Source organism: Artibeus jamaicensis, unplaced genomic scaffold (assembly GCF_021234435.1).
Source record: "Artibeus jamaicensis isolate MK-2021 breed Jamaican fruit bat unplaced genomic scaffold, CSHL_Jam_final contig_240, whole genome shotgun sequence".
In the NCBI taxonomy this organism is placed as follows: domain Eukaryota; kingdom Metazoa; phylum Chordata; class Mammalia; order Chiroptera; family Phyllostomidae; genus Artibeus; species Artibeus jamaicensis.
This window is the reverse complement of record NW_026521506.1, coordinates 15,549,091-15,686,008: the sequence shown is the minus strand read 5'-3', so window position 1 is coordinate 15,686,008 and position 136,918 is coordinate 15,549,091. Positions and strand designations below refer to the sequence as shown.

Below are 136,918 nucleotides of genomic sequence, written 5' to 3'. Positions count from 1 at the left end.
ATCAGAGTCAATATTAGTAAGTGTGAGTTGGAATTTCAGCCTCTAGCACCTAACTCCAGAGCTTATAGTGCTGGAACTGCTGTGTTGTCTCTATGAAAAGGCCCAAATGCCTAAAATAGTCAAAGCATTTCCACTGTATTATGACACAATTCTGTAGTCGCTATTGAAATTCAAAATAATTTTAATAGAATTTCAGAAAATTCTATCCTAGGCTAAAAAGATAGAAGACAAAAGGTTATAAACAATACTATTTACATGTTTGAAGGCAGTTCATGTAATGTAAACTATAAGGACAGACTAAAAACCATATTTACCTGGGTACTAGGAGCTTATTTAAAATCCTCCAGGCCAAGCAATTTGAAAAATAGGAGAGAAAAATTGAAGAGAAACTTTTAAAGAAAGAAAAACTCTATTAAAAAGTTTTCCAACATTGCTCAACATCTATTTTCCCTCCTAAGAGTGTTGTATTGGTATTTTACCTAGTTACAAAAATTACATTTACTTATTATTTAGTATTTGTGTTTTACAGCTTGGTGCAATGGACAAATTGCTATTCTCTTGCTGTCACTTAATTATTTTCTGGGCTTCCTTTTCATCATCTTTCCACTCTTGTAGTCTAGTACAGTGCTTTTCAGTTCATAAGAGCTTTCACTTTCATTTATTATCTAATTCTCACAGTCCATGAGGAAACTAGGGCTTAAGTAAAGCTGAAGTTTAGAAAAGCTTAAGCAGTTATCCAAGAATTCATATCTGGTTGCTTTTTCCACTTCCAAACTTAGAGTCACCATAAATAATCACAAAACCAAGTGGAGAATCACTGTATGCTCATGAAAAAGGGGAAAATCAGTGAAATTTTCTTGATCATTTAAAATTAATATTTATCAGCCACCTATTATGTGCCAGGCACCATTGTAAGTATTGAGGATAACTGGCGGGGGGGGGCATGGGAAGAGGCAGGACAGGCAAGCATGCTGCCCTCCTGGGATTCACATTCTGTAATGACAGAAACAATCAATAAGCAAGCATGGGAGAAGGTGGTCAGGAATGGCCACTTTGAGATGGCATGTTAAGCTGAGGTCTCAGTGACAAGTAGGGGGTCCCATGAGATAATCAGGGTGAGTATTTCTATTATGAAGGTATAGCTTCTCCCAAGGCACATGTGGCAGGATCATTGGGAGAGCACAAAAAAACAACACAAGGATGGTATTTGCTGCACTGTCTAAGTGTAGATTCATAGGGCTTTAGGCAAGGAAGAAACATGTTTTATGTTTTAAAAATTCAACCTTCCTGTGTGTATGGAATGAAGAGACAAGAATAGAAGCAAGAAAACTTCCAGTTAGGAGGCTGAGCCATCATCCAGGCTAGAGATGAGGACAGCTTGAACTTGGGAGCTGGTTGAGGAGATGGCTATAAAATGTTCCTCCAGGGCCTACCAATCTCCTCCCCTCCAACTGTGCCTCATTACATTCTTTGTGGCATAATTTTAATTACATTTACTTTATTGTTCTGCTTAAAGCCAGATTTGAAAGACTGGGGTGGGAGAACTTTCAAAATTACAAACAAAAATCTTAATACTTTCTTGAATGCCTTATGTTTACCTGAAATCAGTGATTCTGTTTCATTTATATTATGTGTAAGAAAGCATTCTGCAATTCATTTCTATAAGGTGCTTAGGCCAGGCCTTGCTCATCTTCAGTGTCCAACAAATATTATTAGTGATACAAATAAAAAGAAATGAAATCAAACAAAAAGCAACAACAAATAAACATAAAGATTATGTTTGGTCTCTAAAATGCTGGGATTCAAAAATTTTTCCACTACAAACAAGCCCCACTCCTGAGCCTCAATGACTGGAATCAACCCACAACTGGGGAATGAGTGTGTCTGATTAGAGTTCTCAGGAAGCAAGCACAGGAAACTGTGCAAAGTATTACAAGGCCTGTTTCTCCCTGTCAGGGGAAAGGGCAAAGTCACAGGAAGGAACACTGTGGGGGCAGGAATGCAGCCAGGTTCTTGTCCTTCAGTTGTCCTCCCAGAGTCACTCCTGGAGAGCCAGCACCAAGAGGCTTGCTCTGTGGGTGCGGGCTGAGGGGGGGATGGCAAAGGTTCAGCCATACCAGGGCTCTGGATGTTTCCGGCAAAGCGGGGGAGCCAGGAGAGAGAGGAAGGCTGTGTGCTGCAGAACGGTTCACTGTGCATTTAAGCTGTAGTAAGTACAACCATCAAAGTCACAGGGGTGGCCGTCTTTTCCACATTGGGAAAAATGTTGATGGGTATACTTCCCTCCGTTTTATGTTTTCTTCCCCGCCACTCCCCACCCCCCATGGATTATCTGCTACCTGATCCGTGCAACTGAGTGCAAGCAGCTGAGAGATAGATGAACGAGGCTCAGAGAAGCTGGAAGGAATGAGCTCTTTCCGTGGTCGCTGCTCCAGGGCAGTGCGACTGTTGTGCGGGTGGCCACAGCAGCTGCCCCCTATGGAGCTCTTCCCACGTGCCAGGCACTTCCACACGCACAGGGTGGCATTTGATCCCCACGACAGCCTGCGAGCTGGGTGTTGCACGTGCTACTTTTGCCAGTCAGGAAGCTGGGGCTCAGAGAGGCCAAGTGGTGTTCCCACCACTTGTCCTTGTTAGGTGGTAGAAATGCTGTATCTAAGGACAAAGCCAGTCCCTCGACACGGACTCAGTGCTGCCTTTGGAGCACTGACGCAGAGACTGAAGAGCTCCTATGACGAACAGGGCTAGTAGTTGACAAACACTAGTCCTCCTTGACTGACTGCCTCCACGTGTCAGGCACCGTGCTCGTTGTTTGTCCAGTGCTGTGCAATGTGTCACCGGTTCCTCACGCAGCATCTCAATCACTGGTCATTTGCAGGCAAAGGAAGTGAAGCGCTCAGAGAGTGTGAGGGACCTGGCCAAAGTCACGGCGTTCATGACCTCAAGAGCCGAGGCTCAACCCCAGCTGCTTCCCTCGCCCAAGCCCCCTCAAACCACACTGTGCCAAGTTGGAAGGTGAGACTGACCACCTCCCGTTGACTGACCATTGCTGGTGTTCTGAAAAGACCCTGGTGACTTATGGAGGGACCCCGCTCCCCCACTCCCCCAGATGCGCAAATCACTGCTGTAGCGTGCGTAGAAATCAGAAGCACATCATCAGTTCAGAGGTTCAGAGCTCTGTTCAAGAGCTCGCACCACATACACTTGTGGAAAACCTGTGTCTCTCCTACTTGGGGTGTTTTCAATCACAGAAAGCTGACTCTGCCTAAGCTGGGTGAGAAGCTCCTTCCTCCAGCTCCTGTCTGCCCTGCGCTGGTGGACCGGTGCCATCTACTGACTGTTCCCTTGAACTACACCATAAAGACTCTGGTGGGTGTTGCTAAGGCTACAGCTGAAAGCCCCAGTCCCCTGTGCACAGCAGGTGTGGTCGGTAAGGGGAAGAAAGAGAAGCAAGGTCCTGGGGCAGGGGAAGGGAGTGGGGGAAGTGGAGTCAGTGTGAGGCTGTAGAGCCTCTGCTTTAGCCCTGTCGCTGTGATTCTTAGTGTGATACAGTCTGACTTTGTGATTCTAAATCTGGCACTTGGGGAAAACTGGCCTAGCAGCGCACCCTCCAACTGCAGCAACTTGCAGGTGGCAGGTATATGGACACTTGCTGTCATGGCAAAGTCATACACAATGAGAAACTAGAAACAGAAGAGACATGAGTCTGCTAGTCGGAAAACATTGACTCGAGCTCTGACGTTGCTCCCCTGGGGACTGCATTACTGTGTCTGTGGGGGCACACGGGGGAAACAGATGCAGAGGCTGGCCATGACACACCCACATCTCCGTAGCTGGTGAGCCAGGAAGCTGGAACTCCCAGAACAGCACTCTGTCCCCTGCTCTGCTGGGGGCAAAAGCCTGTCGTAGAGGGAAGTGGGAAGAGGAGGGTGGAAAACACCACACGGGGTCTGGGTCAAGATTTTGCATCACCTTGGAATAGAAAACGCTTTTTCAAAAGTGCTCAGGTCTGCCATGGGCTTCGCCTGGAAGGCGCTTTAGAAAACACCTTCCAGGAAAATTGCACTGAAAGCACTTTCCGAGTTGCAGTGGAATTAAATACCCCCTGTGCCGGGTGCATCCACTGGCATTTTTGCCACATTTGCCCTGACATGAAACACACAAACCATAACACGATTTTGTTTTTCTTATTTTATATATATTTTAATATACTTTATTGATTATGCTATTGCAGTTGTGCCATTTTTTTCTCCCCTTTTCTTCCCCTCTGCCCTGTACCCAACCCCACCATCATTCCCCCACCTAAGTTCATGTCCATGGGTCGTACATATAAGTTCTCTGGCTTCTCCATTTCCCAGACTATTCTTAACCTCCCCTGTCTATTTCGTACCTGCCACTTATGCTTCTTACTCCCTGTACCTTTTCTGCCATTCTCCTCCCTCTCCCTCACCCCCCACCCCCTGCTGGTAACCTTCCACATGATCCCCATTTCTCTGATTCTCTTTCTGTTCTCACTGTTTGCTTAGTCCGGTTTGTTTTGTTTTGTTCCTTTTAGGTCCGGTTGTTGACAGTCGTGTTTGTTGTCATTTTACTGTTTGTACTTTTTATCTTCTTCTTCTTCTTCTTCTTCTTCTTCTTCTTCTTCTTCGGTAAGTTCCTTTCACATTTCATATATAATAAGGGCTAATAAGGCAACGTATGGAGGTGCAGGCCACAAGGGCTGGGGTCCTGAGGCTGTGCCAAACACCCGGATGCCAGGAAAAGCCCTGGTGCATCATGGCGAACCAGAAGTAAGGGCCTCTTTGAGGGGTTGAGCCTATGGGAACAGGGCTAAGACAGTAGCACCGTCTTCTCCTCACAGAAACATCAGCCTGTGGGTTGGTGAAACCTGTGCCTAAGCATGGTCCCATGGCCTTGGCAGGACTCTGGGCTGTAGCGACCTAGCCCCAATGTTCCTCCAGGGTCTGTTCACCCTGCTGAGAGGGGCTCAACCTCTGCTCTCCCTCCAGATAATAGCTGGAGTGTCCCATGGAGTGACCGTGCTCCCCTCAGCACTCTCTCTCCACTGCCTTGGTCCTGTTTGCCCATTGTGACCCCCTTCCTGGGAGGAGCTGGGGGGTAGCCTGCTGGGAGTGCTGGGGACGAGGGATGATATAGTGTTGGGTCCGTAGGGAGCAGGCATTTATGTAGGGGTAGCACTGATGTGCCCAGAAGCCCAGGACGCCCCATGTCCTGGGAGAACGCCTCCAGGGTCAGAGCCAAGCCCAAGGGCAGCGTGGACAAACATGCTGGGGAGATGGGGGACAAGAGCTCTCTTCCTCTTTTTCCAAGGAGCATTGTCCCTGCTACTTCCCACTTAGGCAGGCCCTGGGGAGGTGGCAGACCAGTCCTAGATAACCCAATCACTCACTCGAGATCCCTACTCTCTATCTATCTGATCCAGCCCAGTGGGGAAAGAACGGAGGCCTAGCATTGTTTTGGAATGAATGGGATGGGAGTGGAGCTACCTTTGTGAGCTTCTAATACCTCAGCGGTGGGGCCAGGGTTGTAAGGCCAGGAGAGACGTTCATCTGTGGAAGAGGCCCACTGGTGAAACAAAAGTACACATCAGAAAATACTTGTACGCAAAATGTCAGGACACAAAGCCAAAAGCCACCATCACGAGAGTTTTGTGTCTGTTCCAACCAGCTGGATGAAAGGTGTGTGTCTGGCAGTGGTGCTGAGAAAAACCCAGATGCAGAATGAACTACTGCCCTGGTCTCCAATTCAATATCGGATCAAAGAGGAATAATAATTCTCTGCCTTCTATACACCCTGTTATTAATGTCTGTTGCAGCAGTACCTTCAAAAGGATAGGAGCATGGCTGGAACCTTCTATTTCATGCTGCTGATCTTATGTCTGAGCTGGAGAGCATTGCTGTCCACTGTGCTCTGAGCTTGGTACTGCCTGGTACTCTTCTGTAGAGTTGATCATAGAAACCTCCCTTCCACTCTGTTCTCTCTTTTTTTTTTAAAAATATATATTTATTTACTTTTAGAGAGAGGGGCAGGGAGGGAGAAAGAGAGGGAGAGAAACATCAAGGTGTGGTTGCCTCTTGCCCGACCCCCACCCAGAACCTGGCCTGTGACCCAGGCGTGTGGCCTGACTGGGAATCGAACCAGCGACCCTTTGGTTCACAGGCCGGCGCTCAGTCCACTGAGCCATGCCAGCCAGGGCTCCACTCTGTTCTCGAATATTCACTTGGCTGTTCTGCTGTCATCGTGGTTTTTGAGTCACATGTTATTGGATGAATGCTGCGACGGTGTCTTCTTGTCATTGCTTTTGCTTTCAGTCCCTCTCATGTCCAGGGGGTCTCCTTATCTCTGATTTTACAGGGCACGTGTGGGTTCTGCCAGGGCCTCTGAGGAGCTCATCACACCAGAGTGAGAAAGCCTGCTCTCTCTTGTGTATGGTATTGCGGTGAAGTTGGGGGGGGGAGCGGGAAGTCATCCTGTATCCCTGCATCCATTACCCTTCCCCCACACACTGAGCAGAGGCCCACTGGTGCCACCAGCCCAGCGTGAGCTCAGGTAGCTCTGGGAAACATCCCCTGTCCCCTGAGCTTATGTATAGTCCTCTCAAAGGCTGGCCCCAGCTCTCCCAGCTTGTGATTTCTCTGTTCTTCTGGGCTTCCCAAGGGGGCTAAGTTAGACACCGTTTTCTGCCTTTCAGTCCTCTGGTTGCCAGGATGGCCTCAGCTTTCCTTTTGCTCGTGCCTAAAGCCAAAAATAGATGGGTCCATGACTGCTATGGGCACAATGCTCTTTTTTTCCACTCCACCCCCACCCACCTGCACTTTGGGGAGAGCTCCCTAGCGAAGGGCACTTGCCTCTCCACACAGACACGAGGCATGGACACTGTTGAGACTGGCCTGCCTTTCCCAATGGGGGACAGTGGGGGGGAGCTGGGGACATGAAGTGCCTCCTCCTGCTGCAGTGTTGGCCTGGTAACATGACCGCAGGTGGGTGTCTGTTAACCAGTGTTTGTGATGTTGGAGTGGACACGGGCTGCTTTCCAAGAGGATATTACTGAGCATGAGCGGACACTGAGAGGCCGTTTCCCACCCTCCCCTGCATACATCACAAAGGCAAGTTGGTCATTTCTAGGGAATTCCTCCACATAGGATCATGTCATCTGTGAATAAAAACACTTTTGGTCTTTTTTTCCAATCATGATGGTTTTATTTTGGTGGGGCGTGGGGTTTATTTCACCCACGAGAACGTTCAGTACCATTTTGAGCAGAATAGGCGAAAGTGGATATCTTGCATTCTTCCCAATATTAAGGAGAACATTCATTCTTTCACCACGAACTGTTATGCACACTGCGAATTTATGTAGACACTATCAGGTTGAGGAAATTCCCTTCCATCCCCAAGCTGTTGGAAAATTTTTTTTTTATCACGGATGGGTGTTGGGTTTCGTCAGGTCCTTTTTTGGGCGACTATTGTGGTGCTCATCTCCCCCTGCCCACCTTGTACTATTCATATGGTGTATAACAATTGATTTTCAGATATTAAACCCATTTTGCATTCCTGCAATAAATCCCACTTGGTCCCAGTATGTCTCTCTACAGTGTTTGTATGAGGCCTTGCCTGGTCTCCCTACTTTGCATTCAGAAGGTCTTGTCCATGAGGCAGAAAAACCCAGAATCCTAGCGTTGGTAGTACGGAGCCGGCAGCCTCTTCTAGGGCCGGAGCCCTGCTTGGAAAGCCACATCTTCTATGCCAGGCTCCCATCCTCCCAGGGACCTCACGGAGGAGCCCCTCTATCCCCTGAAGCACACACAGGGCCCAGACTCCAGCCCACTTCCCTATGGCCACCATATTTGTGCCCTCACCAGTGATGGGAGGGCCAAGACAGACCCCTCCCCTGCCCATTAGTGGCTGTAGGACCTCCCTGACCTGCAGCATCTCTTTGCTCTGACCTTGTAGGAGACAGTCCCTGCACCAGGTGCACTCAGGGGCAGGAGTGGGGAGCCTGCAGCCCAGGTGGGTGAGGTCCTGGGATCAAAGCCAGTGACTGGGAGAGGGAGGGGTGAGCAGAGGGTAGAGAGGGCAGGAGGAGTGGGGGAGGGGCGCGGCTGGAACCTCTGTCACTGGAGGGCTGAGGGTCTCAGCAAGGCAGTAGCTGAGACAGAGGCCTCATGCTTTGCCTTGTGTGGTGAGTGCCAGGCCGTGATCAAGCTTCTAACCAGGACTGTGGCCTTCTTCTGGAAGAGGGTGGCCTCTGAGAAGGGACATTACCTGAGGTCACTACCACCCCACCACGTACCCTCTCTCAGTCCCTTTATCCTCCATGCATTGACCCTCATCAGAGGGGCTCCCTGACTCCTGGTCTGGTCGGCTGGTGGGGGTGGTGCGGTGAGGGGAAAGGGGGGTGTGGAGTAGCTCAAATTCATGTGTGTGTGGGGGGGGGTCCTCAAGTGTTGGAGTCCTCCAAGCTAGGCCTGCATCCACCCAAGCCACAGACTCTCTTGTCCATCCCAAGAGGTGAAGGTGGTGGCCAAGAAGGCCATGGGGCACTTCCTTCCTCTACGTTTGCTCAGAAGTTCCTGCAGCAGATTCCTTTCTGTATTTCCAGTAGAGCGTGCCCCTGATTAGAGCATATGTTTGGTTCGGTTTCACAAATGCAGGGGTATTTGAAGCCAAGCGGACAGCCACCTGTCCGGCACCCCTTAAAGAGCCAGAGCTGCACTTATGCTTTGATTCTGTTGGGATGGTCATATGGATTTTTGTCTTTGTATTAGTTTTCTGTTGCTGTCTTCACAAATCAGCACAATTCTACAACTTCCATTTATCATCTTATAGTTCTGTAGGCCAGAAGTTTGGTACAGGTCTTGGCAGGCCAGAACCATGGTATTGGCAAGCTACGTTCCTTCCCGGAGACTCTACGGGATAATCCCTTTCCTGTTTAGTTGGCTTATTGGAAGAATTCAGTTCTTTGTGGTTGCAGGACCCAAGTCCCATTTTCTTGCTGTCTGTACACTGAGGGCCGTTCCCAGCTTCTGGAGGCCACTACAGTTTCTGGCTCCTGGCCCCTTTCTGCACCTTCGGAGTCCACAGTGGTGGCCTGAGTCTTTCTCACATGACACTTGTCTAACCCACTCTTCCGCCTCCTTCTTCCACTGTTAATAGCTTCTGTGGTTAGATAATACAAGGTAATCTATGCATTTTAAGGTCAACGGATTAGAAGCCACATGGTGTCACCTGCAACTTTAATTCCCTATAGCAATGCATTCTCGAATTCTGGGGATTAGGACACAGGCAACTGTGAGGGACCATTTGTCTACCACACTCTCCTTTTCGGTTACTATGTGTGGCATGTTTTCCCTGACTGGAGGACATTTTTTCATTGTTTTTAGAGAGCCAGGAAGAGAGAGACAGAGAGACAGAGACAGACAGAGGCAGAGAGAGACAGAGAGATGAGACAGAAACATCAATCCATTGTCTTTTGATACATGCCCTGACCAAGGATCAAAATTGCGACCCTTTTTTCTACAGGATGATGTTCCCCCCGACTGACTGGCCAGGGTGCATGGCTGATTTTTTAAAAAAGAGTTTATTTGTTTGTTTGCTTGTTTTTAGGGAGAGGGGAAGGGAGGTAGAAAGAGATGGGGAGAAATATCAATGTGTGGTTGCCTGTCACACACCCCCAACTGGGGACCTGGCCCACAACCCAGGCATGTGCCCTGACTAGGAGTCGAACTGGCGACCCTTTGGTTACTAGGCCAGCACTCAGTACACTGAGCCGCACCCGCCAGGGTGCATGGGTGATTTTTAATTGATGAAACAACTTTGCTTTGCTGGGGCAAAGTTCATTTAACTGCAGTGAGATTCCCTTGCAGTGGGCTGCTAGATTAGCCAAATGGACAAACATTTTTGTGGCACACTTTTGCAACAGAATCCAATGGAATATTTGAGGCCAAGTGGAAAGTCATATATCCGTCACCCCTCGGAGGGCGGGGGCAGCGTATGACTTGCTCACTTTTGGATCCTAAAAACCTGCCCCAGATGTGGCACTGAGTGTGTGACTCAGGGGACCATTTGAAAGCATTGCCCTGAAGGTTGGTGGGAATCTGGTAACAGGTGGGGGGATCACACCCCCTGCCGTGAATAGCGTTAATTCTAAGGTGTGTTGAGTACTTGTCTGTGCCCAGCACTGGGCTGGGGGCCCTAAGGGCATTCTTGGCTTTTAATCCTCCAAAGACTTCCATAGTATATTGTCCAGTCCATTTTCCATCCCGGTCAGGGAGACACAACCAGGGAGGAGAAGGCAGAGGGGCTAGCTTCACCCAGACCTCAAGCCCAGCAGCCACTTCCTGACCTCTGCGCCCCCCGCCCCTGAGGCGCTTCTCCCCACAGTGCACTCAGGGAGTGTCCTTTAGAGGACAATCCTCTTTTGTCGGCATTCTCCTCCCAGCGTGGACCTGGCCTTCCAGGTGCCAGCATCTCCCTGCAGCTTCTCTGCCAGTGGAGTTTCAGCCCCTGCAGAGGTGGCTGAGCCTTAGCAAAGCCGACCATAGAGCACTGCTGCTTAGCCCTTTGTTCTCCCCCTTCCTTCCTAGTAAGGCAGAACACTGAGGGTAGGATGGTAGGACCCTAAGAGGTGTGAGGGTGGCCTGGTGGAAGCCAAGGGCTGTGAGAGGAGTGGATTAGAGTCTAGTGGAAAGGCTGCCCAGCAGGGTCAGAGTATACTCGTACACAGGAGGGCGGTGCAAATCAGCAAATGTACTGAGGATGCTGGGAGGTCAGATGCTCCCGCCAGAAGGTGCTATAGACACGGAAAGGTGAAAGGTGACAGAATTCTGGCATGATTCCTGTGCTCCTGGACTGGCACGGAAGGTACCGGTGTAGCCTCATGGTTTTCCAAGGCGTACACAAGATCTGGGCTTCTAGACACTGTGTTCTCCAGTGAGAAAGACGAGGAATCCTTGGATAAATGACTGAGTAAGCAGCCTTTTCAGTTTCCAACAAAACAAGCCAAAGAACCATGCATTAAGCATGCCAACGAGGGTGGTTTATACTGATAAACTATTTCTAGTAGGAAGATATGGAGTCAAACCTTTATGCCTCTGACAACATCAGTGGACAGGGAGGGCAAGGAGAGAGTGAGTAAACAGGCAGACCAGTCCAGGTGGGTGGAAGGCAGCTTTAATAAGCTAGGGGACTTACAACCAAGGCTTGTCTTGGGTGGCTGCAGGAATCTTAAAGTTTGTGTAGAGGCCTTGACTCGGTTCAGTCACTCTACTGTCCAGATGATGGTCTCCATACCTTATTCTCCCAAGGCTCTGTCCTTGAAAAGGCTCTGGCTATGGGAATGGTGGGCGGAATCTACATTCCGAGGGCAGGGGTGTGAGTAAGAAGCTCCGATCACTCAGGTCCAGCTCAAGGGTTAACTGGTGGTCACATCCTCTCACTGACTTCCTTCAACAGGTGGCTGGGGATTGTGATGAGATGATGGCAGCAAACCAACCAGCGCAGTGTCTGGAGCTCCACAGGCTCCTGCTGCATGTCCGTTCCCCTCATTTGGTGTTCTCTCCTTAGAGTGATAAGGTCTGAACACCAGTGTTGTACAGACCTCGTCACCTTGAATGCTCACAACCCCCCCACCCCTGTCCCCAAAGGCTCCCATGAGTGCCCATGGCTGGCCTGGCCACACAGTAGTTGGTGGAGGAGCTGGGCTCAGGGGGCGGGTCTTAGGGAGGATAGGGCATGCCTGCCTGCCTGCCTGCCTGCCTGCCTGCCTGCCTTCCTCCCTAGCTGGAAAGGGTGGTCCTCCCTCATCAGAGGGACTTGGAGCTCTGGTCTGACCCTCTCCCGTCTTGGTTGTGCCAGGTTACAGAATCCCTGCAGTGGGCGTGAGACCATCAGGGACTGAACAGGGCCATCTGGACAGAGGGGAGGGAAGCGCAGGGCACTGGCAGGGACTTGGGCTCATCCCTCCTGTGGTGGCAGATGTTGGGTCTCTTTGGCCAGGGTGCTTTGACCCCTGGGGAGCTCTTGGTGACAGGTGGGGAGTATACCCAGGCTTTGCTCCTCAGTGTGAGCACAATTCTGTGTCCTGAGGATGGCTCCCTACGGTGGCCTTGGTCCTGCTTTGCTCTATCCTGGCCACTGCACTTCTCCCTAGTCCTCCCTCACTCACCCTCTGCCCACATGCCACCCTCACCCCTGCAGCAGCCTCAGAACCACTGGCCTGGCTTCTCTGGGAGGCACCAGGACTGGAGCTCTGATGGCACAGTTAGGGCTAAGGTCGGGGGAATGGTAAGCTTCTGTCCCTGCAGTTGATCTTCCCCCAAACTCTGCACCACCTGGCCAGCAGAGAGGCAATGGGGACCTTGCCACCTGCTGCTGCAGAGGCCTCTGGTGCAAGGAAATGATGTGTGGACAGACTATTTCTCCTCACTTCCCCCAGCCTACCCTTGGGATTCAAACGAATCAAGCACTTTCCAATACCCGGCTCTAAAATGAAGATAAGACCTAGGTATTGGGTTATTCCAACGAAGGCTGTGAGTGGGACAGTTGCCACCTGTGGGGCCAGGCCTCCTCTGCTGCTGCTGCCTTTCTCCCCCCCCCACCCGGGGCCAGGGGAAGGCAGTGGTCCAGGTCAAGTGGCATCTCCAAGCACCTCCTGAAGAGGCCGGAGTCACTCACAGCCCTCTGAGTGTGCTCCCCTCCCCCAGCTCCCGGTCTTAAGTAGTGATCTCACCTGTGGCCCCTCTGTCCTCCGAGGCTATTGCACCACAGCAGGAACAGGAGGCCCCCAGTTTTATTTATTTTATTGAATACGAGGCCTTTCCTTTCCTTTCCTTTCCTTTCCTTTCCTTTCCTTTCCTTTCCTTTTCTTTTCTTTTCTTTTCTTTTCTAACTTAGAGAGACTATGAGATTTGACACCGGAAAGAACACCAGGACAGAGTTAACCAACACACGTGGAAAATTGAAAGCCATCTCATTCAGGTTGGTGTCCCTGATTTTGTGGAAGTTCCGTGGCCTGGAAAACAGACTGCAAAGAAATAAAGTACACTGAAAACCCGCCGAGCAGCCAGGGCCCGGTGGGGTTGGGGAGCGGTGGGAAAGGAGAAGCAGCTCACTACTCAAGGCCAAAATGGCAAGAAAAGCCATGGCGGGAACACAGGCAAGGACCAGTCCCTGGCCCCTCCCCCAGCCATTCCCTTAGAGCAGAGACAGCCAAAGGCAGAGCCACAGAGCCTCCAAGTGGGGAGCCGGTCTCTGAGGCCAGGGGCCCTTGAGGCCCAGACAGACATTTCTCCCCCGTGGGACACAAGCACACACTCAGGGAACAGCCTCCCTCATGCCATTCTCAGGCCTTCCTCCTCCCTGGCTGGCCCAGCAAGAGGATGCAGCTGGGGATCCACTCACCCAGAGGATTTCACCGGGGTGAGACCTGGGCTCGAAAGGAGCCCATCTGTGTATCATCCCCAAGAAGGCCCCTGCTCCTCCTCCCAGCTTTTACAACCCCTGTTGCTCTGCTTTCTCTGAGGCTGTCCTGGGAGATCTATGGATGGAGCCAGCAGGCTGGCAGGCTCCCACAAGTGGTCCTGGGTGGCCAGGGTTGGAATGGAGGAGGGGTCGCCAGGAATAGGGACTCCCAGGAGACTTGGCACAAGGAAGGAAGCCGTCAGGCCCTGTCCGTGAGGAACTGCTGGGGGCATGTGGGAGCCTTGGTCCAGCCTCAGTCCCCAGTCCCCGGGGTGACCAGGAGTAATTCACCCAGGACCCAGACTCCAGCTGGGCAGCTGAGTGGGGCAGATGTGGTGAGATTGGGCCAGTCGGGGCCTGGGGCTGACCACACTGCTGTGGGTTTTTAGTCCCAAGATCTCTGAGTACTTGGGCCCAGAGCAACCAGTGTCACAGCAGATGTGGGACTGGGGGCGGGTGGTGAGGGCCGTGGTCTCTCCTGGCTCCCCTCTGGGCTGCTCCTGCCCGTGCTGGAACACCAGTCAGTAGTGTACGCACCCCAGGCCTCCAGGACCAATCCAAGCCCATCTAGAGTCCTCTCCCGTCTGATCCGGGGCATCGGGGAGCTGAGCCTGGGGACAGAGAGATGGGGTCCTGTGTGGCTGCCATTCCCCTCCCACCCCCAGTTTATCTTTTTACCTTCCTGGTCACAGCATGTCCCCAGGAGCCACCCCCTGCTCCCCCAGCCAAGCCCAGAGGGTTGTGTCCAACTGCTAAGGAGCCCTTGGTCAAGCCTGGGGTGGGGGGGGTGGGAAGACCTGGCTCTGTGGGTGAGGACCTCAGCTACCCAGGGGATCCTGGGATTCATCTCTCTTTTGCCTGCCTCAGCTTAGACTATCCTCCTGGTCTTCCCTGTGATTCCCAAGACCTCCCCAAGGAAAGCTGGTTGCCCACATTTTCCCTACCCTGAACCTCTCTCTCCCTAGGTCCCCTGGGAGCCCTGTGATTCCCCTGCCCCATCCCACCATGCCAGGTCTTCCAGAAGACTGGGGAGTGGGTGGGGCAGTGCAAACTAAGGAAGACTTAGCTTCACCACTTCTTTCTTATCTGTGTGACAAAGGCAAATCTCGCCCACCCCCACCCCCAGGACCCCAGGTTCCACTGTCCCTAAGTAGAGAGTAGAACTCCCTCATGGTGTTGGTAGGAGATCTCAGTGCCCAGGTGACATGGTCCTTCTCCCACGCCACAGCCACACCACTGGGTTACCCCACCTCTTGGGGCCTCTGCCTGGAAGGCCTTTCATCTCCTCCTCAGCCAGGCTACTCAGCTGCTACCAGGAAGTTCTAGGGCCAGGTGGGCCCTTGGGCACAGGTTGGACTCTTGAGGAGGCCAGAGAAGGAGGCGAGTCACCAGCTTCAAACACCAATTTCTGAAGGAAAAAAAATGGAAACCTGAGAGTTGCCTCCCCACCCAGAGAAGTCCCCTGCTGTCCTGGTGTTGTCTCCTTTACAAGCCCCATCTCCATCTTCTCCCCCCACCCCACCCTGAGAACTGCCCTCTGCTCAAGGAAATCCCCACTTCCCAGAACCTTGGGGTTCACAGCACACTCCTGGAAGTCGTCTGTGCCACAGGATGGCATTCTGTGGCACAAGGAGGGCTGTGGGTGGCAGAAGAGCAAAACCGTGGAGGGCGGGGGCTGGGGAGAAAGGCACCTTTCCACGCTTCCACAACCGCATCCTCAGAGAGGAAGGAGCAGAACAAAAGTGGCAGCGATAGCCTTTCTGGAGGCAGACAGCAGCCCCCTGGCCCTGAAGACACAGTGCAGGGAGCTGCAGAGAGCCCGTGGCCTGAGGGCTGAGAAGGGGACACCCCTGGGGGTTCAGGCTGCCTACCCAGGAGGGTGGAGGAGAAGTGTGGCAGCATCTTTTCTCCTCTAGGGCCTCTCCGTGGCCTACCGTAGCCCATTCCCCTCCATTTCCTCTGGCTCTGGTGACACCTGCTGTGCCTCTGGGGAAAGGGGACCTGGAACTGGGCGGTGAGTGGGAGGGGACAGTCGGGTCTCTATGGGAGATGGGCTGAGCTGCTGATTGGAGCCATGTCTAAGCTACAGCTGCCCCTCACCCCCAGTCTGGAATCATGACAAGGGACTCTGAAGATCCCGAGGCTGCCCTGCCTGCCTCTGCTGGACTCCGCAGCTCTCTGGGCGCAGTCTCAGGCCCCTTCTATGTTTCATCCACAGCCCCAAGGGGCCTCGATGTCTAAATATTATGGCAACTGCCTCCTCCAGCCCGCAGGGCCAACCTCTCTCTGGCAGCCTACCTTTATAGGTCAGGCTGGTCAAAGCAGGGTCCCTGCAGCAGCAGCATTTCTTCTTTCTGGTTTCCCTCTTTTGCCAACGTGAGGCAACGGGTCGGCTGTACTCAGATCATGTCCTCAAACCCAAAGTCACGGCTCCGTTTTCTGAGGTTTTTGTGCAATCCAGCACTGGTCGCGAGGGGTGCGCTGCAGGTCACGCGTGGGTCTGGTGTTCGGTGGCCTGGGTGGCTCAGTGGCCAGCGTCCTCTCTGGAGCGCTAGGGTCTAGAGGTCTGGGCCGCCCCGCCTCCTTTCCATACCGCCTCCGGGGGATCTGGGCGGCTGCACTGTCCTCCTTGTGGGCGGGTGGACGCACGGGAGGGCTGGTTGGCGCAGGACCCTCCTGTGGGTCACTGTGGCCACAGGCGCTCACTCGATCCGCATCTGCAGGCGGACGTTGAGCATCACCGAGGCCACGATGTAGAAATAGGGGAAGTTCATGCGCAGCCGCCAGGCCAGATCAAAGAAGGTGAGCAGCGTGCGCGTGAGCCCCTTGCAGAAGGCACAGTAAGAGCCACGGGCTGCTGCAGAGCGGGACAGTCGCAGTGCCAGGCCAGACAGCGTTGCCACCGCCGCCACTGCTGACAGAGCTGTGGATGCCGCCATGGGCCTTGCAGATGCAGACCTCGCCACCACTGGAGCACCAGCGGCTGGCAGGTGGGCGTGAGGCCAGGGTTCCCTGAATCCCAGCCCTGGGTCTGCTCCCTGGCTGGTTTCCTCTGGCCTCAGCTGCAGCAGCCACTGCTCCTCCTCTTTGTCTAAGAACAGCTCCACCCTCTCACCAGCCTAGCTCCGCCCTTATCCTATCCAAGCCTCTTCCTGCGAGCCACATAGTTGCTGCAGCAGTTACAGCCTCGCCCAGGGCACCAGCTCCTCTAGCAAGCTCTCCTTTCCATGCCACTGGCTGGCAAGCCACAGGGCCTGTGAAAATTGGAAGGCGCTGCTTCCCTGGGGGGGGTGGTGTGGAGAACTGGAGGGCTGGTGCGCTAGACTGCCATGCTGATTCTGTAGAGAAGGCCCATCCAAAGGGCCCTCCTTTTCACACCACCTTCCACTGTCCTTTACAGAGTTTTCATAGCTTGAGGAACAACATATCACTACAAACTGCATCTCACGTACACCAGGGAATTAACTCCAAGTTACTGGATGATTTCTCCTACAAATCGTTGCCATGGTCTGTGCCCTGTGAGCAGATCACAAAACCAGATCACAAGACCATATCACAAGAACCCTAGCTAGGACTGGATCTCAGCTCTACTGAGCAGTACCCCTTCTCTTTACAGCCAGCTGTATAATATTATCAGGTGTAAGAATGAATACTTTTAAGAAAGAAGCAAGTGGGGAAGTAAAATATTATAATTTGGTCTCAGTCATCTTGAAACCCCCAATCCTCTCCATAGGTGGCCTTGAATTTCCCTGTATATAACCCTTTCCTGATTCAATACTTCAAGTATTTATTGGGCAAGAATTATCTGCCAGGCATTGTTGTAGGTGCTGGGAGCAAAGCATAAAAACAGCAACAAAATCTTTTCCTTCAAGGAGCTAATATTTAAGTGGAGAGAGACATACTATACATTTGTAAATAAGACTTTTTAGCTAATAGCCAGGGACATGAAGAAATTACACCAGGAGTGTGTGATAGAGTGTTTCATAGTAGAAGAAGACAAGTTTTTCATAGAATTTGGCCCGGGAAAGCAACCCTAAGGAAGTTACATTTGAGGTGAAATCTGAGGAACTATGGGAAGGATATAGCCATTAAAAAGCTAAAGGAAGAGCCCTGTCTGGTGTAGCTCAATGGATTGAGTGTGGGCCTGTGAACGCAAGGGTCACTGGTTGGATTCCCAGTCAGTACACATGCCTGGGTTGTGGACCAGGTCTCCAGTAGGGGGCAGGCAAGAGACAACCAAACATTGATGTTTCTCTCCCTCTCTTCCTCCCTCCCCCCCCAATACAAAAACAACAGCAACAAAAAACCACCAAAAAAACCTGGAGGAAGAGGCCTCCGAGTGGAGTAAATAGCAATTGCACGGGCATTGAGGTTAATTTTGACTAAAAACTGTTGATGAGGTCTTTGCCTAAGTGTTTTATAGAGGTTATCTCCTTTTTTTTGTGGTCACCTCTTGTGCAACCCCACTGGGGACCTGGCCCTCAACCCAGGCATATGCTCTGACTGGGAATTGAACATGCAACCCTTTGGTTCACAGGGCAACACTCAATCCACTGAGGCACACCAGCCAGGGACTGAGCCATATTTGTATCACTCTTAGACCATATTTTCTGCCTGGGAGAGTAACACTATTTTATTAGTCATGAACTATGGATGTCATTTTTTTTGTGCTGGCATATGACTCTCAAAATTGTCCATGCTGATAATTCCTACAGATCAGTTACAAAGTTCTGATGCCTGGATGGGCAAAAGCCCTGTGAGTGACTGGCTAGAAATCAAGGTTTCCATGAGTTCTGGTTGGGTGAATTTACCTACTGTTCAGTAGGCACAGGTGTTTCAGATTTTACTGAGGACATGATACTTTTTTGTTTTTGTTTTCCCCAATAGCTTCAATACTGAGTTCACTGAACTTTGGTAATACAATAACACCCAGCCCAGTATATTTCCTGAAAAGGGATGAGCCTCTAAGGGTATCAATGCACAAATAGCAGATGCATAAAATTCTCAGGTTGAACCAGAAAGACATGTACTGGGCTCTCACCAGGACATGCAGACACTGTAAAGACCCTGAAGGTAGCTGGCTCACAGTCAATCTTTGGTATCTGAGACAAACAAATATATGGTCTAATGATAGGACTATGTAACAAAAGTTACATGCAGAAACTGTGAGCTCCTGCAGCTGCAGACTTTCTATTAACAGGCCAGGCAAGTCTTCTGAGAAGGGTCTAAATCACCTATAAGTTATTGTCGGATGATCTGGAAGAAAGGGGAATTTTTCAGTTAAAGCAGGATATGTTGAATTGCATCAAAAAGAGTAAAATACCTAGGAAAAAACTTAACCAAGGAGGTGAAGGACCTGTACTCTAAAAACTGTTAAGACACTGAAGTAAGAAATTAGGATACAAGAAATTAGGATTGAAGAAAGAGGATACAAGTAAATGGAAGGATAAAGATTGGAAGGATTAATATTGTTGAAATGATCATACTACCCAAACTACTTTACAGATTCAAGGAAATTCCTATCAAAGTACCAATGTCATTCTTCCCAGACCTAAACCAAACAATCCTAAAGTTCATAGGAAGCCAAGAAAAGACCCTGACTAGCTAAAGCAATCTTGACAAAGAAGAACAAAGTGGGCCCTGGCTGGTGTAGCTCAGTGGATTGAGCATGGGCTTCAAACCAAAGGGTCCCCAGCCCTGATTCCCAATCAGGGCACATGCCTGGGTTGTGGGCCAGGTCCCCAGTAGGGGCCACATGGGAGGCAACCACACATTGATGTCTCTTTTCCTCTCTTTCTCCCATCCTTCCTCTCTGTCTAAAAATAAATAAAAATTTTAAAAAAGAAGAAGAAAGTGGGAATTATAACATTCCCTGATCTCAGATTTTAGTGCAAAGCTACAATAATCCAAATATATGGTACTAGCACAAAAACAGACCCAGAGATTTATGGAACAGAATAGAGAGCCCTGAAATAAGCCGTAGCTTATTTGGTCAACTAATCTATGACATAGGAGGTAAAAACAGAAACTGGATTAATGACAGTCTCTTCAATTACTGGTGCTGGGAAAATTGGACAGCTACATGCAAAAAAGATAATGAACTAACCTCTTACACCATATACAAAAATGAACACATTAAAGACTAAAAAATAAGTCCTGAAAACATTATTCTCCTATAAGAAAATGTAGGAAGTAAACTCTTTGATATCAGTCTGAATAATAAGTTTTTTTAAAGATTTTATTTATGTATTTATTTTTAGCAGGAAGGGAAAGGAGGGGGAAAGGAAGGGATCAAACCTGAAACCCAGGCATGTGCCCTGACCCAGAATCGAACCGGCAACTCTTGGCTTTGCAGGACGATGCCCAATCTACAGAGCCACACCAGTCAGGACACTCTGAGTAATATCTCATTTGATAAGTCCCCTCACTAAGAAAAACAGAAGCAAAGATAAATAAACAGGACATCATCGAACTCAGAGGCTTCTGCCCTGTGAAGGGAACCTTCAACAAGAGAAAGGAAAACTAACTCAATGGTAGGATATATTTGCTAACAATATATCTGATGAAGGGTTGATATTCAAAATCTATAAGAAACTTGTACAAGTCAATAACAACAACAAAGAACAATCCAATCCAACACTGGGCAGAGGACTCAAATATACCTATCTCCAAAGAAGATACACAGATGGCCAACAGACATATGTAAAGATGCTCAACATAACCAATCATCACAAAAATGCAAATCAAAACCACAATGAGATACCACTTAACACCAGTTAGAAAGGCTATCATCAAAAAGTCAACAAATAACCTGTTGGAGAGGGTGTGAAGAAAAGGGAGCACTTGTGCACTGTTGGTGGGACTGCACACTAGTTCAGCCTGCATGGAAAACAGTATGGAGATTCCTCAAAAATCGATGCTCATTGCAGCATTATTTACAATAGCCATGGTATGGAAGCAGTGTAGGTTTCCATCAAAAGATGAATGGATAAAGAAGACAGACAGACACACACACACACACACACACTGTAATATTATGCATCAATAGAAAAGGACAAAATCTTGCCATTTGCAACAACATAGATGGACCTAGTGTGTGTTACACTAAGTGAAATAATTCAGGCAGAGAAGGACCAATACCTTATGTGGAATCTAAAAAAACAAAAACAAACTCATAGAAACATCGACCAAAAGGATGGTTATTGGGTAGGGCAGGGGTGGGGGAATAGGTGCAAGGAGAAGGGGAGTACAGCCAATACTACTGTGATAAGTTTACACAGTGACAGATGATTACTAGAATCAGTGGAGTGATCACATTACAAGGTATAAATATGCTGAATATCTATACTGTGCACCTGAAACTAATATAACCAATATAAGATTGTATACCAACTATTCTTAAATAAAAATAAATTAAAAAATAAAAAGCAGGGTATGTTGAAGTGGCAGAGATACTTTTTGAAACAAGGTCAATTAAGATTGAGGGGACTCTGTTCACTCATTTAGAGACAAAATTAACATACCATGAATATTACTCTCTAAAATGTAAAATTTGGGGGCTTTTGAGTATGTTCATAAAGTATATTCATTTGCAAACAACATCACTACAAATTCCAGGAACTTTTCAACATCTCCCCCCAAAATAGAGATAACCATCAGGAATCATCATCATTATCTTCAACACCAGCAGCCTCCTCGACCACCAATCTCAGTTTTGGTTCTTGGGGTTTGCCTAGTCTGTGCTTTTCCTACACATGGAGTCATACAACGAATGCATACTGCTTTGTGACTGGCTTCGTTCAGGTAGAAAAATGTCTTCACAATCCATCCATGGTGTAGAAGGCACCACTACTTTATGTTTTTATATGGCTAAAATCCCCCTCCACTGCACAGATAGACCACTTTGTTTATTCAATAATCAATGAATGGACATAAAGTCCCCCATTTTCCTCTAAAACTAGGCTTTTATGAATACATATATGATTGCTTGTGTGGACACTTGGTTTGAATTGTCTTGTACCTGTACTAGGGAGTGAAATTGCTAGTTCACAATGGTAACTATTTATTTTTTGAGATATTTTAATAATATAATAATTCTATTTAGTGCATTGTTTGTGTTGAGTCTGAGGTCTCCCATGTTGCATAAGGCAAGGACTCCAAAAGAGTCCCACCAGTAATGTTATAACAAGGGACCAGCGAAATCCCAGGAACACTTATTAAAGTGTTCTCATTGGATGCCACACAAGGGTCAGCACGTAAGGGTTTCAGGTGTGGCACAGAAATCACAGTTTTTAGCAAGTTCCAGCATGATATTCTCCCACCACAGAGGGTGGGGATGAAATGGGGGCAGGTAGGGCTACTGTCCCTTTGATAGATAACTCAAGAGTTGGAAAATTTTAGTTTAAGGTAAAGTTAAGTCTAGTAGGTAATGCATATGTTAAAGCTATTGTTTCAGGAACTGCAGATAAGGTCCACCACTCAGGGGACAGAATGGGGCAGATCTCCTGGGGCACGCTAGAGATTACAGCATGGGGAATGAGTGGAGGCATCCAGGCCATTGTGCTCCAGGGAGAGACAGAGGACTAGCGGCCCCTGGGTGAGGATACCCAAGAGGAGTGTGCTACAGTTTCTTTCACCTAATTATCTCCCTTAATTTCAAAACCCCTCACCACACCTTGTTTATGCCCTATTATAAAAGGCTTCCTTGGAAAGAAAATGTTAAGACTGTTTTGTTAGGGTGCAAACCCGCTATCTCCTCAGATTGCTGGCCGTCTGAATAAAGAGCGCGTAAGGATCGAATCCCTGACTCTGCTGGTTGGATTTGGTACCTAAGAGCCAGCCTAAGTGCCGCTGTCTTTGCCGGTTTCACCTTCAGGCCGGGAGACAATGGAAGGCTAGCCGAAGGTGCTAGGTCCCCCACTCTAAACCCAAACAGGGAAGTGAAGGGGCAGTGGGCGCAGGGATACAGTCCTTTCACGCTCCCCGAAAATAGAAGGCACGGCGGGAACCACGCCCCCAAACCTAACGGGAGCCGGGAAGTGAAGGCGCGGTGGGCACCGAGATACCGGCCCTTCATGGGCGGGTGATGTGGAAAGAGCAGCGGGCACCCTGCCCTCCTCTTTAAACGAGAACTGTGAATTTTGAGCAGCGGACACCAGACCTTGTGCTTTGAAGCGGGACGAAAATGGACGGCGCGGCAGGCTTCCTTCCCACTCAGAAGCCACAGTAGCCATTCACGTCCAACTCTGCTCCACGTGGTTCCAGAGCGACTAGGAGGAAAGGCTGCGCATCCCGCAATTCCTTCCATGGGTCGCGCCAGTAGGAACAAAGGGTAACGGCCCCTTTCCCGCCTGGGTCCCCTCCCCCCCCCCCCCCCACCGCGCTCCTTGAGACCCCACAGGGTCTTCTACGGGGATACCAGGGGCCGGCAGCGGCTCTCCGGGAAGCGGGACCTATTCACCAGTAGGGGGCGCACTGGAGCCCCGCGCTCGCTCCTGGCGTCCCATTTTAAACCGGCTTTTAGATGTTTAGGGACTTGTCTCTAGGGACACCTTTTCCCTCGTGCCCTCTTTTCAGGACGCCCATTGCCTCTTTCCGAGCGCCTCTTTATCCACGGGCCCTGTGAGGGGCACGTTCATTCGGGAGGGTCTGGAGAGAAGCCATTACACCTGAGGAGAAGTGAAGTTTTCATCCCGAAAAGCCAGTGGAGGGGATCCCGGAGGATCAATTCCGTGGGAGACCTGAGGTAAGGTTTGGGTCAGTCAGGGGAGAGCCGCCAACTGTGAGGCTGGAGGACATGGGAGGTGGGACCCTGGCCTAAACTGGCGGATTCCTGGATTCCCCTAACGACCCTCACGTGCCTAGACCGGGGGAGTGGACGCTTTTTAGGAATGAGTTCTTGTAGCAGAGCTGTCTCTGTGCCAGACACACGGCCGTTCGCTTTCCATGCATTTGGGTCTGCCAGAGGCAATTTTATGAAGAGGATGTTACAGAGAGAGGCAATGGGTGCCCTTTAGGAAACTAGCCCAGGGTGAAGTGGGAACAGAGTGTCGTTTCTTGATGACTGGGCAGGAAAAGAGTCGTGAGTATTTTATTTCTTGGTCTGGTCCAGGAAAGAAGACTTAGGTAGGTGAGCTGTGCGGGTAAATGCAGAGAGAGAGGACCCATAGCACACAGGCAGATACAGGTCTTCACAACTGTGGAGATATGAATGTGCCTGCCTACGTGACCTCCGAGACTGAACTAAGAACATTTGGATGTTTTTAGGCATGAGCATAGCAGGAGTCTGTGGTTCCTAACCTCATCACCATTTCCCTCTGACATTTGCTATGGGTCGTGGGACCTATTATTCTGTCCTAAGCCTCAAGCCTCAGTGCCCTCATCTGTAGTTAGGGCATAATACTAGTACCCCCCCCCAACATTGATTGGGTGAGGGCCAAATGAACTAATATATGTAGGAGGCCTGTAACAGCACCTGGCTAAATGCAGGTGGGATTCCTGATGGCCTGCCCTGTGCAGTGTGTTTTTGTCATGAGAAAGCCACTTGGACTGCCATTGCAGGATGAGTATCACAGTGATGTTGGCTGAACTACACAAACCTGGATTGGAGAAGAATGGGGGATTGTTGAGTTTTTGCCTTTGCAGGGCATGGCTCTCACTAAGATGCCAGTGATTGAAGGTGGCTAGGGTTACTCACTAGTATAGTATTTCTTGCCTACTTATGTTCAGACTCACAAGAAAATTGTTATTAGATTGGGAGTGGAGATACAAGCCTGCACAGAGAACTCTCCATGAGGAGAGTGTCTAATGGTGGGTGTTTTTAGCAAATTCTAGAGAGAGCTGTATGCTCTCCTCTATGCACCCATGGTTGTCAAGCACTTGCAGTTTTTATCTTAATACATTTCAATGTAAATGTCCACATGCCTCTAGTTCCTAACATTGGACCTTACAGTTCTACAGGGTTGGTAGATGGGTTTGGACATTTTATAAACTTTTTGGAACTTGGGTGCAGAACTGAAAGCGTGTGTCTGTTTTTCTAGGAAGTGAGTCCATTGCTTTCATCAGATTCTTTTTTATATTGAAAATATTTTTATTATTCAATAGTTATAGTTCATGTACAATATTATATTAATTTCAGGTGTGCAATGTAGTGATCATACACTTATATAACTTACAAAGTGATTATCCTCAGTAAGTCTTATACCCACCTGATACCACACATATTTATTAAAAATATGGAATGCTTTATGAATTTTCATGTCATCCTTGCACAGGGGCCATGCTAATCTTCTCTGTATCATTCCAATTTAGTATATGTGCTGCTGAAGTGAGCACTCATCAGATTCTTTTTTCTTGTTGTTGCTTTATTTTCTAAGATGTCACACAACAGGTCAAACTTTTTCTAAGTATACATACGTTTATTTTACAGAATGTGAGTGATTTTTAAATAATATGTCTAAAATTTACATCCAGACAAATCCTTTCTTTTGCCAACACCACTTTCATTTAAATTAGTTGGATTTACATTTGGAACATACCTTCATTTTCTTTCTTTCTTTTTCAGTTTACCTTCAATAATATTTTGCATTGCTTTCAGGTATATAGCATAGTGGTTAGACAATCATATACTTTCCCAAGTGTTCTTCCTATATTTTCAGTGCCCACTTAGCACTATACGTAATTATTATAATATTATTCAATATCCTTCTTTTGTTTATATTTTCACCTAAGGACTAGTTTATTGATTTTAGAGCTAGGGGGGATAGAGAGAGAGAGAGAGAAATATCAATTGGTTGACTCCTGTACACGCTCTGATCAGGGGTCAAACCCACAACCTAGTCATGTGCACCCATCAAACCAGCAATCCTTTGGTGCAGATGATGCTTCAACCAGTTCATCCACTCAATCAGCACATTGACTGTATTTCTTATGCTGTACTTTACATCCCCGTGATTATTTTCTAGTTACTATACTAGAATCTGTACTTCTCAATCCTTTCACTTTTTTACCCAGCCCTGCAACACCCCTCCCATCTGGCAAACATTGCTTTGTTATCTGCATCTGAGTCTGTTTGTACTTTGTTTGTTTATATTATTCTTGAGATTCCAAATATAAGTGAAATCATATGGTATTTGTCTTTCTCTGACTTATTTCATTTGGCAAAATACCCTTTAGGTCCCACAATGCTGTTGTAAATGGGAAGCTTCATTCTCTTTTTATGACCAGGTAATATTCCGTTATATATATGTAGTGCCAGTATTTTACACTCTTCTATTGATGGGAACTTGGATTGCTTCCATATGTGGGTGATTGTAAATAATGCTGCAATGAACAAAGGGTGCATATAGTCTTTTGCATTAGTGTTTTGGGAGTCTTCTGGTATATACCCAGAAGTGGAATTGCTGGGTCATAAGGCAGTACCATATTTCATTTTTAGAAACCTCCACATTGTTTTCTTCAGTGTTTGCACCAATCTGCATTTGTACCAAGAGTGCATGAGGGTGCACTTTTTTCCACATCTTTGCCAACATTTCTTGTTTGTTGATTTATTGATGATAGCCGTTCTGACATGTATGAGGTGATATTTTATTGAGATTTCAATTTGTGTTTTTCTGATGATTAGTGATGTTAAACAACTTTACATATATCTATTGACCATCCATCTTTATATCATCTTTGCAGAAGCATGTATTCAGGAACTCTGCACATTTTTTAGTTGGATTGTATGGAATTTTTGGTGTTGCGTAGTATGAGTTTTTTATAGATTTTGGATACTAATTTCTTATTGAAGGTATCATTGGAGAATATCTTTACCCATTCAGTAGGTTGTCTTTTTATTTATTATTATTTTTTATCCTCCTCTGAGGACAGTTTTTCATGCTTGAGACAGACAGACAGAGAGAGAGAGAGAAATATCAGTTGGTTGCCTTCTTGTATGTGTCCCCATAGGGGATCAAATCTGCAACCTGAGTATGTGCTCTGACTGGAAGTTGAACCCATGACATTTTGGTTTATGGGACAATGTACCAGCCAATGAGCCACACCAGCTAGGGCTGTCTTTTCATTTTGTCGATGCTTTTCTTTGCTATGTAAAAACAAAGAAATGTTTTAGTTTAGTAGTCCCATTGTTTACATTTTCTTTGGTTTCCTTCTTCTATATCAGAAAAAATATTGCTAAGAGAGATGTCAGGTATTTTAGTGTCCATGTTTTCTTTTAGGGGTTTTATGGTTTTAAATCTTTTATTTATATGATGTAAGAAGGTGGTCTAGCTCCATCTTTTTTTGCATGTATTTATAGGTCTGATTTTCCAAAAACAATTATTATTTTTTTTAATTTTTTAAAAATATATTTTATTCGGGCCTGCGAACCAAACAATCTCGGTTCGATTCCCAGTCAGGGCACATGCCTGGGTTGCAGACCAGTTCCTTGCAGACCAATTCCCAGCAGGGGACGCATGAAAGGCAACCATACATTGATGTTTCTCTCCCTCTCTCCTTCCCTTCCCCTCTAAAGATAAATAAATAAAATATTTTTAAAAAATAAAAATATATTTTATTGATTATGCGATTACAGTTGTCCCATTTCCCCCTTCATTCCCCTCCACCCTGCACACCCCCCTCCCCACAATTCCCCCCTTAGTTTATGTCCAGGTGTCATAAGTTCTTTAGATTCTATATTTCCCATACTATTCTTGCCCTCCCCCTGTCTATTTTATACCTATTGTCTATGCTACTTATTCTCTTTACCTTCTCCCCCCTTCTCCTCCCACTCCCCTGTTGCTAATCCTCCCTGTGATCTCCATTTCTATGGTTCTGCTCCTGATCTAGCTGTCCACTTAGTTTGCTTTTGTTTTAGGTGTGGTTGTTAATAACTGAGTTTGCTGTCCTTTCACTGTTCATAGTTTTTATCTTCTTTTTCTTAGATAAGTCCCTTTAACATTTCATATAATAAGGGCTTGGTGATGATGAACTCCTTGAACTTGACCTTATGTGAGAAGCACTTTATCTGCCCTTCCATTCTAAATGAAAGCTTTGCTGGATAGAACAATCTTGGATGGAGGTCCTTGCCTTTCATGACTTGGAATACTTCTTTCTAGCTCCTTGCCTGTAAGGTCTCTTGAAAAATCAGCCAACAATCTGATGGGAACTCCTGTGTAGTTGACTGTCCCCTTATCTCTTGGTGCTTCTAGGATTCTCTCCTTCATTTTAATCTTGGCTAATGTAATTATGGTGTGCCTTGGTGTGTTCCTCCTTGAGTCCAACTTCTTTGGGACTCTCTGAGCTTCCTGGATTTCCTAGAAGTTTATTTCCTTTGCTATATTGGGGAAGTTCTCCTTTATTATTTGTTCAAATAAGTTTTTCACTCATGGCTGTTCCTCTTCCCCTTCTGGTACCCCCATAATTCAGATGTTGGAATGTTTAAAGATGTCCTGAAGGTTCCTAAGCCTCTCCTCATTTTTTTGAATTCTTGTTTCTTCATTTTTTTCTGTTTGGTCATTTTTTTTTCTTCTTTCTGGTCCACTCGATTGATTTGAGTCCCAGTTTCCTTCTCATCACTAATGGTTCCCTGTACATTTTGCTTCATTTCGCTTAGTGTAGCCTTCATTTTTTAAATCTAATTTGTGACTAAAATCAACCAGTTCTGTGAGCATCCTGATCACCAGAGTTTTGAACTGTGCATCTGATAGGTTGGCTACCCCTTGGTCACTTAGAATTATTGGCTCTGGAGCTTTGAGCTGTTGTTGTGTTTGCTCCTGTTACATATGAGGAGCGGAGCCCTGGGTGTTCACCAGGGTGGGGCAACCCAGGTCACTGGGTTGTGAAGCTGTATGTGGGGGTGGGGTCAGAGAGGCGCAATGGTGTTTTTTCCACTCTCTCTTGGATTTCAGTCCCCTCTGCTACTTCCCACAAGGAAATTGGGCCCTTCTGCCGCTGGTTCTCAGATGTGTGGGCTTGTGCACCAGCCAGGACCCTGTGGGTCTCTCCAATGAACTCTCTGTGAGCCTGGGAGCCTCTCCCTGCACCTCGACCCCCAAAAGTGTTTCGAATTGGTGCTTTTACACTTTATTTCCCATCACTGGGGCCCTGATTTGTGCAGTCTGTCTCACTGCTCGCTCCTTTGCCTGGTTTATCGGTCTGGCTGAATGGTTCATTGTTGTCAGACTTCGGTACAGTTCAATTTTCTGTCTGTTTTGATTGCGTTTTTGTGACTAAATCTTTAAACTTGGTTGTGTGAGGAGGTACAGTGTTTCCACCTGTGCCTCCATCTTGGCAGGAAGTCCCCAAACACAATTATTTTTTTTAAAGATTTTATTTATTTATCTTTAGAGAGGAAGGGAAGGAGAGAAGGAGAGAAATACCAATGTACGGTTGCCTCCCGTGAGTCCCCTGCTGGGAACTGGCCTGCAACCCAGGCACGTGCCCTGACCGGGAATCGAACTGCATTCGTGTGGTCTGCAGGCCCGCACTCAATCCACTGAGCCACACCAGCCAGGGCCCAAACACAATTATTGAATACACTGTTTTTATCTCATTGTATGTTCTTGCCTTCTTTGTCAAATATTAACTGACCGTATATGTGTAGATTTCTTTCAGGGCTCTCCATTCTACTCCAGTGATCTGTCTGTTTTTATGACAGTCCTGTGCTGATTTGATCAGTATAGCTGATCAAAATCAGCTATAGTTTGATAGTTTGATAGAAGTATAGTTTGACATGAGGTAATGTGGTATCTCCATTTTGTTCTTCTTTTCCCAGATTGCTGTGGTTATTTGGGGTCTCTTGTAGTTTCATATAAAATTTTGGATTATTTGTTGTAGTTCTGTGAAATGTACCATTGGTATTTTAATAGGAATCACATTGAATCCATAGATGCTTCTGGAAGTATGGAAAAGGTGAAAATATCAATTTCCCTTATCCATGAGCAAGGGTATGTTTCCATCTATTTATATCTTCTTCAATTTCTTTCTTCAGTGTTTTATAATTTTCTGAGTACAGGCACATGCGCCTACACTGCATCGAATTGTTGATGCTCAACCATCTGAGTCACACGGGTCAAGGCTCTTTGATGCGATTTTAAATGGGATTGTTTCCTTAGTTTCACTTTCTGATAATTCATTACTGGTGTACAAAGTGCAACCGATTTCTGGACATTTAGTTTGTATCCTGCTGCTTTATTGAATTCATTTATCACTTCTGGTAATTTGGGGGTTGAAATTTTTAAGGTTCTCTAGATACAGTAGCATGTCATCTGCAAATAATGACAGTTTTACTTCTTAATTTCCAATTTGGATGCCTTTTTATTTCTTCTTGTCTGGTTGCTATAGCTAAGGCTTCCCGTACTATGTTGAATAAGAATGGGGAAAGTGGACATCCCTGTCTTGTTCCTGATCTTAAGGGAAATGTTTTAGTTTCCCCCCACTGAGTATAATGTTAGCTGTGGGTTTGTCACATATGGTCATTATTATGTTAAGATATGTTCCCTCTATTCCAACTTTGCTGAAAGTTTTTTTAAAAGATTTTATTTATTTATTTTTAGAGGGGAAGGGAAGGAGAGCGGGAGAGAAATATCAATGTATGGTTGCCTCTTGTGCATCCCCTGGTGGGAACTGACCTGCAACCCAGGCATAACCCTGACTGGGAATTGAACTGCAATCCTTTGGTTCGCAGGCCCACACTCAATCCACTGAGCTACATGAGCCAGGGCCTGCTGAGAGTTTTTATTGTTACTGGGTGCTGGATTTTTATACTTATCTGTATCTACTGATATGATCATATGATTTTATACTTCACTTTTATGTGGTATGTCACATTAAAGGATTTAAGGATATTGTACCAGCTTTGTACCTCAAGAATAAATCCTACCTGATCATGGTATATGAGCTGTTTTATTTGTTGCTGGATTCAGTTTGCTAATATTTTTTGAGGATTTTTTCATCTCTGTTCATCAAGGATATAGGCCTATAATTTCCTTTCTGCATAGTACCATCATCTGGTTTTGGAATTAGGATAATGCTGGCCTCATAAAATGAGCTTGGAAGGCTTTCTTCCTCCTGAAACTGTTTTTGTAATAGTTTGAGAAGGATAGGTGTCAGTTCTTCTTTGAATGCTTGGTAAAATACGCCCATAGAGCCATCCAGTCAGGGACTTTTGTTTGTTGCAGGGTTTTTTTAAAAGATTTTTATTTATTTATTTATTTTTAGAGAGGGAGAAAGAGAGAGTGATAAATATCAATGTGTGGTTGCCTCCCATGTGGCCCCCACTGGGGTCCTGGCCTGCATCCTAGGCATATACCCTGACTGGGAATCGTACCTGCGACCCTTTGGTTTGCAGCCTGTGCTCAATCCACTGAGCTAGGCCAACCAGGGCTTGTTGCGAGTTTTTGATTAGTGTTTCAATTACATCAGTTGCAATCAGTCTCTTCAGATTTTTTTTAAGATTTTATTTATTTATATTTAGAGGGGAAGGGGGGAAGGAGAGAGGGAGAGAAACATCAATGAATGGTTGCCTTTTGCGCGTCCCCTGCTGGGAACTGGCCTGCAGGGAACCAGCCTGCAACCCCAGTATGTGCCCTGACTGGGAATCGAACCGCGATTGTCTGGTTTGCAGATTTTGCTTCTTAATTGGGTTTTGGAAGAGACGTATGTTTCCAGGAAAATTATCCATATCTTCCAGATTGTTCAATATATTGGCATTTAGTTGTGTATAATATTTTCTTGTAATGCTTTGTATTTCTGTGGTTTCAGTTTTTACTTGTTCTCTTTCATTTCCGATTTTATGTATTTAGGTCCTCTCTTTGTGTCTTAATGAATATGGTTGTTTATCTTTCCATAGAATCAGCTCTTGATTTCATTGATCCTCTGTATGGTGTTTTTAGACTCTATTTCATTATTTCTGCTTTGATCTTTATTATTTTCTTTCTTCTACTCACTTTGGGCTTTGGTTGTTCTTTTTCTACTTCCTTTAGGTATAAGATTAGATTGTTTGAGATTTTTCTTATTTCTTGAGATAAGCCTAAAAAGCTACAAATTTCTGTTTTAGGCCTGCTCTCAGTACGTCTTAAAGATTTAGGGTTGTTGTTCCCATTTGTCTCAATCTTTTGATTTCTTCTTGATCACATTGTTAAACCATTTATTGCTTACTGACATGTTATTGAGCCTCCATGTATTTGAGTGTTTTCAGTTTTTTTTTTCCTTTAATTGATTTCTAGTTTCCTACCATTGTGGTCATAGAAGATGCTTCGCATTATTTTCACCTTTTTAAATTTATTAAGACTTGTTGTGTTTCCTAACACATGTTCTATCCTAGGATATGTTCTATGTGCTCTTGAGAAGGATGTATATTCTCTTGGTTTGAGGTAAAATGCTCTGATAATATCAGTTAAATCCATTTGGTCTAGTGTGTCCTTTATGGCTCCAGTTTCCTTGTTGATTTTCTATCTGGAAAATATCCATTGGTGTCAATGGACTGTAAAAATCCTCTACTGTGATGGTATTACTGACATTCTCTAACTTTGTGTACATCAAGACATGCTTTATATATTTACATGCTTCAATGATGGGTATGTAAATGTTTACAAGGGTTATGTCCTGTTATTGGATTGATCCCTTTAGTATTATGTAGTGTCCTTCTTTGTTTCTTATTCCAGCCTTTGTTTTAAACTCTATATTGTCAGATATAAGTATTGCTTCCCCAGTGTTTTTATTTGCATGAAGTATTTTTCCTTCCCTTTACTTTCAGAATGTGTGTTTCTTTCCTTCTGAGCTAGGTCTCCTGTAGACAGCATGCATATGGGTCTTGTTTTCTTCTCATCAATTCAGCTACTCTATGTCTTTTGATTGGAGCATTTAAGCCATTTACATTTGAACTGATTATTGATAGGTATGCATTTATTGCTATTTTTTCTTTTTAATTATGACCCTCCTTTTCTTCTTAAGATTTCATTTATTTATCTTTAGAGGGGAAGGGAAGGAGAGAGGTAGAGAAATATTGATGTATGGTTGCCTCTCTTGCGTCCCCTGCTGGGAACTGGACTGCAACCAAGGTATGTGCCCTGACTGGCGATCTAACCACAGTCCTTTGGTTCACAGGCCCGTGCTCAATCCACTGAGCTACACAAGCCAGGGCTTCTTTCTTCTTCTTAAAGAAGTCCTTTTTAACATTTTCATAAGTTTCTAAAAACTATCCAAAAGATTATGGTCTGCTACTTTGGGGCTTTGCAGAAAAGCAAGCAATTAAGGGAGGTAAGGATGCCCTCTGATAACCGCTGCTGTTTCTCTTTTCTCATTTGCCCTCTACTCAGCTGTAGGTGCCTCCTGCAAAGAAATATACACAGATAGAAATTCCAGTCTGCGACTTCAGGTGCCAGATAAATTGAACACTGCTGGAAGATGACAATGGCTACTGTCTTCAGTAGTGCAGTCCAGGCCTCCTTGAATATAGGCTCCATGTTTGAAGAGTATGATAATGACTCTGAGGTCATCCGTCAGCGCTTCAGGCAGTTCCAGTACACAGAAGCAGCAGGGCCTCGTGAAGTTTTCAACAAACTCTGGGAGCTTTGCCATGAATGGCTGAAGCCAAAGACTCGTTCTAAGGAACAAATGGTGGAGCTTCTAGTGTTGGAGCAATTTCTGACAATCCTGCCCCGTGAGCTAGAAATGTGGGTGACAGAGCAGTGTCCAGAGACTACGGAAAGTGTTGTATCACTGTTAGAAGAATTACAGACCAAACTGGAGACAGCAGAGCTACAGGTGAGAAAAGAGTTTGGAATCTTGGTAATTAAACCAAAACAGTGTCAGAGGCAGGTGGGATTGGATGGGACATTTGTCTCTGTGTCATTCTTCAACTCCAGGATTTCTCCACAGTCCTTTTCATGATGCTCTTCTACTGCAGAAAACATATGGATCAGTGGTTTTCAACCTCATCATACCCAATCCCCCTTCTGTAACAAATATTCTCTAACTGCCCAGTAAATGTACTTAAGTGAAATTCATAGTTAACAGGACCTACCTACAATCATTCCTCAAAAATATCAATATTATGCTCTAGTGTCTGCACACCAGATCTGGCCACAATGGGTTTTGTATACCCTGTGAGCTAATAATGGTTTTGAAGTGTTATAGCATTGTTAAATAGAAAAGAGAAGGAAGGAAAATAAGTCACAGCCTGAATGTGGCACAAAAAGCATGAAATATTTACTATCTGGTTCTTTACAAAGAAAGTTGTCCAACTTTGAGTCAAGTAGAGTCTAGAAAGAATTTAAAGGAAAAGGAACATAGTTCATTACAAAGTACAAAGCATTTTAGCATGCACATGTCTGGGTTTGAGTGCACCACAAGACCTCATGAAATTGTCAGGGGCTTGCCTCTCTGCAGACCCACTGTAAAGATGACAGTTTGTGATACAGCTCAAACACTAAGAGCAGTGTTGCTGTTTGTCATGTGATTTTCCAAAGTGGCAAACAACTCTTGGTGAATCTGAACAATTAGTAGTATTTTTTAAAAAAAATAAAAAATTCAGTTTACACCCAGTATTATTCTGTATTATTTTCAGGTGTGCAGCATAGTGGTGAGACAGTCATATATTGTACTTTACACAGTATTCCCCCCTGATATTCCCAGTACTCACTGGCACCGTACAGTTATTACAATCTGAATGACTGTATTTCCTATGCTGTCCTTTACGTCACCATGACTTATATTCCCAAAGTATTGCTTCCCTAGAAAAGTCAAATGAAGCTAAAACTTGCAAAAAATATGTTGTGAATACATGACCAACAAGGTAAGGCTCTTGACAGGTTCTTTTGCCTATGTGAATACTTGAGGGGGACACTCCAAATTTGGTAGGGACCCAGAGCAATTCTGCACTGTTCATTATCTGTACTCCCATCTCTGCCCACTAAATTCTCATAGCCAGCGCCTGCCATCATATCCAGAACACCTCCTGGGGGTGGTGGCCCTGCCCTCTGTTCAAAAGCACTAAGCTAAGCCTGTTTGAGGTGTGTGATAGCTGAGCACAGGGCAGCATCTCTGGAGAAGGGAGAAAGTAGTTCTAGTTGGGGACACTAGGGGCACTGGAGTCTTGTGTGTTGATGGGACTCTGCAGTTAGCCTGCATGAGCAGGACTCTTCCGAAGTGTGCTGCCTGTAGGATGGAATGCGTTTATGATTTCCCTTCCTTTGTGTCTCCTTGTTTGGCTTACTACATGAGATGTTGTCTTCATGTGGTATAATCCTGCATTGCCGGCATGGTAGGCACCAGCCAAGGGTGGCACTTGAGCACTAGCAATGTGGCTAGACCAAATTGGGATATGCTATAAGTATAAAATGCACACCACATTCAGAAGATGTAGGCTGAACAACAAAGCAGGTGAAATATCATATTAATAATTCTTTATACTGGTTACATTATGAAATTATGGTATTTCCGATACATTGGGTTAAATACTGCATGTTATTAAGGTTGACTTTAACTATTTTACTTTTCACATGGCCACTGGAAAGCTTAAAATGACTTGGGTGGCTTGCGTTATATTGCTACTGGGTACTGCTGGTCTGAACCTTAGAATGATGGGTTCTGGCATTTTTCCCAGATCGATAGGCAGGAGATGCTCTTGGAAGACCCAGCAGCAGTTGGAATGGCCGATGTGCTACCAGACATCTACCTGGAGACACTTCCACCCCAAGCAATGGGACCTTTCTCTGAAGCCCCAGTGGCAGAGGTGCAGCTCCCACAGGCAGGGCTGCAGGAGCTGAGTGATGATGCTACTGGAGAAGGCCAGGCCTTTCTGGACCCTGGTAAGGCAAGGGTTTTATTTCCTTTCCTTGATTTCTCTTTTGACAGCTCAGGAGCTCTACAGGGTTGGGGTTGGTTATAAATGCTGAATACCAGATGAAAATGGATCACTCTGATAAAGAGTAGAAGAAGGAAATGTCTCTTGAGCAGTGGCTGGCCACAAAGCATACCAGATAGAGCAGTGTTCAGAATCCCTTGAGCTGATGAACCTGCTCAGGAAGGAGGCTTTGACCAGAATGTTGTACAAGAAATCGAGGAGAGCTTGAGTGTTATGAATCAAGATTAATTTCCCCAGGATATCTTATATCAGTGGAATCTGTGGTGTTGTTGTGGGTCCCAAGGGCCTAAGTGGCTCTTATGGCCTAAGAGCCACATTCACATGTGTTATTTCATCAAATACCATACTCATTACAATCTTTTAGGAGGATGTAATTGCCTGCCACAGTAAAGCAAATATGTATCTTTTCCATAAAAGCCTAGACCGGTGTTTCACCAACCGTACTAAGGAGATTCTCTATAGCAGGATCACTTGGGGTGCATTTTTAACAAGCTGTCCAGGCGAGTTCTGCACATACTACCATTCAATAAACACTGCTCCAGACAATGTAGGAGTTAGTACAGGGTGAGAAAACCCAGGGGAAGAAAGGCTCTTAGAAGTTCATGGAAGTCTTGAAAGTGATCAAGGACTTTCCAAGATTGTTTATAGGGAGAAAGCACAAGGTTCTTTGGGCATACCCTGAGAGATATCACATTAGAAAAGACCATTATACTGCATATGAATTTAAAAAAATCTGTTAAATACCCAAGTACCTTTCCTGGGTTCCTTGGTTTCCCATATCCTAAATGCATGAGAATGGATGTGCTGGACACTAGGATCCATTTACTCTTGAAGCCAATAGAAATTCTACCTCTGGTATTTTCTTACCTATGGTTTGCCCCCCGCTTTTGTGGTCTCTATTCCAAATGCTGTCTTTTCCCTCCAGGTGTCTGGCAAGTGGGGAATTGTACTTGTGAGACTCCACCCTCTCCTTGGAAAAGATGGCTTGGTCTATCCTAGGCCTAACAATAGGACCTTATGTTACCTGTGCAACACCCCCACCCATGGAATTCACCTCATAACATCACAGTAATGTTATTTGGTCACAAATTTTTCTCCCTTTCTGCATTTGTTCAATTTTTCTGGGTACCAAATTTCGTAGCTTGCTCTAGCAAGTTCTGAGCATGCAGAAGACATGTACTCTGTCTCATTTTTTTTTAACAGAGGTGACCAGGAGGAAAAACCCAAAAGGACACATGTATGTCCATTAAGGTCAAAGCCAAACTATGTAAAAATGTTGTCATTTATATTCTAGCCTCTACCTCACCTATACCCCTGATCTGTTAACAAGTGTTTTAAAATCTGTAATTCTGTGTGTATGCCTGCAGCAAGTGGCAGAACCTAGCCAGTCGTGTTCAGTTATAAATCTTTGTGCATATGAATTCCCATTACATGTGTGTGAATTTGCTCTTCTTACCAACAGTGCTAGGTACAAAGATCACATATGATGTTGAGCAGCACTATGGCTCTTGATTCGAATACTTTAGTCTCTTGAGCACGGGAAAGTCCAGTATATTTAACAAGGGAGAGATAGAATGATGTAACAAGTAAAACACATCAGTTAGGAGAAAAGGAAACTACCCATTTCTCATTACTGTTTAAAGTAATATAACATCCTTTGTCCTGCTGACTGGGAGGTCTTTATGTCTATATCATGGTCACCAAAGTCTCTTCCTCCTTACCACTTGTGGAGGGTTGAAGGATCTGCAGGCTGATCTAGGAACAAGATAGGACCGGGGCGGGGGGGCAATAGCACACACAAGCTTTGTTGGCAACTCTTTGTCAGGTGTGCTTGTGAGGGAAGTCAGGGGTCAGAAGGGAAAGGACACAATGGAATTCTCCAGGGAGTAAGGGCTCAGAGAAGGGGCTTAGCTGTCTAGGTGATGTCACAGCCCAGTAGCATACTGGCAGCTTATTGGTCACAGAATTCCAAAGCGCAGTGGCAGCTAGGAATCATATAACTGCAAGGCTCCATCTTTTCAATGGCTGGCAGTTGTGGGGTGATATTTTATGGGCTATGCAAAGGAGGGTGGCTCTAAATGGCTAAAAATATGCTTCTGGGGCTAATTTTCAAAAAACTGGTTGTGAGAGAATTTGAGGGTGGCACTTGCAGGCTTTCGAGTAAGACATCCCAGCCGGGAGTGAAGAACTGAACAACCCAGTACAAAGAACTTTGTACTGGGAACTTCACTCTCCAGCTGGGAGTGAACAACTGAACGAGCCCAGTACAAAGAGGGCTCGTTCACACCCTTAGACTCATTTCCAGAACAACCTTTAGGGTGGCTACTGTGGCATTTGAGGGCAAAGAGAAGAGCGCTGCCAACAGAAGCAGGCATAGAGGCATGACTTCTGACTGACATTCAATATGTACCAAACTCCTCTGGGGCCAAGCCATAAAAGATGCACTGTGAGCATCCTTACAGGGGCATATATCAGCAAGACAAATTTCTAGGTGAGGAACGATTGGTTAGTGGGCTTATACATTTAAACCTTTAATAGATATGGTTGAATGTCCTCCAAAATTACTGTACCAATTTTCCCTCCCATTCCAGCATGTGAGTGCCTGTGTCTGCTCACCTTCACATACTGGCTTGCCTTATGATCAGTGCCATGGCTGTTTCCCCCATGTTGGCAGACAGAAGGAGGGTTCATATCTGTGAAGATCTTTTTAATCAGTGTCCAGTTCATCCAGTATTTGTGATAGTTTTTCACTGACTGCATGAGCAGAAGGTGGGAACTGAGGTCAGAAGGGTGGCAGACAAGTCAAGGGGGGATGGATAATGGCCTTCACTGACATGGGCTGTGAACATTGGTTGTGGAATACAAATTAGTGATAGTGGCAGGAGGAGGGCTCTGAGTGTGCAGAAAGTGGAGGCTGAGTGCACCTCAGCCGCAAGAATCTGAAAATGACACAGGAGGAAGGTGGGCGTGGGGTAGGGTTGGTAGACAGTTAAGAAGTGCATGAGGCGAATATCCAGCAAGGAGCTCAAGTTTGGGTCCGCCTCTTTGATGAAAGCTGGCACCAGGGGGGTGCCATGCTGGGGTGAGTAAGTAAGGTGACAGTGTTCAGTCTTCTTTAGTTGGTGCTGCCCAGAAAGGGGCAGCTGGACTGATGGTAAGTCCATGAGACCTAGCTGCCTGGTGATGATATTCCTGGCCTTGTTCTCATGGGTGCTAGATTCTGTCTCTGGGGCTGCTTCAGTCCTTGACTAGTCATGTCTTTAGCTCCATTTCACCCAAGGGGAAGATGTTTGGGTTGGTTTAAGGTGACTTGTGATGAAGTTTAGAGCCTGAAGAATATCAAGTCTGTGCTCTATGTATGGGATGGGAACCCCCATAGAAACACATCCTTTAATTCTGAACTTATTTTCACATCTCTGCTATGGGGGGATTGAGGACTTCCAGGTTTCTGCCACCCTAAGGCTGTGCTGTGCTGCTGTCCACCCACCACCTTTCCAGTAGTTCACACTTTCACTTGATGGCGCCTTTCTTTTGATCCATGACATGCAGTTTTATTTGACCTGGGGCTCATACCCTCTCATTCTAACCTTACTTTTGAAAATTAGGCATCAATAAAATGCACAGTTGTATTTAGAATCTCTTCATTTGAAGTATCTGGCCTTTTAAAAATAAAACTAGGAAATAGGGTGTTTTAGTCGACTTCCTGTGCTTTGATATAATGTCCTGAAAGCTAAATTTTCCTTCAGATCAACATTATCCACACTGACTTGCTAATGTCATTTTACTAATTCCAGTATTTAAACATTGCCCTGTATTTCCACCTGAAATGAGCCATTTCCAACCCACACTTTACTACAGACCAGTAAACTTGGCCAGAGGTGAGGTAGGGGTGTGCAAAAAGAGGGTGGAAACACAGCAGCTCTCACTGAGGAGAGAGGTGGTAGGATATAGGGGACTTGTGGTTTTTCTTAGATTGAGTTAGAAACACTGCTGGATGATGATTTTGGTTAGTTTCAAGAGAATCTACTTCTAGACTTTAGCTGAAACAAACATATACAGGTTATTTTTTTTTACCTGTTGCTTACCCACTTCAGTTGTCAAAATTTGAATATTTCTTACTAAAATTACTCCAGTAACCAGTTTCCTAACCCCCACTTTGGCCTCTCTCTTTTTTTTACTTGGTATTAAGTTACACAATGTTTCTCAGTTTTAATATGGCAGCACTATAGGAAGGCTGATTCCATATTATGGCTCTCACCTACACAATCCCATTCTCCAAACAACAGTGGAACACATTCAGTGTATTGACTTCATAAGGGAATTGATTCACCTTCCCTCCATACACTGCAGGAGAATCGCTTTGAGTTGAATACAATGGGATCTCCCCAACCCCCAGTTTGGGTTTTGTTCTTATGTTGAAAAACAAAAAACACAGCAAAAATGACTTGTCAGAAGCTCCTGGTGAAGCAATGCTGACAAGGTAGTGGGCAGATATTGAGAGATCGCATGTCCTAGAAAGAGACCTATACTCTGCATAAACCTGTATTGACTCAAAACTACCCTTCCTCCCATCTCTCTCCTGTGGCCAGCATACCAACCACCAAAGCCTGACCCCATAGACCCCTGGGTGAAGCAACTACAGGACTGTATGGAAGTGGAACAATTACAATGGCTTGACTTCAATACAGGTAGGTGAGGGTTCATGTGATGCTTTGGAAAACCTAAAGAGATTTCTATGCTTACTCCTAGAGTAAAGAGGTTTGGGATAGCACTTGGAAGTTTTTGTCTTCCCACTAGCTATTGAGCATAACTCTTCTCATTTGCTACCTATCCATTCTCCTTGGAATATGGTGAGATCTGCAATTTCTATTCATGCTCTGTATTTTGATGTTGGGAGAGAAAATGTGTCAAAGCAGAGAAAACCTGGAGAGTATGTGTTCATTTTCTATTTCTTTAGACGGAAATGCACTTCTTGGTCCCTGTTTCCTAGAAGACTCGGAACACCCAAGGAATCAACGGGAAAGTCCCACAGAGCATGTACCCAGAGAGTACACATTGCTTGTGTGTGATCAGAACCCCTTTCCAGAAGAAAGAGCTGAGATATACAACCAGGAAGAACCTCTCAGCCCCAGAGCTCTTGAGGAAAACCATGCCAAAAAGAGCCCATACCAGTGTATTCACTGTGGGAAAGAATTTGTTTCTAGTAAGGTACTTAATGGGCACCTGAAAATTCATGTGGGAGATCTCCCTCATGAGTGCCTTGAATGTGGGAAAAGATTCCTTCGTAAATCCAACCTACAAAGGCATCTTCGCGTTCACAGAAAGGAGGCACCATATAAATGCAATGGGTGTGAGAAACATTTCAGTCAGTTGTCACACCTCATAGAACACCAGAAAACTGCTTCTGGTCAAGAAGTATACATTTGCCCTGAGTGTGGGGAGCGATTTTGCAATAGAAAAGGTTTTGCAAACCACCTAAAAATCCACACAAATGGAAGACCTTTTAAATGTCACAGTTGTGGAAAAACATTTAATCGACAGAGAGACCTTAGAGTGCACTATATGGCACACACTGAAGAGAGACCATTTATGTGTGAGCATTGTGGGAAAAGCTATAGACATAAATCAAGCCTTATTTTTCATTTAAGAAACCATTCAGGGGAGAAGCCATAGAAGTGCACCCATTTTTTACAAGCTTCTTAAAGAAAGCATGCTTTAATATGCACCAAGCTGCTCACTTTAAAGAATAATTCTTCAGAGAAGATTTCTTTGAGCTGCTCACCTTAGAAAAGAATTTGTTGAGGAAATTAGGTTCTACAGAAATTGACACAAATCTATCAAAACTGTAACCTTCATTAGGCTGCCTTGGAAGGACAGTTTTGTTTGAGCTTACTTGTAAGAACAGTTTTATATTTGCTGTGCTTAAAATCCATGTTTCAAGGCATATAAATTCTAGAGTATACACTGACTCTTTCCACTGTCCCAGATATGATGATTTCTGCATAAGGAAGTCTTGTTTAATCCTTATGATAAAAATGTCTTTCCCTGGTTTGTGTAGCTCAATGGATTGAGTGCAGGCCTGTGAACCAGAGAGTGGGCGATTCTATTTCCAGTCAGGGCACGTGCCTGAGTTGGGGGCCAGGTCCCCAGTAGGGGGCACTTGAGAGGCAAGCACACATTAATGTTTCTCTCCTCTTTCTCCTTCCCTTCCCCTCTCTCTAAAAGTAATTATTAACATTTTTTTAAAAAAGAAAGAAAATGTCTTGTCCCAAGCCAACCACAGCACAGGTGTTAGTAAGGAACATATAAATGTTGCTATTCCTTTCAGGTCTAGGGTCAGTAATCCAATAGACAGGGATGTACCCAATTGACCTGTACGTATGCATTACTTTAGTCCTATGGAAATGCATACGCTGTTCCTGTTTGATTGCCACTGACCAGTAGTTGCAGCAACATGCAGGTGATTCCCTGAAGGTGGCAACAAGCACTTCCCTTGACTCCCTCTTACTCCACAGGCAGAATCTCCTGTGCACCCACTGTTATGTTTATACATCATTTGAGCCTTGAATGCAGTCCATTTTTGACATGTGGAGCACTTCCAAAAGATAAGTATCAGGGAAACATCCAACTCATAATGTACTGTGAGGGGCAGAGAACCATGCCCATCACACCAGTACCAGGAAGAGAGAGTGGACTAGATAAACATGGAGACCCTACCTGGAGTGAACTTCCAGGAAATATTGTATTTTCTTTTTGTTCTTTGAAATGATCAAAGCATTGAAGGCCACAAACTTTAAGTCTAACTTTGGTCACCTCCCAAAAATCTTATGCAGTGTTCTTACTTGTTATTTTGCAGTTGTTTGTTATGGCAGTTTCTATTTTATTTCCTTTCTGCCCCAAGAGTCGGACATTGTCGATAATTTCTGCCAAGTTTTGTTTATATTGCAAAGTTATTAATAAATGTGGTTCATTCTAGTTTTGCTTTGAAGTTTATTTACATGTTCTTGAAGACTTATGTGCTATGACCGAAGAGACTAACAGTTCCATTTGTAGAGTACGCCTTAGGAGAGGAGTGGTTGTGTCATCAGCTTATAGCCATTCACCTTCTCTAAAAACTGCCAGAACATATGACACACACCTTTTCCCACTCCTTGGCTTGTGGTTTCACTCAGTAATTGGTGTTCCCTGATGAAGAGAATTTCCCAGGCGTTACATAGTTGAACTTATCATTTCCTCCCCCTTTACTATTAGTGCTGTTTGAATCCTGGTGAAGAAATGTTTTGTCTACCCCAAGATCATGAATATATCTTCTACATGTTCATTTTAAAGTTCTATTATGATACCTTATACATTCAGATCACATTTAACTGGAGATTATTTCTTTTACAAATGGTATGAGATAAGGTTTAGGGAAACACTTGATATTTTGTCCTCAGCCTTTGGGTCTTAGCAAAAATGAAGTTGGTAAGAGAATGTTTTTACCAGCCTATACATGGAATTGAGCAAGTATATTATGAATAGTATCCCAGGTGAGGGGATATCTCATACAAAGGTCTGGGGAGAGGAACACAGAGTGGCTGGAGGGAAAACTAGAGTGCTAGGCAAAGATCAGGTAATGAATAGAGGGTGTGGTAATCCACCTGGTGGAGTTGGAACCTCATGGCGCAGTCAGTGGGAAACCATCACTCTCCTTGAGAACTACTGGTGAGATTTGCATTTTATAAAGCTCACTCTGGCCCCTGCATGGTGATTTATGTAAGACGAGATGGGGGACAGGAAGACCAGTGAGGAGGCTGCTGCAAGTGATAGAGAAAGTGGGTTGAGGTAAGGACAGTGGTATGCAGATGAAACAGAAGGGAAAGATTATTTGAAGGGAGGGAATTAGGAAGCAGAATCCACAGGCTCCAATGACTGACTGGACACGAGGGGTGTGATAGCCAGATCTGTGTCCTGAGTGCCTGGAGTTGGGACACTGGGGGAGCAGACCATGAAAAGGGAATGAGGGCCCTCTTGGCCGATAGGTCCACAGTCACCTGTCGAAACTCATAGAAGTTTCAGTCCTGTCATCCTATTCACTGTGCTCTAGACTGTCTCCTGCCCACAGCGATTCACTCTTTTAATAATCTTTGGGGGTTTATTATGTTCCAGATAACATTATAGGTACTGGGGATGACAGAGTCCCAGTGCTTGGGAAAATCACAGGTTAATAAGACAAGACTAAAAGTTAAGCAGAAAAATTCTACATCAAGATGGTAAGTACAGGCACAAACAAATATGTATAAGTTAACATTGGAGGAAGGTGGTGAAAAGGTGCAAACTTTCAATTGTAAGATTAACAAGTACTAGGGAGGCAATGTACAACATGATGACTGTAGTTACCACTGGCATATGATATCAATAGGTAGGAAAGTAGTTAAGAGAGTGCATTCTTGGAGTCCTCATCCCAAGGAAACAATTTTTTCTTTCCCTTCTTTCTTTCTTTTTATTGTATCTGTATGAGATGATAGATGTTAGCTGAACCTATTGTGGTCATCATTTCACAATATATATGTCACCCTGAGCTTAGACAGTGATGTAAGTCGATTATTTCTCAATGAAACTGGGACATAGGAAGAAAGAGAAACTTAGAGACATAAAAATTAATCATTATCCTATGACACAGGAATCCCCCCTCTGGCTTGTTATCCACAAGAATGGAAATCAGTGTCTGCAGCAGGTATTAGCACCTCAGTGTTCATGGCAGCACTATTCTCAAGAGGCAAGCCGTGGAAACTACCTAAATGTCTGTCAGCAGATGAGTGGATAAAGAAAATGGGGTATGTACATTCAATGGAATATTATTCAGCCTTAAAAAGATGAGGAAATTCTGTGATATACAACAACATGGAAGAACCTTGAAGACATAATGCTAAGTGGAATAGGTCAGTCACAGAAAGACAAATACTGCATCTTTCCATTTCCACGAGGAATCTAAAATAGTCCCACTCTTTAGAATCCGAGTCAGATGGTGGTTACTAAGGGAGGGAGAGATGGGGTGTTGCTACTCAGCGGGACTCAAGATTCATTTATGCAAGAGGAGGAAGTTCTAGCCTCCATACTGTTATGTACACATGGGGCCTATAGTTAACAGCACTGATCTGTACACTTGAGTTGTTTTAGAGTGTAGAGCCCATGTTCACTGTTCTGACCATAATAACATAACTTTAAAACAATAGAAAAGAAAACCACCGAGACTCCCATTTAATGGAATAAAATGAATGATAAGAAACACACAAATATTCTGTAAACTAAAATGCCAAACTGCATTTAAGGAGGGTGGTCAATAAGTATTTCTGAAGTGAAGAAATGAACACATTTCTAGAAGGAGAGAACAAAGACTGAGATGTTGTTTACTGGCACCTGAGGTTCTACTAAGGGTGGTAGAATGGTGGGATCACCAACGTCCAGATGTTTTACGCCCAGATACGCTGTTTTATATATACGCCCAGATACGCTGTTTTATATATACTCAGAGGAAACCAGGATGGGTTCTTGGGTTCATGAAATGGGTGTCAAGAAGCAACAGTTTCTTCTTTCTCAGAAGGCCCTCTACCGCGACTCTGTATTAACATTCAAAGGGAAATAACTGACAGTGGAGAATGAAATACTTGCGGTGTTTGATCTCTGTTCTTTTTCATGCTATGTAAGCCATGGAGTGAAATGGCCCTCCACTGCTTGGCAAGACAATGAGAGTTTCTTGACCTCCATTTCTAGGCTCCATACTGTTAACAACATCTATTATTATTTATTGAGTGCTTACACTATGTCACAATTATTAGTAAGTATTTGAGATATTTCATCTAATCTCATCCTCACAGTCACCATATGAGACAAGAACTGTTGTTTTTTAAATATACTTCAGAAATGAAGAGACTGAGGCTCAGAGAAGCTTAAAAAATTACTCAAGGTCACACAACTGTGACTCAAACTGCAAAGCTTGACTCTAAGCCCTGACACCCTTTGTTCCTTTCTGAAAACAGATTTTTCTCCCAACCTGTAACTAATTACTACAGGTCCGTGAACCCTGAATCAATCCACTGGGGCAAGATGTGTAGCTGTAGCACTCAGACTTTTCCAAATAATAGCAGAGTAATACATAGGACCCTCAGCAGGATGTGGGGCACTATCCCATAATGAAACCATCGATATTAATGCAGACAATGCACGAACATTCTTCCATTAAGTATGGGATAATTCAACTTTACAAATATGCTCGTATCCTTTCTGATCAAATTTTACTCCCCAATTTTTGCAACAAGCTTAAGAAGAACAATCTGCTTTTCAATAGCTTTTTCTGCTTCACCACTATATATGAAGGAATGTAGACGTTTTTGAGATTACACTCCAAAGAAAAACATGGATTGTCTCTACAGCCCCAAGCCCTTGTCCCGGACAAGTCACTGGTAGATTTTACCTGGAAAAAAAAAAGCCTAAAATGGCTTTTTAAAAAATCATTCTTTTTTTTTTTTTGACAAAATTTTATTTGAATTGTTGCTCAAGTACAGTTTTCTGTCTTTTACTCCCATCCCAGCCTATTGCCCCCAGTGCTCCTCACCTCCCTCCCATTTCCACCCCCCTTAGTTGTTGTCCATGTGTGCTTTATACATGTTCCTGTAAACCCTTCCCCTTTTCCCCTGAAATTCCCTCCCTTCTCCCATCTGGTCACTGTCAGCCTGTTCTCGATTTCCATGTCATTGTTTTTATTTTACTTGCTTGTTTGTTTTGTTGTTTAGCTTCCTGTTTGTTTTTTTTTTAATTTTATTTAGTTATTTTTCAAGTACAGTTTTTTGTCTATTTTTCCCATCCCAGCCTCCCCCGCCCCTTGCTCCCCACCTCCCTCCCATTTCCACCCCCCTTAGTTCTCGTCCCTGTGTCCTTCCTATTTGTTCCTCCAAATCCCTCCCCCTTTTTCCCCTTAACTTCCCTTCCTACTCCCTTCTGGTCACTGTCCCCTTGTTCTCTATTTTAGTGTCTTTTTTTTTCTGCTTGCTTGTTTGTTTTGTTGTTTAGCTTCCTGTTAAAGGTGAGATCATATGGTATTTGTCTTTCAGCACCTGGCCTATTTCACTCAGCATAATGCTTTCCAGTTCTATCCATGTTGTTGCAAAGGGTAGTAGCTCCTTCTTTTTCTCTGCTGCATACAATTCCATTGTGCATATGGACCACAATTTTTGATCCATTCATTTACTGATGGGCACCTAGGTTGCTTCCAACTCTTGGCTATTGTAAATTGTACTACTATGAACATTGTGATACATAGGTTCTATGAAATTGATGTTTTAGGATTCTTTGGATATAATCCTAGCAGTGGAATTGCTGGGTCAAAAGGCAGGTCGATTTTTATTTTTCTGACATATGGAGAAAATTCCATACTGTTTTCCATAATGGTTGTACCAGTCTGCAATCCCTCCAAAAGTGAACTAAGGACCCCTTTTCCCTACAACCTCTCCAACATTTGTTGTTTGTTGCTTTGTCTATTATAGCCATCCTGACTGGTGTAAAGTGGGATCTCATTGTGGTTTTAATTTGCATCTCTCTGATAGCTAACGAAATTGAACATCTCTTCGTGTGTCTCTGGATATTCTGTATGTCCTTCTTGGAGAAGTGTCTGTTCAAGTCCTTTTCCCATTTTTTAATTGGGTTAGATGTCTTCTTAGAGTAGAGTCATGTAAATTCTTTGTATATTTTGGAGATTAAACCCTTGTCTGAGGTATCGTTGGCAATTATGTTTTCCCATACAGTTGGTTGTCTATTTAATTTAATACTGTTTTCTTTAGCCATGCAGAAGCTTTTTATTTTGATGAGATCCCACTTGTTTATTCTTTCCTTTATATTCCTTGCTCTAGGGGACATATCAGTAAAGAAGCTGCTGCGTGGAATATCTGAGATTTTCTTGCCAATGTTCTCCTCTAGGACTTTAATGGTGTCACCGCTTATAGTTAAGTCTTTTATCCATCTTGAATTTATTTTGGTGTATAGTGTAAGTTTGTGCTCAAGTTTCACTTTTTTGCACATAGCTGTCCAGTTCTCCCAACACCATTTGTTGAAGAGGCTATCTTTACTCCATTTTATGTTATTGCCCCCTTTGTCGAATATTAATTGACCATAGAGTGTTGGGTTTATTTCTGGGCTCTCCATTCTGTTCCATTGGTCTATGTGCCTGTTTTTATGGTGGCTCCTTTGTTGTTGGGTCCTCTCCTCCAGCAGGTTTACTGGTATTCAGAACTCCCACCTTATGTTGTATATGATCAGGGGCTGGGAAAAGGCAAAATTGATTAAGACAGCTGGAGAGTATTTTATGGGATTTAAAGTACCAACAAATAGACAACAAATAGGAGAATCTTTGGAGAAGTACAGCAATAACCATGATATTTTGCCCAACTAGCCACTTTTTATAAAAGGTGAAAAAGAGATAAGACTCTTGTTAGAGGGGGAGAAGAATGTGAAATGACTCCAGAAAGCAGAGTGCTTATGCTAGGTTAGGTGGTAGATATAGTGAGAGTAAGAGCTAGCAAATTTGTGTAGTGCGTGAGAAAACAAACTTAACCATAACAGTAATAAAGCTCAGGAAAATAGTGAAATGGACATTGGAACAACAATAACATGACAAGAAATATATGATCTGAATAAAAAGAATAAAAAGTAAAAGACCAAGAGTAGTATGGTATTGGAATACAAGTGAAGTGAAGGAAGAGAAATTAAAATGCAATGTGAAAGGTGGAACAAAGAAAACCAGTCAAACAATGAAATCAAACAAACAAAAAAACTAGACAGAAGGAAGAAAAATAAAATAATTACAATAATAAAAATAACAATAATAAATAAAAAGAAAATGCAAGTTCTGTAGGATGATAGCTAAGTGAATTTTGTCTCAGTTGTTGGCATTAGCCCTCTGATCTCTCTCTGGATCTGTCTTTGGTCCTTTCACAGCTCCAGGTCTTATTGTCTTACACTTGGAAGAAAAGAAAAGCCTCCTGCTGACTTTGAACCCACCAGGTGGGTTCTTCTGATCTTCCTGGATGCTGCAGGCAGGGAGGGGTTCAGCTCCATTTGTTTTGCCTTTCCTGTGGGTCTGCATTGGGGGCTCGGTCTAGGCTACAATATTCACAGGTGTCCAGCCCCCACTGTCCATATGCACCATGCTGGCACCTTTAATCCACCTCATCGTGCCACCCTTTGATTAGCCTGTGACGTGTACTGAGTGGGAGCAACCCTCCTCCCTCTTTGCTGTCCTGGGCACTGTGTGTGCAAAGTCCTTCAGGGCAGCTTAATTCCTTTATTAAATTAAGTCTCTCTGGGGACTGCTTCCCTTCTGAGCCCCTGCTACCCCACTTTGATCAGTCCATGAGGCACCATGATTTGGAGCAAATTGTGTCCCTCCCCCTCCCTCTTCATTGGCCTGGCTGCAGTACACCAGAGTTCCTTGCCCAGTGGCTGAGAGCCTTTTTTATGAACAAATTCCCCTTGGTTGTGGCCTGCCATTTTTAACAAGCATCAGGCTTTCAAAACACCCCAACTCTCTGACCAGTCCTGAGACTATCTGGGTCAGGGTCAGTTGCAGCCTAATTCTTCTCCCATCTCCAGGTGTCCCTCGGCTCTTCAATTTCTCTGGTACTATCTCAACTGGTCACCACAGTTTCAGCTGGGGGACACCGCCTCTGTGTGTCTCCCACTGCATCTTTATCCCCTGCAGCGACTTCAAGCATCCAGGTTACTCCTGGTGCAAGACTGGCTTCCCTGCTCTGGGAGGGGAGGGAGCTGCAAAGTTATGATCCCTGATCCAGCTCTCCTCCAAAGCTCCTGTGGCAGCCTCAGTACCTGGGCAGGCCCCAGGGACCTTCCCATCAGCCTATGCAATCTCTTTACCATTTGTTTTTATTTTTATTTGTTTTTTATTTTTTAAATATATATTTTATTGATTATGCTATTACAGTTGTCCCATTTTCCCTTCTTTATTCCCCTTTGCCCTGCTCAACCCCTCCCACCCACATTCTTCCCCCACCCCCTGCATGGATCATATATGTAAGTTCTTTGGCTTCTACGTTTCCTATTCTATTCTTAACCTCCCCCTGTCTATCTTCTACCTAACATTTATGCTACTTATTCTCTATACCTTTTCCCCCCTCTCTCCCCATCCACTCCCCTGCTGATAAGCCTCCATGTGATCTCCAGTTCTGTGATTCTGTTCCCCTTCTAGTTGTTTGCTTAATTTGTTTTTGTTTTTGCTTTTGTTTTATGTTGTTAATAACTGAGTTTATTGTCATTTTACCGTTTATATTTTTTATCTTCTTTTTCTTAGATAAGTCCCTTTAACATTCCAGATAATAAAGGCTTGGTGATGATGAACTTCTAAACTTGACCTTATCTGAGAAGCACTTTATCTGCCCTTCCATTCTAAATGATAGCTTTGCTGGATAGAGTAATCTTGGATGTAGGTCCTTGCCTTTAATGACTTTAAATACTTCCTTCTAGCCCCTTCTTGGCTGGAAGGTTTCTTTTGAAAAATCAGCTGACAGTCTTATGGGAACTCCTTTGTAGGTAACTCTCCTTTTTTCTTGCTGCTTTTAAGATTCTCTCCTTATCTTTAATCTTGGCTAATGTAATTATGATGAGCCTTGGTGTATGCTCCTTAGGGTCCAGCTTCTTTGGAACTCTGGGCATCCTGGACTTCCTGGAAGTTTATTTCCTTTGCCAGATTGGGGAAGTTCTCCTTTATTACTTGTTCAAATAAGTTTTCAATTTCTTGGTCTTCCTCTTGTCCTTCTGGCACCCCTATGATTCAGATATTGGAATGTTTAAAGCTGTCCTGAAGGTTTCTAAGTCTCTCCTCATTTCTTTGAATTCTTGTTTCTTCATTCTGTTCTGGTTGAATGTTTCCTTCTTCCTTCTGGTCCACACTGTTGATTTGAGTCCTGGTTTCCTTCCCAACACTGTTGGTTCCTTGTAAATTTTCCTTTATTTCACTTAGCAAATTTTTCATCTAATTTGTGACCATATTCAACCATTCTGTGAGCATCCTGATTACTAGTGTTTTGAACTGTGCATCTGATAGGTCAACTATCTCTTTGCCACTTAGTTGTATTTTTTTTCTCGAGCTTTGATCTGTTCCTTCATTTGGGCCATTTTTCTTATCTTGGTGCACCTATTATGTAGTAAGGGGCAGAGCCTTAGGTGCTTTCCAGCACAGGGCAACCCACGTTGCTGCATTTTGACACTGTGTGGGGGAGAGGTTTGAGAGGGAACAATGCTGCTTGCTTCACTCTCTGCCAGTTCTCGGTCACATCACCCACTAACCACAATCAAATTGGACCCTTCTGGTGCTGATTCCTGGGTGGATGGGCTTGTGTATGTTCTAGGACCTTGTGGGCCTCTCCAATGAACTCTCCTATGAGGCCAGGAGTTTCTCCTGCTGCCACCTCAACCCCCACAGGTGTTTTCTTTTTTTAAATTTTTTTTATTGATTATGCTGTTACAGTTGTTCTATTCCCCCCTTCATTCCCCTCCACCCTACCCCCCGTCCCCACCATTACCCCCCTTTAGTTTATGACCGTGTGGCTCAAGTTCTTTAGATTCTATATTTCCCATGCTATTCTTGCCCCCCATCTATTTTCTATCTACTGTCTATGCTACTTATTTTCTGTACCTTCTCCCCCCCTTCTCCTCCTCCCACTCCCCTATTGCTAACCCTCCTTGAGATCTTCATTTCTATGTTTCCACTCCTGATCTAGCTGTCCTTTTAGTTTGCTTTTGTTTTAGGTGTGGTTGTTAATAACTGTGAGTTTGCTGTCCTTTCACTGTTCATGTTTCTTTAACTTCTTTTTCTTAGATAAGTCCCTTTAACATTTCATATAATAAGGGCTTGGTGATGATGAACTCCTTGAATTTGATCTTATCTGAGAAGCACTTTATCTGTCCTTCCAGTCTAAATGAAAGTTTTGCTGGATAGAGCAATCTTGGCTGTAGGTCTTTGGATTTCATGACTTGGAATACCTCTTTCCAGCCCCTTCTTGCCTGTAAGGTCTCTTTTGAGAAATCTGCTGACAGTCTGATGGGGACTCCTTTGTAGGTGACTGTCCCCTTAGCTCTTGCTGCTTCTAGGATTCTCTCGAGGATTTAATCTTGGCTAATGTAATTATGATGTGCCTTGGTGTGTTCCTTCTTGGGTCCAACTTCTTTGGGACTCTAAGCTTCCTGGATTTCCTGGAAGTCTATTTTCTTTGCCAGATTGGGGAAATTCTCCTTTATTATTTGTTCAAATAAGTTTTCCACTGGTGGCTGTGCCTTTCCCCCTTCTGGTACCCCTATAATTTGGATGTTGGAGCGTTTAAAGATGTCCTGGAGGTTCCTAAGACTCTCCTCATTTCTTTGAATTCTTGCTTCTTGACTCTTTTCTGTTTGGCCATTATTTGCTTTCTTCTGGTCCACTCCATTGATTTGAGTCCCAGTTTCCTTTTCATTGCTATTGGTGTCCTGTGCAATTCCATTCATTTCAATTAGTTTCATCTTAATATATTTGTCTAATTTGTGGCTATAATCAACCAGTTCTGTGAGGATCCTGATGACCAGTGTTTTAAACTGTGCGTCTGAGAGTTTTGCTATTTCTTCATCACTTAGATTTATAGGCTCTGAGGCTTTGAGATCTTCTTGAGCCATTTTTGGTCTGTTCGCACCCTTTAAGTGTGAGAAACGGAGCCTTGGACTCCAAGGTCGCTGGGTTATGACGCTGTATGTGGAGGTGGGGTCAGAGCAGGGAAATGGCGGCACCCTCACTGCCGCCCGCTGTGGGTACCCGCTGGGTCCTGGTCCAATCGCCCACTCCCTCGCTTGTCTATCCATGCACAAATGCGTGACCACAGTCAACCCGCAGCCTTGCTCCCTCGCTGTTTCCCTGCGGTCGCTCGCTTGGTCGCTGGCTTGGTTGTTTGCTTGGTCGCTCACTACGTCCAACCCTGCGCCTGGATTCCGTGAGCCTGAGTGTGACCGAGTTTTCCTGTGCAACCCCACTCTACCAGCTGCTGGTTTCGCCCCTTACTGCTCAGACTGAAGATTTTGTTGTTAACAGTCTTCCGAAAAGTTCAGTTTTCTGTGTTCTGGCTGTGTTTTCTCTTGCTAATATTTAGTTGTCTCTAAACTTGGTTGTGTGAGAAGGCACAAATATCCACCTATGCCTCCATCTTGGCGGAAGTCTCCCCCCACAGGTGTTTTCAATCAGAGGTTTTGAAGCTTTATTTCCCTGAGCTGGGACCCTGGGTTGTACAGTACGTCTTGCTCCCAGTTGTTCTCCCAGTTTATCTGCACACAAATTTTGGACCACCTAGTCCACAATCCACCACCTCACCAGGTCCACTAGCTGCCACCTTGCCCACCAGCCACAGCCTTGCTTCAAGTCCTTTCTGCCTGGCTGCCCATCTCCATCCCTCCTACCAGTCTAGATGGATGTTTCATCTTTAACTCTTTGGTTGAGAGACTTCCATACAGTTTGATTTTCTGTCAATTCTGGTTGTTTTTTGTTTTTAAATTTGTTGTTGTCCTTCTTTTGGTTGTGCGTGGAGGCACAGTGTGTCTACCTATGCCTCCATCTTGGCTGGAAGTCTTTGTTTTTATTTGTTTTTTTTTGAAGATTATGCATTTATTTATTTTTAGAGAGAGGGGAAGGGAAGGAGAAAGAGAGTGAGAGAAACATCAATATGTAGTCACCTCTCATGCACCCTCAATGGGGAACCTGGCCCACAACCCAGGCATGAGCCCTTACTGGGAATCCAACCAGTGACCCTCTGGTTTGCAGACAGATGCTCAATCCACTGAGCCATACAAGCCAGGGCCTTACCATCTGTCTTTAAATGTCCTATACAATCTTTGGCTTCCAAACTGCATACAAGTTAGGATTCCATTGGCTGTTCAGTCTGTTCTTCAGAACATCGGCTAGGTGTCCCAGTTTGGTGCACGAGTAAGTGGGTTCAGCTCCCACCTACCTCACCACCATCCTGAGTCCAATATGGATGCCTTTTATTTCTTCTTCTCTGATTGTTGTGGCTAGGACTTCCAGTACTATGTTGAATAAGAGTGGTGAAAGTGAACATCCCTGTCTTGTTCCTGATCTTAAAGGGAATACTTGTGTTTTGCCCATTGAGTACGATGCTTGCAGTGGGTGTCATCTATGACGTTTGTTATGTTTAAGTATGTTCCTTCTAATCTCACTTTTGTAAGAGCTTTTTTTTATCATAAATGGGTTTTTGATTTTGTGCTTTTTCTGCATCTATTGATAAGATTGTGTGTTTTTTATCCTTCATTGTGTTTATATGGTGTATGAGATATATTGATTTGCAAAAGTCATAACAATCTTGCATTCCCAGAATAAATCCCACTTGATCATGGTGTATGATCTCTTTGATGAATTGCTGCGGTCAATTTGCTAATATTTTTGAGGATTTTAGCATCTATGTTCATCAGGTATATTAGTCTATAATTTTCTTTCTTTGCAGTGACTTTATCTTTTTTTTTCAATTAGGATAATGCTGGCCTTGTAAAATAAGTTTGGGAGCCTTCCCTCCTCTTGAATTTTATGAAGTAGTTTGAGAAGAAGTGTTAGTTCTTTTTGGAATATTTGGTAAAATTCATTTGTGAAACCATCCACTCCAGGGCTTTTGTTTGTTGTGAGTTGTTTTGAACTACTTCAGTTTCATTAAGTGTAACTTGTCTGATTAGATTCTGATTCTTCTTGATTTAATTAGGAAGATTGTATGTTTCTAGGAATTTACTGATTTCATCCATGTTATCCAGTTTGTTGGCATATAGTTGTTCATAATATTTTCTAACAATATTATGTATTTCTTTGGGGTCCATTGTTATTTCTCCTCTTTCATTTCTGATTTCATTTATCTGGGTCCTTTATCTTTTTTTTCTTGATGAGTCTGGCTAAAGGTTTGTCAATATTGTTTATCTTTTCAAACAACCAGCTCTTGAATTCATTGATTTTTTTGCATATTTTTTAGACTCTATTTCATTTATTTTCGCTCTGATCTTTATGATTCCCTTCCTTCTACTCACTTTGTGCTTTGTTATTCTTTTTCAAGTTCCTTTAAATGTGAAGTGAAATTGTTTATTTGAGCTTTTTCTTTTCTTTCTTTCTTTCTTTCTTTCTTTCTTTCTTTCTTTCTTTCTTTCTTCTTTCTTTGAGATAGGCCTATAATTCTATGAATTTCCCTCTTAGGATCACTTTCCCGTGTCCCACAGATTTTGGATTGTTGTGTTATCATTTTCATTTGTTTCAAGGTATCTTTTGATTTCTTCCTTGATCTCATTGTTGATCCATTCACTATTTAATAACATGTTATTTAGCTTCCATGTCTTTCAATGTTCTTCTTGTGATTGACTTCTAGTTTCATAGCATTGTGGTCAGACAAAATGCTTGATATGATTTAAACCTTCTTGAATTTATTGAGACTTGTTTTGTGTTCCAACATGTGGTCTATCCTAGAAAATGTTCCAAGTGCTCTTGAAAAGTATGTATATTCTGATGCTTTGGGATGAAATGCTCTGAAGACATCAATTAAATCCATTTGATGTAGTGTGTCATTTAAGGGTGCTGACTCCTTGTTGATTTTCTGTCTGGAAGATCTATCCGTTGAAGTCAAGGTGGTGTTAAAATCATGGACTATGACTGTATTTCTGCTGAGCTCTCCCTTTATGTCCATCTAAATTTTCTTCACATAACTTCCAGCCAAGATGGAGGCATAGCTAGATACACATTGCCTCCTTGTACAACTAAAAAGAAGGACAACAAATTTAAGAACAAAAAACAACAACCAGGACTGCCAGAACATTGAACTATATGGAAGTCTGACATCCAAAGAGTTAAAGAAGAAACATTCATTCAGACTGATAGAGGGGCAGAAATGGGCAGCTGGGGTGGAGAGGACATGCAGCAGGGTGGCAAGTGGAGGACCTGGGCAAGTGAGGTGGTAGCTGGTGGAGCAGGTGGACCCACATTTGCATGCAGATAATGTTTGACATTAAAGTGACATAAGGCCTCTAATGAAAAATTACAGTTTGTCCAAATTCAGGTTCCATATTTGAGACATCTGATATGGGAACCAGAATTACACCTGAATACAGATAGGCTCCATGGTGTCCTAACTTTCCTAAAGCCCCAAACTAAACATCAATTGTGATAATTTCTTGGGCTAGCTGGCTATTGCTGAAATTGGATCCCAAATCTCTCTGCTATGGCAAAACCTCTGTATGTTTTACTAAGGAATGATACTCCTGACACAATATTTGGGAAGAATGGAATACCATAGCCTTTAAAGCCTTAAAGGAGAGTTTAATAAACTCACCTGCCCTTAGACATCCCAATGATCAGATTCCCTTTTTCCTTTAGTATATGGAAAGGAAAGGAATGCCCCATCACTGGACTGAAGCTTTCCATTGTAGACAAACTTCTTCTGTGGTTAAAGTTCCTACCTGAGGAACTCTGCTCAAAGTCCATAGTGATCTTGGGGCCTATCTTACTGGTCAGATGCTTCAATGAGTCTGTGCTGTTTGGCCAGTTTTACATTTTCACTGCATTTATCACCCTCGATCCTTGTCTTTACTCAAATGTACTAACAGCATTATTAGGATTCATTTGACCCTGGCTGATGTAACTCAGTGGATTGGGCATGGGCCTGCGAATCAAAGGATTGTGGTTTGATTCCCAGTCAGGGCACATGCCTGAGTTGCAGGCCAATTCCTGTCAGGGGACGCACGAGAGGCAACCATACATTGATATTTCTCTCCCTCTCTCCTTCCCTTCCCCTCTAAAGATAAATAAATAAAATCTTAAAAAAAGATTCATTTGGCAAGATATGTAGAAACCCTCCAAATACTCTGGCCAAATGCATTGCCATTGGTTCTTTTAAAACTCAGATCTTCTGTCTTTGGAGCTCATAAAGTCTCACCTTTTGAGGTAATTACAGGATGCCTGATGTATCTGGCTCCTGCTGCTTTCTTTTTTTTTTTAATTTTAATTTAATTTTATTTTATTTATTTATTTTTTGAGAGAGGGGAAGGGAAGGAGAAAGAGTGGGAGAGATATCAATGTATGGTTGCCTCTTATGTGTCCCCTGCTGGGAACTGGCCTGCAACCCAGGCATGTGCCCTGACTGGGAATTGAACCGCGATACTCTGGTTCACAGGCCCGCACTCAATCCACTGAGCTACGCCAGCCAGGGCTGGCTCCTGCTGCTCAATCTACAGTTGAAAAAGGGAGACACACTTCAATATTTTTAATGCCTAATTGATTCTATTGAAAATCATCATGCTTTTGTCGAGCAATCTTTTCACAGTGCCCTCCAAGGATATGAAAACCCCAAACACCATTCTCTGCAACCTGGAGCTTTTGTTTACTGGAAGAGATACCTCCAAAATACTCCATCCAACCTTGCTGGAAGGGCCTTTTTTTTCATTTTTTAAAATTTAATTATTGTTCAAGTACAGTTTTCTGTCTTTTACTCCCATCCCAGCCCACCACCCCCCCCAGTGCTCCCCACCTTCCTCCCATTTCCACCCCCCTTAGTTGTTGTCCACGTGTCCTTTATTCTAGTTCCTGTAAACCCTTCACCTTTTTCCCCTGAAATTCCCTCCCCTCTCCCCTCTGGTCACTGTCCCCCTGTTCTCGATTTCAGTGTCTTTGTTTTTATTCTGCTTGCTTGTTTGTCTTATTGTTTAGGTTCCTGTTAAAGGTGAGATCATATGGTATTTTTCTTTCAACCCCTGGCTTATTTCACTCAGCATAATGCTTTCCAGTTCCATCCATGCTGTTGCAAAGGGTAGGAGCTCCTTCTTTCTTTCTGCTGCATAGAATTCCATTGTGTATATGTACCATAATTCCTCACAGGCTATTCCAAAAAATCCAAGAAGAAGGAAGACTCCCAAACTCTTTTTATGAAGCCAGCATCATCCTAATCCCAAAACCAGATAAAGATACAACAAAAAATGGAAGGGCCTTTATCAGGTACTATTGACTAACTCTGTGCTCCTAAACTCCAGGGAGTAGACTTGATACAAGTGCCAAATCTAAAGAAGGCACCAAACCCTGACTAGAACTATACACAATCTGGTGACCTGAAACTAAAGCTGTCAAAAATTAAAGTATGCAATCTCTGAAGAGACAACTTTCCCAAAATTACTAGGCCAGGCATGTACAACTGCCAGTAGTCATGGAGCACCAGGATCCTAGCAAGAGGGTCTTTTCCAGGGATATGAGACATGGGACATGGTACAGGAGACTAATGGGAACATGGACTCACCGGATAAGAGCTTTTTTTTCCAGGTAGAAGGCTGTGCCATTTCCCATGATAATTCTGTCCCTTTGACACTCACTTTTCTAGTATAAGCTCTGAATTTTGCCAGGAAGCCTCCATGGGAAGTGGCCCTGCAACTAAAGTACCCTTGCCTAGAATCAGTTCCATGTCTGCCACGTGGCCCAGTAGCTTCATACTCAAGCCTCAGCTGCCAGAGCATCAGGAAAGGAGGCTGCAGTGTGGTGGACTTCCTAGTGCCAAACAAGTAGAATCCAGTGACCCCCACCCCAACATACACAGACAAACTCACAACATCCCAGGATACTGTGCTTGCTCTAAGTTTTTGACTCCTGGCAATTTCGACATACTTGTTCATCTGAACTCTCTTATACATACTATTCTTTATTAGTATATTTAGAGTCTTCCCCAAAGACAATAGTGTGATTAATCTGTCATACTCTGTTTGGAGTATGGTATTTTGTTATGTCTTATTAAGAAATATTATCCTGATTGCTATTGGCTTGTGAAATTCCCACAGCATATTTGTGCTAAGTGAATTGCTGGGATTCTAGAAGAGTTTTGGGGTTAGCAAAGAGTCACTGCCCAAGCCAGAACTTTCTAATAGTACTCACAAATTCTCAGTATTTATAGTATAAATGTCCTGTAGCTGCTCCACATGTTCTTACTGATGCGCCCCAGCAAGGCCCCTCAGCTGCTGGGGCTGCTAACTGCTCAACAACAGATGTAGTGGCATAACTTATTTCATGCTATAATAAAGTAACATTTTTCTTTGTCATAAACAAGTGGATTAAAGCCACTTAAGTCATAAACAAGTGAGTTAGAAATCATGTTAAACCTATACACAACAATATGGACAATTTTTGACCAAATGGTTCAATACTAGGTTTGGAGACACTGGTACACTCCAGTTCTTTGAAAAATAACTCATCCAGAGGACAACGCTAAACATTACAGGAGATGTAAGATAAAGAAAGGTCCCTGTTTCCGAGGAAAGCATAATGTAGTATAAATAAGCACAGGATATGACAAGAGACCTAATTCTTGTCTAAAACCTGTCGCTGGTCATGTCGTACATCTCGTATACATTCTTTACATGCCAAAGAGGAATATAAATGGAAACTATATTACGAGAGTAAAGCCTGCCTAATAAGGATGTGCCAATGAATCAGAAAAGAGTTTTTAAAACATCAGGGACAGTGGTTCCCTAACCTAGCCAGGGACCGAACCAGGACCAAACTGCCTTTACTCAGGGAGGCTCAGGACAAGCCTAGTGAGGTGAGGTTGCCTGCAGAAAGGGCCGCTGGCTGCCGGAAATTGACGCAGGAATAATCTGAACAAGCAACTCTTTGCTTAAGTCGGGGATAAGAGATCGAGATCCTAGCACCTGTTGTCAGTTGGCTACATCATTCGCTCTCAGGTGAATACATCACTCTCAGGCAAACAGTGGCTCTCAGGGCTCCTCTGAGCCTCCAGCAGGCTGGAGACTCGATGGCATTAACTGTTTTTTGCATCATGGGCTGAACTGGAGCAGAAGGCCAGTTTGTCCCGGATGGAAAGGACCCGCAGGATGGTTCCCGGCAGGTTAGGCTGAAACTGCGCTGGCGGAGAAAGGAGATAGATGGCTGGGCGTGGCTGTCACAAAACCACCGGAAGCAAATGTCCTTTTTCCGGTTGGGGCCGGTCCACAGTCCGCGACCCCAAAATGGCGAATTACGGTACATTCTCTCGGAGATAGAGAATCGAGTGGGTGACTGATCTTCCAAGGTCCCTCCCAAGCGCTCCCAAGTCTTGGTGCTTCACTCGCCAGACATCACATGTTCCGGACACCGTCTCCGTAGCGCACCAAGCTCTTTCTCCACGGAATAGCCCAGAGGCGTGGCTATTTCAAAGTCTAGCAAGGAAGAGGGAAGTGGCGTTCACGGAGGCCAGAGCTGCGTGAAGGTAATCGAGAACCCCGATTTTCCCTTTGTATTCAGTATGGAGAGCCTGAGAGATGCCAGCCGCACGTGCTACTTGCAGCCTGCAAGGTGGTGGGAGCGTGGGGTAACCGGGGAAGCAGCCTTCCCAGTTCGCGGTGGCATCATTTCCAGGCGGCAGCAGTTAGCCTGAGAGCAGGCGGGACCTTTTCTCAGCAAATCCGGTATTCAGGCTCTTATTTTAACATCTAACATCCAGAAGAAATTTCTTTGTACTTAATGTGCAAATATCACCCAGGGATGCTGCTGAAGCACACTCAGAGGCTGACCGCGTGCAAAGGACTTAAGGTCAACCTTGTGGTCGATCCAGAAGGTGTTGCGAATTTGTGGCGGGGGACTGGCCAATGATGTTTTCCACTGCACCCAGCGAAATTTTCCAGTTTCCGCTGACTTAAATCATTGGAGGAAGGTGTATTACAGCTTTTGCTGATATAAAAATACAGGCGGTTTCCCTGTACTTCCTGAGCCTTAGTAAGCACCAAAGAACCAACCATTTCTTTGAATACCAGTAGCATCCTCGAAAGAAATTTGTTGCTCTTTTTGCTGCACACCTCAGGGAAAATCAGACTTTCAAGGGTATCCTCAGCCTTGCTTAAAGATCTGTTATGACCATGAGGAAATGTGGAGTCAGGGGAAGGGGTACCTTTACTAGACTCCTCTTGTCTCAAGAATTTTAACCATCACCTTTTCTTTCCTTTTTTTACAATCTGCCATTTGTGTATCTCATAAACAGGTGTAAGTTTTTTCTGTAAAGTAAGCAAGAAATTTAATACACAGGTATGAATTTTCACAGCACCTTTTATAAGTCATCTCCAAAAGTATAAAAAAAAGTGTTATGGACATCTGATTGCTTTGTCAAGGGATATTTGCTCTAAGGAATAAGGTTACTTTTCCCCTGATTACTTCTTTTCTGATCTTCCTCTCTCAGCTCTCCTTCCAGTGTTAATGCAATGGAAAGGAAACTATTGAATGTTCTGTGAAGTAAAGGTTTCAGTCTTCATAAGAGAATGAAAGGGCATAGAAATTATTTTCCACCTGACTAAAGACAAAAGATTGGGATGATCTGTAAAAATTTATAGAAATTCAAATATGCCCTATTTGTGAAGATGGGACAGGAAGCACACAGGTTAAGTATTGGATAGTCTCAAAGCTCTTTTAGCAAATGAGTGCCAGGTTTGTTTTTTTTTTTACCTACCAATTTTTCCAAAATGTTTTAGCAAAAAATTATCAGTCGACATCTGTATTCTCCGAGGTGTGCTTTGTTTCAAAGTTGAATAACATAAAAGGAGAGAAATATATGTTCTGAAGTAACATGTCATCATGCATGCTCTAATACTTGTCAGTTGATACTAAGGAGGAAGGAGAACAAGAACTCTTCTGTTCATTCTTCTCTGGTAATTATAAGTAGCAAGTAAATATGTGTGTCATGTGGCTTTGATCTTGACATGTACTTTTTCTTTCCTTCCCTCAGTGCCCTTGGGGAGAGGATCCATTCAAGGCCTCAGTTGTCAAAGGTGGCACCAGGAAGATGTCACACATAGGAGAAGAACTGTTCCTAGAACAAATTATGATGAGACATCTGAAGGTGAATGAATGCTTATACCCACATGTGGAGGCTTTGTGGGAGACTAAAGGGTCTGTTAGAGAGATCTCTGGTCAGAATAAGAAATCCAGCCCACAGGTGAACAGTTTTGGTCATGAGAGTGCTCGCCAGCACTTCCGGAGCTTTTGTTACCATGAAGCAGCTGGACCGTTTGAGGCTGCCAGCCAACTTCAGGAATTATGCCATCAGTGGCTAAAGCCAGAGATCTACTCAAAAGAGCAAATCTTGGAACTACTGGTGGTAGAGCAGTTCCTGACCATTTTGCCCAGGGATACCCAGAACTGGGTGCAGAAGTATCATCCGCAGAGCATCAGAGAGGCTGTGGCCCTAGTGGAACGTTTTCAGAGAGAACCTGGTGGAATAAGTAATGAGGTAAGAAAAAAATTCCTTGCATGTACAATTAAATAGGGTAAATGTAGATGTCTTTGGGGGTAGTTAATCAAGGAATGAGATGGGTTAGGTCACTCTTCCCTGGTTCCTTTAGGACAATTAGATGGGATCTGAAATCACAGATATGCAGCGATAGTCTATACAGGTTTCATAGCTCCTGGAAATCTTTCCTGGCCTTAGAAAAAAGAAATACATTTCACCCATTTTAGGGCCAGTGCACATTAAGGGTGGTGGGCCTAGTCTGGCATGGCCAAGGATACAGGACTTGATTTTTTAGAAACAGAGTAATAAAAGGCAAGAAAGATTCGGGAAAGGAGGAAAAATCTGGGAAAAAATAGACAGCACTTAGAGATCAAGGGAGAGAGAGGGTAGCAAACAGAAGTATAAAGCAAACAGCTGTGGGGAGACTGCATAGGAGGAGAAGAAATAGAAAAAGTGGGAAACAAAGATATGGAAAGAAGAAAATGCCAACAGAAGTAAAGAGAATGAAGATGCTGAGGGGTAGAGCTTTCAGTAGTGTGAATCTCTGGGCTAGGAAAAGAGCCTCCATTGCCCTCCCTTAATGGTCCTGTCCTTGTCTTTGCTGGTTAATGGGGAACCAAATAATGGGGAGATGGCAGCACACTTCCTTTCCTCTGGAACCCACCTTGAGGAACATAGGGCTGGACATATTTTTGTGTTTTACTACAACTGAATTGTGTGGAGGGAGGTTAGAGCTCAGCTTTCCCCAGTTTTTTCCCTATTGCATCCCCATTCTTCTTGAAACCCTTCCCCAGCCATGAGGTGATTAGAAAATTTGTCACAGAGGAAAAACTTTTTATTCAATGCCTTATTTTTTATAGAAAACTAAAAGATAGAAATGTACTTAGGCAAGGGTCTAAGTCAAGGAAACAAGCCAGTAAGGCAGTATGAGAACAGGCAGCCTTCCCCCATTCTGCTAGTAGCCTGAGCTCTGACTGTATGTGGAGAGGTGAAGCTTGGCAGCAGTCACAGTGTTTCATTTTATCCTAATTTTCCCAGGTGATGTAATTCTTTTGTGAGAAAAGGGTAGCCCAATACCTTTCAGTTTTTTTATTACTTATTTTAATGTCACACACTCCCCAAATCTGGATTGTAGTCTTGGATTCTATTCTTGTTCATCCCTCCACCATCACCCTTAAACCACAAGTAAGTTCTGTGCTAATGAGGATGGGGATTATTTCTAGGTCACAGCCCATGACCTCGGAAAGGAGACAGTGCTCTTGGGAGGAACACCAGTGATACCAGGCTTTAAGTGGAAGCCAGCAGAGCCCCAAGCAATGGGTATGTTCCAGAAAGAATGTTGGAATACATTTCAAATACTACAAGAACAGCTGGGCTGGAAAACTCACAAAGAAACCCAATCCGTATATGAAAGAGGTGAGGAGCTTCATAATCTCTTCTTGGAGCTATGATAGTAATTGCTTCAGTTAGCGTATAATAGGAATATTCTAGGTGCCCAACCATGGTAGCAGTTAGGATGTCTCTCAGGTGCGAGTACTATAGGTCAATGGTGGGTGAAGGTGCGGGTCAGTCTGGGGTACAGAAATATCCAAACCACAGAATTCTGGTATTCACATCATGGACCTTGCTCCTTAGAAATTTGAGAGAATAAGGTGGAACAGGGATAGGAGGATAAACTGGATCAGAAAATGGGCTGTTACTGGCAAAGTAGGAAGAGAATTTTGCACCAGGAAAAATTAAAAAGCAAAAGAGTCTCACATTTCCTGCTATATACTGGAGGGCTTGAGTCCTTCCTTTTCAAACACCTTTAATCTTGCCCAGGAAAAAATAGTGGTTTTTCTTTTATTAATTTCTTATGGAATCTGGGGAAACAGTCAACTGGGGAACCAGTTTGATGGAGTGGTGGATATTTAGTTTTTACTTACCAAGAGAGGGACACTTTGTGTATTACACATAGTTGTGAAGGTGAACCATCTTTACTTAAGGAATCCTGACATTTTATATTTTAGAAATCAGCTCAGGATATTCATAAACAGAAAAGAGAAATTTTCTGGCTCTTTTCCACCCACAGCTGTGCCTACTCAACAGATTCTAGCATTTTCTGAGCAGAAAAGCACCCAAAACTGGAAGATGGCATCTGAGCTCATCTTGCCTGAATCCCAGGTGAGCTGTACATTCCAGATTTTTCAGGGAGCCTGAATATGATCTTATTTCTGCTTTTCTCTGCTACCTAAGACCCACAGTGCCCAGTAGGTGTCTGAGCCAAGTTTGCCACAGATGTCCTCTAGGCAACTACACTTGGCACAGTAGGAATTGGGCACCTCCCATGCTTGTTTACTGATCTCTTTGCTGCCTTTCTTTTCTTCTATTCATTTTTCCCCTAAATTTTATTAGGGGAAAAATAACTTAACTTCACTTAACTTTCACTTAACTTCAGTGACTGCCCTACCATGTAATTCAGAAATGGGTGATAGTATGGCTTTTGTAGTGGCAAGTACTACTTAAAACCCATTCTCTTCTTTAGAGTTTGTTGACATTTGAAGATGTGATCGTGTCTTTTTCTGAGGAAGAATGGGAATTACTGGACCCTTCTCAGAAGATTCTCTACCATAATGTCATGCAGGAAAACTATGAGACCGTCATCTCTCTAGGTAAAGATTCTTCTTTTCCTTTGTGTAGAAGTTGGATAATCAGTTATGTCCTCAGTTGATGGAAAATGCTCTTCTGTGAGAGAGTCCCTGTGTTCCAGTAGCTAGTTGGTTCTCAACCTGATGATGTGGGGAAAAAGAAAAGCATATCTAGATCACCTAGAGCCAGAATTTTCAACCTTTTCATCTCATGGCACATATAAACTAATTACTAAAATTCTGTGGCACACCAAAAAATATATTTTTGCCAATCTGACAAAAATAGGTATAATTTTTATTCATTCTCAATAGTTAGCTATTGTTGTGTTACTTATTGACATTTTTAAAAGATTTTTTAACATTTGTTTATTTACTTATTTTTAGAGGAAAAGGGAAGGAGAGAGGGAGAGAAATATCATTGTGTGGTTGCCTCTCGTGCATCCCCTGCTGGGAACTGGCCTGCAACCCAGGCATGTGCCCTGACTGGGAATCGAATCATGATCCCTTGGTTCGCAGGCCCATGCTCAATCCACTGAGCTACACCAGCCAGGGCCTTATTGTCATTTTTTAATTGATAGTTTAAGGGGAAAGAGGTCAGTGCCCTTGACTAAATAGTTAGGTATTGCAGGTTTCAAAAATTCCTTTTATTACTTCTTCTTTTAAGTATATTTTATTGATTATACTATTACACATGTCCTACTTTTTTCTCCCCTTATCCACCCCCTCCCTGCATCCCCTTCCCTCCAGCATTTCCCACCTTAGTTCACATCCGTGGGTTGTACATGTAAGTTCTTTGGCTTCTCCATTTCCTATACTATTCTTAACCTCCCCCTGTCTATTTTGTACCTACCATTTATGCTTCTTATTCCCTGTACCATTTCCTCCATTCTACTTCCTCCCCTATCCACTGATAACCCTCCTTGTGATCTCCATTTCTGTGATTCTGTTTATGTTCTAGTTGTTTGCTTAGTTTTTTTTTTTGGGGGGGGGGTTCAGTTGTTGGTAGTTGTGAGTTTGTTGTCATTTTACTGTTCATAGTTTTGATCATCTTTTTCTTAGGTAAGTTCCTTTCACATTTCATATGATAACAGCTTGGTGATGATGGATTCCTTTAACTTGGCCTTATCTAGGAGCACTTTGCCCTTCCATTGTTTTTTTTTTTAAGATTTTATTTATTTAATCTTTAGAGGGGAAGGGAAGGAGAGAGGGAGAGAAACATCAATGTATGGTTGCCTTTCGTGCGTCCCCTGATGGGAACTGGCCTGCAGGGAACCGGCCTGCAACCCAGGCATGTGCCCTGACTGGGAATTGAACCGGATTGTGTGGCTTGCAGGCCCACGCTCATGCCTTTCCATTCTAAATGATAGCATTGCTGTATAGAGTAATCTTGGATGTAGGTTCTTGCCTTTCATGACTTGGAATACTTCCTTCCAGCCCCTTCTTGGCTGAAAGGTTTCTTTTGAGAAATCAGCTGACAGTCTGATGGGAACTCCTTTGTAGATATCTGTCTCCTTTTCTCTTGCTGCTTTTAGAATTCTCTCCTTATATTTAATCTTGGCTAATGTAATTGTGATGTTCCTTGATGTGTGCTTCCTTGTGTCCAACTTCTTTGGGACTCTCTGAGCTTCCTGGTCTTCCTGAAGTCTATTTCCTTTACCAGACTAGGAAAGTTCTCTGTCATTATTTTTTCAAAAAATTTTCAGTTTCTTGCTCTTCCTCTTCTCCTTCTGGCACCCCTATGATTTGGATATTGGAACATTTAAAGTTGTCCTGGAGGTTTCAAAGCCTCTCCTAATTTTTTTTTTTAATTCTTCTTTCTTCATTCTGTTCTGGTTGAATGTTACTTCTTCCTTCTGCTCCAAATTGTTGATCTAAGTACCAGTTTCCTTCCCTTCACTGTTGGTTCCCTGTATATTTTTCTCTATTTCACTTTGCATAGGCTTCACTTTTTCATCTATTTTGTAACAGTATGCAACCATTTCTGTGAGCATCCTGACTACCATTGATTTGAACTCTGCAACTGATAGGTTGGCTATCTCTTCATTGGTTCATTCTATTTTTGGAGTTTGGTCTATTCTTTTATTTGGGCCATATTTCTTTGTCTAGGTGCACACCTGTTATGTTGTAAGGGGCAGAACCTTAGGTATTCACTAGGATGGGGCAACCCTCTTTGCTGCAGGGGGGGTTGCTTTGTTATCAGAGGGGAGGGGAAGGGAGGAATGGTGGAAAAGGTACAGGGAATAAGAAGCATAAATGGTAGGTACAAAATAGACAGGTGGAAGTTAAAAATAGTATAGAAAATTGAGAAGCCAAAGAACTTATATATACGACCCATGGACATGAACTTAGTGGGAGGGAATGCTGGTAAGAGGGGGTTACAGGATGGATGGATGGAACTAGTGAGCATTATACTAAGTGAAATAAGCCAGGTGATGAGAGACAAATACCATATGATCTCACCTTTAACTGGAAGCTATTCAACAAAAGAAAAAAGCAAGCAAAATATAACCAGAGACATTGAAATTAAGAATAATCTGACAGTAACCAGAGGGGAGGTGGGAAGGAATAATGAGGTAAAGGGTTTTCAGGAAATGCTATAAAGGACACATGGACAAAACCAAGGGGGTGGGTTGAAGCAAAGGAGGGAGGGAGGTTTGGCTGGGGTTCGGGGGAGTGGTGGTGGGGGAAAATGCAGACAACTGTGATTGAACAACAATAAAATAATTTTTAAAAAATAGTAGGAAAAATGAGGCAACTATAACAGCATAATCAATAAAACATACTTTAAAACCAATCAATCAATCAGTCAGTCAATCTTGAAGCATGCCCTGGCAGGTTTGGCTCAGTTGATTGGGCAGCATCCCACAAAGTTGGGGTTGTGTGAGAGGCAACTAATCAATGTTTCTCTTTCACATCGATGTTTCTCTCCTCTTTCTCCCTCCCTTCCCTTCTCCCTAAGATATTAAAAAAAATTCTTGCAGCACACCAGTGTGCCTCTTGCAGCCGACCATTTGAGTATCACTGACCTAGGGAGCTTTTTACAAATGCACATTCTACTTCTTTATTCTAAAAAGAACTCTTGATTCATCATATCATACTCCCCACCCCACCCAGAAAAACTGTTCTTCTCATATCTTTTCCTTCACAGTGAAGGCCACAGTGATTTACCCAGTTGCTCAGGCAGAAAACAAGTCAGTCTTTATTCTAGTCTTTCTGTTATTCCCCACAACAGGTCCATCAGCAGTCTTCAAAATACATCCCGAATATGAACATGGCTCAACCTCTCAACTCTTTTTAAACATTTTATTTATTTATTTTTAGAAAGAAGGGAAAGGAAAGAGAAAGGAAGAGAAACATTAGTGTGTGGTTGCCTCTCATGTGTCCCCTATTGGGCAACTGGCCCACAACCCAGGCATGTGCCCTGACTGGGAAGAAAACTGGCGACTCTTTGCATCACAGGCTGGCACTCAATCCACTGAGCTACACCAGCCAGGGCTCCCACTTTTTTTTAATTGAAAAAATTTATTTTTAATTGTTGTTCCAATACAGTTTTCTGTCTTTTACTTCCATCCCAGCCCACTTTTCAGTGCTCCCCACTTCCCTCCCATTTCTACCTCCCTTGTTTTTGTCCATGTGTTCTTTATACTTGTTCCTGTAAATCTTTCCCCTTTTCCCCTGAAATTCCCTCCTCTCTCCCTTCTGGTCACTGTCAGCCTATTCTCTATTTCAGTGTGTTTGGTTATATTTTGTTATCTTGTTTGTTTTGTTGTTTAGGTTCCTGTCAAAGGTGAGATCATATGGTATTTGTCATTAACTGCCTGGCTTATTTCACTCATCATAATGCTTTCCAGTTCCATCCATGCTGTTGCAAAGGGTAGGAGCTCCTTCTTTCTTTCTGCTGCATAGAATTTCATTGTGTAAATGTACCATAATTTTTTGATCTATTCATTTACTGGTGGGCACCTAGGTTGCTTCCAACTCTTGGCTATTGTAAATTGTGCTGCTGTGAACATTGTGGTGCATAGGTTCTTTTGCATTGGTGTTTTAGGGTTCTTAGGATACAATCCCAGCAGTGGAATTGCTGGGTCAAAAGGCAGATCCATTTTTAGTTTTCTTAGAAAATTCCATACTGTTTTCTATAATGGTTGTACCAGTCTGCAGTCCCACCAACAGTGCATTAGGGTCCCCTTTTCTCCCCAAACTCTCCAACACTTGTTTGTTGCTTTGTTTATGATGGCCATTCTGGCCGTTGTAAAGTGGCATCTCATGGTTTTAATTTGCATCTCTCTGATAGCTAGCAATACTGAGCATCTTTTCATGTGTTTTTGGATCTTCTGTATGTCCTCCTTGGAGAAGTGTCTGTTCAAGTCCTTTGCCCATGATTTAATTGGGTTGCTTGTCTTAGTGTGGAGTTGTGTAAGTTCTTTACATATTTTGGAGATTAAACCCTTGACTGAGGATCATTGGCAAATACGTTTTTCCCATACAGTTGGTTCTTTTTTTATTTTAATACTGTTTTCTTTACCTATACAGAAGCTTTTTATTTTGATGAGATCCCATTTATTTATTCTTTCCTTTATGTCCCTTGCTCTAGAGGACATATCAGTAAAAATGTTGCTGTGTGAAATATCTGAGATTTTCCTGCCAATGTTCTCCTCTAGGACTTTAATGGTGTCATGGCTTATATTTTAAATCTCTTATCTACCTTGAATTTATTTTGGTGTATGGTGTAAGTTGGTGCTTGGGTTTCATTTTTTTGCATGTAGCTATCCATTTCTCCCAACACCATTTGTTAAAGAGGCTATTTTTACTCCATTTTATGTTGCTGTCCTCTTTGTCAAATATTAATTGACTATAGAGACTTGGGTGCATAAATGGGTGCTGTACCTTATTTATTTCTAGGCTCTCTGTTCTGTTCCATTGGTCTATGTGCCTGTTTTTATGCCAGTACCACACTGTTTTGATTAGAGTGGCCTTGTAATACAGTTTGGTATCAGGTATTGTGATCCCTCCTACTTTGTCCTTCTTTCTCAAAAGTACAGCTGCTATTTGGGGTCATTTATGGTTCCATATAAATTTTTGAAGTGTTTTTTCAATGTCTATAAACTATGTCATTGGTACTTTAATAGGTATTGCATTGAATCTGTAAATTGCTTTGGGTAGTACGGACATTTTGATGATGTTAATTCTTCCAATCCATGAACACGGTATATGTTTCCATTTGTTTGTGTCTTCCTTGATTTCTTTCTTCAGTGTTGTGTAGTTTTCTGAGTACATGTCTTTTATCTCCTTGGTTTTATTCCTAGGTATTTTATTTTTCTCTTTGCTATATCGAATGGGATTATTTTCTTGATTTCTGCTTCTGCTGTTTCATTGTTGGTATACAAAAATGCCTGTGATTTCTGGATATTGACTTTGTACCCTGATGTTTTGCCAAATTCATTTATTAGGTCAAACATTTTTTTGGTGGAGTCTGTAGGATTTTCTATGTACACTATCATGCCATCTGCAAACAAGGACAGTTTTATTTCCTCCTTTCCAGTTTGGATGACTTTTATTTCCTTTTCTTGTCTGATCACTGTGTCTAAAACTTCCAATACTAGATCGAATGGAAGTGGTAAAAGTGGACAACTTTGTCTTGTTCGTGATCTTAGTGAAAAAGATTTGTTTTTGCCCATTGAGTATGATGTTGCTTGTAGGTCTCTCATATATGGCCTTTATTATGTTGAGGAATGCTCCCTCTATTCCCACGTTTCTGAGTGTTTGTATCATAAATGGGTGCTGTACCTTATCAAATGCTTTTTCTGCATCTGTTGATATAATCATATGATTGTTGTCTTTGCTTTTGTTTTTTTTGTTTTTTTTTAATAATTTATTTTCAGAGAGAGGGGAAGGGAAGGAGAAAGAGAGGGAGAGAAACATCAATGTGTGGTTGCCTCTCATGTGTCCCCCACTGGGAACCGGCCTGCAACCCAGGCATGTGCCCTGACCGGGAACTGAACCGCAATCCTTTGGTTCACAGGCCCATGCTCAGTCCACTGAGCCACACCAGCCAGGGCTGCTTTTGTTTTTTTAATTGAACATTTTATTTTTTAATTATTTTTAAAATATATTTTAATGATTATGCCATTACAGTTGTCCCATTTCCCTTCCCTTCATTCCCCTCCACCCTGCACACCCCCTCCCCCACCATTCCCCCCTTTAGTTTATGTCCATGTGTCACAAGTTCTTTAGCTTCTACATTTCCCACACTACTCTTGCCCTCCCCCTATTTTCTCTCCACCATCTATGCTACTTATTCTCTGTACCTTCTCCCCCTTCTCTTCCTCCCACTCCCCTGTTGCTAACCCTCCCTGTGATCTCCATTTCTATGGTTCTGCTCCTGATCTAGCTGTCTACTTAGTTTTCTTTTGTTTTAAGTGTGGTTATTAATAACTGTGAGTTTGCTGACCTTTCACTGCTCATATTTTTTATCTTCTTTTCTTAGATAAGTCCCTTTAGCATTTCATATAATAAGGGCTTGGTGATGATGAACTCCTTGAACTTGACCTTATGTGAGAAGCACTTTATCTGCCCTTCCATTCTAAATGAAAGCTTTGCTGGATAGAGCAATCTTGGCTGTAGGTCTTTGGATTTCATGACTTGGAATACCTCTTTCCAGCCCCTTCTTGCCTGTAAGGTCTCTTTTGAGAAATCTGCTGACAGTCTGATGGGGACTCCTTTGTAGGTGACTGTCCCCTTAGCTCTTGCTGCTTCTAGGATTCTCTCGAGGATTTAATCTTGGCTAATGTAATTATGATGTGCCTTGGTGTGTTCCTTCTTGGGTCCAACTTCTTTGGGACTCTAAGCTTCCTGGATTTCCTGGAAGTCTATTTCCTTTTCCAGATTGGGGAAGTTCTCCTTTATTATTTGTTCAAATAAGTTTTCCACTCGTGGCTGTTTCTCTTCCCCTTCTGGTACCCCAGTAATTTGGATGTTGCAATGTTTAAAGATGTCCTGGAGGTTCCTAAGCCTCTCCTCATTTTTTTGAATTCTTGTTTCTTCATTCTTTTCTGTTTGGTCATTTTTTTTCTTCCTTCTGGTCCACTCGATTGATCTGAGTCCCAGTTTCCTTTCCGTCACTATTGGTTTCCTGTGCATTTCCCTTCATTTCAATTAGTTTAGCCTTCATATGTTCCTCTAATTTGTTACTAAAATCAACCAATTCTGTGAACATCCTGATCACCAATGTTTTGAACTGTGCATCTGATAGGTTGGCTATCTCTTGGTTGCTTAAAAGTATTGGCTCTGGGGCTTTGATTTTTCTTCTGTTTGAGCCATAATACTTTGGTCTGTTTGCGCCTGTTATGTATGAGGGGTGGAACATCAGGTATTCACCAGGGTGGGGCAACCCCGTCACTGGGTTATGAAGCTGTATGGGGGCGGGGTCAGAGAGGTGCAGTGGCATTTGTTCTGGGCTCTCTGGGATTTCAGTCCCCTCTGCTGCTTCTCGAAAGCAAATTGGCTCCCCGGTTCCGGCTCCCGTGTGTGTGTGCCTGTGCACCCTCCAGGACCCTGTGGGTCTCTCTAACAAAATCTCTGTGAGCCTGGGAGCTTCTCCTGGCACCTGGACCCTGAAAGTTTTTTCAGTTGGTGCTTTTAGGCTTTAATTCCTCTTGCTGGGGCCCTAGCCTGGGCGGTCTATTTCACTGCTCACTCCTTCGCCTGGTTTATCCAAGTATGAATGTGTGATCACAGTCAGCCAGCCGCCATGCGCCTCCACTGAGTCCACCAGTTACCACCCCACACCTGGGATCTGCCAGCGGCTGCCTATGCTCCTGGGTTGGTCAGGCCACTTTTTCCTGTTGGACCCCACTCCTCCAGCCACTGGCTCTGCCCCTCTTACCAGTCAGGCTGAATGGTTCGTTGTTGTCAGGCTTCTGTACAGTTCAATTTTCCGTGTTTTGGTTGCATTTTTTGTTACTAAAACTTTGTTGTCTTTAAACTTCGTTGTGCGAGGAGGCACAGTGTTTCCACCTACACCTCCATGTCTTTGCTTTTGTTTATGTGATGTATTACCTTTACTGATTTGTGAATATTGTACCCTCCTTGCATCCCTGGGATAAATCCCAGTTGGTCATGGTGTATGAACTTTTCAATGTATTGTGGGATGTGGTTTGCCAATATTTTGTTGAGGACTTTAGTGTCTATGTTCATTAGCAATATTGACCTGAAGTTTTCTTTCTTTGTTGTGTCTTTATCTGGTTTTGGGATTAGGATGATGCTGACTTCATAAAAAGGATCAGCTGTGCAGGAGCTCATCCCAAAGAGCAGGACTTACTTTAGTGGGGCTCTGTTCTCCACCGAGTCCATCCCTTGAGTGTTTTTCTTTTGGAAATGGTTAGATATGATGCTTCAACATGGTCTGAAGCTAGCCACTGGATACACTGGCTCTGGGGTCTCCCCGGAGGTTCAGGCTAAGATTAACTGCCACCTGTATTCAGCCTGGGGCCATCTGGCATGAGTTACAAAGCAACTTTCAGATGCCCACTACTTGTGATGGGCATGGAGGTGCCCAGTTGAGGCCAAGCTGCTAACCAAGGCTGGTTGCTGGTAGTGCCAGGCCTGAGGCCACTTAGTGAGAAGTATAGGACACACTGCAGCCAGATAATACTTGTTTTAGAGATTTTAGGAAACTCTAAAGCCTGAATCAAGACAGGCTATTCATATGGAAAAGCCCCTGAAACAACTTGGATGGGCCTAAAAGTTGTGTGGGGTGGGTAAAAGAGTATGAGCTAGGTTGATGAAGTTTCAGATATGGCACCTGCCTGCTGGCTCTGTGAGGGGTGGGAGGCTCATCAAAGAACTGCCAGCACTACTGTCTGGGAGAAAACTGTTCACCCAGTGCTCTCCCTGATGATGAACAATTCACTTCCATCCCATATGTGTCTGGTGCCTTTCAAGCTGTTGCCATAGTGCTAGAGCTCAGAGGGAGTGAGTCTGAATAAATCTGTGCATGACCTCTTTAAAAGGAACTGCCTGGGAATCCAGCAGTTTGTCCTTCACAGCTACAATCCCTACTGGTTTTTATAGCCAGAAGTTATGGGGACTTACCTTCATGGTATTGGGACCCTGGGCTGTGGCACCTGGTGTGGAGCTGGCTCCTCAGGGGGTACCTCTATAGCTGAGATATCCTTCCCAATTTTTATGCACCACACATGAGTGTGGGACCAGCCCATTCCTTGTCTCTGCTCCTCCTAACAGTCTTGATGTGGTTTTTTCTTTAATTCCCTAGTTGTAGGACTTCTGTTCAGCTAGATTTCAGGCAGTTCTGAATGATAGTTGCTGTGTAGGTTAGTTATAATCTTGATGTGGTTGTGGGAGGAGACTAGTAACACGTTTAACCTACACTGCCATCTTGCCCAGAAATTGCCCTTTTTTTTTGTTTGTTTTTTGGCTTACCTTATTGTAATAGCCACAACTTCCATTACTTTGTTGAATAAGAGGAATGAGAATACACATCCTTGCCTTGTTTCCACTTTTCATGAAAACATTAAGTCTTTCACCATTACCTATAATGTTAGTACAGAGGGGTTTTTTTTTGTTGATAGTCTTTATCAGTCTATATAATTCCTGAGTTTCTTAGTGTTTTTATCATAAGTGGATGTGAGATTTGTCAAATATTTTTCTGTGTCAATGGATAATATTATGATCTTTCAAAGTGTACTGATATGGTGGTTATACTGATTGATTTCAAATGTTGAACCAGCTTAGCATACCTGCAGTATATCCTACTTGATCATGATATATAACTCTTAAATATTGTTACATTCAGTTTGTCAATATTTTGTTGAGGATTTTTTAATTTAAGTTCATGGGAGATGTTAGTGTATAGTTGTCTTTTTAGAGTACCATCTTTGTATGATTTTGCTATCAGGGTAATGCTGGCCTTATAAAATCAGTTGGATTTCTTCTCTTTTCTGGAAGAGATTGCATAAAATTGGTGTTAATTCTTTAAATATTTGGTAGAATGATTCAGTAATACCATATGGACCTGGAGATTTTGTTTTTGTGGAAGCTTTTTAATTATGAATTCAATTTCTTTAATGGTAATGGTTCTATTCAGATTATCTATTTCATATTGGTTGAATTCTGATAGTTTATAGTTTTTGAGGAATTGGTCTATTTTCCTCTAACTTAAAATTTATGAACATAAAGTTGTTTATAGTACTTCCTTATTATCTTTTTAATTGCTGCAGAATGCGTAATAATATACCCAATTCCCTTCCTGATATTGGTGATTTATATCTTTTTTCTTTTATTTTTGTCAGTCATGATAAAGGTTTATCAATTTTTTTAAGAGCAAGCTTTTGTTTGATTGTGATCTCTGGTCTGATATTTATTATTTGCTTCCTTCAACTTGCTTTGTGTTTTTTTTCTTTGTTTTAGTTTCTTGAGGTAGAAACTTTGATTATTTATTTGAGACCTTTCCCCTTTTCTTTTTTTTTTAAAGATTTTATTTATTTATCTTTAGAGGGGAAGGGAAGGAGAGAGGGAGAGAAACATCAATGTATGGTTGCCTTTCATGCATCCCCTGTTGGGAACTGGCCTGCAGGGAACCGGCCTGCAACCCGGGTATGTGCCCTGGCTGGGAATCAAACCGCGATTGTCTGGTTCGCAGGCCCGCGCTCAATCCACTGAGCTACACCAGCCAGGGCCTCCCCTTTTCTATTATTAGCATTCCAGGCTGTACATTTTCCTCTGAGTACTTCTTTAGCTTCACTACACATATTTTGATATATTGTAATTTCATTTTCATGTTTCAGGGTTCACTTTTTATCATTGACACTATTACAAATGTCTCTTGTTTCCTCCCCTTTGTCCACCTCCCTCTACCTCCCATCCCCCTCCCATCCCCCTTCCCTAGCCTTCACCACACTATTCTCTGTGTCCATGGGCTCTGCGTATATGTTATTTGATTAATCTCTTCAGTTTCTTTTATTCAGTCCCTCACACTTCCATCCCCTCTGAGATATGTCAGTTTTTTTCTATGTATGCATGCCTTTGGTTCTATATTGTTCATCAGATTATGTTCTTTTTTAGATTTCACATATAAGTGAGATCATATGGTATTTGTCTTTCTCTGTGTAATTTCATTTTCATTCAACTCTGTTTTTTTTAATAACTGAAATTTACATTTTTTTTCTTTTATTCTAGACAGAGGGGAAGGGAGGGAGAAAGAGAGAGGATGAAACATCAGTGTAAGAGAGTAACATTGATTGGTTGTCTCCTGCATGTGACCCTACTGGGGGCTGAACCTGCAACTCAGGCATGTGCACAGACTGGGAATCAAACCAGTGGCCTTTCTGTTTGCAGGATGATGCTCAACATCCAGCCAACTCAGCCATACCAGCCAGAACTCAACTATGTATTTTTAAATTTCTCTTGAGATTTTCTCTTTAAGCCATAGATTATTTGCAAGTATTGTTTAATTTCATATATTTATAGATTTTCCTGTTTAGATGTTTCTGTTTTTTGAACTCTAGTGTGATTACATTTTTGTCAGATTGTTTTTTCTCACTTAAGTTGTGATTTTGCGGGGGGGGGGGGGGGGGGTTCTCTGTGTGATGGCTGCTTTTTTTATTGTGTCCTGATCATTTTGTCTATTATATTGGAGAGTCTGGGTCTCATTTAAATATTTTTAAGGGATTTTATTTATTTATTTTTAGAGAGATGGGAAGGGAAGGAGAAAAGGAGGGAGAGAAACATCAATGTGTAGTTGCCTTTCACATGCCCCCAACTGGGGACCTGGCCCACAACCCAGGCATGTGCCCTGACTGGGAATCGAACCATCAACCGTTTGAAGGCCAGTTCTCAATCGACTGAGCCACACCAGCCCGGGCTAAGTATTTTCATTTAATGGGACATCACCATATTTTAGTTTAGCGTATAGATTCTTTCTTACTTTTGTGGGGTATGTTTCCAATGACAGTTTAATTTTCAGAGACTTTTTGGTATTTCCTTGATTTATGCAGTGCTGCTAGGGCACCCTTCTGTTATCCCTGCTGGTGTTCCCTGAGGGTAAGGAAGGTATTTATCTAGGCCAGAGTGTCCCTCAGTGGTAATGGGGAGTCTCACACCCATAGGGTTAAATAGGCTTCCTGGGTCAGGCCATTTTTTGTGCCTAGGTACCTCTTGCTAGTTCTGCCTGCCCACTTGGTGTCTTCTTATGGGTTATGATGTTATCAGAATGTTTCCCATTCAGCCCTGGCTGGCATAGCTCAGTGGATTGAGCGCAGGCCTGCGAACCAGAGTATCGTGGTTCGATTCCCAGTCAGGGCACATGCCTGGGTTGCAGGCCAGTTCCCAGCAGGGGACACATCAGAGGCAACCATACATTGATATTTCTCTCCCACTCTTTCTTCTTCCCTTCCCCTCTCTCAAAAAATAAATAAATAAAATATTATTAAAAAAAAAAGAATGTTTCCCATTCAGACTGGTAAGGAATAAGCCTGTGCGGGAAGCTTCTGCTGCTGGGTTGAGAGGTAGAAAACACTAGATCTGGGTTGCTTTCTTCTGTTGGGTGTGGAAATGTAAGACACTTTGTTATTCTCCTCCACCTGGGGTCCCAAATTGTTTTGCCTTCTTTTTAACATTTTAAATTTCTCTGTTGTATGTTGGGTTTGTTGTTGGACCTAGCAGGGAAGATCAGAAAGAAATGGATCTATGCAATTTTGTCCAGGTTGTCCTAGAAATGAATTATTCCAGTATTTTTTAAAAGCAGTCATCATTGATTTTTTTTTTTTTTTTTTGCTTCATTCCTAGTTTTCTTGTTCTGGGACACATATGGCTGATTCTTCTGCTTGTTTTTTTTGTTTGTTTGTTTGGTTTTTTCCCAACAGGGTTAAAGCTCAAAAAGGACACTGGAAATGACCCACCTATATCTACTTCTACATTAGAAATACAAGCATCAGGATGTAAAGTATTAAGAAAGGCCAGGATGAAAGTTTCCCAGAAAACAACAGTCAAAGAAAATCATGGTGGTACACAGAGGGTACGGAAACGGCCTCGAGCTTTTCTAGGGAAAAAGAGAAAGAAACTTTCCACTTGTAAACAAGAACTTTCAAAACATCTGGATCTTCATGGGAAAGTCCATGCAGGAGAGAAACCTTTTAAATGTCAGGAATGTGGGAAAGGGTTCAGAGTCAGCTCTGACCTAATTAAGCACCAGAGAATTCACACTGAAGAGAAACCCTATAAATGTCAACAGTGTGATAAGAGGTTTAGATGGAGTTCAGATTTAAATAAGCACTTAATGGCGCACCAAGGAATAAAACCATATAGATGTTCATGGTGTGGGAAAAGCTTCAGTCATAACACAAATCTACACACACACCTAAGAATTCACACAGGAGAGAAGCCCTTTAAATGTCATGAGTGTGGGAAAAGATTCATTCAGAACTCTCACCTTATTAAACATCAAAGAACCCACACAGGTGAGCAGCCTTATTCTTGTAGCATATGCAGGAGAAATTTCAGCAGGCGGTCAAGCCTTCTTAGACACCAGAAGCTCCACAGGAGAAGGGAATCATGTCCAGAGTCTCCAGTCTGAAGAAAGTCACCATATGGAGCTTGACCCTAGAGGTGATAAAAGAATACAAAATTTTGAAGCAGCCAATGATAGGATTCTGTCATCAACAGAAAATTTGGGAGGGGAACATGTCATGCTTCACATAAAGGAATCTAAGCTGTCTCTATTACTCAGCATCGTATCTTCGGTGCCTAGTGCAAGATGGATACATAATGAGTACTTTATAAATAAAAGAATGAAAATATAACCATCCTATATCTCTTGTTATCTATCTATATATCTGTAGTTACCTTCCCAACACTCTTGATCTAAATTCTTCAGGTAGATATGAGGTACTCAATGAATGTATGATGGCCATTAGTCCTACTCTCATTCTTTCTCAGGAGAGATGGAAAATAAGAATATTCAGGTTCTCTAAGGGAGATCACAGAGTTTCTATGGCTATTATTCTGTCTGGATAAACAGCTCAGGGAACTTTATTCTGTAGCAGCAGTAAGAGAGGATTCACTGTTTGCCCTGGGAGAATTCCTATTCTAGTTGCCTCTCCCATAAACACCCACTACTGCAATATTTTCTGTTAGGGAATTCCAAGCTTCAAGTGAAGGCCTGAATGTCAACACAGACCTAGAGACCTTGGAAGTACTTGATATCTCTCTATTGGTCCTCAGCACTGAGGTTTATAGAATGAAATGGTGAAGGAGGTAGTCTGGGCCCTCATATGGGTATCTGTCTCTCTAAAAAGCATAGAACAGTGGTAAATGGTCTTTTTTGACTTTAACTATGTGGACTGGAGGTTTTCAAATTGGTGCCACACTGTTCCAGAGTCTAAGGGGAGGCCCAGTATTATAGGTGTTCTATAGGTGTTGAGCACAACCCCATACGCCTGGATGCTCTGTAGGAAGGTCTGGGGATTTTGTAAACAAATTTACTAGGAATAGCAAGGAGAACCCTGTGGCTTCATAGCCTCAGTGCACAATAGATATCAGGAGAGAATGTCCAGAAGTGTCACATCAAAGTAAGGTCTGTGGCTTAAAATGATGGCCCCATTAAGAGCTAAGTCAGGTAGAAACTTTTGATGCTGATGTTTTTTCTTCTTCCCCCATCGGCTTCAGTGATTATCTTCTGAGAAGCAATGTGATGTCAAGGGAAGTTGATCCTAGTTTAAGATGTTGACCAAAGCTTCTATCTATTGATTCATAAAATTTTATCTTTTTATAGAAATGGCATGATTCATATTAAATTTGAACATTAAACAAAACATTGCTAGCAAATTATTTAGAGATGGCCATTGTTAACTTGCTTTGAAATAGATTTCTTTAGACTTTTTCTTTTATCAAGAAACTTCTCTAAGCCATCTTTTGGTTTTGTAAAATGTAGATAATTCCTTCCTCTCAGGGCCACTGTGAGTATTAAGTGAGATGTCACCATGCCTAACACTGATGGACCACATGTTCCATAAACATTTGGAACATTCTTCATCTTTCAGCTAATTGTTTTAAATCAACGTCTGCTTGTTTAGATTTTAAGCATCCCTAATTAATGGTGTTTTAATCATTTCCAGCTGGCTTTTGAGCCTCTTCATGATTGCCTGAATGGTAGCCTTCTTGTATGACATTCTTTTCTGAGTTGCTTCTCTCTACTCATTGTTAAATCATAGGCTAATGTCCCTATTCAGTTAAATACACTGTTAATCAGTAACAACCTGTAAATATACCAGATGCCTGAATAAAAAGGGGAGGTGATGCCTGGATTGGGATTTTTGTGGATAGTATTTACACTATTAGATGTATCCTCAAACTAATGTAAGAGGGGAAAAGTGAGTAGAGAATGGTCATTAAAAATAATGAAAGAGCCCTGGCTGGTGTAGTTCAGTGGATTAAGCACAGGCCTGTGAACGAAAGGGTTGCTGGTTCGATTCCCAGCCAGGGCACATGCTCAGGTTGTGGGCCAGGTCCCATTAGGGGGTGTGCAAGGGGCAACCACAGATTGATGTTTCTCTCCCTCTTTCTCCTTCCCTTTCCCTCTCTCTAAAACTAAAATCTTTAAAAAAAACAACAATGAAACAGCTAAGCCTAGAGGAGGAAGTGGCCAGGAAGAAAAAGACTCCATTATAAAGTTTGAAAACTGACTGACCCACCATCCTTTGTAAAATTTAAGATTGTGGACTTGGAACTAAGGGGAAATTAAAACTTCTTACAGAGTGCACTCTCTTTTCATGAGTCCATGTATAATAGCACCCTGGATAGCTGCTACTATCACACCATCCGTGTGACATTTAGAAAGAAGAGAAAGACTCAAAAGTGGAAGGAAGTACTGCATCAATGGAGCCAGCAGTTACTGCCCACTCATGAGATTCAGGAAAGTTCCTGATAGGTCAGCAAAAAGGCACTTCATATTCACATAGCTGCCAATCCTTGTTATAATGCCTGGTAGCTTGAAAGTCCATTTTGCAGGTTCTCATCTAGCATTCCCAGGAGAGGTCAAAACAGGGAATATAGGTCCTATTTTACAGATCAGTTTTTTAAGGTGTCAGGATGGCCTTTACAGATGAATGGGCAGAAACAGGAAGAGAATTCCTGATTCCAAGGTCAAACTCCACTGCCCTTTGGCTTCAGGGACTCCAGAAAGAAAGGGCATTCTTATTCCCATGGTGTGAACAGGATTTAGAAATTGGAGGCTCCTGGCTGACACATCAGTACCTACTCTTCCCTTTCACTTCTCTGACACAGCTTCCTAAGGCCAATTTCCCATGCATTCTGACACTTGTATCAGTCCTCACCATCTCAAAAAAAGAAACACATCGGACACTAAGGAAAGAAATGGCAGAATGGAATAAAGGGGAGAGGTGTCACTCTGATTTTTACTTGACCACTACATCCGTAGTATTTGGCTATGATGTGAACTCCACTGCCTTTCTGAAGACAACAGGAAGATAGTATATGAAAGCTCGGACTGAAGAAGTCCACCAATTATTTGATCAAAGGACAGAATGAAGTGGCAGAATGTTGCAACATCAGATTCCACAGGAAACAAAAGCTGACACAGACACCCCAGTGTCTGTGTTCCTGTCCCAGAGATACCAGGGAAAAGATTGTGTGGGTAAAGAGGATGAGAAAGGAGCTGAGGGAGCAGAGGACAGCAGTCCTTTTCCACTCAGCTCTGCATTTTAAGACCTGGGGTTGGAAGTCACGGGCTCAGTAAGTAGAAAGCTGCTGCCTGCTGTGGTTGAGGCATAAGAGCATGGCATTGACACCAACTCTTTGCATTCTTCCTCCCAGAAAACAGGGATGGCTTCTAACCAAAATCTTGTTCAGGTTTCTTTTCACCACCTTACTCCCTCTGCCACAGGCCAGCTCTGCTCCTGACATTTTGCCAATTTCATTCCCACAGCATGGGAGAGGTGCCCAGGGATATGACCTAGTAAGAGTTAGTGTGTTCCACTCTTCCCAGAGGAATAGACACAATAACTGAAAATGGCTGAGGATGCAGAGGGCCGTACTCCCTACAAAAACACTGTCTTTGGCTCAGTAGCTTTACACAGTTGCTGCTAAGCCCTTCTATTCTCGTCTTTGTCTTTGCCTTCCTCTTCTCCCTTTGTGCTGCTGGATCCTTATTACCATGTGGACTCAGCCAAGGGACAAAGCCATGGAAGAAGTGACAGGAGTGAGGGAAACTGAAGATCAGCAATCATGAATATATGAGGGGATAGGGCAGTAGCCAAGATTGAGAGGGGCAACCTTGAGTGCCATGTCAGATCTTCTGGACAACCTAGAGAAAAGAAAGAAAAAAGGTGGCCAGGCCATCTCCAGGAAGCAGTTCTATTCTAGCGCTGGGATTTAAGGTTGAAGTAGAAAGGAAGACCTAGAAAACACCAAGAAAAATTTCTTCTTCACCTTCTCAGGCTCCATTTGTCTAATTGAGACTTACAGTGGCAAAAAGGAACTGACTCCAATGCAATGGCTGCAGATAACTCAGAGAAACACAAGTTTGGTAGCATAAGATCTCAGGCCTGAGGAAGTTCTCTTCAGGTAGTACCCTTGTATCTGACTATCCCCAGGCTTCCCTTAGGGAGGCTTTCTACTTCCCTGAAGGGAATTATTCTGGTGTTTCATCGTGTATCCCATTTCACTGTAAATGATAAGAGTGTAAGGACCTCATTTTTATGGAGGCTTTATATGTAGGCATGATTGATCATTAACTCCATTTCTAGCCCCTCCATCCCCAGAGGACTGGGGGATGAGGCTGAATGTTCCAAGCTTCTAATTATGGCTTGATCTTTCTGGTGATCAGCCCCAATCCTGAAGCTATTTAGGAGCCCACAAAGAATCATTTCAATAAAACAAAAGACACTCTTATTACCCAGGAGATTCCAAGAGCTTTAGAAACTTCATGTCAAAAACTGGGTTCAAGGACCAAATATTAGAACAAAAGATGCTCCTAGTATTCTTATCACTTAGGACATGATAGGGGTTTTAGGGACTCTGTGCCAGGAACTGAGGGCAGAGCTTAATATATATTTTTATTTTATATTTACTCTCTGATTTGTGTATTTGAAAGTAATGACAATACAATCAATAAAAATCAAATGACTTCACCCTGGCTAGTATGGCTCAGTGGATTGAGTGCCAGCCTGTGAACCAAAGGGTTGCCGGTTGATTCCCAGTCAGGGCACATGCCTGAGTTGCAGGCCAGGTCCCCAGTAGAGGGTGCAAGAGGCAATCACACATTGATGTTTCTCTCCCTCTCTTTCTCCCTCCCTCCCCCTCTCTAAAAAATAACTAAATAAAATTTAAAAATAATATAAAAAGTACTGTAAATCAGATATTAACAAACTATACAATTCTATACATTTTCTCTAAAATGTCATCAATCATAATACAAATCCTAATTTCGTATACGTTACATGAGGAAAGAAAAAGTCAGTGTATATCAGCATGGTAATCTTTCATGGGGAAAAAATCCTCTTTTTCCCCAAAGTCCACAGCAATGATACAGGAATTATATTTTGTGAAGTAGTAAAATATATATATCCCCACCTAAAAGTGATCTCTATAGACAAATAGGGAATCCAAACCACAGAGGGAAAAGGGAGGGAAAGCCACACACAGACTGTTAGATTTTATGACCAAAAGTATATTGCTAAGGTCAGAAATGCATATTCAAGCTTGGGGTGGGGACAGGAGCTGGGTTTAATTCACAAGAGGTGAAGTGGGAACTAGAAGCAGAAATAATAACAGAGTTTCTTTCTGCTATTCAAGAGAGTGGAGGCACTTGTTTCCCTGTGATGTGGTTTCCCCAGGTTCAGTAATTACCATAAGCCTCTCTGTTATGGCTAAGTTTTTGTGAAATAGAGCTATAAGATTTTGACCTCCTCTAGGGTATTTATTTTTTGTCTCTTGTGAGAGGGTCCCCTATCCCTCACTCTCTCCTTTTCGCCTTTCCCTCTCCCCCTTCCATCTCTTCTTCCCTCATTCTTTTTTTACCCAGCTTAACTGACAAATAATGCACATATACAATTATGTATGTTTAAGATGTATAACATGATTTGATACACACATATATTGTGAAATTATTATTATAATACTGTTAGCATTATTGACATTTATTTTCTGTTTTATATGTTTGAAAATAATGACAACACAATCCATAAAATTCAGATGATTTCAAAACTCAGTGTCTATCCCCACTAAACCAGGTTTCCATATATTGATAGTTGAAACAATGATAGCCATCTGTATGTTCCCTTTAGAGAAGTGTCTATTCAGGTCCTTTGCCCATTTTTAAATTGGAATTTTTGTTTTTTTGATGTTGAAATTTATATGTATTTTTTCTTTAAGTAGATTTTACATATTAACCCCTTATTGTTTATATATCATTGGCAAATATCTACTCACATTCAGTAGGTTGTGTTTTTATTTTGTCGATGGGTTTTTTTGCGGAGCAAAATATTTTGTTTCATATACTTGAGAAGGCTTTTCTTAACTCAGGTTTGGTGTAGCCATGTTCTGTGCTGAAGAGCCTTGAGCATTTCACTTAACTACTAGAATTCCAGTAGCCAGGTTGGATTCAGACTGCATCTTAACTTGATGCCACATCTGCAGTCCGGATGCATTCCAGAACTCTCATCTAAAGCTACTTTCACTAAAGCTACTGCAGCTGAAGAGCCCTTAGTGGCCTGGCACACCTCACTCACCTGCCCCCTCTTAGACTCAATTCCTTCCCCAAACCACCCAACCAGCATGGCACCAGAAAATCTTACATATGTTGTTTGACATTTCAACCACTCTTTCATGAGTGCTTATGCCAGGCACTGTTTACATGGCATACATTCCCTTCCTAATGCCTCTGTAGTTCTCCTACTAAGAAAAGGTGATCACCTCCATATGGCAGTCAGAAACTTGAGTTTAGTAGATTGAGTTCCTTGACCAGAGCAAGAATTCAAACCCAGATTAATCAAGTTCCTAAGCCATTTTATTTTTTAAGATTTTTTATTTATTTATATTTAGAGAAAGAGAGGGAGAGAAACATCAATGTGGGGTCACCTCTCATGCAACCATCAGGGACCTGGCCTGAAACCCAGGCATGTGATCTGACTGGAAATTGAACCAGCAACCCTTTGGTTCACAGGCCAGCACTGGATCAACTGAGCCACACCAGTCAGGGCAGAGAATGGAAGGGAGAGACAAAGAGAAGGAGAGAAACATCTATTGGTTGCCTTTTACATGTCCCCAAACAGGGGCATGGCCTCGACCCAGGCCTGTGCCCTGAGTGAATCAAACCAGTGACCTTTTGATCACAGGCTGTTGCTCAATCCATTGAGCCACACCAGCCAGGGCCTTAACCATACTTGTATGACCCTTAGACCATATTCTCTCCCTGGGGAGAGTGACATTATTTTATTAGTCATGAACTATTGGTGTCATTTTTTTTGCTGACATATGACTCTCAGAATGGTTCATGCTGATAATTCCTACAGATCAGTTACAAAGTTCTGATGCCTGGATGGGCAAAAGCCCTGTGAGTGACTGGCTAGAAATCAAGGTTTCCATGAGTTCTGGTTGGGTGAATTTACCTACTGTTCAGTAGGCACAGGTGTTTCAGATTTTACTGAGGACATGATACTTTTTGTTTTTGTTTTCCCCAATAGCTTCAATACTGAGTTCACTGAACTTTGGTAATACAATAACACCCAGCCCAGTATATTTCCTGAAAAGGGATGAGCCTCTAAGGGTATCAATGCACAAATAGCAGATGCATAAAATTCTCAGGTTGAACCAGAAAGACATGTACTGGGCTCTCACCAGGACATGCAGACACTGCAAAGACCCTGAAGGTAGCTGGCTCACAGTCAATCTTTGGTATCTGAGACAAACAAATATATGGTCTAGTGATAGGACTATGTAACAAAAGTTACATGCAGAAACTGTGAGCTCCTGCAGCTGCAGACTTTCTATTAACAGGCCAGGCAAGTCTTCTGAGAAGGGTCTAAATCACCTATAAGTTATTGTCGGATGATCAGGAAGAAAGGGGAATTTTTCAGTTAAAGCAGGATATGTTGAATTGCATCAAAAAGAGTAAAATACCTAGGAAAAAACTTAACCAAGGAGGTGAAGGACCTGTACTCTAAAAACTGTTAAGACACTGAAGTAAGAAATTAGGATACAAGAAATTAGGATTGAAGAAGAGGATACAAGTAAATGGAAGGATAAAGATTGGAAGGATTAATATCGTTGAAATGATCATACTACCCAAACTACTTTACAGATTCAAGGAAATTCCTATCAAAGTACCAATGTCATTCTTCCCAGACCTAAACCAAACAATCCTAAAGTTCATAGGAAGCCAAGAAAAGACCCTGACTAGCTAAAGCAATCTTGACAAAGAAGAACAAAGTGGGCCCTGGCTGGTGTAGCTCAGTGGATTGAGCATGGGCTTCAAACCAAAGGGTCCCCAGCCCTGATTCCCAATCAGGGCACATGCCTGGGTTGTGGGCCAGGTCCCCAGTAGGGGCCACATGGGAGGCAACCACACTGATGTCTCTTTTCCTCTCTTTCTCCCATCCTTCCTCTCTGTCTAAAAATAAATAAAAATTTTAAAAAAGAAGAAGAAAGTGGGAATTATAACATTCCCTGATCTCAGATTTTAGTGCAAAGCTACAATAATCCAAATATATGGTACTAGCACAAAAACAGACCCAGAGATTTATGGAACAGAATAGAGAGCCCTGAAATAAGCCGTAGCTTATTTGGTCAACTAATCTATGACATAGGAGGTAAAAACAGAAACTGGATTAATGACAGTCTCTTCAATTACTGGTGCTGGGAAAATTGGACAGCTACATGCAAAAAAGATAATGAACTAACCTCTTACACCATATACAAAAATGAACACATTAAAGACTAAAAAATAAGTCCTGAAAACATTATTCTCCTATAAGAAAATGTAGGAAGTAAACTCTTTGATATCAGTCTGAATAATAAGTTTTTTTTTAAAGATTTTATTTATGTATTTATTTTTAGCAGGAAGGGAAAGGAGGGGGAAAGGAAGGGATCAAACCTGAAACCCAGGCATGTGCCCTGACCCAGAATCGAACCGGCAACTCTTGGCTTTGCAGGACGATGCCCAATCTACAGAGCCACACCAGTCAGGACACTCTGAGTAATATCTCATTTGATAAGTCCCCTCACTAAGAAAAACAGAAGCAAAGATAAATAAACAGGACATCATCGAACTCAGAGGCTTCTGCCCTGTGAAGGGAACCTTCAACAAGAGAAAGGAAAACTAACTCAATGGTAGGATATATTTGCTAACAATATATCTGATGAAGGGTTGATATTCAAAATCTATAAGAAACTTGTACAAGTCAATAACAACAACAAAGAACAATCCAATCCAACACTGGGCAGAGGACTCAAATATACCTATCTCCAAAGAAGATACACAGATGGCCAACAGACATATGTAAAGATGCTCAACATAACCAATCATCACAAAAATGCAAATCAAAACCACAATGAGATACCACTTAACACCAGTTAGAAAGGCTATCATCAAAAAGTCAACAAATAACCTGTTGGAGAGGGTGTGAAGAAAAGGGAGCACTTGTGCACTGTTGGTGGGACTGCACACTAGTTCAGCCTGCATGGAAAACAGTATGGAGATTCCTCAAAAATCGATGCTCATTGCAGCATTATTTACAATAGCCATGGTATGGAAGCAGTGTAGGTTTCCATCAAAAGATGAATGGATAAAGAAGACAGACAGACACACACACACACACACACACTGTAATATTATGCATCAATAGAAAAGGACAAAATCTTGCCATTTGCAACAACATAGATGGACCTAGTGTGTGTTACACTAAGTGAAATAATTCAGGCAGAGAAAGACCAATACCTGAGGACTTCCGCCAAGATGGAGGCATAGGTGGATGTGCCATGCCTTCTCACACAACCAAGTTTAGAGACAACTTAATATTAGCAACAGAAAACACAGCCAGAACACAGAAAATTGAACTTTTCGGAAGTCTGTTAACAACAAATTCTTCAGCCTGACCGGTAAGGGGCGAAACCAGCGGCTGGTGAGGTGGAGTTGCACAGGAGGACTCGGTCAGAAGGACTCAGGCGCACGGAATCCAGGCACAGGGTTGGACCTAGTGAGCGACAGCGGGGGAACGGTGCTGCTTGTTGACTGTGGTTTCGCATTTGTGCGGGGATGGACAGGCGAGCGAGTGGGCCGCAGTGGACCCGGGCCCAGCGGGTCCCTGCAACAAGCGGCAGTGGAGGGCGCATCCATTTCCCTGCTCTGACACCAACTCCACATACAGCGTCATAACCCAGCGACTCTGAGTGGCCTGGCCCAGGTGAACCACCTACGGTGCTGATCCTCACCCAGCTGTGAGAAACAGCAGAGGGGGTCGCCATTTCCCCGCTCTGACCATGCCCCCACATACAGTGTCACAACCCAGCAACCTGGGAGTCCAAGGCGCCACTTCTCCCACTTAAAGGGCCAGAACAGACCAAAAATGTCGCAAGAATATCTCAAAGGCCCATAGCCCATAGATCTAAGCGATGAAGAAATAGCAAAACTCTCAGACGCACAGTTTAAAACACTGGTCATCAGGAGCCTCACAGAACTGGTTGATTATAGCCACAAATTAGACAAATATATGAAGGCAACACTAATTGAAATGAATGGAATTGCACAGGACACAAATAGCAATGAAAAGGAAACTGGGACTCAAATCAATGGAGTGGACCAGAAGAAAGCAAATAATGGCCAAACAGAAAAGAGTCAAGAAGCAAGAATTCAAAGAAATGAGGAAAGTCTTAGGAACCTCCAGGACATCTTTAAATGCTCCAACATCCAAATTATAGGGGGTACCAGAAGGGGGAAAGGCACAGCCACCAGTGGAAAACTTATTTGAACAAATAATAAAGGAGAATTTCCCCAATCTGGCAAAGAAAATAGACTTCCAGGAAATCCAGGAAGCTTAGAGTCCCAAAGAAGTTGGACCCAAGAAGGAACACACCAAGGCACATCATCATTACATTAGCCAAAATTAAAATGAAGGAGCGACTCCTAGAAGCAGCAAGAGCTAAGGGGACAGTCACCTACAAAGGAGTCCCCACCGGACTGTCAGCGGATTTCTCAAAAGAGACCTTACAGGCAAGAAGGGGCTGGAAAGAGATATTCCAAGTCATGAAATCCAAAGACCTACAACCAAGATTGCTCTATCCAGCAAAACTTTCATTTAGAATGGAAGGACAGATAAGGTGCTTCTCAGATAAGATCAAATTCAAGGAGTTCATCATCACCAAGCCCTTATTATAGGAAACGTTAAAGGGACTTATCTAAAAAAAAGAAGTTAAAGAAACATGAACAGTGAAAAGACAACAAACTCACAGTTATTAACAACCACACCTAAAACAAAAGCAAACTAAAAGGACAGCTAGATCAGGAGTGGAAACATAGAAATGAAGATCTCAAGGAGGGTTAGCAACAGGGGAGTGGGAGGAGGAGAAGGGGGAGAAGGTACAGAAAATAAGTAGCATAGATAGTAGATAGAAAATAAAAGGGGGGCAAGAATAGCATGGGAAATATAGAATCTAAAGGACTTGAGACACATGGTCATAAACTAAAGGGGGGGTAATGGTGGGGATGGGGGAGTAGGGTGGAGAGGAATGAAGGGGGGAATAGAACAACTGTAATAGCATAATCAATAAAAAAATTAAAAAAAAAGAAAGACCAATACCTTATGTGGAATCTAAAAAAACAAAAACAAACTCATAGAAACATCGACCAAAAGGATGGTTAATGGGTAGGGCAGGGGTGGGGGAATAGGTGCAAGGAGAAGGGGAGTACAGCCAATACTACTGTGATAAGTTTACACAGTGACAGATGATTACTAGAATCAGTGGAGTGATCACATTACAAGGTATAAATATGCCGAATATCTATACTGTGCAGCTGAAACTAATATAACCGATATAAGATTGTATACCAACTATTCTTAAATAAAAATAAATTAAAAATTAAAAAGCAGGGTATGTTGAAGTGGCAGAGATACTTTTTGAAACAAGGTCAATTAAGATTGAGGGGACTCTGTTCACTCATTTAGAGACAAAATTAACATACCATGAATATTACTCTCTAAAATGTAAAATTTGGGGGCTTTTGAGTATGTTCATAAAGTATATTCATCTGCAAACAACATCACTACAAATTCCAGGAACTTTTCAACATCTCCCCCCCCCAAATAGAGATAACCATCAGGAATCATCATCATTATCTTCAACACCAGCAGCCTCCTCGACCACCAATCTCAGTTTTGGTTCTTGGGGTTTGCCTAGTCTGTGCTTTTCCTACATATGGAGTCATACAACGAATGCATACTGCTTTGTGACTGGCTTCCTTCACATAGAAAAATGTCTTCACGACCCACCCAAAGCTCAGCTTCATGTTTTTATATGGCTAAATACCCCTCCATTACACAGATAGACCACTTTGTTTATTCAATAATCAAGGGATGGGCATACATGTTTTTTCCTCTAAAAAGAGGCTTTTATGAATACGTGTACAATTGCTTGTGTGGACACGTGGTTTGAGTTGTCTTGTACCTATACTAGGGAGTGAAAGTGCTGGTTCATATGGTAACTATTTAATTTTTGAGATATTTTAATAATATAATAATTCTATTTAGTGCATTGTGTGTGTTGAGTTTGAGGTCTCCCATGACATAAGGCATAAACTCCAAAAGAGTAAAAACGGAAATGTTATAACAAGGACAGGTGAAATCCCAGGAACACTTATTAAAGGGTCCTCGTTGGATTCCACAGAAGGGTCAGCACCTCAGGGTTTCAGGTGTGGCACGGAAATCAGCATTTTTAGCAAGCTTGGGCATGAATTTCCTGCCACAAATGGTATAGAATCTTGATCCCTGCCACAGGAAATTTACAAGAATTCCCATCCCCACTTTTACCACTAGGCCTAGAGGAGGTCCCTGTCACCCCTCTCCCAGAGCTCTAAAGAAGAAAACGCCTCTCTGCCTTACTGAGAGCAGGTCAGGGTGAAGCCTAGGTGGTCTGAACCTCTGGGACAGCTAGCTGCAGGACCTGCCAAAAGAACTCAGCAAGTTAGGGTTGGGCAGGAACTGAGTCCCAGGTGACCTGATGCGGGGACTACTAATGTGGGTGCAGGTAGCAGGCTTCTTTGGGTGCTCTGGCTTTGATGGGTTCCCTCCAGCACAGAGGTGGCTGAGGACCTGGGAATAGACACAGGCACTGGCACATGCACAGGGCCACTGTTCATCCATGTACGTGGGAATGTAAGTAGCAGTAAGTGCTGGTGCCTGTCCCAAGACAGGCTCCTGAATGGAAGTAGCCGTAGGCACCCGGAAGCCCATCACTCAAAGAAAAGTGACAAATTCAGGACTGGTTTACTGGCATCCAGCAACCATCTTCCCACACCCAGTAAAAATAGAATGGATGGCAAAGAGAAAGAATTAATAGCACAATACTTCTCTAGGAAGTCTCAGCTTAATAAATGAATATGGGCAGAAGAACTAAGGAGGAAAGTCTATATATCTCTTCAAGGGACTAAGCAAAAAAAAAATAGGTGCAGAGGCAAGAACTTGTTGAGAAACTTGAAATTCCCACTTCTTGAACTATTTTACTACTCTGAGGCAGGGACCGTTTCATATAAGGTGAGTAGGAAACTGAGTGTAGCACCAGTGTCAATAAGGACAGAGATAGATTCATTACCAACTTGAAGAACAGTTTTTCCAAGTCAATTAAGAAGGGGGATTGGGTCAAGTCCCTGCACTTCCTCAGAGACCCATCACTGGAGAACAGGAAGACTTTGGTAAGATTGGTTAGAAGGCTGAGAGCACCTGAAGTGCTTAAACTTGCAACTATCCCTTTTCCAGTGTTCCAACTCTGCAATAAGAGCAGAAGCTTGGAGTCTTTTGGTTTCATATAAGCCAGGGCCTTCCTTTGCCAGGGCTGAAAATTAAAAATCTTGGCAATCTTCTAGGCAGCTCATGTAGACTACAAGCAAGCTGATGGGACAAATTAACCAAATCTAGGGTGGACATGGTTTCCCATTCCATCCTGGTCCTTTTAACTAAAACGGCAAGATTAACACACAAAGAGTTAAAGGTCACCCAAGTGGAATCAGTGTCTGAAGGAAGACCAGAATTTTCTTGAAAAATTACCTGACATCGATTATAATACTCATGAACAAATTTGTGAGCCTTTTTTGAGCATGTCTGAATTTTGCTCCAATCAACAGACTTTGGGATAGCTACTGTAATTACTCAAAGCTAGTGTTCCAGCTTCTTCCCCAAATTAGAGGTTTGTTTTTCGAAATCCCTTCCGGGATGTTCCCATCAAGGAATTGTCATCTAGTGGTGAGCCTGCCCTTCACCAACTGGCACACGAGTTAGCTGCTATAAATCAGAAGACCCAGGCTGAAAGGTCTGAATAAAAATATCGCATTTTCCAGCGAACTTGTGAGGATCCTCAGTTACCTTGGGAAATTCTTCAACAATGGCTCTAATTCAGCTTTAGTCCAGGGAACAAGTTAAACTTGAGGTCTATCAGGATCCTCTGAGGGCATAACTTTAAATGGAAAGGTATTGATATGTTCAGAGGAGGAAGGCATGGGAGGGAATTCAGGGGAAGAAAGTACCAGAGGCAGAGGTACAGATGCCATTCCCATTTATAAAATATTCTTGAGCCCTGGCTGTGTGGCTCAGTTGGTTGGAGCACCTTCCTGTGCACTAAAAGGTTGCAGGTTTAATCCCTGTTCAGGACACATACCTAGATTTCGGGTTTGGCCTACATTGTGGGTTTGGTCCCAGGTTGGGTCATGTATGGGCAGCAACCAATAGAGTTTGTCTCTCTCTCTCTCTCTCTCTCAAAAATCAATACATATATCCTCAGATGAGGGTAGAAATGTTCTTAAAATGAGAACATTATAAAAAGGGAGGACAGATCAGTGGTGGCCAGCAGTGAGGGATGTGGGAATGGGTGGGAGAGGAGTGGACGGGAAAGACAGGACATGGGTGAGTCTATAAAAGAGCAACAAGAGGGAGGCTTGTGGTGATGAACTGTTCTGTATCCAGACTGTATTAATGCCTATATCCTGATTGTATATTGTACTACAGTTTTGCAAGATGTTACCTTTAGGGAAATGAGGTGAAGGGGTAAAGGAGACCTCTCTATTTCTTTCAAGTGCATTGTTAATTTTAGCAATGTCAAAGTTTAAAGTTTAATTTCAAAGAGGGACCGTTTTAAGAGATTCCTCCCTCATCCAGAAAGACCTGAACCACCATTTCCGAGGTCTTTCGCTCCATATTAAGAACCTTGACTTTGGAAATGCTTTCTTGTTAGCAGCTATGCTCCATCCTGCTGGTGTCAGGGAGGCCATTCCAAAGCCCTTCTTGCCTCCCACCTGGCCAAATAACTGTTCCTCCCCTGTCTCCTTTACAGCTTGGGGGACTCTTTTGGAGATGAGTTCTAGTGGCTGATGTGGCCTGAGGACAGGTTCACCTCTCCTCCTGAGTCACTGTGACTATGGGCGCCCACCACTACACCAGGCTAGCTAACAGTTTTAAGCTCTAACTAGGTGCCAGCAGTGTGATCAAAACATACATGCTACTGTCTTTTTAATCCTCAAAACAACCCCAGAAGCCATTTTGCCACGGGTGAAATTGAGGCCCAAGGAGGAAGAGTAACTTGCCAAAAGTCACACAGCCAGTGGGCAGAGCCAGGATTTGAACCCCTTTGATCTAATTCCACAGCCAACACTAACTGTTACAGTAGCCACACTGCCTCCCTGTAAAAACAGGCATCCTTCACTATTCACTCTGTGCTTTTGGCGGGAAATCTGAGGCATGGAAGTTTCAGGCTAAACTACAAAAGGTCACTTGGCCAGGTAAGGTCTACTGAGGCCAATCAAGACAATCCAAGTGGGGAAGTAAGACTCTGTGGTGTTGCCGTCTTTGGAGCCCACCAACCACAGGTGAAACCTCTCTCTCACTCCCCTCTTCCCTCAGTCTCACAAATTCTCACTGCCTGTACTCTGAGAGTCACAGCTTTGGGGCAGCTCTACACACTGCTGTGGACTTCCTGGGACAGGGTGGTAAGCAACTGCTCCAATACCAGCAGCTCCAGGATGTGCTTCATGAAGGGCATCTCAGGCCAAAGACACCCACCCATGGCAAAGCTCCAGGAGTGACCCAAGGGTTTCTCCACTGACCTCCTGGAAGCTGAATCAGAAGCTTCTCTCCTCTGAGAGCTTCCATCGGGCTCCCGGGGCATCTGGTGGGTCTGAAAACCAGCTGCATCCACCTGCGAAGGCACTCTGGCCCTTTGGGAGGGTGAGTGGCATCCATCGGCTGGTGGCCAGCAGCACCAAGTCCAGACCAAGGATCCAAATTCTGGCCCAGCACAAATGGCTGAGGTGCCTTGGCCTTGGTGGGTCTCAGAGATGAGGTCCACTGGGTGGCCGAGTGCCTGAGCGCTGGGTGTTGCATCCGCCGTCACGAGAAACAGAGGTTCGGAGACTTTCAGAATTTTCAAGATGTTACTTTATTGGCCAAGTTTTACCTGCGCAGGGGCGAGCTCTCTGAGTGTCCAAGGACACTATACTCAGGAGAGCTGCAGATGAGAGCCGCGCCCCGGCGCTTACAGCTATGTCCTTATATAGGGGTATGCAAGCAAGCTTTGAACAGAAGCAGATGTGGCTGTTAGCTGTTGGCTAGCTCTAAACAGCTGATTGCCATTGGCTTATTAGGGAAATTCAAAAGGCTCTTTGTGTAGTTGGCGGTTAGCCCTTTTAGGAAGTAAAAATTCCCCTGTTGCTGGTCAGCCTAACTTTAGTTCCTGGTCAGCCTAACTTTATCCGGGGCTCCTTCGGGATTGTCCCTTTTCAACATCTGTTTGGGACCTCAACACTGGGCACTGCACCCAGTGAGCTGTGGGCACCAAAGTGGTGATTCCTTGAGTGTTGTGAGGGCACAGTGCAGGAAGTGGGGCTCTCGGCTTCCCTCCAAGAAGTAGTGCATCTCCACCAGCTTTAGATGGTTCGAGACTTGTCCCCCTTGCTGTTACGCTAGTGCCCTGTTTTTGTGGTATTCCTTGCCTCTCTCTGCATGCCTCTTTATCCACGGGCCCTGTGAGGGCATGTTCATTCGGGAGGGTTTGGGGAGAAGCCTTCAGCCCCAAAGGGAAGTGAAGTTTTCATCTGGAAAAGCCAGTGGAAGGAAACCTGAAGGGCCAATTCCCTGGGAGACTTGGGAGAAGAGGCCCTCCCCATGAGTCCCTGTGTTGTTTACTTCTTCAGAGCAGACTAGGACCATCAGCCCAAAGCCCACTGCTGCCAGACTCAAATTCTCATACATCATAACACTTTAAATATAGTCCACCCACAATATTTTAAAGCCATCTGGAGCCTACCTACTTTACATACTCCACAAAGATTTACCCAACCCCTGCTAACCACAAATAAGTCAAATCCTGGGGCTACAGAAGACCCTAAACTGCTGCTGCCCTCCGGAGTAGCTGATCCAGACACTCCTCAATGAGCTGCTGAGTGACGTCATGTAGAAATAAATGTAAGCCCCCTCTCTGACTCCCCTCTTCTTCCCTGGGAATTCCCTTGGCCTATTCTGCATCTGGGTGGTAGCCCTGTGCCTCTATCTCTGGAAGGCCTCTTGCTGGGAGGGACTTCCCGTCTCACACTGGTCTGTCCAAGAACTGCCCAAAGAAAGCTGGGGTGCTACTACCACCTCTAATGGTCCTGTCTCTTCTTTGATAACAATCCCCAGCCCACCAAAAAAAAATCCCTGAACTCACTGCAAGTCCTTATAAAAGATGGACAGGAGGAGCAGAGTGAGTAGTAGCAGATATTACTATGGAAGAAAGAAATTGGAGAGATGAAAGGAGTCATGAACCAAGGAATGCAAATGGCCTCTGAAGCTAAAAAGACCAGGAAATAAACAGATTCTCACTTGGAGCCTCCAGCAGGAATGCAGATCTACTAACAACCTGACTTCAGACTTTTGACACTCATAACACTAAGAGAAAACTTTTTTCTCTTTTAAGTCACTCAGTTTTTGGTAATTTGTTACAGTGGCAATAGGAAACTAATGTAAGGTGTACACACACATTATCTATAAATATTTCTACACCTATATGCCTGTGTCTATATTAAGATAAATATGAACTTATGCTGGTGTCTCCAACTTTAACCCATTGCCACGTGAATCATTCTAGCTGTCTCTTCTTGCTTAATTATAACTTCCCTCAACAACAGTGAGGAGAAACCTTGCTCCCACCATCCACCATCCATTAATTTATTTGTTCAAAAATTATGCATGTAGTTTCCAGAAATGTTCATCTATGCCCCTCTGAGAATTTACCAACTCAAGCACAATGTGTTATGTTTATCTTAACCCTTAACTTTTATTTTTAATGCACCCTCCAACTTTTTAATTTGAAATACTTTTGAATTTGAAACATGGAGAGAATTTCCTTCCTTTTCCCCTGGAAAGCTTAGTGCTGTGGATGCTGCCTCTCTCCCTGCTTCACTACTTCCCAATGGATTTCTGTCCCTTTTCCCCTGTCAGAGCTCCATCTTCTACCTGGATATGCTTTGCAGGGTTTTGGACCTGCTTGCCTGCCATCCTTGCCCTGTTTCACTCCTCCATCCAAGGCCCTAGCCTGCCCCAATGTGCTTGACTCCACTCCTGGTAGCTCCGTGTTTCCCATCACATCCCGCCTCAACTACCAGGCTCTCTCTCTCAGGAGCTTCTCCCCAGGTACGCAAACCTGTATGACTGTAGGCAGTGTCACTGGACAGAAAAAGTGGAGTGTTGACAGACTTGGAAGGTAAGGGAAGAATATCAGGATAGGAAATATGGACAGAGATCCAAGAGAGGTTGGGAATCCCAAAGCAGAATGGCACCTGGCCCCACATTCTACCTGGAGCTGTGGGATGGAGACGTCCTAGCAGCGCCCCACACAAACAGCAGAAGGCAACATGAGGCCAGAAATAAGAGCCTGGTGTTTAGGAAAGGCCCTGAGATGGTGCCCTTGGGTGAGTTCTGGATGGCTTATTTGTAGCTTGAATGAGTTCCAGCTGAGAGCCTCAAAAAGAGACTATACAGAGATGGTGAGAAGAAACTTGGTTGACAAAATGGCAGTGTACTATGCCTTTGGATATACGTGTGTACCACATCTTCTTCTAAATTTTATTTTTCAATTACAGTTTACAGCCAATATGATTTCCTATTATTTTCAGATGTGCAGCATAGTTGTTAGACCATCATATACTCTGTTTTAAGTACCCTCTTGGCACTGTACATAGTTATTCCAATATTATTGACTATATTCCCTATGCTGTATTTTACATTCCCATGACTATTTTATGACTACCAATTTGTACTTGTTAGTCCACTCACCTTTTCATCCATCCCCCGGACCCCTCTCCCCTGTGGCAACCATCAGTCTGATCCCTGAAATCTATGAGTCTGCTTCAGTTTTGTTTGTTCATTTATTTTGTTCTATATAGTCTGCATATAAGTGAAATCATATAGTCTTTGTCTTTCTCTGTCTCACTTCTTTCACTCAGCACAATATCCTCATAATATCCTCTAGGTCCTTCCACGTTGTCACAAATGGTAAGGTTTCATTTCTTTCTATGGCCAGCTAATATTCCATTGCATATATGTACCACAACTTCTTTTCAGTCAATTTTGACAGGTATAATAAGAAATAGTATGACTTCAGAATCTTAAAAGCAGATTTTAGAATCTACAAAATACATTATTTCTGACCCTTTCAAAAAAAGATTTCCTCAATTCTAAGACTACCATCCACTTTAATGCACATCGTTCATTTAATAACAGAAACCTCAAGTATGCATGGTTATCACCTTTATTTCATAAATGTTAAAATGTTCTAAAATGAGTATCTTATAATACAAGAAGACTCATTATAACCCTTATTTGGTTCTTGTTTTATTGGGAATGCAGGGCACTGACATTTGTTTTGAAATACCCGATTGCTAAAGGAGTGATATTTAAAATAAGGCGTGATGGATTTTTCCAATGTTTCTTCAACAACCTCAAGATTCTCATGTAGTTTTTTTTCTTTGAATTATGAATGTGGAGAAAATATGAATTGGTTTCTTAATATTGAGCTATTGTTAGTTTGAGGAAGTGATGTATAATTCTTTTAATGTGCTGCCTGATCTATTTGCTTATTTTTCATTCAGATTATTTTTTGCATCTTCGTAAGTGGAATTGGTCTACAGTTGTCCCTCTTTGTGCTTATTTTGTCAGGTTTTGGAATCACTTTTCTTTTGGCTTTCTATAGGGAATTGGGAAAGCTTCTTAAATTTGTTGTGCTCCTGCACAGTTTAAAATAAGAATAATTATAGAGCGCACAGGATTTTTAGGGCTGTGAATCTACTCTCTATGATACTATAATGGTGGATACATTATACTTTCGTCCAAACTCATGGGATTTATAACACCCATAGTGAACCAACCGTAATATAAACCAGGGAGTCTGAGTGATAATGATGTGTCAACGCAGGTTCTTCAGTTGTAGCAAATGTACCACTTGGGCAGGAGATGTTGATAACATAGGAGGCTGTGTGTATGTGGGGTCAGGACATATGGAAAATCTGTGCCTTCTGCTTAATTTTGCTATGAACCTAAACCTGCTCTAAAAAAGATAAAGTGTATTTTAAATACATTTATTTTGTTTTTAGAGACAGAGGAAGGCAGGGAGAAAGAGAGGGAGTGGAACATCAATGTGTGGTTGCCTCTCATGCACCCCACACCGGCTACCTGGCCTGTAACCCAGGCATGTGGCCTGACTGGGAATCAAACTGGTGACCCTTTGGTTCACAGGCCTACACTTAGTCCACTGAGCTACACCAGCTGGGGCTAAAGTGTATCTTTTTTAAAAATTAAGAATTGCATATTCCATGAAGATTATGAATGTTACAAATCCTTTTAGGCCTGTCTCTCTTTGGAAGGTGGGCTTGGATGCCTGGGATGGCTTTTCTTTTTTTTTTTTTTCTACAGCTCTTATTAACTTTTTGTTTTTCATTTCTTTGAATGTTCATTTGTTTTAATGACAAACCTGCAAACATATCATATCCACACCTATCATATGCCGACTGCTTTGTCCTTAGTGATCAGACAAATACTTAGTGTGTAGCTTGAGTACAAAATAACAGCAAGATTTCATGGTTGCCTTAAGGTTATTTGAAGATATCATTACCCATGAAGAATGAAATTGTTAAAAAATTACACATTAAGAATGATTTTTTAGGATGCTGGGAAGATGGCGACGGAGTAAGATGGAGCTGATACTAGCTCCTGTACTCATGGGTGAAAATCCTGGCAGATCTATAGAGAAACAGCACAATAAACCATCGGTTACCCAGCATTTATGAAATTAAAAGACCAGAGATTGTGACCGATGCTGAAACACCAGACGGCGGCAGAGTCAGCTACTGGAGCTGGGTCTCATGCGGCCCCTGTGCTGCCCCCAGAGCAACAGGCCTGGGAGCCGGGGAGTCAGGTACGGGAGCCAGACACTCCAAGCCCCTGTGACGGTCCTGGGACACAGAGGAGTCAGGAACTGGAGCGGGGACACCGTTGTGCCCATGCCATAGCTACCGGTCTGGGCAATGGAAGGGTCAGTTGCAGGAGCTGGGACACCAAAGGCCCCTGTGACGCCGCCAAAGAGACAGGCCTGGACCCTGAGGAGCCAGCTATGGGAGCCGGGACGTTCACAGATCCTGTGCCACTGCCACAGCGACGGGACTGGATGCCGGGGAGTCAGGTACGGAAGCCGGGACTCTCCAGGCCCCTGTGACGCAGCAGAGGAGCCAGCTATGGGAGCTGGGAAGTTCTCAGATCCTGTGCCACTACCGTAGTAACGGGCCTGGGTGCTTGAGGAGGCAGCTACTAGAGCTGGGACATTCAGCAGTGGTAGGCGACCAACGCAGGGACCAGCGCGAGGACCAGTGTGAGTGTAGGTGGAGACGAAGAACATCAAGAAACTTCAAGGAGTCTGCACCACTGAACTTCACAAGGATCATACCACAGAAGTTTACACCATAAAACCAGTGTTTCAGAACAGATCAATTTTGGAAGCAGAGACTAACAAGAAAAGTCTCAAACAATGGGAAGACAAAGAAACAATCCCCAAATGAAAGAAAAGGCAGAAACTTCAGAAAGAATGTTAGATGAAAGAGACGCTGATCAACTATCAGACAGTGAATTCAAAGCACTGGTTATTACAAAGTTCAAAAGAGCTCACAGTGAACTACCAGAAACTACAGGGGGAACTATAATGATCTCTCTGCAAACTACAGCAACATCAAAAAGGAGAATGGAAACTATCAGCAAGAGACAAGAGGAAATGAAGAATACAATTTCCGAATTGAAGTACAGTAAGAAAGTTTCCAAAGTAGGATAGATGAAGCGGAGGATAGGATTAGTGAGTTGGAGGACAAGGTACAAAGCATCTCACAGAAAGAGCAAGAAAATGTAAAGAGGCTCAGAAAGAATGAAGAGGGATTAAGAGAAATGCAAGACAATATGAAATGTAATAATATCCGAATAATAGGAATACCAGAAGGAGAAGAAGAAGAACAAGGGATAGAAAACGTATTTGAAAGAGTAATGAGAAAATTTATCCTAATTTGACAAAAGAAAAAGTCACACAAATCCAGGAATCACAGAGAGTCCCAACCAAGAGGAACCCAAGGAGGCCCACTTCAAGACACATCATCATCAAAATGGCAAAATTCCAAGACAAAGAGAGAATCTTAAAGGCAGCAAGGGAGAAAAAAGAAATAACATACAAGGGAGCCCCAATAAGGTTAGCTACTGACTTCTCCATGGAAACACTTCAAGCAAGAAGAGAATGGCCAGAAATATTTCAAGTAATGAGAACCAGAGCCCTACAACCAAGGCTACTTTACCCAGCAAGGCTCTCAATCAAGATAGATGGCCAAATAAAGAGCTTCCAAGACAAAAGAAGTCTAAAAGAATATGCCTCCACCAAACCAGCTCTACAAGAAATACTAAAAGGACTGCTTTAAGGGAAGGAAGGATAAGAGGGAGACAGAGAGGAATACAGGTACAAAAATGGCAATGAATAAGTACCTATCATAATAACCTTAAACGTAAATGGATTAAATTCTCCAATCAAAAGACACAGAATAGCTCAATGGATAAGAAAGCATGACCCACACATATGCTGCCTACAAGAGACCCACCTCAGGACAAAAGACCATCACAGACTAAAAGTGAAAGGCTGAAAACAAGTTTTCCAAGCAAACGGACAAGAAAAAAAAAGCTGGGGTAGCAATTCTCATATCAGACAAAATAAACTTCAAAAAAAGGCTATAAAGAGAGACCCAGAAGGTCACTTCATTATACTCAAGGGAAGAATCCACCAAGAAGACATTAACATTGTAAACATATATGCACCAAACATAGGGGCACCCAAATATATCAAGAAAATCTTCGAGGACTTCAAGAAAGATATTGACAGCAACACAATTATAGTAGGGGATTTGAACACCCCACTATCAAAAATGGACAGATCTTCCAAACAAATTATCAACAAAGATATTGTGGCATTAAACAACACCCTAGATGAAATGGACTTAACTGATATATATAGAGCCTTTCATCCCAAAGAAGCTAAATACACATTCTTTTCAAATGCACATGGAACATTTTCAAAGATAGACCACATGATAGGACACAAAACGAGCCTCAAAAAATTCAAGAAAATTGAAATCATACCAAGCATCTTCTCTGACCACAAGGGACTGAAATTAGAAACCGACCCCAAAGAAAAACACCCAAAGCACCCAAAAACATGAAGACTGAATGGTATGCTATTAAACAACGAATGGGTCAAGAATGAAATTAGGGAAGAAATCAAAACATTTCTGGAAACAAATGAAAATGATCTCACAACAACCCAAAACTTATGGGACACAGCGAAGGCAGTCCTGAGAGGGAAGTTTATAGCAATACAGGCCTACCTAAAGAAAATAGAAACATTTCAAACAAACAACCTAACCCTATGCCTGCAAGAACTCGAGGAACAACAACAAAGACAGCCCAGAGCAAGCAGAAGGAAAAAAATAACCAAGATCGGAGCAGAACTAAATGACATAGAAACTAAAAGCACAATTTTAAGGATCACTGAATCCAGGAGTTGGTACTTTGAGAAGATAAACAAAATAGACAAGCCTTTAAGTAGGCTCATCAAGAAAAGAAGAGAGAGGACACAAATAAACACAATCAGAAATGAAAAAGGAGAGATTACAACTGATACCACAGAAATAGAAGAGATTGTAAGAAATTACTATGAAGAACTGTATGCCAAGAAATTTGAAAACCTAGGGGAAATGAACACATTTCTAGAAAAATACAATCTTCCAAAACTCAGTGAAAAAGAAGCAGAAAATCTAAATACACCAATAACAGCAAAAGAAATTGAAGCTGTAATAAAAAAAACTCCCATCACACAAAAGCCCCGGACCAGATGGTTTCACAGGAGAATTCTACAAAGTATTTAAGGAAGAGCTAACCCCTATTCTCCACAGACTATTTCAAAAAATCCAGAAGGATGGAAAACTCCCAAATTCTTTTTATGAAGCCAGCATCATCTTAATTCCAAAACCAGATAGAGACACAACAAAGAAAGAAAACTTCAGGCCAATATCGCTGATGAACATAGATGCTAAAATCCTCAACAAAATATTGGCAAACCGCATCCAACAATATATCAAAAAGATCATACACCATGATCAAGTAGGATTCATCCCAGGGATGCAAGGCTGGTTCAATATTCGCAAATCAGTAAATGTAATACATCACATAAACAAAAGCAAAGACAAAAATCACATGATCATATCAATAGATGCAGAAAAAGCTTTCAATAAGGTACAACACCCATTTATGATAAAAACACTCAGCAAAGTGGGAATACAGGGAGCATTTCTCAAAATAATAAAGGCCATATATGAGAGACCTACAGCCAATATCATACTCAATGGGAAAAAAAACTAAAAGCTTTTCCACTAAGATCAGGAACAAGACAAGGTTGTCTACTTTCACCACTTCTATTCAATATAGTATTGGAAGTTTTAGCCACAGCGATCAGGCAAGAAAAGGAAATAAAAGGCATCCAAATAGGAAAGGAGGAAGCAAAACTGTCACTGTTTGCAGATGACATGATAGTGTACATGAAAATCCTATAGACTCTACCCAAAAACTGCTCAAACTAATTAATGAGTTTGGCAAAACAGCTGGATACAAAGTCAATATCCAGAAATCAAAGGCATTTTTGTATACCAACAGTGAATCAGCAGAAGCAGAAATAAAGAGAAAAATCCCATTTGATATAGCAAAAAGAAAAATAAAATATCTGGGAATAAACCTAACTAAGGAGGTAAAAAACCTGTATGCAGAAAACTACACAGCCCTGAAGAACAGAAATCAGGAAGACACAAACAAATGGAAACATATACCTTGTTCATGGATTGGAAGAATTAACATCATCAAAATGTCCATACTACCCAAAGCAATATACAGATTCAAAGCAATACCTATTAAAGTACCAAAGGCATATTTCACAGACATAGAACAAACACTTCGAAAATTTATATGGAATCATCAACGAGCCCGAATAGCAGCTGCTCTTTTGAGAAAGAAGAACAAAGTAGGGGGGATCACAATACCTGATATCAAACTGTATTACAAGGCCACCGTAATCAAAACAGCCTGGTACTGGCATAAAACACGCACATAGACCAATGGAACAGAACAGAGAGCCCAGAAATGAACCCAACTCTCTACAGTCAATTAATATTCGACAAAGGGGGCAGTAACATAAAATGGAGTAAAGATAGCCTCTTCAACAAATGGTGCTGGGAGAACTGGACAGCTACATGCAAAAAACTGAAACTTGAACACAGACTTACACCATACACCAAAATAAATTCAAGGTGGATAAAAGACTTAAATGTAAGTCATAACACCATTAAAGTCCTAGAGGACAACATTGGCAAGAAAATCTCAGATATTTCACGCAGCAACTTCTTTACTGATATGTCCCCTAGAGTAAGGAATGTAAAAGGAAGGAATAAACAAATGGGATCTCATCAAAATAAAAAGCTTCTGCATGGCTAAAGAAAACAGTATTAAATTAGCAAGACAACCAACTGTATGGGAAAACATATTTGCCAATGATACCTCAGACAAAGGTTTAATCTCCAAAATATACAAAGAACTTACACAACTCCACTCTAAGAAGACACCCAACCCAATTAAAAAATGGGAAAAGGACTTGAACAGACACTTCTCCAAGGAGGACATACAGAACATTCAGAGACACATGAAGAGATAGATGCTCAATATCGTTAGCTATCAGAGAGATGCAAATTAAAACCACAATGAGATACCACTTTACACCAGTCAGGATGGCTATCATAGACAAAGCAACAAACAACAAATGTTGGAGAGGTTGTGGGGAAAAGGGGTCCTTAGTTCATTGTTGGTGGGAGTGCAGACTGGTACAACCATTATAGAAAACAGTATGGAATTTTCTCAGAAAAATAAAAATTGACCTGCCTTTTGACCCAGCAATTCCACTGCTGGGATTATATCCTAAGAATCCTAAAACATCAATATCAAAGAACCTATGCACCACAATGTTCATAGCAGCACAATTTACAATAGCCAAGAGTTGGAAGCAACCTAGGTGCCCATCAGTAAATGAATGGATCAAAAATTGTGGTCCATATGCACAATGGAATTCTATGCTGCAGAGAGAAAGAAGGAGCTACTACCTTTTGCAACAACATGGATGGAACTGGAAAGCATTATGTTGAGTGAAATAGGCCAGGTGCTGAAAGACAAATACCATATGATCTCACCCTTTAACAGGAAGCTAAACAACAAAACAAACAAGCAAGCAGAAAAAAAGACACTAAAATAGAGAACAAGGGGACAGTGACCAGAAGGTAGTAGGAAGGGAAGTTAAGGGGAAAAAGGGGGAGGGATTTGGAGGAACAAATAGGAAGGACACAGGGACGAGAACTAAGGGGGGTGGAAATGGGAGGGAGGTGGGGAGCAAGGGGCGGGGGAGGCTAGGATGGGAAAAATAGACAAAAAACTGTACTTGAAAAATAACTAAATAAAATTTAAAAAATAAATAAAAAAGAAAGAATCCTAAAACATCAATATCAAAGAACCTATGCACCACAATATTCATAGCCGCACAATTTACAATAGCCAAAAGTTGGAAGCAACCTAGGTGCCCATCAGTAAATGAATGGATCCAAAAATTGTGTTATATATACACAATGGAATTCTATGCTGCAGAGAGAAAGAAGGAGCTAATACCATTTGCAACATGGATGGAACTGGAAAGCATTATGCTGAGTGAAATAGGCCAGGTGCTGAAAGACAAATACCATATGATCTCACCTTTAACAGGAAGCTAAACAACAAAACAAACAAGCAAGCAGAAAAAAAAAAAACAAAGACAGTAAAATAGAGAACAAGGGGACAGTGACCAGAAGGGAGTAGGAAGGGAAGTTAAGGGGAAAAAGGGGGAGGGATTTGGAGGAACAAATAGGAAGGACACAGGGACGAGAACTAAGGGGGGTGGAAATGGGAGGGAGGTGGGGAGCAAGGGGCAGGGGAGGCTGGGATGGGAAAAATAGACAAAAAACTGTACTTGAAAAATAACTAAATATAATTAAAAAAAAAACAAACAGGAAGCTAAACAACAAAACAAACAAGCAAGTAAAATAAAAACAATGACATGGAAATCGAGAACAGGCTGACAGTGACCAGATGGGAGAAGGGAGGGAATTTCAGGGGAAAAGGGGAAGGGTTTACAGGAACATGTATAAAGCACATGGACAACAACTAAGGGGTAGAAATGGGAGGGAGGTGAGGAGCACTGGGGGGCAATAGGCTGGGATGGGAGTAAAAGACAGAAAACTGTACTTGAGCAACAATTCAAATAAAATTTTGTCAAAAAAAAAAAAGAATGATTTTTTTAAAAAGCCATTTTAGGCTTTTTTTTTCCAGGTAAAATCTACCAGTGACTTATCCGGGACAAAGGGCTTGGGGCTGTAGAGACAATCCATGTTTTTCTTTGGAGTGTAATCTCAAAAACGTCTACATTCCTTCATATATAGTGGTGAAGCAGAAAAAGCTATTGAAAAGCAGATTGTTCTTCTTAAGCTTGTTGCAAAAATTGGGGAGTAAAATTTGATCAGAAAGGATACGAGCATATTTGTAAAGTTGAATTATCCCATACTTAATGGAAGAATGTTCGTGCATTGTCTGCATTAATATCGATGGTTTCATTATGGGATAGTGCCCCACATCCTGCTGAGGGTCCTATGTATTACTCTGCTATTATTTGGAAAAGTCTGAGTGCTACAGCTACACATCTTGCCCCAGTGGATTGATTCAGGGTTCACGGACCTGTAGTGAATTAGTTACAGGTTGGGAGAAAAAATCTGTTTTCAGAAAGGAACAAAGGGTGTCAGGGCTTAGAGTCAAGCTTTGCAGTTTGAGTCACAGTTGTGTGACCTTGAGTAATTTTTTAAGCTTCTCTGAGCCTCAGTCTCTTCATTTCTGAAGTATATTTAAAAAACAACAGTTCTTGTCTCATATGGTGACTGTGGAGATGAGATTAGATGAAATATCTCAAATACTTACTAATAATTGTGACATAGTGTAAGCACTCAATAAATAATAATGATGTTGTTAACAGTATGGAGCCTAGAAATGGAGGTCAAAGAAACTCTCATTGTCTTGCCAAGCAGTGGAGGGCCATTTCACTCCATGGCTTACATAGCATGAAAAAGAACAGAGATCAAACACGCAAGTATTTCATTCTCCACTGTCAGTTATTTCCCTTTGAATGTTAATACAGGTCGCGGTAGAGGGCCTTCTGAGAAAAAGAAGAAACTGTTGCTTCTTGACACCCATTTCATGAACCCAAGAACCCATCCTGGTTTCCTCTGAGTATATATAAAACAGCGTATCTGGGCGTATATATAAAACAGCGTGTCTGGGCGTAAAACAATCTGGACGTTGGTGATCCCACCATTCTACCACCCTTAGTAGAACCTCAGGTGCCAAGTAAACAACATCTCAGTCTTTGTTCTCTCCTTCTAGAAATGTGTTCATTTCTTCACTTCAGAAATACTTATTGACCACCCTCCTTAAATGCAGTTTGGCATTTTAGTTTACAGAATATTTTGTGTGTTTCTTATCATTCATTTTATTCCATTAAATGGGAGTCTCGGGTGGTTTTCTTTCTATTGTTTTAAAGTTATGTTATTATGGTCAGAACAGTGAACATGGGCTCTACACTCTAAAACAACTCAAGTGTACAGATCAGTGCTGTTAACTATAGGCCCCATGTGTACATAACAGTATGGAGGCTAGAACTTCCCTCCCTCTTGCATAAATGAATCTTGAGTCCCGCTGAGTAGCAACACCCCATCTCTCTCCCTCCCTTAGTAACCACCATCTGACTCTGATTCTAAAGAGTGGGACTATTTTAGATTCCTCGTGGAAATGGAAAGATGCAGTATTTGTCTTTCTGTGACGACCTATTCCACTTAGCATTATGTCTTCAAAGGTTCTTCCATGTTGTTGTATATCACAGAATTTCCTCATCTTTTTAAGGCTGAATAATATTCCATTGAATGTACATACCCCATTTTCCTTATCCACTCATCTGCTGACAGACATTTAGGTAGTTTCCACGGCTTGCCTCTTGAGAATAGTGCTGCCATGAACACTGAGGTGCTAATACCTGCTGCAGACACTGATTTCCATTCTTGTGGATAACAAGCCAGAGGGGGGATTCCTGTGTCATAGGATAATGATTAATTTTTATGTCTTTAAGTTTCTCTTTCTTCCTATGTCCCAGTTTCATTGAGAAATAATCGACTTACATCACTGTCTAAGCTCAGGGTGACATATATATTGTGAAATGATGACCACAATAGGTTCAGCTAACATCTATCATCCCATACAGATACAATAAAAAGAAAGAAAGAAGGGAAAGAAAAAATTGTTTCCTTGGGATGAGGACTCCAAGAATGCACTCTCTTAACTACTTTCCTACCTATTGATATCATATGCCAGTGGTAACTACAGTCATCATGTTGTACATTGCCTCCCTAGTACTTGTTAATCTTACAATTGAAAGTTTGCACCTTTTGACCACCTTCCTCCAATGTTAACTTATACATATTTGTTTGTGCCTGTACTTACCATCTTGATGTAGAATTTTTCTGCTTAACTTTTAGTCTTGTCTTATTAACCTGTGATTTTCCCAAGCACTGGGACTCTGTCATCCCCAGTACCTATAATGTTATCTGGAACATAATAAACCCCCAAAGATTATTAAAAGAGTGAATCGCTGTGGGCAAGAGACAGTCTAGAGCACAGTGAATAGGATGACAGGACTGAAACTTCTATGAGTTTCGACAGGTGACTGTGGACCTATCGGCCAAGAGGGCCCTCATTCCCCTTTTCATGGTCTGCTCCCCCCAGTGTCCCAACTCCAGGCACTCAGGACACAGATCTGGCTATCACACCCCTCGTGTCCAGTCAGTCATTGGAGCCTGTGGATTCTGCTTCCTAATTCCCTCCCTTCAAATAATCTTTCCCTTCTGTTTCATCTGCATACCACTGTCCTTACCTCAACCCACTTTCTCTATCACTTGCAGCAGCCTCCTCACTGGTCTTCCTGTCCCCCATCTCGTCTTACATAAATCACCATGCAGGGGCCAGAGTGAGCTTTATAAAATGCAAATCTCACCAGTAGTTCTCAAGGAGAGTGATGGTTTCCCACTGACTGCGCCATGAGGTTCCAACTCCACCAGGTGGATTACCACACCCTCTATTCATTACCTGATCTTTGCCTAGCACTCTAGTTTTCCCTCCAGCCACTCTGTGTTCCTCTCCCCAGACCTTTGTATGAGATATCCCTTCACCTGGGATACTGTTCATAATATACTTGCTCAATTCCATGTATAGGCTGGTAAAAACATTCTCTTACCACCTTCATTTTTGCTAAGACCCAAAGGCTGAGGACAAAATATCAAGTGTTTCCCTAAACCTTATCTCATACCATTTGTAAAAGAAATAATCTCCAGTTAAATGTGATCTGAATGTATAAGGTATCATAATAGAACTTTAAAATGAACATGTAGAAGATATATTCATGATCTTGGGGTAGACAAAACATTTCTTCACCAGGATTCAAACAGCACTAATAGTAAAGGGGGAGGAAATGATAAGTTCAACTATGTAACGCCTGGGAAATTCTCTTCATCAGGGAACACCAATTACTGAGTGAAACCACAAGCCAAGGAGTGGGAAAAGGTGTGTGTCATATGTTCTGGCAGTTTTTAGAGAAGGTGAATGGCTATAAGCTGATGACACAACCACTCCTCTCCTAAGGCGTACTCTACAAATGGAACTGTTAGTCTCTTCGGTCATAGCACATAAGTCTTCAAGAACATGTAAATAAACTTCAAAGCAAAACTAGAATGAACCACATTTATTAATAACTTTGCAATATAAACAAAACTTGGCAGAAATTATCGACAATGTCCGACTCTTGGGGCAGAAAGGAAATAAAATAGAAACTGCCATAACAAACAACTGCAAAATAACAAGTAAGAACACTGCATAAGATTTTTGGGAGGTGACCAAAGTTAGACTTAAAGTTTGTGGCCTTCAATGCTTTGATCATTTCAAAGAACAAAAAGAAAATACAATATTTCCTGGAAGTTCACTCCAGGTAGGGTCTCCATGTTTATCTAGTCCACTCTCTCTTCCTGGTACTGGTGTGATGGGCACTGTTCTCTGCCCCTCACAGTACATTATGAGTTGGATGTTTCCCTGATACTTATCTTTTGGAAGTGCTCCACATGTCAAAAATGGACTGTATTCAAGGCTCAAATGATGTATAAACATAACAGTGGGTGCACAGGAGATTCTGCCTGTGGAGTAAGAGGGAGTCAAGGGAAGTGCTTGTTGGCACCTTCAGGGGATCACCTGCATGTTGCTGCAACTACTGGTCAGTGGCAATCAAACAGGAACAGCGTATGCATTTCCATAGGACTAAAGTAATGCATACGTACAGGTCAATTGGGTACATCCCTGTCTATTGGATTACTGACCCTAGACCTGAAAGGAATAGCAACATTTATATGTTCCTTACTAACACCTGTGCTGTAGTTGGCCTGCAGAAATTTTCATCATAAGGATTAAAGAAGACTTACTTGCCTATGGAGAAATAATCATGTCTGGATAAAGCAGGCCCAGAGACATATGAAAAGATGTTCAGCATCACTAGCCACTAGAGAGATGCAAATTAAAACCAAAATGAGATACCACTTCACACTGATCACAATGGCCATTACGAACAAATCAACAAACAACAAGTGCTGGTGAGGTTGTGCAGAAAAGGTAACCCTATTGCACTGTTGGTGGGAATGCAGACTGTTACAGCCACTGTTTAAAACGGTATGGAATTTTGTCAGAAAACTAAAAAAATGGAACTGCCTTTTGACCCAGCAATTCCACTGCTGGGATTATATCCTAAGAACTATGAAACACTGATCCAAACGAGCCTATGCACCCCAATTCATAGCAGCACAATTCACAATATCCCACTGCTGGAAGCAACCTAAGTTCCCATCAGTAAATGAATGGATCAAAAAACTATGGTACATTTACACAATGGAATACTACATAGCAGAGAGAAAGAAGGAGCTCCTACCCTTCGCAACAGCATGGATGGAACTGGAGAGCATTATGCTAAGTGAAATAAGCCAGGTGGTGAAAGACAAATACCATATGATCTCACCTTTAAAAGGAACCCAATTAACACAAAAAAAGCAAGCAAAATAAAACCAGAGACATAGAAATTAAGGAAAATTTGACATTAACCAGAGGGGAGGTGGGAGGGGATAATGAGGGGAAGGGTTTTCAGGAACTACTATAAAGGACAAATGGACAAAACTAAGGGGGATGGTGGAAGCAAGGGCGAGAGGTGGGTTTGGCTGGGGTTGGGGGAGTGGGGGGAAAATGCAGATAACTGTAATTGAACAAGAATAAAATAATTATTTTAAAAAAGAAATAATTATGTCTGGGACAGTGTCAAGAATCAGTGAATACTCTAGAACACAGGTGTCAAACACAAGGCCTGAGGGCCAAATCCAGGCTTCTACCTTGTTTCTACCTGTTGGGAGCCTCGAGCTCCTTGCCCCTAGTTAAGGAGTAGTTACATTTACACAGTCCTAAAATTACATTCAACCCTTTAAAGACTGAAGTGGCTGCTAGTGAAAATCAGTTTGACGCCCCTGCTGTAGAATTTATATGCCTTGGAAGATGGATTTTAAGCACAGCAAACACAAAGCTGTTCTTATAAATAAGCTCAAAGAAAACTGTTCTTCCAAGACAGCATAATGGAGGTTAAAGCTAGGAGAGATTTGTGTCAGTTTGTGTAGAAACTGATTTCCTAAACAAATGCTCAAAGAATTCTCTAAAGTGAGTAGCAGTTTGGTGCACATTAAAGCATGCTTTCTTTATGAAGCTTGTAAAACAATGGGTGGGCCTCTATGGCTTCTCCCCTGAATGGTTTCTTAAATGAAAAGCAAGGCTTGATTTATGCCTATAGCTTTTCCCACAATGCTCACACGTAAATGGTCTCTCTTCAGTGTGTGTCATGTAGTGCACACGAAGGTCTCTTCGTCGATGAAATGTTTTTCCACAACTGTGACATTTAAAAGGTTTTCCATCTGTGTGGATTTTTAGGTGGTTTGCAAAACCTTTTCTATTGCAAAATCGCTCCCCACACTCAGGGCAACTGTATACTTCTTGACCAGAAGCAGTTTTCTGGTGTTCTATGAGGTGTGACAACTGACTGAAATGTTTCTCACACCCATAGCATTTATATGGTGCCTCCCTTCTGTGAACTTGAACATGCCTTTGTAGGTTGGATTTACGAAGGAATCTTTTCCCACATTCAAGGCACACATGAGGGAGATCTCCCACATGAATTTTCAGGTGCCCATTAAGTACCTTACTAGAAACAAATTCTTTCCCACAGTAAGAACACTTGTGTGGGCTATTTGGGGCATGGTTTTCCTCAAGGGCTCTGGGGCTGAGAGGTTCTTCCTGGTTGTATATCTCAGCTCTTTCTTCTGGAAAGGGGTTCTGATCACACACAAGCAGTGTGTACTCTCTGGGTACATGCTCTGTGGGACTTTCCCGTTGATTCCTTGGGTGTTCCGAGTCTTCTGGGAAACAGGGACCAAGAGGTGCATTTCTGTCTAAAGAAATAGAAAATAAACACATACTCTCCAGGTTTTCTCTGCTTTGACACATTTTCTCTCCCAACATCAAAATACAGAGCATGAATAGAAATTGCAGATCTCACCATATTCCAAGGAGAATGGATAGGTAGCAAATGAGAAGAGTTATGCTCAATAGCTAGTGGGAAGACAAAAACTTCCAAGTGCTATCCCAAACCTCTTTACTCTAGGAGTAAGCATAGAAATCTCTTTAGGTTTTCCAAAGCATCACATGAACCCTCACCTACCTGTATTGAAGTCAAGCCATTGTAATTGTTCCACTTCCATACAGTCCTGTAGTTGCTTCACCCAGGGGTCTATGGGGTCAGGCTTTGGTGGTTGGTATGCTGGCCACAGGAGAGAGATGGGAGGAAGGGTAGTTTTGAGTCAATACAGGTTTATGCAGAGTATAGGTCTCTTTCTAGGACATGCGATCTCTCAATATCTGCCCACTACCTTGTCAGCATTGCTTCACCAGGAGCTTCTGACAAGTCATTTTTGCTGTGTTTTTTGTTTTTCAACATAAGAACAAAACCCAAACTGGGGGTTGGGGAGATCCCATTGTATTCAACTCAAAGCGATTCCTCCTGCAGTGTATGGAGGGAAGGTGAATCAATTCCCTTATGAAGTCAATACACTGAATGTGTTCCACTGTTGTTTGGAGAATGGGATTGTGTAGGTGAGAGCCATAATATGGAATCAGCCTTCCTATAGTGCTGCCATATTAAAACTGAGAAACACTGTGTAACTTAATACCAAGTAAAAAAAAGAGAGAGGCCAAAGTGGGGGTTAGGAAACTGGTTACTGGAGTAATTTTAGTAAGAAATATTCAAATTATGACAACTGAAGTGGGTAAGCAACAGGTAAAAAAAATAACCTGTATATGTTTGTTTCAGCTAAAGTCTAGAAGTAGATTCTCTTGAAACTAACCAAAATCATCATCCAGCAGTGTTTCTAACTCAATCTAAGAAAAACCACAAGTCCCCTATATCCTACCACCTCTCCTCAGTGAGAGCTGCTGTGTTTCCACCCTCTTTTGCACACCCCTACCTCACCTCTGGCCAAGTTTACTGGTCTGTAGTAAAGTGTGGGTTGGAAATGGCTCATTTCAGGTGGAAATACAGGGCAATGTTTAAATACTGGAATTAGTAAAATGACATTAGCAAGTCAGTGTGGATAATGTTGATCTGAAGGAAAATTTAGCTTTCAGGACATTATATCAAAGCACAGGAAGTTGACTAAAACACCCTATTTCCTAGTTTTATTTTTAAAAGGCCAGATACTTCAAATGAAGAGATTCTAAATACAACTGTGCATTTTATTGATGCCTAATTTTCAAAAGTAAGGTTAGAATGAGAGGGTATGAGCCCCAGGTCAAATAAAACTGCATGTCATGGATTAAAAGAAAGGCGCCACAAGTGAAAGTGTGAACTACTGGAAAGGTGGTGGGTGGACAGCAGCACAGCACAGCCTTAGGGTGGCAGAAACCTGGAAGTCCTCAATCCCCCCATAGCAGAGATGTGAAAATAAGTTCAGAATTAAAGGATGTGTTTCTATGGGGGGTTCCCATCCCATACATAGAGCACAGACTTGATATTCTTCAGGCTCTAAACTTCATCACAAGTCACCTTAAACCAACCCAAACATCTTCCCCCTTGGGTAAAATGGAGCTAAAGACATGACTAGTCAAGGACTGAAGCAGCCCCAGAGACAGAATCTAGCACCCATGAGAACAAGGCCAGGAATATCATCACCAGGCAGCTAGGTCTCATGGACTTACCATCAGTCCAGCTGCCCCTTTCTGGGCAGCACCAACTAAAGAAGACTGAACACTGTCACCTTACTTACTCACCCCAGCATGGCACCCCCTGGTGCCAGCTTTCATCAAAGAGGCGGACCCAAACTTGAGCTCCTTGCTGGATATTCGCCTCATGCACTTCTTAACTGTCTACCAACCCTACCCCACTCCCACCTTCCTCCTGTGTCATTTTCAGATTCTTGCGGCTGAGGTGCACTCAGCCTCCACTTTCTGCACACTCAGAGCCCTCCTCCTGCCACTATCACTAATTTGTATTCCACAACCAATGTTCACAGCCCATGTCAGTGAAGGCCATTATCCATCCCCCCTTGACTTGTCTGCCACCCTTCTGACCTCAGTTCCCACCTTCTGCTCATGCAGTCAGTGAAAAACTATCACAAATACTGGATGAACTGGACACTGATTAAAAAGATCTTCACAGATATGAACCCTCCTTCTGTCTGCCAACATGGGGGGAAACAGCCATGGCACTGATCATAAGGCAAGCCAGTGTGTGAAGGTGAGCAGACACAGGCACTCACATGCTGGAATGGGAGGGAAAATTGGTACAGTAATTTTGAGGACATTCAACCATATCTATTAAAGGTTTAAATGTATAAGCCCACTAACCAATCGTTCCTCACCTAGAAATTTGTCTTGCTGATATATGCCCCTGTAAGGATGCTCACAGTGCATCTTTTATGGCTTGGCCCCAGAGGAGTTTGGTACATATTGAATGTCAGTCAGAAGTCATGCCTCTATGCCTGCTTCTGTTGGCAGCGCTCTTCTCTTTGCCCTCAAATGCCACAGTAGCCACCCTAAAGGTTGTTCTGGAAATGAGTCTAAGGGTGTGAACGAGCCCTCTTTGTACTGGGCTCGTTCAGTTGTTCACTCCCAGCTGGAGAGTGAAGTTCCCAGTACAAAAGTTCTTTGTACTGGGTTGTTCAGTTCTTCACTCCCGGCTGGGATGTCTTACTCGAAAGCCTGCAAGTGCCACCCTCAAATTCTCTCACAACCAGTTTTTTGAAAATTAGCCCCAGAAGCATATTTTTAGCCATTTAGAGCCACCCTCCTTTGCATAGCCCATAAAATATCACCCCACAACTGCCAGCCATTGAAAAGATGGAGCCTTGCAGTTATATGATTCCTAGCTGCCACTGCGCTTTGGAATTCTGTGACCAATAAGCTGCCAGTGTGCTACTGGGCTGTGACATCACCTAGACAGCTAAGCCCCTTCTCTGAGCCCTTACTCCCTGGAGAATTCCATTGTGTCCTTTCCCTTCTGACCCCTGACTTCCCTCACAAGCACACCTGACAAAGAGTTGCCAACAAAGCTTGTGTGTGCTATTGCCCCCCCCGCCCCGGTCCTATCTTGTTCCTAGATCAGCCTGCAGATCCTTCAACCCTCCACAAGTGGTAAGGAGGAAGAGACTTTGGTGACCATGATATAGACATAAAGACCTCCCAGTCAGCAGGACAAAGGATGTTATATTACTTTAAACAGTGATGAGAAATGGGTAGTTTCCTTTTCTCCTAACTGATGTGTTTTACTTGTTACATCATTCTATCTCTCCCTTGTTAAATATACTGGACTTTCCCGTGCTCAAGAGACTAAAGTATTCGAATCAAGAGCCATAGTGCTGCTCAACATCATATGTGATCTTTGTACCTAGCACTGTTGGTAAGAAGAGCAAATTCACACATGTAATGGGAATTCATATGCACAAAGATTTATAACTGAACATGACTGGCTAGGTTCTGCCACTTGCTGCAGGCATACACACAGAATTACAGATTTTAAAACACTTGTTAACAGATCAGGGGTATAGGTGAGGTAGAGGCTAGAATATAAATGACAACATTTTTACATAGTTTGGCTTTGACCTTAATGGACATACATGTGTCCTTTGGGGTTTTTCCTCCTGGTCACCTCTGTTAAAAAAAAAATGAGACAGAGTACATGTCTTCTGCATGCTCAGAACTTGCTAGAGCAAGCTACGAAATTTGGTACCCAGAAAAATTGAACAAATGCAGAAAGGGAGAAAAATTTGTGACCAAATAACATTACTGTGATGTTATGAGGTGAATTCCATGGGTGGGGGGTGTTGCACAGGTAACATAAGGTCCTATTGTTAGGCCTAGGATAGACCAAGCCATCTTTTCCAAGGAGAGGGTGGAGTCTCACAAGTACAATTCCCCACTTGCCAGACACCTGGAGGGGAAAAGACAGCATTTGGAATAGAGACCACAAAAGCGGGGGGCAAACCATAGGTAAGAAAATACCAGAGGTAGAATTTCTATTGGCTTCAAGAGTAAATGGATCCTAGTGTCCAGCACATCCATTCTCATGCATTTAGGATATGGGAAACCAAGGAACCCAGGAAAGGTACTTGGGTATTTAACAGATTTTTTAAATTCATATGCAGTATAATGATCTTTTCTAATGTGATATCTCTCAGGGTATGCCCAAAGAACCTTGTGCTTTCTCCCTATAAACAATCTTGGAAAGTCCTTGATCACTTTCAAGACTTCCATGAACTTCTAAGAGCCTTTCTTCCCCTGGGTTTTCTCACCCTGTACTAACTCCTACATTGTCTGGAGCAGTGTTTATTGAATGGTAGTATGTGCAGAACTCGCCTGGACAGCTTGTTAAAAATGCACCCCAAGTGATCCTGCTATAGAGAATCTCCTTAGTACGGTTGGTGAAACACCGGTCTAGGCTTTTATGGAAAAGATACATATTTGCTTTACTGTGGCAGGCAATTACATCCTCCTAAAAGATTGTAATGAGTATGGTATTTGATGAAATAACACATGTGAATGTGGCTCTTAGGCCATAAGAGCCACTTAGGCCCTTGGGACCCACAACAACACCACAGATTCCACTGATATAAGATATCCTGGGGAAATTAATCTTGATTCATAACACTCAAACTCTCCTTGATTTCCTGTACAACATTCTGGTCAAAGCCTCCTTCCTGAGCAGGTTCATCAGCTCAAGGGATTCTGAACACTGCTCTATCTGGTATGCTTTGTGGCCAGCCACTGCTCAAGAGACATTTCCTTCTTCTACTCTTTATCAGAGTGATCCATTTTCATCTGGTATTCAGCATTTATAACCAACCCCAACCCTGTAGAGCTCCTGAGCTGTCAAAAGAGAAATCAAGGAAAGGAAATAAAACCCTTGCCTTACCAGGGTCCAGAAAGGCCTGGCCTTCTCCAGTAGCATCATCACTCAGCTCCTGCAGCCCTGCCTGTGGGAGCTGCACCTCTGCCACTGGGGCTTCAGAGAAAGGTCCCATTGCTTGGGGTGGAAGTGTCTCCAGGTAGATGTCTGGTAGCACATCTGCCATTCCAACTGCTGCTGGGTCTTCCAAGAGCATCTCCTGCCTATCGATCTGGGAAAAATGCCAGAACCCATCATTCTAAGGTTCAGACCAGCAGTACCCAGTAGCAATATAACGCAAGCCACCCAAGTCATTTTAAGCTTTCCAGTGGCCATGTGAAAAGTAAAATAGTTAAAGTCAACCTTAATAACATGCAGTATTTAACCCAATGTATCGGAAATACCATAATTTCATAATGTAACCAGTATAAAGAATTATTAATATGATATTTCACCTGCTTTGTTGTTCAGCCTACATCTTCTGAATGTGGTGTGCATTTTATACTTATAGCATATCCCAATTTGGTCTAGCCACATTGCTAGTGCTCAAGTGCCACCCTTGGCTGGTGCCTACCATGCCGGCAATGCAGGATTATACCACATGAAGACAACATCTCATGTAGTAAGCCAAACAAGGAGACACAAAGGAAGGGAAATCATAAACGCATTCCATCCTACAGGCAGCACACTTTGGAAGAGTCCTGCTCATGCAGGCTAACTGCAGAGTCCCATCAACACACAAGACTCCAGTGCCCCTAGTGTCCCTAACTAGAACTACTTTCTCCCTTCTCCAGAGATGCTGCCCTGTGCTCAGCTATCACATGCCTCAAACAGGCTTAGCTTAGTGCTTTTGAACAGAGGGCAGGGCCACCACCCCCAGGAGGTGTTCTGGATATGATGGCAGGCGCTGGCTATCAGAATTTAGTGGACAGAGATGGGAGTACAGATAATGAACAGTGCAGAATTGCTCTGGGTCCCTACCAAATTTGGAGTGTCCCCCTCAAGTATTCACATAGGCAAAAGAACCTGTCAAGAGCCTTACCTTGTTGGTCATGTATTCACAACATATTTTTGCAAGTTTTAGCTTCATTTGACTTTTCTAGGGAAGCAATACTTTGGGAATATAAGTCATGGTGACGTAAAGGACAGCATAGGAAATACAGTCATTCAGATTGTAATAACTGTACGGTGCCAGTGAGTACTGGGAATATCAGGGGGAATACTGTGTAAAGTACAATATATGACTGTCTCACCACTATGCTGCACACCTGAAAATAATACAGAATAATACTGGGTGTAAACTGAATTTTTATTTTTTTTAAAAAATACTACTAATTGTTCAGATTCACCAAGAGTTGTTTGCCACTTTGGAAAATCACATGACAAACAGCAACACTGCTCTTAGTGTTTGAGCTGTATCACAAACTGTCATCTTTACAGTGGGTCTGCAGAGAGGCAAGCCCCCTGACAATTTCATGAGGTCTTGTGGTGCACTCAAACCCAGACATGTGCATGCTAAAATGCTTTGTACTTTGTAATGAACTATGTTCCTTTTCCTTTAAATTCTTTCTAGACTCTACTTGACTCAAAGTTGGACAACTTTCTTTGTAAAGAACCAGATAGTAAATATTTCATGCTTTTTGTGCCACATTCAGGCTTTGACTTATTTTCCTTCCTCCTCTTTTCTATTTAACAATGCTATAACACTTCAAAACCATTATTAGCTCACAGGGTATACAAAACCCATTGTGGCCAGATCTGGTGTGCAGACACTAGAGCATAATATTGATATTTTTGAGGAATGATTGTAGGTAGGTCCTGTTAACTATGAATTTCACTTAAGTACATTTACTGGGCAGTTAGAGAATATTTGTTACAGAAGGGGGATTGGGTATGATGAGGTTGAAAACCACTGATCCATATGTTTTCTCCAGTAGAAGAGCATCATGAAAAGGACTGTGGAGAAATCCTGGAGTTGAAGAATGACACAGAGACAAATGTCCCATCCAATCCCACCTGCCTCTGATACTGTTTTGGTTTAATTACCAAGATTCCAAACTCTTTTCTCACCTGTGGCTCTGGTGTCTCCAATTTGGTCTCTAATTCTTCTAACAGTGATACAACACTTTCTGTAGCCTCTGGGCACTGATCTTTCACCGAGGTCTCTACCTCACGGGGCATAATATTCAGGTATTGCTCCAACACTAGAAGCTCCACCATTTGTTCCTTAGAACGAGTCTTTGGCTTCAGCCATTCATGGCAAAGCTCCCGGAGTTTGTTGAAAACTTCACGAGGCCCTGCTGCTTCTTTGTACTGAAACTGCCTGAAGCGCTGACGGAAGACCTCAGAGTCATTATCATACTCTTCAAACATGGAACCTAGATTCAGTGAGGCCTGGACTGCACTAATGAAGACAGTAGCCATTGTCATCTTCCAGCAGTGTCCAATTTATCTAGCACCTGAAGTTTCAGATTCAAATTGCTTTCTTTGTGTATTTCTTTGCAGGAGGCACCTACAGCTGAGTAGAGGGCAAATGAGAAAGGAGAAACAGCAGCGGTTATCAGAGGGCATCCTTACTTCCCATAATTGCTTGCTTTTCTGCAAAGCCCCAAAGTAGCAGACTATAATCTTTTGGATAGTTTTTAGAAACTGATGAAAATGTTAAAAAGGACTCCTTTAGGAAGAAGAAAGTGAAAAGGGATTGTAGTTGTAAAGAAAAATAGGAATAAATGCATATCTGTCAATAATCAGTTCAAATGTAAATGGCATAAATGCTCCAATCAAAAGACATAGGGTAGCTGAATTGATGAGAAGAAAACAAGACCCATATGCATGCTGTCTACAGGAGACTTACTTCCGAAAGAAAGACACACACAGACTGAAAGTAAAGGGATGGAAAAATATTTCATGCAAATAAAAAACGCTGGGGAAGCAATACTTATATATGACAATATAGAGTTTAAAATAAGGGTGTAATAAGAAACAATGAAGGACACTTCATAATACTAAAGGGATCAATCCAACAACAGGACATAACCCTTGTAAACATTTACATATCCATCATTAAATTACCTAAATATATGAAGCAATCTTGATGAACATAAAGGGAGAGATCAACACTAATACTGTCATAGTAGAGGATTTTTACAGCCCATTGACACCAATGGACACATCTTCCAGACAGAAAATCAATAAGGAAACAGTGGCCATAAATGACACACTAGACCAGATGGATTTAACTGATATTATCAGAGCATTTTACCTGAAAACAAGAGAATATACATCCTTCTCAAGTGCACACAGAACATATCCTAGGATAGAACATGTGTTAAGAAACACAATAACTCTTAATAAATTTAAAAAAGTGAAAATAATGTGAAGCACCTTCTATAACCACAATGGTAGGAAACTAGAAATCAATTAAAGGAAAAAAACTGAAAACACTCAAACACATGGAGGCTCAGTAACATGCCAGTAAACAATGAATGGTTTAACAACGTGATCGAGAAGAAATTAAAAGACTGACACAAATGGGAACACAACAACCCTAAATATGTAAGACATACTGAGGGCAGGCCTAAAACAGAAATTTGTAGCTTTTTAGGCTTATCTCAAGAAATAAGAAAAATGTCAAACAATCTAATCTTATACCTAAAGGAAGTAGAAAAAGAACAACCAAAGCCCAAAGTGAGAAGAAGAAAGAAAATAAAGATCAAAGCAGAAATAATGAAATAGAGTCTAAAATAGCATACAGGGGAAAGCAAGAGCTGATTCAATGAAAAGATTAACAAACCATATTCATTAAGAAACAAAGAGAGGACCCCAATACATAAAATCAGAAATGAAAGAGGACAAGTAAAAACTGAAACCACAGAAATACAAAGAATTATAAGAAAATATTATACACAACTAAATGCCAATATATTGAACAATCTGGAAGATATGGATAATTTTCCTGGAAACATACATCTCTTCCAAAACCCAATCAAGAATAAACAAAATCTGAAGAGACTGATTGCAACCGATGTAATTGAAGCACTAATCAAAAAACTTGCAACAAATAAAAGTCCCTGACTAGATGGCTCCACAGGTGTATTTTACCAAGCATTCAAAGAAGAATTGACACCCATCCTTCTCAAACTATTCCAAAAAAAATTTCAGGAGGAAGAAATCCTTCCAAGCTCATTTTATGAGGCCAGTAAACCAGATGAAGGGACTACACAGAAAGAAAATTGAGGGCCAATATCCCTGATGAACATAGATGCAAAAACTCTAAAAATTATTAGGGAACTAAGTCCAGCAACACATAAAACAGCTCATATACAATGATCAGGTAGGACTTATTCCTGAGGTGCAAGGCTGGTACAATATCCTTAAATCTATTAATGTGATACACCACAAAAAAGTGAAGTATAAAATCATATGATCATATGAGTAGATACAGGTAAGTACAAACATCCGGCACCCAGTAACAATAAAAACTGTCAGCAAAGTGGGAATGAGGAAACATATCTTAACGTAAAATGACCATATATGATAAACCCATAGCTAACATCATACTCAGTGGGGGAAAACTAAAACATTTCCCTTAAGATCAGGAACAAGACAGGGATATCCACTTTCCCCACTCTTACTCAACATAGTACAAGGAAGTCTTAGCCACAGCAACCAGATAAGAAGAAATAAAAAGGCATCCAAATTGGAAATTAAGAAGTAAAACTGTCATTATTTGCAGATGACATGCTACTGTATCTAGAGAACCTTAAAAATCTCAACCCCCAAATTACCAGAACTGATAAATGAATTCAATAAAGCAGCAGGATTTAAACTAAATGTCCAGAAATCGGTTGCATTTTGTACACCAATAATGAATTATCAGAAAGTGAAACTAAGGAAACAATCCCATTTAAAATTGCATCAAACAGCCTTGACCCGTGTGGCTCAGTTGGTTGGGCATCACCGGTTTGAGGCTCTGTGGGTGCGTGTGCCTTGGTTGTGGACCCAGTCCCCAGTTGGGGGTGTTCAAAAGGCAGCCAATCCATGTTTCTCTCACACACGAATGTTTATCTCCCTTTCCTTCTCCCTCTCTCCCCCCTCTCTAAAAAACAAACAAAAATATCTTTAAATTATAGCAAACAACATAAAATATGTAGAAATAAATTTCACCATGGAGGCAAAAGAACTATACTCAGAAAATTATGACACTGAAGAAAGAAATTGAAGAAGATATAAATAGATGGAAACATACCCATGCTCATGGAAAGGGAAATTTATATTGTTACCTTGTCCATACTTCCCAAAGCATCTATAGGTTCAATGTGATTCCTTTTGAAATACCAATTGTACATTTCACAGAACTACAACAAATAATCCAAAATTTTATATGAAACCACAAAAGACTCCAAATAACCACAGCAATCTGGGCAAAGAACAAAATGGAGATACCACATTAAGTCATGTCAAACTTATACTTCCCAACTATATTGATCAAATGATCATAGGACTGACATAAAAACAGGAAGATAGATCACTGGAGTAGAATGGAGAGCCCCGAAAAAACCCACACCTATATATATGGTCAGTTAATATTTGACAAAGGAGGCAAGAATATACAATGAGGTAAAACAGTCTATTCAATAATTGTGTTTGGAAAATTAAACCTATAGATACCTGCAAAAAAGATGAAGCTAGACCACCTTCTTACACCATATACAAAAATAAACTCTGAATGGATTAAAAACTTAAATGTAGGACTTGACAGCATAAAACCCCTAAAAGAAAACAGACAGTAAAATACCTAACTTATATTAAAATACCTGAAATATATTTCTCTTAGCAATATTTTTCTGATATATTTCCTCAGACAAAGGAAACCAAAGAAAAAGTAAATGAATAGGACTACCAAACTAAAAAGTTTTTACACAGCAAAGAAAACCATCAACAAAATGAAAAGACGGCCTTGGCTGTTGTGGTAATGGACTGGTATGATGTCCCATAGACCAAACATCACAGGTTCAATTCCTAGTCCAGGCACATACCCAGGTTGCAGATTCAATCCCCTATGGGGGCACATACGAGAAGGCAATAAATTGATATTTCTATCTCACAATCTCAACCTCTCTATCTCTCTCTTTCAATGAAAAAAGATGTCCTCAGGGGAGGATAAAAAAATTATAATAAAGCAAAAGAAAATCTACTGAATGGGGAAAGATATTCTCCAATGATACCTTAAATAAGGGGTTAGTATCCAAAATCTATTTAAAAAAACTCATACTACTTAACACCAATAAACTTCAAATAATCCAATTAAAAATGTGCAGAGGTCCTGAGTACACATCTGCAAAGACGATATAAAGGTGGATGGTCAATAGACATATGTAAAGTTGCTTAACATCACTAATCATCAGAGAAACACAAACTGAAGTCTCAATAAGATATCACCTCACACATGTCAGAGTGGCTATCATCAATAAATCAACAAACAAGAAATGTTGGCAAAGATGTGGAGAAAAGTGCACCCTCCTGCAATCTTGGTGCAAATGCAGATTGGTGCAGACACTGAAGAAAACAATATGGAGGCTTCTAAAAATTAAATATGGTACTGCCTTATGACCCAGCAATTCCACTTCTGGGTATATATCAGAAGACTCCCAAAACACTAACGCAAAAGACTATCTGCACCCTTTGTTCATTGCAGCATTATTTACAATCGCCCACAAATGGAAGCAATCCAAGTTCCCATCAATAGAAGAGTGGAAAAAAACTGACACTACATATATACCACGAAATATTACCTGACCATAAAAAAAGAATGAAGCCTCCCATTTATAACAGCATTGTGGGACCTAAAGGGTATTATGCCAAGTGGAATAAGTCAGAGAAAGACAAATACCATGTGACTTCACTTATTTGTGGAATCTCAAGAATAATATTAATAAACACAGAAAGTACAAACAGACTCATAGATGCAGAGAACAAACTGATGTTTGCCAGATGGGAGGGGTATTGTGGGGCTGGGTGAAAAAGGTGAAAGGATTGAGAAGTACAGATTCTAGTACAGTAACTAGAAAATAATCACGGGGATGTATAGTACAGCATAAGAAATACAGTCAATGAGCTGACTGAGTGGATGAACTGGTTGAAGCATCATCTGCACCAAAGGATTGCTGGTTTGATGGATGCACATGACTAGGTTGTGGGTTTGACCCCTGATCAGAGCATGTATAGGAGTCGACCAATTGATATTCTCTCTCTCTCTCTCTATTCCCCCCAGCTCGAAAATCAATAAACTAGTCCTTAGGTGAAAATGTAAACAAAAGAAGGATATTGAATAATATTATAATAATTATGCATAGTGCTAAGTGGGCACTGAAAATATAGGAAGAACACTTGGGAAAGTATATGATTGTCTAACCACTATGCTATATTCCTGAAAGCAATGCAAAATATTATTGAAGGTAAACTGAAAAAGAAAGAAAGAAAGAAAATGAAGGTATGTTCCAAATGTAAATCCAAGTAATTTAAACGAAAGTGGTGTTGGTGAAAGAGAGGATTTGTTTGGATGTAAATTTTAGACATATTGTTTAAAAATCACTCACATTCTGTAAAATAAATGTATGTATACTTAGAAAAAGTTTGACTTGTGAGACATCTTAGAAAATAAAGCAACAACAAGAAAAAAGAATCTGATGAGTGCTCGCTTCAGCAGCACATATACTAAATTGGAATGATACAGAGAAGATTAGCATGGCCCCTGTGCAAGGATGACATGAAAATTCATAAAGCATTCCATATTTTTAATAAATATGTGTGGTATCAGGTGGGTATAAGACTTACTGAGGATAATCACTTTGTAAGTTATATAAGTGTGTGATCACTACATTGCACACCTGAAATTAATATAATATTGTACATGAACTATAACTATTGAACAATAAAAAATATTTTCAATATAAAAAAAGAATCTGATGAAAGCAATGGACTCACTTCCTAGAAAAACAGACACATGCTTTCAGTTCTGCACCCAAGTTCCAAAAAGTTTATAAAATGTCCAAACCCATTTACCAACCCTGTAGAACTGTAAGGTCCAATGTTAGGAACTAGAGGCATGTGGACATTTACATTGAAATGTATTAAGATAAAAATTGCAAGTGCTTGACAACCATGGGTGCATAGAAGAGAGCATACAGCTCTCTCTAGAATTTGTTAAAAACACCCGCCATTAAGAACTCTCCATGAGGAGAGTTCTCTGTGCAGGCTTGTATCTCCACTCCCAATCTAATAACAGTTTTCTTGTGAGTCTGAATATAAGTAGGCAAGAAATACTATACTAGTGAGTAACCCTGGAAGTTCATCTAGCTCTGAGTAACCCTCAGCCACCTTCAATCACTGGCATCTTAGTGAGAGCCATGCCCTGCAAAGGCAAAAACTCAACAATCCCCCATTCTTCTCCAATCCAGGTTTGTGTAGTTCAGCCAACATCACCGTGATACTCATCCTGCAATGGCAGTCCAAGTGGCTTTCTCATGACAAAAACACACTGCACAGGGCAGGCCATCAGGAATCCCACCTGCATTTAGCCAGGTGCTGTTACAGGTCTCCTACATATATTAGTTCATTTGGCCCTCACCCAATCAGTGTTGGGGGGGGTACTAGTATTATGCCCTAACTACAGATGAGGGCACTGAGGCTTGAGGCTTAGGACAGAATAATAGGTCCCACGACCCATAGCAAATGTCAGAGGGAAATGGTGATGAGGTTAGGAACCACAGACTCCTGCTATGCTCATGCCTAAAAACATCCAAATGTTCTTAGTTCAGTCTCGGAGGTCACGTAGGCAGGCACATTCATATCTCCACAGTTGTGAAGACCTGTATCTGCCTGTGTGCTATGGGTCCTCTCTCTCTGCATTTACCCGCACAGCTCACCTACCTAAGTCTTCTTTCCTGGACCAGACCAAGAAATAAAATACTCACGACTCTTTTCCTGCCCAGTCATCAAGAAACGACACTCTGTTCCCACTTCACCCTGGGCTAGTTCCCTAAAGGGCACCCATTGCCTCTCTCTGTAACATCCTCTTCATAAAATTGCCTCTGGCAGACCCAAATGCATGGAAAGCGAACGGCCGTGTGTCTGGCACAGAGACAGCTCTGCTACAAGAACTCATTCCTAAAAGCGTCCACTCCCCCGGTCTAGGCACGTGAGGGTCGTTAGGGGAATCCAGGAATCCGCCAGTTTGGGCCAGGGTCCCACCTCCCATGTCCTCCAGCCTCACAGTTGGGCGGCTCTCCCCTGACTGACCCAAACCTTACCTCAGGTCTCCCACGGAATTGATCCTCCGGGATCCCCTCCACTGGCTTTTCGGGATGAAAACTTCACTTCTCCTCAGGTGTAATGGCTTCTCTCCAGACCCTCCCGAATGAACATGCCCCTCACAGGGCCCGCGGATAAAGAGGCAACTGGCGTCGTGAAAAGAGGGCACGAGGGAAAAGGTGTCCCTAGAGACAAGTCCCTAAACATCTAAAAGCCGGTTTAAAATGGGACGCCAGGAGCGAGCGTGGGGCTCCAGTGCGCCCCCTACTGGTGAATAGGTCCCGCTTCCCGGAGAGCCGCTGCCAGCCCCTGGTATCCCCGTAGAAGACCCTGTGGGGTCTCAAGGAGCGCGGTGGGGGGGGGGCGGGGGGGGAGGGGACCCAGGCGGGAAAGGGGCCGTTACCCTTTGTTCCTACTGGCGCGACCCATGGAAGGAATTGCGGGATGCACAGCCTTTCCTCCTAGTCGCTCTGGAACCACGTGGAGCAGAGTTGGACGTGAATGGCTACTGTGGCTTCTGAGTGGGAAGGAAGCCTGCCGCGCCGTCCATTTTCGTCCCGCTTCAAAGCACAAGGTCTGGTGTCCGCTGCTCATAATTCACAGTTCTCGTTTAAAGAGGAGCGCAGGGTGCCCGCTGCTCTTTCCACATCACCCGCCCATGAAGGGCCGGTATCTCGGTGCCCACCGCTCCAGCATTCCCTGGCTCCCATTTAGGGTCGGGCGTGTGGTTCCCGCCTTGTCTTCCATTTTCACTGAGCTCGAAGGGACTATAACCCTGCGTCCGCAGCCCCTTCATTTCTCCGCTCGGGGGCGTGGTTCCCGCCGTGGCTTCCATTTTCGCGGATCTTGAAGGGACTGTAACCCTGTGCCTCTCGCCCCTTTATTTCCACGCTCCCGTCAAAAATCTTTACCCTCTGTGGTGGGTGAATTTCATGTTGGAGCTTGCTAAAAACTCTGATTTCTGTGCCAACCTGAAACTTCGAGGTGCTGACCCTTGCGTGGGATCCAATGAGGGCACTTTTAATAAGTATTCCTAGGATTTCACTGGTTCCTTGTTACAACATTTCCGTTTTGACTCTTTTGGAGTTTATTTATGCCTTATGAAACGTTGGAAACAGACTCGACAGAAACAATGCACTAAATAGAATTATTATATTATTAAAATATCTCAAAAATTAAATAGTTACCATATGAACCAGCACTTTCACTCCCTAGTATAGGTACAAGACAACTCGAACCACGTGTCCACACAAGCAATTGTACACGTATTCATAAAAGCCTCTTTTTAGAGGAAAAAACATGTATGCCCATCCATTGATTATTGAATAAACAAAGTGGTCTATCTGTGTAATGGAGGGGTATTTAGCCATATAAAAACATGAAGCTGAGCTTTGGGTGGGTCGTGAAGACATTTTTCTATGTGAAGGAAGCCAGTCACAAAGCAGTATGCATTCGTTGTATGACTCCATGTGTAGGAAAAGCACAGACTAGGCAAACCCCAAGAACCAAAACTGAGATTGGTGGTCGAGGAGGCTGCTGGTGTTGAAGATAATGATGATGATTCCTGATGGTTATCTCTATTTTGGGGGGGAGATGTTGAAAAGTTCCTGGAATTTGTAGTGATGTTGTTTGCAGATGAATATACTTTATGAACATACTCAAAAGCCCCCAAATTTTACATTTTAGAGAGTAATATTCATGGTTATGTTAATTTTGTCTCTAAATGAGTGAACAGAGTCCCCTCAATCTTAATTGACCTTGTTTCAAAAAGTATCTCTGCCACTTCAACATACCCTGCTTTTTAATTTTTCATTTATTTTTATTTAAGAATAGTTGGTATACAATCTTATATCGGTTATATTAGTTTCAGGTGCACAGTATAGATATTCGGCATATTTATACCTTGTAATGTGATCACTCCACTGATTCTAGTAATCATCTGTCACTGTGTAAACTTATCACAGTAGTATTGGCTGTACTCCCCTTCTCCTTGCACCTATTCCCCCACCCCTGCCCTACCCATTAACCATCCTTTTGGTCGATGTTTCTATGAGTTTGTTTTTGTTTTTTTAGATTCCACATAAGGTATTGGTCTTTCTCTGCCTGAATTATTTCACTTAGTGTAACACACGCTAGGTCCATCTATGTTGTTGCAAATGGCAAGATTTTGTCCTTTTCTATTGATGCATAATATTACAGTGTGTGTGTGTGTGTGTCTGTCTGTCTGTCTTCTTTATCCATTCATCTTTTGATGGAAACCTACACTGCTTCCATACCGTGGCTATTGTAAATAACGCTGCAATGAACATCGATTTTTGAGGAATCTCCATACTGTTTTCCATGCAGGCTGAACCAGTGTGCAGTCCCACCAACAGTACACAAGTGCTCCCTTTTCTTCACACCCTCTCCAACAGGTTATTTGTTGACTTTTTGATGATAGCCTTTCTAACTGGTGTTAAGTGGTATCTCACTGTGATTTTGATTTGCATTTTTGTGATGATTGGTTATGTTGAGCATCTTTACATATGTCTCTTGGCCATCTGTGTATCTTCTTTGGAGATAGGTATATTTGTGTCCTCTGCCCAGTGTTGGATTGGATTTTTTTTTGTTATTGAGTTGTAAGAATTTCTTATATATTTTGGATATCAACCCCTCATCAGATATGTTATTAGTGAGTATATCTTCCCATTCAGTAAGGTTTTTTTTTTTTTTTTTGTCATGTTGAAGGTTCCCTTCACAGGGCAGAAGCCTCTGAGTTTGATGACATCTTGTTTATTTATGTTGCTTCTGTTTTTCTTAGTGAGGGGACTTATCAAATGAGATATTACTCAGAGTGTCCTGACTGGTGTGGCTCTGTAGATTGGGCATCGTCCTGCAAAGCCTAGGGTTGCTGGTTCTATTCCAGGTCAGGGCGCATGCCTGGGTTTCAAGTTTTATCCCTCCCTTTCTCCCTCCCTTCTTTTCCTGCTAAAAATAAATAAATAAAATCTTTTTTAAAAAGTTATTACTCAGACTGATATCAAAAAGTTTACATCCTACAATTTGTTCTGGGAGAATTATATTTTTAGAGCTTACCTTTAAGTCTGTAACTGAATTTGAGTTCATTTTTGCATATAGTGTAAGAGGTTAGTTCATTATCTTTTTTTTTTACATGTAGCTCTCCATTTGTCCCAGCATCAGTCACTGAAGAGACTGTCATTAATCCAGTTTCTGTTTTTACCTCCTATGTCATAGATTAGTTGACCAAATAAACTAGGGTTTATTTCAGGGCTCTCTATTCTGTTCCATAGATCTCTGGGTCTGTTTTTGTGCTGGTACCATGTATTTGGATTATTGTAGCTTTGAGATCAGGATTATTATAGTTTGAGATCAGGGAGCCTTATAACTCCCACTGTATTCTTCTTTGTCAAGATTGCTTTAGCTAGTCAAGGTCTTTTCTTGGCTCCGTATGAATTTTAGGATTATCTCATTTAGGTCTGAGAATAACATTGGTATTTTGACAGGAATGTCCTTGAATCTGTAAAGTAGTTTGGGTAGTATGATCATTTCAACAATATTAATCCTTCCAATCCATAACCTTCCATTTACATGTGTCCTCTTTTATTTCTTTCTTCAGTGTCTTACAGTTTTTTGAACTTTTAAAAAATTTTTATTATTTTTAAAAAATCTTTAGAGCGGAAGGAAAGGAGAGAGGGAGAGAAATATCAATGTATGGTTGCCTCTCATGTGTCCCCTGCTGGGAACTGGCCTGCAACCTGGGAATGTACCCTGACTGGGAATTGAACCAGGATCCTCTGGTTCACAGGCCTGTGCTCAATCCACTGAGCTACACCAGCCAGGGCAATACAGTTTTTAGAGTACAGGTCTTTCACCTCCTTGGTTAAGTTTATTCCTAGGTACTTTACTCTCTTTGATGTAATTGTCAACATATCCTGCTTTAACTAAAAAATTCCCCTTTCTTCCTGATCATCCAACAGTAACTTATAGATGCTTTAGACCCTTCTCCGAAGACTTGCCTGGTGTATTAATAGAAAGTCTGCAGCTCCAAGAGCCCACAGTTTTCTGCATGTAAGTTTTGTTTGGTCCCATCATTGGTCCATATATTTGTTTGTGTCAGACACCATAGATTGATTGTAAGCCTGCTACCTTCAGGGTCTTTACAGTGTCTGCATGTCCTGGTGAGAGCCCAGTACATGTCTTTCTGGTTCAACCTGATAATTTTATGCATCTGCTATTTGTGCATCGATACCCTTAGGTTTCATCCCGTTTCAGGAAATATACTGGGCTGGGTGTTATTACCAAAGGCTAGTGAACTCAGTATTGAAGCGATTGGGGAAAAAGAAACAAAAACAAAAAAGTTCATAACCTCAGTGAAATCTAAACACCAGTGCATACTGAACAGTAGGTAAATTCACCCAACCAGAACTCATGGAAACCTTGATTTCTAGCCAGTCAATCACAAGGCTTTTGCCCATCCAGGCATAAGAACTTTGTAACTGACCCATCAGAGTGGTCAGCATGGACCATTTGAGAGTCATATGTCAGCACAAAAAATGACATCCACAGTTCATGACTAATTAAATAGCATTACTCTCCCAGGGAGAGAATATGGTCTAATGGTGATATAAATATGTCTCAGTCCCTGGCTGGTGTGGCTCAGTGGATTGAGCTCTGGCCTGTGACTAAAATGTGGCTGGTTTGATTCCCAGTCAGGGCACAGGCCTGGGTTCTAGGCCAGGTCCCTGATTGGGGACATGCAAGAGGCAACCAATTGATGTTTGAGGCAACCAATTGAGTGTTGGCCTGTGAACCAAAGGGTCACATGTTCAATTCCCAGTCAGAGTATATGCCTGGGTTGAGGTCCAGGTCCCCAGTGGGGTCACAGAAGAGGTGACCACACATTGATGTTTCTCTCCCTCTCTTTCTTCATCTTTTCCCCTTTCTCTAAACATAAGTAAGTAAAAACCTTTTACAAAAAGAAAATGGCTCAGGAATTTGATTAATCTGGATTTGAATTCTTGCTTTCGTCAAGGGACTCAATCTACTAAACTCAGGTTTCTGACTGCAATATGGGCATGATCACCTTTTATTTCCAGGAGAACCACAGAGGTGTTAGGAAGAGAATGTATGCCATGTAAACAGTGCCTGGCATAAGCATTCATGAAATATTTATTGAAATATCAAATCATATGTAAAAGATTTTTGGTTTCATGCTGGTTCAATGAATTGGGGGTGGGAGGAGGGAGACCACAGGTGAGGAAGAGTTAAGTGAGGCATGACAGAGTATCAAGGGCTTTTTATATTCAGGTTAGTTCTGGGTGAAATATCTGGCCCATGGTCTGATTGCAGCAGTGGCAACCTGCAAGGATGCCACCAGTATCCAACCTGTCTATTGGAATCCCTGGTAGTAAAGTGAAATAAAATGTTCAAGGCTCTTCAACAGAGACCATAGCTACACTGACCTTCAGTTTAAGGAAAGCCCTTCTAAGATCCCAAATATAGCCATGAAAGTTGCTTTAGTGCTTTTTCCCCTTGACACTTTTATATTAGGCTCCCTCCTGCAGGTGAGCAAGATGGTGCTGGTGAAGGTGGTAAGTGGGTGGTTTCCTGTCCCTACTTCCAAATTTTACCACCTGGGCATCCCCTACTATACATCAAAGGCAACCAGAGTTACTCCTGACATTCCAGACTTTGATGACTTGCACCCATTTTAGCGGTAAGAGAAAAGTCACACATGGGACCATTTAGTTTTAAGACACTTAGCAGAAACAATGGCTGCTGGCTAAGGAATTCTGCATATTGCAGACATTTAACAAACAACAGGCAGACTGTATGAGTCTGTTCTTTGCTAATTTAAGCTCAGTTAACATTTTCTGAGGGGGCTGAGCTTACAATTAGGTAAGTAAGATGCTCTATTTTTCACCTTCTAGGAAATGCTACTTCCTGGCCCTGGCAAATGCTCCTGACAGATTTTTCAACTCGAATGTGTGCATGTGTGTGTGTGTGTGTGTGTGTGTGTAGCAATGTTACTCTAGGGGAAAGCCAGAGGGTGTGCAACAGTGGGAGATGTTGCTGCCACCCCTCTTTTTAGTTTTGAACATGTCTTTTAAATAGTCCTTATTGTCAGCTTGTTCTTGTAGCAAATGGAGGAATGTAATATGTCAAATTTATTTATTACTAAGTAATTTATATTGAAAATACCTAAGTACCCTATCCATGCCACTGGTTTCTAACTTCATGTACTAGTGGAAGACTGGCAAAATCAATTATCAGTGTGGGTGCAGGCATAATGGTTTTTACTTGCTTTCTTCTTGACAGTAATCAGGAATTTTTCAATCCATAGAGTGAGTTTTTAATACATACATACATTCTCTGTTCTCCTTGTCCAACTTTGACTACATTCACCAATATGTCAGCCAATATACTGTTTGAGTCATTCTGTCCTCTGTCAATCAAGATATTCTGTGTACCTTTCCTTTAGGGACTATACTTTTGTGTGTATCTTAAGGAAAAATGTTGAAAAGTGTTTATTATTTAGAGAATATAAGCTTGTTATTAGCAACTTGTATTATGATGTCATTGTGCTGAAGATGGCAAGTCTCAGTATGATCTGTAGAGCACTAGACTGTCATTGTGCGATTCTGACAAAAAAAGTGACCTCTGTTCAAAAGCATATAAATTGTCAAAATCTAAACAAATGAACAAAAACTCCCACAACATCCCTAATCTGAATGGTTCAAGAGAAGTGCAGAAAGTTTAAACCATGATGAGCAAGATGAGCAAATGATGCAATTAACAGTTGAAGAAAAAGACCTCCTTGAAAACATCACCATTTTAAATCACCCTTATAATAATTTGTTTACAAGAAAAAGTATTGATGGATGCCCAAATCGTTGGGTGAAATATGATGGGAAAATAAGACATTTATATAGTCTCAGACTACTTATTTATTATGAAGAGGAAATTCTCCATTAATTACCATGGGAAAAACTTGAAGCACTTTAATGTTTAACTTCAGTCTATTAATGAAGAAAATTCAGGCAAATTAAATTAGAGGCATTCTGCTTGTAATGAACTTTTCAAAAACATCACTATTTTGTAAGAAAAAAACTGGAAATGTGTGAATATGTTCTGGATGAAATTAGACTATGGAGACATGACAAGTAAATGTATAATCTTTGATTAGAAACAAGGTACAGAGGATGATCTTGGGACATTTTGGGGATTTTGTGGACTGGCTGTAGAATTGTAACTATGAAAAATATGTCTATGAGAGAGAGAGAAAGAATCAGAAAGAAATAGAGACATAGAATGGGAGACCATCAAGTACAGTAAAGTCTAAACAATTCCTTAATCCAAGTAAATGGTATATGGGTGTTGATTGTACTATTATCTCTACTTTTCTGTAGGTTTCAAAGATTTATAATCTAAAAGTTGGAGGAAAAATCAGGGTATGCAGAGAGCAGATGTGGGTAACTGAGAAGTAAGCTCACCCCGAATTTCCTGTTAGCTTTGGGCCACCTGGGGGCTGTACACTGAACTGTGAGCTCTGGAGGATGACTTATGCCCTTTTCAAAATAGAAACACACTCATAGATACAGAGAATAGACTGAAAGTTATTAGATGAAAAGGGGGTTAGGGGACTGGGTGAGAAAAGTAAAGGGACTACACAAAAACAAACAAAGCAGACTCAGACAACAATAGGTGATAACCAGAAGGAAAGGGAGTGGGGATGTAAAAGAGGGTAAAGGGGGATAAATGGTGACAGAAGGAGACTGTACACCTGAAACCTATGTATCTTTATTAACTAATAACTTCAATAAAATATTTTTAAGTGGTGTCTTCACCATTTTTAAATATATAACTTCAGCAGTTATCAGAATATATATCTGGTAAATGTTCAAGAAATGGTGCTTTTTCCCCCAGGATATGCTTTCATGGAGCAAATGTAGAATAAGCTCTGGGGACAAACCATGTGGTGTTCCCAGGCATCTCTCTCAAGGCCTTCAGGTTTCTGGAAGAACCAGATGACTGAAACTGCCTTAACATAGATGCCACTATGGAGCTTGAGTGTGTTTGGCTGGAGATTGTCTCCTGGCAATGCCCTTGAGCCTCATCTGCCTACTTCAGCATGGAAGGGCAAAGCTTTCAAGGCTGTGTTTGATGTCCTTCTTTCTCCTGCCATTGGTCCTAGAGGATCCATGAAACCCCAAGTTGGCTAGAGGGACTGATGCTTCTAATGGACCCCTCCAGTAGGTGATCGGATTTTCTGTTTCCACACCTTACCCTTGATGTGATGGATTACATTACTCCTCTTCAAATGGAGAACAAAACTTGCATACCTGATTTATATTTTTGGTAACTATGAACCAAAAAATCCACGGAGTTCTTTACCCTATTTTTAGCAACCTCAGATAAGAACTTTTGTTGTTGGCCTTGGCTGTATCAGATGACAAAGTCATTGGCAATAGCCAAAGAGTCTGCAATAATTTCAGATTCAAAATGTTGGCAAGGGCATCCAGTGCTAAGACAACTGCCTGAAATTCAATCAGTTGTATAGATCTTTGAGTTCCATTCTTTTTAGAAACTTCTTGTTCAAGTCACATCACATATAATGGTGGTGACAAGCTCTACAAATTCCCTTTGTTTTTCAATCGGTTGATCCCAATGGCCTCCCGAATAAGTCGAGCATTCCAGGAAATAGATGACTTACTGAGCACAACGGCATGTGGTTAAAAAAAATAAGAGTAGAAAAATCCACTCTCTCCTGCAGGTGAGATATGCCAGAGGTGCCAGGCTTCACCCTATCACGTAGTGAGGAGATCTTGGTGTCTTTGCCAGTCTTCTGGGGTACTCCTTTTATGACACACAGCATATGATAGCTGGGTATGGAAAGTCACAGGCTTAGGGCCTATTTCCAGGGAAGCCCAGTATGTGGCCATCAACTGCCACTCTTACGGCAGATTGCATGAGGCCAAGTGCTTCTTCAGAAAATCATGGGTGATTTATGGTGATCATAGGTTGTCCAGAGACTGCCAGAGGTAGGAAAATTGTTTCTAAAGCTTCTATAGTGAAAGGGTCTCTGGGGAGGCACTAGGAAGAGTGTTCATTGTACCATATTTTGGAGGGGCCCCCATTCAAGTTGGGCTTATTTGAAAGTATCAGCATAAATTGGTTTAAGTACAGTTTTTAAATGAGGAACATGTCTCCAGAATCCCCTAAAATATGTTAAATGTTTTTAATGTTGTGGGAACTGACAGAGTTAGTCAATAGTTGTGTCAGAGTCAGAGGAGAAAATGTGATTACAGAAGCAGAGTTTGGAATGATGGGAACTAGGAGCTGATGAATGTGGGCAGCCTATAAAAGCTGGATAAGGCAAGAAAATGGATTCTTCCCTAGAATGCCAAAAGTAATACCATCCTGCCAACCAATTTTTATCCTCAGATTTTTATAACTATGAGATAATATATTTGTGTTATTTTAAGATACTATGCTTGTGGTGATTTGTTACAGCACTAATAGAAAACTAATACAGGGGACTTAATGAGTGGACCTTGACACCAAGATAGAGGGAATCTGCCATGAAGTCTCATTTATTGTTTTCCAAGCTTAAGAACAGGCCAAATTAGACTATTAAATGGAAACACAGTGGGAATGATTACCAATTCTATCAATAGATCATACATACTTAATTTCAATTCTTAAAGGGTCTGTTTTAATTTATATTAGGCTTCATAAACTATTTCAGAGAGGGGAGAGGGGTGTCTCATGGGGTCCCATCTTTTCAAGATAATTGTAAGTGCCAAAGACTTAATTTTATGTCTTTTATTCAGTGGGTCAGAATGTCCATGCCAATTTAAGATTTTTTAGGGCCATGGGCACTAAGACTATGGGAAACTTAGGCAAGGCAAAATCTCAATGTTTAGGATGAGTTATGCTTACATACTCTCTATTTTATGTTTGATGTGTGCCCTCGGAGTGCAGAGGATATTTTGTTTATATTTAATGGGATTCCCAGGTACAACTGTATTTTGAGTCCCAGTCCTACAAATGGCCATGAAGTTTTACCAGTTGGTGCATTTTAGCAGAATGTTAAATTTAATCCCAAATGCACAGGCATAAAAGTCAATCAAAATCCTTTTATCCTTTTTTAAAATTTTTATTTAATTATTTTTTTTCAAGTACATTTTTTTGTCTGTTTCTCCCATCCCAGCCCCCCCACCCCGTCTCCCCACCTCCCTCCCATTTCCTCCCCCCCCCAGTCCTCATCCCTGTGTCTTTCATACTTGTTCCTCAAAATCCCTCCCCATTTTTCCCCTTAAATTCCCTTCCCTCTCCCCTCTGGTCACTGCCCACTTGTTCTCTATTTCAGTGTCTTTGTTTTTATTCTGTTTGCTTGTTTGTTTTATTGTTTAGCTTCCTGTCGAAGGTGAGATCACATGGTATTTGTCCTTCAATGCCTGGCCTATTTCACTCAGCATAATGCTTTCCAGTTCCATCCATGTTGTTGCAAAGGGCAGTAGCTCCTTCTTTCTCTCTGCTGCATAGAATTCCATTGTGTATATGTACCACGATTTTTAGATCCATTCATTTACTGATGGGCACCTAGGTTGCTTCCAACTCTTGGCTATTGTAAATTGTGCTGCTATGAACATTGTGATGCATAGGTTCTTTGATACTGATGTTTTAGGATTCTTAGGATATAATCCCAGCAGTGGAATTGCTGGGTCAAAAGGCAGGTCGATTTTTATTTTTCTGAGAGAATTCCATACTGTTTTCCATAATGGTTGTACCAGTCTGCAATCCCACCAACAGTGGACTAAGGACCCCTTTTCCCCACAACCTCTCCAACACTT

At 42.6% G+C, this 136,918-nt stretch overlaps 4 protein-coding genes and 2 non-coding genes across 6 annotated transcripts; 3 read left to right on the top strand and 3 right to left on the bottom strand.

The window, feature by feature from the left end:
- Positions 1-16,181: 16,181 nt before the first annotated feature.
- LOC128626931 (small integral membrane protein 10-like protein 2A) lies at positions 16,182-16,429 on the bottom strand. Its single transcript, XM_053662394.1, has one exon. It carries the CDS (start codon positions 16,416-16,418, stop codon positions 16,182-16,184), a length of 237 nt encoding a protein of 78 aa, XP_053518369.1. The 5' UTR covers positions 16,419-16,429.
- An 8,278-nt stretch (positions 16,430-24,707) lies between these two features.
- On the bottom strand, positions 24,708-24,813 carry LOC119049314 (U6 spliceosomal RNA). The gene has a single exon (XR_005082497.2). It is a non-coding gene; the product is annotated as a U6 spliceosomal RNA (small nuclear RNA).
- Positions 24,814-32,871: 8,058 nt separating this feature from the next.
- LOC119049310 (zinc finger protein 449-like) lies at positions 32,872-59,778 on the top strand. The gene is made up of 5 exons (XM_053662324.1): positions 32,872-33,225; positions 35,066-35,270; positions 39,916-40,014; positions 40,284-40,674; positions 59,646-59,778. The coding sequence occupies exons 1-5, from the start codon at positions 32,872-32,874 to the stop codon at positions 59,776-59,778; spliced, it is 1,182 nt and encodes a 393-aa protein (XP_053518299.1).
- ZNF75D (zinc finger protein 75D) lies at positions 59,351-78,077 on the top strand. The gene is made up of 6 exons (XM_037145282.2): positions 59,351-59,610; positions 61,117-61,620; positions 62,844-63,036; positions 63,692-63,783; positions 64,145-64,271; positions 77,129-78,077. The coding sequence occupies exons 2-6, from the start codon at positions 61,174-61,176 to the stop codon at positions 77,836-77,838; spliced, it is 1,569 nt and encodes a 522-aa protein (XP_037001177.2). The 5' UTR covers positions 59,351-59,610; positions 61,117-61,173; the 3' UTR covers positions 77,839-78,077.
- A 15,354-nt stretch (positions 78,078-93,431) lies between these two features.
- LOC119049312 (zinc finger protein 449-like) lies at positions 93,432-126,140 on the bottom strand. The gene is made up of 6 exons (XM_037145288.2): positions 126,062-126,140; positions 118,821-119,268; positions 116,778-116,982; positions 112,035-112,133; positions 111,515-111,765; positions 93,432-93,674 (listed from the first exon to the last, which is right to left on the bottom strand). Exons 2-6 carry the CDS (start codon positions 119,178-119,180, stop codon positions 93,432-93,434), a joined length of 1,158 nt encoding a protein of 385 aa, XP_037001183.2. The 5' UTR covers positions 119,181-119,268; positions 126,062-126,140.
- Positions 124,443-124,548, top strand: LOC119049313 (U6 spliceosomal RNA). Its single transcript, XR_005082496.1, has one exon. It is a non-coding gene; the product is annotated as a U6 spliceosomal RNA (small nuclear RNA).
- Positions 126,141-136,918: the final 10,778 nt, after the last annotated feature.

Excerpts from the sequence above, each read along its gene's own strand:
- LOC128626931 (XM_053662394.1), bottom strand. The coding sequence starts at position 16,418 with ATGGCGGCATCCACAGCTCTGTCAGCAGTGGCGGCGGTGGCAACGCTG.
- LOC119049310 (XM_053662324.1), top strand. The coding sequence starts at position 32,872 with ATGGCTACTGTCTTCAGTAGTGCAGTCCAGGCCTCCTTGAATATAGGC. Across the intron at positions 33,226-35,065 it reads TGGAGACAGCAGAGCTACAG|ATCGATAGGCAGGAGATGCT; the intron begins GTGAGAAAAGAG and ends CATTTTTCCCAG. Across the intron at positions 40,015-40,283 it reads ATGGCTTGACTTCAATACAG|ACGGAAATGCACTTCTTGGT; the intron begins GTAGGTGAGGGT and ends CTATTTCTTTAG.
- ZNF75D (XM_037145282.2), top strand. The coding sequence starts at position 61,174 with ATGTCACACATAGGAGAAGAACTGTTCCTAGAACAAATTATGATGAGA. Across the intron at positions 63,784-64,144 it reads TCATCTTGCCTGAATCCCAG|AGTTTGTTGACATTTGAAGA; the intron begins GTGAGCTGTACA and ends TCTCTTCTTTAG. Across the intron at positions 64,272-77,128 it reads TGAGACCGTCATCTCTCTAG|GGTTAAAGCTCAAAAAGGAC; the intron begins GTAAAGATTCTT and ends TTTTCCCAACAG.
- LOC119049312 (XM_037145288.2), bottom strand. The coding sequence starts at position 119,180 with ATGACAATGGCTACTGTCTTCATTAGTGCAGTCCAGGCCTCACTGAAT. Across the intron at positions 111,766-112,034 it reads ATGGCTTGACTTCAATACAG|ACAGAAATGCACCTCTTGGT; the intron begins GTAGGTGAGGGT and ends CTATTTCTTTAG. Across the intron at positions 93,675-111,514 it reads AAGAATTTGTTTCTAGTAAG|GTGGATGCAGCTGGTTTTCA; the intron begins GTACTTAATGGG and ends GTGCCTTCGCAG.